Genomic DNA, 106,600 nt, shown 5'->3' with positions numbered 1-106,600 from the left:
TGCATAAAATACATCACCATGATGTACAAAGCTGTGTTCCAGTGACTCATTGTGACTCTTGCATTTGACTGATTAAGAAAACGTGGTATTGGCTCTAATGCGCATGAAAATCCTGAAATAAGTGCATAAATATTGTCTCTTTCTGTACTCTTCACTATGGAGGAATAAAAGATTATATATATATATATTAGGCGGTCGCGCAATTTGGCACCACAACTGGTTCTTGCGTTTTCGCTTGTCACCGGAAATCTAGTAGCGGAAGTAGCGCCTCGCGAGACTTACGGGCCCTATTGCAGTAGGTGCTTAAAGGCACAATGTCACGCTTTTTTCCACAATATTTGGGTCTATAATATATATGAATATGTGTGTGTGTGTGTGTGTGTGTGTATTTGGGCATATGCACTCATTTTAGCTTCCTATTGATGCAATCAATAAAAGACTTATTATCCCTTACGACTTAAATCGATAACTGATCATGAAACTTTGAGGCGAGCTTCCAAATAGATAACACTTGCCATATATGGAATGTAAACGACTGCTCCGTACATAGAAAACTGTCGCACGCGGTGTTGTCGGCGTTTGCCGAACTGGCTTCAATCAAAAGTTGCGTTATAGGATATTCGTAAAGAGCGTTCCAAGGGACATAACTCTATGGCGTTCGGTTGAGAAGAGGGCGCTAGAGTCAATTTAATGCAACGTTGTATTAATTCATTCGAACTTGTTATAATTCATATTGTAATCTTAACATGTAGTTTTTTCGGAGTAAATTATATGGTAGCTTCGCTGGTGGCTGATACAACATGCAGTTAGCATTAATGAGAGAAATGAAATATTGATTTGTAGAGATGTGTGGCGTGATAGTGTGCCTTTAAGCTCACCATACTATTGCAGGTAAGTACTACGGTTATTCAATGTATTGCTACTGGGGGTCACGTCTTTGCGGAGTTGCCAATAGGATTTAGGGTTCTCGACAGTATTGTCACAAGTCTTACTAGTTGCAGGCTGAATTTGTCTTTCAGGTCAACTTATAGAATTGGCTTATTCAAAATGAACTTTCAGTCAATGCTACTTAGTCTCTTTGTATTTTGGCAATTACAAATGACCAATGAACATAGCTGTAGCAAAGTAGGAACCACGTGACCATGTGGGTAATCCGAAATAATTGTCCCGCTTTACTTCATAGTTAATGCGGAAATCGAGTTTTCTATAAATCTCTAATTTAAACACATTATGTGATTTTTACTTTTATAAACTTTATAAACTTATACACTTTCAATTCAAAGCAATTTTACACGTAAGACAGCACACTTGTACTAGCTCAGTGCATAACTACAGCTTCGGAAAATCCATTCCATTTTAGTAGCACTATTAGCTTTTCCAGAGATTTAGGGAAGGGCCGTTTGCTAGATATCTGTTGGAGCGGCGTGTGCAGTAACAGTACTGAGCGCTGAGCTTACTTGTTAAATTGTTTTAGTAATCACTGTGCGAACCCACCCGCCCTTAGGTGCCAGGGATTGGTGAATTTCTTTGAAGGGGTGTGATTCACATGATTTTACAAATAAGAAGGGTTATGTCATCTTCTGATGAATCGTTACCACTCACCATAAAATAGAAGCAATATATAGGACCATGTTTCCTCCGCCCGACACTAGTACTTCATTTCCAGACAAGGTTAGACATGACACAGACCTTTGATATGAATTGTCATATTTTGGAGATAAGAGTACCGAATTTAGCTATGCGAGTACCGATCTCTAATAGAAGCAAGTCTCTGATACACGGAGGTATGGCTATTGTGATGCTCTTGAAATCATCCTAACCTACCCTACACACACACACACACACACACACACACACACACACACACACACACCACCAAATCATCTCACGTCCTTCTCACTATTTGTTTTAGTTTACTCAGGTGCCTCCATCGTTGCCTTTTAAAGGATAAGGATTTTCTGGTTAGTATTTAGAGCAAATCCTGGATTTCTTTGCTGTATTGCCAGCAAATGACCGAGAGGTGTTATTTCAAAAAGCAGGAAACTATTTTCAAAATTTATACATCGTCACAGAAAACCACACAAAGGCCTCACTTACATAGAAAACACTTTCACAGGACAAAACATTCGCTCATAAAACTTATTGAACCATAGTACAAGGTATCAGCCTTGTCAGCATCTCTTCCAAGTGTACATCATCTGAAACAAACAGTTCCAGGATTTCATGATCAACTCCAACGAGATGGACGGCCTGTGGCCATTTCCTGTCGGTACTCAACACAACCTTATGACGTATTTTACCTTATCTCAACATGAACACCTGATGCCTGATGCTATGTACTTGAGTAGATATATATAAACGATAACAGAATTGGGCTTGAAAGGTCTCACGATTCCATACTCAGCTCGTGGGTACTTTATCCTATATCTGAACCACTTCGAAAGAGTGAAATAATACATTCATGTATTCACTTGCTCTTACTAAAGACACGAACAAGTCCCAGAGGGTTGATCTGGACGTCGGCTGCAGTAGAATCCATTGTTACAAAGGCTAATGCAGTGACTGCAGTCGTGGTCGCTGTGACAACTGCCTCTACACTGAGCATCAGCTTCAATGCAACAAAATGTAAATTTATGGAAGGTCACACGAAACGTGAAGAAGGCCACAGATGTAAGAATCATCACGGCAGTAGTGGTTAAATTGTCCCCCTGGTACTGACTGACTGACTGAGTTTAGTTTTACGCCGCTTTTAGCAATATTCCAGCAATATCACGGCGGGGGACACCAGAAATGGGCTTAACACTCCCCCTGGTAACATTTACGATCACGGATGTACTAGTGCTGGTATTGGCGTACAACCTGCAATACGATACACGACGATACTAAAATTTTAGTCACGACGATATATTGGCAAAGTATCGTCCACTGAAGCTGCGATACGATATGAATCCCGATACCAGGGTCGCGATACGATACGTATCATGATACTAAAATCCGTAATTCTAATAGCAACTATAAAACATCATAATATCAAAACTAAGCCAGTTTTAAGTATTTCGTCAAATTCCGCCAGTGTTCTTCAATGTTCATTTGGAAACGAGATAATTAAGTTTATACACGGACTTTGTGAATGTTAATAACATGCGGGCGCTATGTCTGACAGTTCTTGACGCAAGAATTTCCTTGAAAACGTTGACTTATGAAGGGAAAATAAGTAGGCATATATTTTAATCATCAAACAAAAGTAAGTCTTTTTTCTTGACAGATATCGCGATTCGGCAATATCCAAAGTTAAACATGGATGTATCGTTGCCGATTTTAAGTATCGTATCGGGATATACGACAATGTAAAAGTTTGTATCGATTCACTGTATCGGCGGCCCATGGATCGATGCATCGATGCGTATCGATGAATCGTCACACCACTAGGATGTACACCTCTAAAGAGTCCATCATACTCGTTTTGTATTAAGTTTTAGTTTATTTAGTTTTGGCAGTGTTGTCAGCACGTTATCCCTTCAAAGTGTTTGTTAAAATAATTCTTAACCAAACGTCCTTGGTATTGCTAGACACTCAAACAATTTTAGTGAAATCATTGAACACATCCATTCCAATACACCGAGCTAATACTTCATGAGTCAATCACCACTATAAGGTAGTGTCTACATCACAAGAAATCACATGTCCTGTTTGTTTGTCTGGTCAACACTATTCAAGAAGTGTGTTTGTGGGAAGCCCCATAGAGTCCATACAAATCACAGGAGTAATAACTGGAGCATGATAAATTTTCAACAATTAAACTCACCGACATACGCTACCCCAAATGAGAAGAACAGAGACAAGGAGTGTCAGAAATGCAACCTTCATAATGAGAGAATGAATGCCTAGTTAACTCAGCCCTTGTTTTTATACACCGTAGCTCGTGACCAACAGTAATCTATTCAGAAGAGAATGTTTATCGTTACAGGCCAAGTTTCACGTAAACGTGCTTCCTATTTGTTGCAATCACACTCACGATATTTTGATGCGTTGTTGGCACCCATGAAGGGCCACCTCCTCGTGGTGGGTGCTGGGTAACGCTAAGCGCCCTTCAACCCCCCGGTGTGGACCCGGGGGGATATTAGGTCCACCAACCCGTTTGCCGTGGGTTGCGCCCCTGTGTCGGTGGAGGAAGGGAGTCTGGTGGTTGGGGGCACTGGTTCCAGGAACAGTGTTCCTTTGCCCAACACACCACTTCGGCCCTAACTTCACCTAGACGGGAGGTAGAACTGGCCCGGTTCTATCAATCGGCTGGTCACGCCAAGCCCTGTGCATTGATTATATGTAATTGCACAAAATTTGATTTGGAATTGTTGAAATTTCGGTCTTGGCAGCCTTTGTTCCTTTACACTAATTTTGTAACATGTTTATCATGAACTTTGCCTAGAGTCTTAATGCCCAGAAGGCGGTGGCTCATGGGCCAATCTGGTGGGATTTATCTTTTCAAGATTTTTTCTGCTTGAGTACACCCTCCTAGTATCCTTGGTGCCGTTTTCTTTCTTCTCCGCCTTGGCAATTGGTTGGGTCTGAAGTTGACCTAACATTAACTACATTTAAAAAATCAGAAACAAATGAATTACAGTATAAAAAAGGAATTTAGTCAATTAAGAAATAAATATAAAACATATAAATTCTTATTTACAGATGGGTCCAAGGATGGTGGCGCGGTGGCATGTGCCACTGTCATTGGATCCAAAACAATATCTTCTCGACTACCAAATAACAGCTCTATTTTCACAGCAGAAGCAAACGCCATCTTAACAGCTCTTAAATATATTAATAAACATCGTAAATATAAACAATATATCATCTTTTCAGATTCTCTTTCGTGTCTTCAGGCTATTAAAAATCTTTCTTGCAAACATCCACTTTTATTAGAAATTATTGAATTGTACAATGAACTTGCTACTGGCCAATGCGACATCGTCTTTTGTTGGTTACCCAGCCACGTTGGCATTTCTGGGAATACAATGGCCGATCTTGCTGCTAAGGCAGCACTCAACAAATCTGTGACACCACTTCTAATTCCATATTCTGATTACAAAGCCAGCATTAGAACATACATCCGCGGTCTAATGCAGAAGAAGTGGGACACCCAAGTACGTATTAATAAATTACATGCAATAAAACCCTACATTGGTTACACCTACTTGGGTTGTCAGTCCAGATTTGAAGAGGTCATTATGCGACGATGTCGCATTGGCCATACCAGATATACTCACGAATATTTATTGAAAGGCGAAGATCCTCCGTTTTGTGATCCTTCCCTTGTGATGAAAGAATCACAGTCAAGCATGTCCCGCTTGACTGTGTTGAATATTCCATCACAAGGGATAAGTATTTTAATGTCAAAACATTGAAGGATCTTTTTTATAATGTTAATTATCATTTAATAGTTGAATTTTTAAAAGAATTAGATTTGTCGACTGATCTGTAAATAGCTAAGTATTTTATTGTTGGTAGTTTATATTAGTAACTGAGATTGTTAGTGGCTGTACCCTCAAAGGGGGTTGACGTAGCGTAAAATTATTGTCCTCCTGAGAGGGTATGTAAGTCCCAAAACTTTCAAAGTCTATTTAAACTTGCCAGGATTTTTAAACGTAGCATTCTTGTAATTTTAATTGTAGCTAACATTCCTTACAATCGCCAGCAGCTGAAGGGATGGTGTAAATCCAACTAGGGTCCATTCAGGTAGCCAAGGTACTGTAAGTCCCCATGGTCCCTAGTTTGGAGATCTACCTTCTAGTGTTGGCGATCTATAGCCCATTTTTACATTGTATTGTCTTCTTTCATTGGAATATTTTAGCTTTGTTTGCTAGTTTTAGATTCATATCTGTGATTATCTAGTATTTTTACTGTCCTTCGTCGGCAGGTTTTTATAATATCTATATATATATTCTATTTCTTAATGTCAAATGTTCTCGTCACGATATGGCTGAAATATTGCCGACGTGACGTTAAATACTAACTCACTCACTCATTGATGCGTTGTTCTGATTGACCTATTTGAAATGAAACATGTGAGCATACTTTCCGCAAGAATGTTTAAATATTCTTGTCTTATCAGCACAGAGCAACCGCAATGTTGCAACGTTAATGCGGGTCTAAGGCTTTCTCATTCAGCATGCCAGGGCCCCAAAACGCACTTATGTGTTTCATTTGTCAGTTTGACCCGGTTTGACTGACTGACAGAGTTTGGTTTTACGCCACTTTAAGCAATATTCCAGCAACATCACGGCGGGGGACACCAGAAATGGGATTCACACATTGTGCCCATGTGGGGATTCGAACCCGGTCCTTCGGGGTGACGAGCCAACGCTTTAACCATTAGGCTACCCCACTGCCCCTCAGGATTCACAAACAGACCATGGTTTGTGTTTATATTATTTTATGCTCGGAAAACCCGTTATTCAAAGGCCTTTATGACATTCGTCACCACACGCCCCTTGCCGTAGTGAAAACAGTAAATGATACAGTTAAGGAACTTACTAATGTTAATTATCGTTTAATCATTGAGTTTTAAAAGGAAATGGATTCAATTGATAAATTTGTATGTTTTGAAAATAGATACATGACGTGTTTTAATTGGTAGAATAAATTAGCAAAGCGATAGTTCGTGGCTGTATCATCAGAGGGGGTTAAAATACTGTAAAATGATTGTCCTCCTGAGAGGGTACGTAAGTCCGGAAACGTTCAGAGTCAATCTAGCTCTACCAAGGCTTTTTAGTCGTAGAATATTTGTTGTTTTATAATGGCTAAATATCAATACAATCGCCAGTGGCTGATGTACTGTAAGTCCCCATGGTCCAAAGTATTGTGATCTACCTTCAGTTGTTGACAGCCCTTTATAATATTGAATTGTCCTAATTTGAAATCCGAATTAGAAAGATTCAGGCTCATAACGCCGACCTTTCGACCACACTTCACGGTTGAGTGGAAAAGAAATATCGGCGCCCTGAGACTAGTTTCATTTTGCCAATTAATAAAGGATTACAAGGACAATGAAGGATCAACGAGTTGTTAGAAGAGGATAATCCGGATTATGTGGATGAGAGGACACCTAATGAGAAGACGACAACAGTATATATTTCTATCAGTTTATTTCCACATTTGAAGTACTCGTCAACAAACTCAGTTGACAGATTTTAACGTTTTTTACAATGATTCACAAAAGTACATACGCGACATTTTTAATAAATACATCGCATATCCAATGCGTATTCATGATATATTTATAGCACCAATTTGTTTCACGGGGATCGATCCACAGATTTTAACCCAAATGCAACAGGTGGAATGCTAAATCAGCAAACTGTCTTACGGACAGTGTTCCTTGTCTGAGCTGGTGACAGATGTCATCCAGTCGTCGCTCCAAGACCCTGTATTTCTTCTTTTTTTTTCCGTTTTGGTGACAGGATCGGCACGACCTCGAAGATGTTTTGGTGAGCCTTCAGACGTGAATGCCACCCTTGCAGGTGGTTCTTGGTTCTTGCCCCATCTGAGTTGTGGTGGTTCAATTGCGTTCCACTGCGATATGTTCACCTTGTGCGACGAGTTCACCTTATCAAAACATCTAGAGTAGATTATTCGCAACGCCTAATCAGAACCTAACCTTCAAAGGAAACCGTTGGTCGGCGTCCTTAGACTAGTGGAAAATCGAAAGGTCGGCGTCTTGACACGACATCTTTACAAATAGATGCCTCCGAGGCGAAGCCGAGGAGTCTCCATGCCTAAAACAATAGGGATATTGACCGATATACCGAGGAAACCATGAATGTAACTTACTTCTACTAAATTTCCGGTCGAGTTTTGATATTCTTGTATATCATAAATAATTTTACATTCATTTGAATGGATTTCAAGATCATGATTAGTTAAAAATCCATTTTCTTGCATCTCTCTCCTTTTCCACCCTCATCTTCTGTGTAAGAGACCTGAACTTAAAACATGGAGTTTGAAGAGTGGACGGCCGATGTTTTAACTCAAATTGACTCGTCGCCGCATGCAACTGATCCCGACGACAAGGAGGATTTCAAATTAACGAAGAAACAAGAAGCCGCTCGCTTTGGTGACCTTGTGACTGAAATTGACTTGCAGCATTTCCAAAGGACTCGCATCCCAACAAACACCGCTAAAAACACACGATGGTGTGTTCAAATTTACGATACTTGGGCTGTGGCAAGGAATACTCGAGTGTGGACAGAATGAATGCAGACCAGTGAAAGATATGCCTTGTCCCACCTCAAACGGTTGACATATGCGGTGAAGTACTTGATTTTTGGATGAGCCTATTTGTTTGTGAAACACGCCGTCAAGATTACTCCCCGTATCCTGCCTTGTCCTTGAAGAACATATGTAGTGGTATTTGGCGTTTTCTGAGAGACGAATATAAACGATTTGATGTGAACTTTTTTTGATGATAAAGTACCCACGTTTTCAAGCTTCAGAGCAACACTTGACGCTAAAACGAAATGACTTATTCGTAAAGGAATAGGAACAAATATAATACGAGCATCATTCGTTCATTTTGTCATATCTCTACTTAAACGTTGTATGTGATATATTCAACCGATACGGATAAAATGCCCTAACGCTATTCTGTTTACACGATAGGAAAGTTCGTCAATATGCACAACCCGATAACGTTAAGATATTTCATCAAACATCTGCGGCTGTATCTGAAAAGTGTCCCGTCGGAGGGACCGTTTTACAGATGTGCCTTGGCGCTGTTGTCAAAGCCTAGTGATAGGGAAAGGCGCTAACCTTGCTTCGTAAGCGTCGATGGATGGGGAGATCAAGGGTTTCTATAAGTTCTGCGAAGTGCGTCAGTAGTCGTCAGTGTCTCGTATTGATCTGCAAATTGCCACCTGTCAGATTTGGCGGGTAAGTTGATCACGTTCCTCGATCACACCCGGAAACATACGAGTATCACTGGATGGCTAATCCTATGAAACCCGATGTACGAGTGCGGAAGCACCGAACACAACAGCGCCAAACGGCGAGAATAGGATCCGGTTCTCCCAACAGAAACTGGGTATCCACACGCTTGAAAAGCTGTTCCCTAAAGTCTGCTCGGCAGCTGGCATCGAGGGAAATCACACCGGCCATTCGGGCAATGTAATATTGTATTTTATTGTCTTCATATTTAGCATTGATATAGCAATCTGTCACTTACATGATAATGATCACTTCCCTTATAACTATCGTATTTTCTGACCAGAAAACGTTTGTTTTATCTGCGAAAAAAATGCCAAACAAATCAGAACGCGCGTAATGATAACGGTGCTTTGATAAAAACATACCCGAGCATTAAAATCGTTAAAGGATATTTTTCATTATTTTTAAAAATCCTGAAAAAATATAATTAGCGTCATCTTGAAAGTACAAAGAACGTTGCTAACATAATTGTAATGGCTCATGTGAAGTTTATAATAACGCTTGTGCGTTTGTGTACATAACGTCTCTCATCGGTCCACTTAAGGGTAGTTTATGGAGATTGTACGTGCGCTCTCCAACATTTTTAGGAAATAAGATTATAGATCGACTGGAGTTCCAAAAAATAATAGTGTATGTCTCTCTCTCTCTCTCTCTCTCTCTCAATCTCTCTCTCTCTCTCTCTCTCTCTCTCTCTCTCTCTCTCTCTCTCTCTGAATAAGAGATTAATGTATTTGCATATTCAGAAACACAAATCCCATCTGTGATTCTTAAACCCTATTTTGAAACACACATTTGTAAACATAACGTGAAGACCTGGTAATATTAACGCTAGAATGTATTTAACAGATATTATCATCCTTTTTTTAGTTGTTGCTGTTTTAGAGGTTTACTTCTTTCAATTAAATATATAAAAAAGGGAAATATAGCAATATAGTATACGAGTGCTACGTGATATTAAGTACCATGACAATCAAACAGGAATAGAGTTATCGTTCTTGTTTAAAGTAGTTCTGATGTTCATGAGCCAGTATGAAACCCTTCCAGAGTCGCTTTTTGGCTTGTCTCGGAATAACACGAGTTGGTCACGAATGCCAATGCCCAAAGATCGATTTCTCGGGAAAGCATGCTAATATATCAGAAAAGTATAGTCGTGTCCAAGTGGTAAACGTGCGACCTAAAGAGACATAATCCTTCCCAAAATCATTAGAAACATCTGGTAACAATCCATCATAGGGTTTTAAACATGCCAAAGGCATATTTTTATCAGCCACTGTGAAACGTTGTTGTGCACCATTGGTTGATGTCACATCAGGCTGATGCCAACGTTGTGATTGAACTGAAATGCTGTTCATAGCGTTCGTTAAATATGAGACATGAGTTAAATGGGCACATGCCATTTAGAAAAGAGCCCTTACTCGGTTTCTGTTCACCATCAACGACGACGATAAAAAAATCTGTCAGATATTGTACAAGTGTACAAACAAATTTTATTGGTAACCGGTTACAGAAACATGGATTCCCTCTGTATGCGTTGTCCTCTCTCGATCTGAAAAGAAGAATGCAGAATGGACGATAAATTGCATTCGACACCACATGCGCGCACCAACGAGACGCAGACACACAGAGTATGTATGTATGTATGTATGTATGTATGTATGTATGTATGTATGTATGTACGTACGTATGTTGGGACATATGCATTCATTTAGCTTGCTCTTGATACAATTAATGAAAGACTTATTTTCCCTTACGACTTGGGCTGGAATCGATAATTGAAACTATATTTAACTTATGTTAATGTTCTTAACAGGTTAAAGTAAACACATTTCACTTTCAGGATTGCAGAAGACCCGGTATCCATTTCCATATGGGTACAATGTGTGAAGCCCATTTCTGGTGTCCCTCGCTTGAATATTGCCAACAGCGGCGTAAAATCTAGATTGTAACGTAAGTTAAACTTACCCTACTGGAATCTCGCTCAGCTGAAACATGGAATGAGGAAAAATATAGTATCAGTAATTTAGAGGTCCAAAATGGGAATACACACTTTTGATGATCCTGAAACCAGCAACAGTCGACTTGGTGATTAATCCTTTAAAAATACACTTGAAAAAAATTCATTATTATTACTAATTGTTGATGGACAAATGAAATTGTTGATACTGTGTTGCTAATAAGCACATATTGTGTTCTGTTAATATTAAAAGCCACTTACGGGTTTCGAGGGTCCAGCAGGAGAATCGGACAGGAGGAGTTCGAAGCGATTTCCAAGGTACTAGGAGGATCCAACGGTGCGCTGGTGTTGAAAACCTCGATCACACTGAAACAAAAATATCCTTGTACAGCTGAACAGACTTTTCAAGTACATCTGATTGAGGCAAGGTAATGCTTATCATTATTGGAACGATAAAACATACATCAAACCCTAATCCAAAGGTATTGCAATATTTACATTTGGCGTAGGCGATAGTCTAAATTAAAATGATATCGCAAACACACATACGTACAGCTAGTGACTGCATATGGTGATTTCGTTGACCAATGTACAGTGAGACCTCGGATACCCGGACCCCAGATATCCGGAAACCTCGCCTTCCGGTCAATTTTTAGTAAAAAACAATCTCTTACGTTATAAAAGTGACTGTCTATAACGGATATACCTGTACGTGTGGTAATTCTGTTACCCACGACCATTGTGATACAACCCCCCTTCCCCCCCAAATTCTTATAATTCCTCAAAGAAAACATTTCATATCCCAACACACCTCTGAAAATTCTCCACTCTAATCAGAGATTACATGTACAAAACAGCCATCAAGTACTTCTATCATCCCATTCACCCGTGAAGATCCGGAATTAGAATTGATCTTCAGCAACCCATACTTGTCATAAGAGGCGACGAACGGGATCGGATGGTCAGGCTCGCTGACTTAGTTGACACTTGTCATTGTATCCCAATTGCGTAGATCGATGCTCATGCTGTTGAGTACTGGATTGTCTGGTCCAGACTCGATTATTTACAGACCGCCGCCATAAAGATAGAGTTTGCTGAGTGTGTCGTTAAACAGGTACAAACCAACCTTTCTTGAAAATGTGTCTACCAAATCCGAATCGTGCAGATACAGATATTTTCGATGTTGAACAAAGAAGTGAAGCAGTGCTCCCGTTGACAACTGTCTACTTTAGTCACCTCGTCGTACAACAACTCTGTTAAATGGGACATTTCATTGGATGGATATTGGTATGTTTCCTTACTTTGAACCCTGTACGGCGTAGTAAATAGTGGAGCCGTCTGGACCGACTGCGATTGATGAACATGATTCCCCTTCTACTGGTTGTTTCAGCTGCCGGTAGATGCCTTGTGCTGGTTCGTACAGATACAGGGCACCAGCATCTTCGCAGAACAGGAGGTTACCTGTATCACAGAAACATATGACCGACCTACTTAAACTGACTCACGTAACGTTGGTATGACTGTGCATTTGGAATTGGAATCGCAGCTCAGTAGGAAGTGCAATTTTGCTGAGGCGCTAAATAAATGTAGGTTGTTTACAGAGCACGAATGTTTTACAAAATGTATTTGTACACATTCAGACCCTTGTATTGCTCTGGGCCCCGTTTCTCAAAGCTCTCGTAAGCTTAAGATCTCGTAACTTTTCTCGTAGCATTCGTACCTCCTATGTTACAGTATAGGAGATTCGAATGCTACGAGAAAAGTTACGAGATCTTAGGCTTACGAGAGCTTTGAGAAACGAGGCCCTGCATTGTATTCATTGATATTTGTATCCGTTGGCGTGCTTGTATATATGGTTATCTGATCATGGGCGGATCCAGGATTTTGGAGAATGTTGGGTCCACATAAATCCCCATCCCCTGGATCTGCCCCTGCTGATGCTGTTGTTACTTTAGTCTACTCACCACTATCTTGAACTGCAAATGCAATGGGAGGTAACGACCAAACGACTACAGTAGACCAGGAACTCTCGCCTTCTTTGATCCTTAACACAGTCTGGTCAGAAAGCATGTACACATAACTGCAAACAAAACAGGTTAAGTGTTATAGCCGAGAAAATCACCCAAATTGGTAGCCATATTCTTAAAAAGGGAAAACAGTTATTCTTTAACGTTCATTTGCGCACGTAGTTTAGAAGGTCGAACAAGGAAACAATATCTGATATATGTATATACTGAGGGAAATGAATAAGTGAACGCATGTGAAAAGCGATGATGTTGTAAATATTTGAGGAAGTATTAAACCATAACGGATTGAAAACATTGAACCCAAACGCATGCTTAGGGGTCATGTTTTCACATGCATTTTAAGCATGAGGAGTATGAAAGCGTGGGAACAATTTTTAACTCCGAGACACTCAAAACCTTAAAATCATGCCACGCCGATACCTTTCTGAAAATAAGAAATGGCGAGCAATCAGTAGCGTCAACAGTGGAATATCGATTTGTCAGACAGCAAGTGACTTTAACAAGTCAAAAAGTGTGATATCGTGACGTGGAAGTTATACCCCGTTACAGGCGACCTTAATATAAGACGTAATCGTGGTTCCAATAAAAAGAAGAAACGTCTGCACGTAAAGATTGTCATTTACTGTCAATTTCCTTGCGAAACCGGTTCAAGTAAGCTTTGAAAATAAACACTGAGAGCAGAGCAATAAAACAATTACGAATAGGTAACAGTACAGTAAGAAATCGACACAAATCGGTCGGCTTAAAATCAGGTGGCCCAGTTGCGGGAATTCAGTTTTCTGCAGAATACAGACGTCGGAGAAGAGACTTACGGCATTGGCGATATGCCATGTTCAGTGACGAGTCACGCTTTCATTTGGACTTGGAAGATGGTCGTATCCGTGTGTAGCGAAATCTCCACGAACGTCATCACCCATGTACTGTACAGCAGCATGATCGATATGGGTGTAGATAGGTGATGGTGTGGGGTGGGATCACCTACGATCGGAGAACTGATCTAGTGCGATTAGATGGAAGGGTAACAGGTGTGCGTTACAGAGATGAAGTGCTGCAGCCAGTAGGTTTTCCCTCCCAGCGTTGAACAGTTGGGAATTTCAAGTGCCAGCACGACAACGCTCGTCCACATACAGCTCGCGTATGAAGATATGTTCTGGCGCAAAACAACATCAGGGTTTTACCATGGCCATCAAAGAGTCCAGATCTAAATCCCTTGGAATATCGTTGGGACGTTCTTGTATGTCGTGTCAAGTCGATGTTCAGCTACAACCAAGTTCTCCAAGAGGAGTGGCAGGTTACTCCTAGGGCTGTAATCCTGAATTTCATCCAGGGTTAGTGACAATTCAGTTGTAGTGTGCGTGACCTTTTAACATTGCTTTCACAAAGTGCGCTGTCAATAAAACATTTGTTTCCATATACACGTGCGTTCCCTTATTCATTTACTTCAATATACAATTTGAGGTCTTTGGGTGCGGCTCACGTAATGCAAAATCGTGCAAAAGAAAGACAAAAATAAGATTAGTTGCTAAGGAAACCCCCCTAACTCTGCATACATCAAACACCATCAATGACTGAAAATATGTTGTCCGACTGAAGTGTTATTTTCTTATATGTGAGATATACGTACCCTCCAGATATGTAAATGCTACCAGTCGCGTCAGGATACGAGAAAACTAGTCTGACGTTCGGAAAGCTGGTCCTGTTGAAGGCATAAATTCCATTTGGTGCGGCGTTGTCCGCATGCGTAATGGCAACATATACTTCATTTGTTGGCTCAAAGTAGGCAATGCCTGTTCCAGATGCTGACGAAGCCAATGGGGCAACTATCGAAAAGGAAAGACCACTTACACGATATGCACTCACTGTGAACAAACGTGACCAAAGTTTAATAGACGATCGTTTTCATAAAAAGGGCAACACATCTCATTTGTACAGCTGCAAGGAACGACGCAACACCGCTTACGGTTACATATCTCAGCACTTATTCACCTACTGCTTACTGCTGGGCATTTTACGCCATCGACACAGAGAGCAACGGCATGTGGCCTCTTGTTGACGCCAGCCTACAAATGACTCGTTGTAGCTAGGTACTACTCTTCTTCCATCCCTGTGTCAGAGGGAAAGGGAGCAGAGGGGATGGGGTGTGTGGGTGTGGGGTGGGGTGGGGGTGTATGTGGAATAGTCATTGGAGACATTTAGGTTAAGGTCTGCACATGCTGATTTGAGATTTCAGTGAGTGTCAAGTCAAGTCAAGTCAAGTCAAGTTTATTGTATTCAAGGCCTCCGTCCCATATACAAGGAGTTACATACATATACATAACTGTAGCGGCAATTATGAAATTACTTGGATAACCTATCATTTCTCAAGACAACAGCATGTTTTACAAATAGGGAAAGGTTACGGATAACAGTTTCATTTCTGGAAGTAAGAAACGAGTCAAAGACTATTGTTGGGTATTTTGATGGATAATTACTTGAAATATATTTTCTTCTAAGATCATCATAAAATGGACATACAAATATAAAATGAATTTCATCTTCAATAGATGAAGTGCAGAATGGACAAATTCTCATATTTCTTTCTATAGACAATCTTTTACCTTTATTAATACTTAAATCTAATAGACTTAGTCGGAGCTGAACAAATGTGCGTCTGATATTTCTTGATGTCAATACAGATAAATATATTTCTGGTTGGATAAGGCTCTTAAAGGACCTATATAGATCATACCTTGAACTATTTTCGAGAGTCGAATGCCATTCTTGATGGAACATATTAACTGACTGTTCTCGGAAACGTTTAAGAAAAAGAGTTACAATACCTACTGTCTGATTTAACCATGCATATAAGAAAGTAAATAAGAAGTTGTTACTACAAACATACCAGAGCTGTTGGCCAATATAACCTCCATCCCGGTTGGAATGAGACGGCATCGGAGTACAAACGGGTTGTTTGAAAAATAGTCATACTCAAACGACTCATTCGTGAAAGGGCCTACTGTCCACCCAGAAACATTGGTAGTTGCTTCGAAGCCATTTTGGACGGCGCCATTTGGATCCACCTCGCTAACAGTTGGCGATTCACACGAAGCAATGAACAACGCACCAGTACCTTGAGGTCAAGGATTGAAAAACAAAAAATAAGTGAACAATGCATACAAAATTGTGCAATATGCATGTTCTCGAGCCCACATTTCATTGATCATATCACAAATTGATTAACAGACAAAAATATGTTACATGTGATGTTACGAGCCTGTTAAAAACATCCTGCCAATTGATAAAACGACGGTAATTCATTTGAAGTCAGTATAGTACCCGTAGTTTACCCGTAGTGACAGCTGTAGATTCAGCAATCAAACAGGTACTACGGATTCTTACGATCGTGTCAAGCAAAATACTACAGTTTAGATGCTATCGATCAAATAGGTACTATAGATTCTAACGCTCATGTCAAGCACATATTACAGCTTTAAATGCTAACGATCAAGCAGGTACTACAGATTATACGTGTGAAGCAAGTACTACAGCTTTAAATGCTAGCGATCAAACAGGTATTACAGATTCTAACGATCATGTCAAGCAAATACTACAGTTTTAGATGCTATTGATCAAACAGGTACTATAGATTCTAACGCTCATGTCAAGCAAATACTACAGTTTTAAATGCTAGCGATCAAGCAGGTACTACAGATTCTGACACTCTAGTCAAGCAAATACTACAGTTTTAGATGCTATCGATCAAACAAGTACTACAGATTCTAACGCTCATGTCAAGCAAATACTACAGCTTTAAATGCTAGCGATCAAGCAAGTACTACAGATTCTGACACTCCAGTCAAGCAAATACTACAGTTTTAGATGCTATACGCCAAATAGGTACTACAGATTCTAACGCTCATGTGTCAAATGCTATTGTGCCAAACAAGTCCTATATTTGTACATTCTACCACGATTCTGTCGCCATTCACTGATCGCTATATCGGCTCTTGGGGTGGTATACAATTACGGGCATACAATATGTAAGTAAACACAAATTCTACAATAACACACTGCACGAGCTCTGAAAGAGAAGCGTCAAGCAGGGAGTTGAACCATACGGCCGATTACACCTTTACCACCTCGGCTGCCAGAGTTGACCTCTGTGGACAAAACGACCGACTTTGGATAAGAACCTCTTGGGTTCGAACCCCATGATGGGGCTCCAAATAATGGCCACTACCAATTTGCTCGGTTACGGTGTTGGTATCGTGATATTTGAGTGATTACAATCCTACATATTGTAAATCCTGCTCATCGCCTCTCTGTACTCAATATCAAGATGGGAACACGGGTTGCTTAAATATCTGCAATTCACTCGTCGGATCGAATCTCAGATTACCCCTCGTTATGTTTGTTGTGTTGCCAGACCTCCCTCACTCCGTGATCATTGTTTTCCCATTAGAGCTGAGCACTGACGCCCATATATATTTTTCTTGGTGTAAAGCCTGCCAAGCTGGTCCAATGTTTATATATGACCCTGAAATGCCGTGACTGCCAAAGTGGTGTAGCCGAATGTCATTGATTTAATCAGATGAACATTTGATGAGTGGTCTACAATTGTCTGCCTGACCATATGATAAATAGAGATTACAAAACAAGTGGTCTACAATTGTCTTTCTGAACATATGATAAATAGAGATTAAAAAACAAGTAGTCTACAATTGTCTTTCCGAACATATGATAAATAGAGATTACAAAACAAGTGGTCTACAATTGTCTGTCAATGACCATATGATAAATAGAGATTACAAAACAAGTGGTCTACAATTGTCTTTCTGAACATATGATAAATAGAGATTACAAAACAAGTAGTCTACAATTGTCTTTCCGAACATATGATAAATAGAGATTACAAAACAAGTGGTCTACAATTGTCTTTCTGACCATATGATATGATAAATTTGAGATTACAAAACAAAAAACAAGTAGTCTACAATTGTCTTTCTGAACATATGATATAATAGAGATTACGAAAAAACAAGTGGTCTACAATTGTCTTTCTGAACATATGATAAATAGAGATTACAAAACAAGTGGTCTACAATTGTCTTTCTGAACATATGATAAATAGAGATTACAAAACAAGTGGTCTACAATTGTCTTTCTGAACATATGATAAATAGAGATTACAAAACAAGTAGTCTACAATTGTCTTTCCGAACATATGATAAATAGAGATTACAAAACAAGTGGTCAAGCATGTAAATAGAGAGATTCTAACCATATGGTCTACAATTTGTCTTTCTGACCATATGATAAATAGAGATTACAAAACAAGTGGTCTACAATTTGTCTTTCTGACCGTATGATTAATAGAGATTACAAAACGAGTGGTCTACAATTGTCTTTCTGACCATATGATAAATAGAGATTACAAAACGAGTGGATGTGGCTTTCGCGCGTAAACAAATCAACACGTTTAAAAATGTTGAATTGGTATATTTTCTATACTAAACATGCACGAGTTTTGTGATCTATTTATTACACACAGGAAAAAGAAACCATGATGCCAACTCAAGCAGACGATACCGGATGTTAACAAAACGAAATGTAGATAACTCTGTCACGACTACTTTATAGATGAAAATAAACAATTAAAAATATTCAATTGAAAAATATTACTAATCCCAGGACACCGAGATTGAATTTTAATCATCCACAAACCTAATGCTTGGTTGACATTTTTCGTCAAAAATAGCTTGAATGGAGTCATAATGTTAATTTAAGATATCGAAGTGGGAACAGAAAGTTCGGCATTATGATATCACTATCGTTGAATAACCTGGTTTGGTTACTCTTCACTCGTCGGATAACTTTCAACAGGTTACAAAACTATTCTTTCAAATAACCAAAATAATCTAATACAGATATTCAGCACACGCGTGTAATAATATGTATGATTGATCTAAAATACATACGTTCGGGGCATGCGCTCGATGAGTCATTTTGGAGACCTTGGACTACAGCGATCGTAGCACGTAGGTTATTTCTGAAGACTTCAACCTTCGTTTCGTAGCATTCCACGTCTTGAAATGTTTCGTTTCCAATCAGGGTTACGTCATCTGCAAGAACATTGGTGATTAATACATACAGTACAACACGTTCGGTTTTTAAATTATATTTGGCGGTCAACGATAAAGCAAAACAGAGTAGGTTTATCTTCAACACGTATATTGTCAAACGTCGTACTGAAGAATATTTCCTGTCCATGTCACTCCATGTAACGTCGTTAGTCCTCTGGTTTTGTTTGGTTTCTTGTTGAATGCCGCACTCAGCAATTTTCAAGCTGTATGGCGGCGGTCTGTCAATAATCGTAAATATTCGAATGGTAGTGTATGCATTTGAACCGTATGTCTTGAACGAGCAGATGACACAGCAGGAGAGAAACAACGACTTCGAAGAACCTTGACAATCTACTTATATATTTTGTTCGTATCAGACTGTTTAAATCTTACTTTAAACATCACTTTTGAAACTGCATTACACAAAGGAGAAATGGATATATTGTGTGGACTACGAAACTAAGACTTAATATGCCACATTCGTGAAGATGCTGTCTAACTTGAAATATATAACAACATTCGAAGGCGGCGATATTGGCACTGGAAAATATACCGAGGAAGAGTAAAAAGAAATAAATTATTATTAATCCGTTATGTGAAACGGGAATATATATACACAATGAATTTAATTAAGCACCCCCCTGACATATCTCACGATTGAATGGGACCCAATCGTAAAAGTTTGGAGCGTATCTAGGACATGATTGGTCGTCGTGTGAAACAAAGGGATCCTCCTGTACAGAACCTCGCCCGATTGGAATGGCGTAGACTGGCCCTTCAGAGGATCAGGATGCTGACAGGGGGTAGGAGGAGGAGAGTGCTGGCCGTCATACAGTCACATGGAAGTTACACTTCGTATTGACCTTGAATCGTGCAAGACACGCAAAATGACATTTTGAATGTTCACATTCACCAATAGATGTAATATTAAACATTCCAGGGCCATACTTGTACTGTCATGATTTTGTTTTAAATGAGCAATTATAATCATCATAAAATCAACATGGATGCCAATCATGTTGTCGTTCGTTTATGAGTCAAAGGATCAAACGTGTTAGAAAAACGTTTTCTATCGTGGTCACCACGAAGAAGTTTATGTACGTGTTGAAAACCTATCATTGCTTAATTAGGTTCTTTGTGTATACATCGATTTTTTGGGTTGAGACAAAATCATTGTTAAGATTTTAAAATTAAGAAAAATACATGAATAAATTACATAAACTAGACGAAATATATTAAATAGAAACTCTTGGTGTATGTTAGACTTATAATGGGCTACTGCGTTCCACTACATGAAGTAAGGTTCGTGTACCAAGTTCCATGACTTTAATGAGTAAAGAATCAAGTTAAGATTGGACACAGCGATGTAAGAAAAGAAGTTGAATCCGTTTTGTCCGTTCCCTTTTGAGATATCCACACAAACTGAAGGAACTAGGTTAAGAAAATGCAGGGTGAACATTTAGAATACATGTTATAATAATAGTTTCAACGACGAATACTGACTAAACCAACCATCAATAGACAATGAACAATTAATAAATAACATTGATTTGTATATGGATAAAATGAACCTTAGCGCCGGGGTAATTGTGTGGCATTAAGACATTACAGGCAACAGTGTTGCATCATTTGACGTAAAAAGAATTGGCTCGCTAAGGAAAGACTCAGATTACTCGAAAAACTGTGATTATAAGTAGAAACGCGAGGATAGGGTTTCACGCGTTTGTAAATTGCGTGTAATTTTCAGTCAATTTACAAATTGCCTAAAAATAAGTCGATTTATTTGACAGGTTGACTGAAAGTCAGTTTCAATGGTTCCAGGGAGTATGAAGTGAAACATTAGGTTAATTAAGTCATGTTTATCATCTTCATCTAATGTGATTATAGCTGATTACACATTGACTGTAACATATATAAGTGGCTGGACGAACCCTCCCCTCCCACCACCGTTAGTTAGTTAGTACTGGTTCGCCTGTAATGTTAATCATGCCCACTATAAAGGGAAGTATATCCTTCCACTTACCGAAACAGGGACATCTATTGTCAGTGATGCCCAACAGGCCTGCTACTTCAGTATCAACGGCAGAGAGCAATTCAAGCAGAGACTCAACTTTGGTTGGTATGTCATCCGATTGTGGTGAAACGAGGACGGCAAGGAAGAGGAAAGGCAAGCCTTTTGTGGAGAGCATCATCTCTGTTTGAAACGACTACTAACACGCAGCAACTAGTTACCCGAATATATACTGTAGAGAGGCAGCCGTAACCAAGGTCACCGTAAACCGGTCGTGCAATGACATGTGTTCAATTGATTTCTTCAACAGACGTTTCACCTAATTTTCATTTCATTAAATGTATTCTTTCCGAATCAGGTTGCAAATGTTACAAATGATGCTTCAACGGACCCATATATGTCACCGACATCATTTTGCCATGTTTTATATTTCTCCCGCAGACACATAATGAAGACAAGGACGTATTGATATTGATTTGACCGTGTCTAGATTTGGTTTTGAGGTTGGTCATAGCTGTGTCGAATTACTGTCATTGCAAACCATCTTTAGATGTAGTTGTCCCACATTTTGGCTGTTGTGTGGATATGTATCATGATCATGATTTGTTTGTTTTTAGTTTTACGCCGCATTCAGCAATATTCCAGCTATATGGCGGCGGTATGTTTATAATCGAAACTGGACCAGACAATCCAGAGATCAACAGCATGCGCATCGATCTGCGCAACCGTTGACATGTGTCAACCAGGTCAGCTAGCCGGACCACCTGATCCCGTTAATCCCCTCTTACGACAGGCATGGCTTACTGAAGATCAATATTCTAATCTGGACCTTTAAGATGACATGGTAGAAGAGAATCAACGAGTTCGAATACCGTGATATCTACATATATATTCTGTTCATATCAAACTGTTTAAATGTTACTTTAAACATCACTTTTGAAACTGCATCACACAAAGGAGAAATGGATCTATTCTGTGCACTGTGCAACTAAGACTTAATATACCACATTCGTGAAGATGCTGTCTAACTTGAAATATGAAACAAAAATCGAAGACGGCGATATCGCCATTGGAAGATACACAGAAAGTGTAAAAACAAAATAAGACATTATAATTATGTTATGTGAAGCGTTATTGAACTACGATGTCAACCAAGTCAGCGAGCCTGACCACCCGATCCTATTAGTCGCCTCTTACGGCTATCATGGGTTGCTGAAAACTAATCCTAACCCGGATCTTCACGAATGAATAATGTAAAATGTCGTTGTGATTAGAATTTCAGATGTAACGGTAGGGTATTGTATCACTTGTGTGAGTGAGTGAGAGAGTTTAGTTTTTCACCACACTCAGCAATATTCCAGCTATATGGCGGCGGTCTGTAAGTAATCGAGTCTGGACCAGACAATCCAGTGATCAACAGCATGAGCATCGATATCCGCAATTGAGAACCGCTGACATGTGTCAACCAAGTCAGAGAGCCTGACCACCCGATCCCGTTAGTCGCCTCTGACGACAAGCATAGTCGCCTTTTGTGGCAAGCAAATTCTATTCTACCCCGGATCTTCACGGGTCTGTATCACTTGAACGTATGTCTAGAGCGAGAAAAAACTTTTGAAACTGCATCACTGGGTGTTTGTTTGTTTTGTTTATTCGTTTGTTGTTTAATGCCGCAATGTTGTTTAAAGCAATATTCCAGCTCTATGGCGGGGCTTTCCAGTGATCAACATCAGGAGCATTGATCTACGAAATTTGGGATACAATGACATATGTCAACCAAGTCAGCTGACCGCGTGATCCCGTCAGTCGCCCCTTACGACATGCATTAAGGTTTCCGAAGATGAGTTTTGCGCTGTGCGTTCGTTCCATGTACACAAACCAACGTCCCCATGATGTTTTGTATGATGATCTACCTTCAGTTGTTGACGTGTTATATATTGTTTTAGATTTATAAGCTAGTTTTACATCTTTATCTGTGATATTCTAATTGTTTTTACTGTTCATAGTTTTTGTTTTTAATCTGGGATTAGTTGTCATGAATGTATAACGTGGTTTGGTCAATATATGGCCGATATACTGACGGTGTGACTCACTCACTCACTCGAGTTACTTTTTACTGCCATGAACTAGTCAGGGGGCAAGTGGCCTTGAATGGTGTCATCAACATTTTCAAAGTAGCTTTCGTAGACAAATGGGGTCAACAACTGGCGTCATGCGACAGATGACAGAAATGTTAATTTGACTCCCGGTAGGTGGTATCAGTTAAAGTTGACGTTTTCAACATCTGCTGTTTTGCACACGCAGAATATATGCCAGAGCAACCTTGAAACGAAACCGTTGACGTCTCTCTCATGCTGCTGTCGTCAACTCAAAGGACCCCCACTATACCAGATCAATAGTACCAGATCTTTATGTAAATGTGAGTGATCGATATAAAATTGAGTGAGTAAAGTTTGACGCCGCTTTTAGCAGTATTCCAGCAATATCACCATTTGGACACCAGAAATGGGCTTCACACATTGTACCCATGTTGGGGAGTCGAACCCGGGTCTTCGGCGTGACGAGCGGGATCGTTATATGAAGGATAGGTGACTGAAATCATGTCATCAGCTGGTTCCGATCACAATGCACACCTCGACACTTCCCCGTTGCGCCAATCACATCGGGGTATACATTTCATATTTACAGCTTGTGCACTACAGTTTTCTAAGCGAGTGAGTGAGTTAAAACATTTATAGTCACATCGGTGGTATTTCAGCCACAACGTGACTATGAGAGTTCCATTTTAAAATAAACGTAAATGACGTCGCAACGAGGCATATCACTTAGAGCAGAACTTTTGGTGGTGGCTCAGTGACGCTGTAGCGTTTCGTATGACTGCAGGTTGGATATCATTGCAGTACCTTGGACAGTCAATGTTCAACATTATCAACATGAAGTACCGGATATGGCCATCGTACCACATTTTGATAACCTTCCCCTTGCCAGTCGCCCGATATTCATGGATGACAACTAGACCTCACCGGCGTCATCTCCCATTAGCACAGCGACATCGAAAAATTACAATGGCGCTCAAAGAGACCCAGACTCCATCGAACATTTTGGGGAAGTAGAGATGCTTCTGACCAGTTCAGTAAGCACTTCATGACGACTGGTAGGGGCAAGGTGTGCGAGCTGTCTAAGGCGCCACGATCCCCACCGGGTGTAAATACCTTGGAGCTAACATTACTTGCAGGCTTTTTCAACCCTGTGCACTTAAAAGAACCCACTCATCCGATGGTAGGTGACCAGATGGTGGACACAGGAACACGTGCAGATACATAGTTGCGAGTATAGTAACGTGCAGTATCATTGGACAAACTTATGTGACTATATGTCCCAGTTCACCCAGCTGCAAATGGGTACCTTGTGAGGATGAGGTTGTGTGATAATTCGCTGCGCTTTACAGGTTGCATGAGTTGAATACTCCCCAGGGAGTTTTACCTTCACTTCGTAATCAACTTCATCTATCATAACCAGACATAAATTTTCTTGGATCAAAGCACTGACAGTACCGTAACCACGGTCGTCAATCCGGACACGATCACCCACACGTGACACTGTGAAAGTAGTTCCTAAACTTTACATATGACCTCTCTAATTTGCATCGATATCCGAATAATATTATGACCCCAACGAATACCGAAAATATCCGTTGGCTTTATCCTGCCGAGAACGCTAGCCATTGCATGATAATAATAAATATTCTGGCGAGAACAGCTAGGGCTGCTGACGTGAAGAAATAATCACAGTATGCAATAACCTGTAACAATTCAATCAGATGTTTGAAATCAAAATAACACAAAGGACGAGTTAGTCTGTAGTTTAACAATTCAAGAAGAAAAACATACCCTCCTTCACCCACCCACCCCTCCACACGCGCGCGCTACAATACACCTCTGTGCTGCTGCAAGTTGGATGGAGAAAACATTACTATATCCAAGAACGTGCAACAGTTCAATCAGGGGTTTCAAATCAAAATAACACAAATGACGATGTAGTAGTTTCACATTCAAGAAGAAAACATAACACACACACACACAGACACACACACACACACACAGACATGGTACAATACACCGTCTTTTATGGCAACAGGCCATTTTAGATAGAATAGAAACACCCACTTTTGGCTTATTTCCCGCGGTCAATATATTGATGACAATCACGCCAGCATGTACACATATGCCCTACTTAGGTTTAGAGCAGGCCACGTAACAGGATCATGGTCATGGTGGCTAACAACTAGTGAGTGAGTGAGTGAGTGAGTGAGTGCGTGAGTTAAGACTTCTAGTTACATCGACAGTCTTTCAGCAGTATTTCATACCTGTAGTGACTGAAACAAGTTAGACATTCATGACACACAAACCGAGAAAGTAGAAACATGTTGACACCTACATTAAAAACAACCAGAAAATGTCAAATTCAGATGTAAAACTAGCAAGTAAATAAAAAACCATAAACAATACAGCATATAAGTGAGTGAGTGAGTTATTATTTAACGTCACATCGGCAATATTTCAGCCATATCGTGACGAGAACATATTTGACATTGAAATGGAATAGATGTATATTATAAAAACCTGTCGACGAAGGACAGTAAAACAACTAGAATATCACAATTACAACTAAAACTAGTGTGGAAAATTAAAACTAATAGCACTATTTGGACAATACAATATAAAAACTGGCTATAGATCGCCAACAACTGAAGGTAGATCACAAAACTAGGGACCATGGGGACTTACATTACTTTTGCTACCTGCACGGACCCTAGTTGGATTTATATCACCCCTTCAGCCGCTGGCATACAGCCTATAAAGTAAGCTACAGATCGTCAACAACTGAAGGTAGATCACTATACTAGGGACCATGGGGACGTACGCTACGTTTGCACCCTGGATGGACCCCAGCTGGATTTACACTGTCAAAAACGTCAAACAATGCAATGTCTTTAAAAAAACCCAAGTATTTAACGATATATAACATTGTTTAAAAGATCCTTCGTTGTTTCTACATTGAAATATTGATCGATCATGTGATAGAAAACTCAATACAGTCAAGCAGGACATTCTTAACCGTGATTCCTTCATCGCAATGAATACAAATTGGGGGGATCCTCGCCTTTCAACAGGTACTCATGAGTATATCTAGAATGACCAATACCAAATCGTCGCATGATAGCTTCTTCAAATCTGCACTGACAACCCAAGCAGGTATAACCAATAAGTTTAATTTCATGTAATTCATTGATACCCACTTGAGTGTCCCACTTCAGCCTTAGTGTTATCAGAAATTGCATCATAACTGGGTAAACAACAAAAACGATACTCAGTTCAACAGGGATCCCAACTGACGTATGGGCTTAAGTTAAAGGCTGGTGCATTGTATTAAAATGAATTGAAATACATTGAAACATCTTATAGCTAAAACACATGGAATTATCATGAAACGGCCCTCCTATTATCAGAAATTTGCGGGCCGCTGCAAATGATAGTGGACCGATCAACCTTAACGACGGGCCACTATCAGTTCTGTTGTTAAGTGACGTCATTGTGGGTGCGTCGGTTCATTCGACTTTGGCTTTGGACTGGCAGATATTCTGGGGCAAACAAGTCAAAGCAACCCGAATTCCCGCTTTAAATAGCGGTAATATTGGCTTTCTTTCTGGTGCTAACCTTAACAATTGCACTATTTACGTTTTTGTTGGACCAAAACAGAACACTGACAACTGACGTTGTGTCTGACATAGTTTGACATGTTGCAGGCCATGGTCTTGTCAAAGGCCAAGGTCGAATATCGTCACGTTCTGTTGTGACGTCACTTGAATTGTTCGATGACATAATTGCATTCGGTCAGTCAACCCCGTCAAAAGTTGGTTTTGAGTAAACTTACAGTCAAATTCCTTCATTGTTTCCTTTTTCTTTTCAACACAATATCCATGTATTTTAGCAATAATAACGGTAATGCTATTTTTGAGGTCATTATCATTTGCAGAAGCCCTCGGTCTTTTTCAATTGTTTTTCAGTTAATGGAAGACCTAGGGCTTCTGCAAATGATAATGCCCTCAAAATTAGCATTACCCTTATATTGAAAGACATTGAAACATCATACGTGTTGTTACCCTGCCTTCGGCATTTAGAATATAAAACAGGGTCCGTTCTCCTAGGATTCAGTATAATGTGTTGAGCGGGATATTCATGTTAAACTGAGGCCTGATATCTCATCGGGCTCAGTACGATTATAAAATCATCACAAGACAGAACAAGTACATTCAACCACACACACACGTGCAATCACGTCGCAATTTAAGCGCAGCAATCTTCAACGCGATGCTGAAACCCAATTCACGAAGAAATGGTACGCCTGTTAACACCCTCTTAGATATTTACATAGTTTCGTCCTCACTAGGACCAGAACAGTCGTTCTACAATTGGCCGCTTCACAAGTTTGTTCTGTTTGTCAACAGGTAGTGTTAACAATGTGCTTTCCAATGACCAAGCAGTGTGGGAGCGTTTGAACGGTTCACATAGCTGGGCTAACACGACAGCGATACGTTGGTCTACTTACGACCTTGAGACCATTGTAGCTGTAATTTCTGTTACTGAGTGAGTGAGTGAGTGAGTTTAGTTTTACGCCGCACTCAGCAATATTCAAGCTATATGGCGGCGGTCTGTAAATAATCGAGTCTGGACCAGACAATCCAGTGACCATCTGTTACTGCAATAAGGCCTGTAAGTCTCGCGAGGCGCTCCTTCCGGTACTAAGCAGGTTCCCGGTTCCCTTTGCGCGCGTCAACCTTCGATGTGCGAGACGGGGCCCGGCTTACCTTCGGTACCAGATTTCCGGTGACAAGCGTATATTCAAGAACCTGTTTTGGTTCCAAATTGTTCGACCGCCAAATATGACTTTACTAGACAGGACCAAGTGTACAACCGTGCTTGGTTGTCACAGCTGTTGACAGTCGCAATAGTTGGCTAATTTGGGGATGGTTAGATCGGAAGTTTGTTATTCCTGCAAGAATGATCTGTTCCTTGCTGTCAACTGACAACCACGAGACAGTTCGGAAAGGTGTGAAACGTTGTTTAACACCAGAAATACTTAGGTCTCGCGAAGTGTCCTTACCAACTTACAGGCTCTATATAGTTCCAAAATGGGGGCGCGGTGGGCGAGCTGAATACGGCGCCAGGCTAGTAATCCAGCGAGCATGAGGTGATGGGATCGAGCCCACCCGCCACCGGGTGTAAACACCTTGGAGTCCACTTTGCGTGCAGACTCTCTCAGGGTTGTCACAACCCCTAGTGTACAGTACACAACCCTGTGCACTTAAAAGATCCCACGAATCCGATGGTATATGTCCAGGTGGTGGCCACATGAATACGTGCAAACACCTAGTTGCGGGTACAGCAACATGCAGTAAAACTTGGACAAAGTACTGTGTCCCAGTCCACCCAGCTGTGAATGGGTTCTTCGTAAGGATGGGAAAGCCACATTATCTCGATGCGCCTAGTGGCTGCAAGAGTTGTATGGAGTTGAGATTGATAATACATTGTGCCGTTTGAGACTGACATCCAATGCTCGAGGGAAAAACCAAGCGCCTTTGAGCAGGTGATCTGGATATTGGCGCTTATTAAATACATATAAATAAATAAATAAATAAATACAGAAATAATCGACCAACGACGTCCCTTTGCGGGTATGTGCAGGTAAGCACGATCCTGTGCAGTCAATTAACATGCAGAGGGTCCCGAATAAATACGGCAGGCCAAGTGACACAGAGGCTCGTCGTTGTGTTGTTATTATTGGCCGAACCCAACAGTAGCAGTGTTGAGTCACTGTTGACACGTCATCAACTACCCTCACCTTACTTGCATGGTCCATGGCAGGTTTACAAGACACGGTAAATCGAATTTTCCGTTGACACTTTAATATTGATCTGGTCAACATTTAGCACATGTCGAACCCGTGATTTCGTCATGTTCAGTCAAAAAGCGTGACCTATATCTGGCGTTGTGTGTGCAACGATCGTATGACTTATGAGTGTCTGGGCTGATTTAGTGAAATGGAGAGATACTACACAGTGTCCTGTTGTGAATGTGTGTCCAGTTTGTAAATAACATCCAACCTACATGAACACATGTACTGTATACTGTAGGGTTATAAAGGGCGGGGGCTGTAGGGGTAGCCTGGTCGTTAAAGCGTTCGCTCGTCACGCCGAAGGCTCGGGTTCGATTCCCCAGATGGGTACAATGTGTGTGTAGCCCATTTCTGGTGTCCCCGTCTTGATATTGCTGGAATATTACTAAAAGCGGCGTAAAACCATACTCACCCACTCACATAGAGACGTAAAACAAAACTCACTCACTCACTATAACGGGCATGTTAAACAGTTTACACACAGGGCATTACAAACAACGAAGAGGGTGACCTCAAAAAGCCCATGATAAAGACATGCCTGCTCTCAAATATTCATTTTGTTTTATGTCTGAATTACTTCTCTGAAATGGAACCAATTCCTTGAATGTTTTTTCATTTAAAATTGGAAACATAAACAAACAAATACCAAACTGAATATAAGAATAGTCTAAAATGGAAAAGGCGCTCTGAACTCTAACATATTCGTATAGAATGAGTGAACATTTCTTTCTCTTCACTTTTCAGTTTGTTGTGTTCCAAAATGTCAGAAATGTGAAAAAAGAAATCCAAGATAGAGAAGAGATTTAGTTTCTGTTAGTGGCGATGATTATAACCAAATATTTTAAGTAATGAGCTTAGTTTATGGTAATATTGAGAGGTCGTGATGTCCCTAGTATGGTGATCTACCTTCCGTTATTGGCGATCTATAGCCAGTTTTTATATTGTATTGTCCAAATAGTGGTATTCGTTTTAAATTTCCACACTAGTTTTAGTTGTAATTGTGATATTCTAGTTGTTTTACTGTCCTTTGCAGACAGGTTTTTATAATATACACATATAACATTTCAATGTCAAATATGTTCTCGTCACGATATGGCTGAAATATTGCCGATGTGACGTTAATTCTTAACTCACTCACTCACTCACTCAGAGGTCGTGATGATATTGATAACAGTAACATAAACATAAAACACAGGATGTAACTGAAATGATAAGTCAATTTTACTATTTACAATTGGCACAAGATTATCAGTATCTGAATAACAATACGAAAACAATATGTTTCAATATGCAATGTAACGGGTTAAACAACTTAAAATCAGCTTTACACAAACATATATAGTAGAGGTGCCATACACAGCCGCTTACATTTCAATATGTTTTTCCGTTGGATCTAATTGTCCATAAATGATACGCTCAAATCACGTGGACAACTGGTATCATCACTATTTCACAGTGATTCATAAATACATGCTATCACATGGTGACTATCACTGAATTGCCTGGTGCAACCTCGATTGATTACAAACAACATTGTACAGCTGTAATATTGCCGAAATAAATGTATACGCATGATAAAGACAGAATTGTACAGTCGACTCTACTTTTAGTAGATATTTCTTATGGATGTGGAAAGGGATTTGTCGCTTCTATTCACTTAGATTTATTTTAAGTTTATGGTAATATTCACAGACACGTCCTCCTATTGATAACATCTTTTCATAAACACTTACTTAAGATGCACTTGGGATTAACTGAAACGGTATTCAGATTACTATTGCCATATGCCACAAGAATTTGCATAACATCCATATGTCACTTTGGAAACCAATCAAACACAACAAAGCATATAACCTCACAGGCGAAAGAAACGTCACCTCGCTTTTTTTTTACATGTCACAAAACAATAAACTCAGATTTTGGAAGTTAACAATCATATTTGGAAAATTAATGGATCTACAACATTCTGAATGATGAAAGTGTGAACTACAGATATGAATAATCAGTTAGTGAGGTGAGGTGAGGTGAAATTGGGTTTTAACGTCGTGCTTGAGAATATTTCGCTCATATGACGACGTGCATGCGTGTGTATGTGTATGTGCGGCTACTTGTACTAGCCCAGACTTAATCTGGTTTAATAGTGCTAGCCCACTGAGATACCATGCGGTAGTGAAGCATGAGTACCCCACTCAGACACATTATACTGACTCCGAGCCGACCAGTCCTTGGTGTACCCATTAATGCCGAGCGCAAGACAGGGACCAACAAGTACCATATTTTAACGTCTTTTTGGTATGACGCGGTCTGGGATCGAACCCGCGACCTTCCGCTCTCCGGGCGGACGCTCTAACCACTACACCACGGAGGCGGTTAATCAGTTAGTGTACGATAAAGATAAGTATATTATTTTGGTGACGTTTCTTTCGCCCGTGAGTACATATGCTCACTCCTCCCTTTGCGTTCGTGATAACCGCAATTCACATTAGTTCCCGTCAGGTTTTTTTCTTTGATAATAATTAAAGATTGTGAAGGCATTATTAATGACTCAAATATGTGCAAGAACTGACTTCGATACGCTCATGCTCTTAAAACTCACGTGAAAAAACGGTGTGCATATGCAAACCTCCGTAAACGAAAAACAAAAAATGTCATCAATTCTTAATGTGGACACATCGGTGTTGTGTTGGCAGTTGACTCTGGACATGGAGCTACTGGAGAACGCTCCCTACCTGGACCAGCTACTGGACTTTCTCAAGGGGGAGGGCGAATGGTTACCTAGGAGTCTCACCGGTCGGGCAGTTCTGGTGGGATCAATTGCCGGAGTAACCGTTCATCTGATCAGCAAGAAGAGGTACAATCAACCCCCCGGACCCAGATGATATATATGGTTTGTTAATCCTTGTTCAGCGTTGCCTTCAGCTATATAAACTATCCAAAAAAAGAAACGCATAGGCGTTTGGTATTTTTAATAATCTTTTAATTACCAATTGGGTTCAAACAATCGTCAAAATATATGTAACAAAAGTGTTGATTACATGATTTTACACTATTGCACAAGTGAAAAATCGACTTTACCTGAAAATGCTGATATTTATGAGGTTTCTTACAAGAATTAAAAAGGCATCGCCACAACGCAACAGACATCACCTTCTAGTTGAAACTGTGCAGCAAAGAGCATGCACTGTCTGGCTATAAAAATCCAGATTACTTTCGGAAATCGGCATTCGTTTTGAAGAAGTTTCAAGGTCAAATCACTACGCCACGTCTTGACGCTGCGACACGGAACATCGCCATTGAAAGAATGCAGGCTGGAGATTACCAATTTTCTGTTGCCAGGCGTCTGAATGTTAGTCTGAGCACGATATCACTGCTTGCAGCTCGTTACAACCAAACAGGCAGAACAAATGACTGCCCCCGTACAGGCAGACCTCGAGTCACTACTGCAGCCCAAGATCGGTACATCCGGGTACTACATTTGCGTGATCGTACTGCCACGGGTGAGAAAACAGCAGCCAGGGTGCCTGGACTTCGGAGGATATCCGGTCAAACTGTACGGAACAGGTTGAAAGAGATTTGACTGAGAGCCAGGAGATCCGACGTCGGGACCATGCTACGTGGTCACCATCGCGCTCAACGTCTCCGTAATGTAAAATTATCCACTTGGTTGTACATGTATAGACTATACCTTCTTCTAAACTGATGTAAAAATTCATGTACTAAAGTCTGTTTGTGGACGAGTTATACATGTTTGAAAATACAACATTATCGCAATGTTATGCGTTTCCTTTTTTTGGAATAGTATATATCCGGCTACATGACAGCGGCGTGTGAAGTAACTAGTCTCGGCTAGACAATACTGTGATGGAAACCGTGAGCATCAATCTACGCTTGATACGAAGCGAGGTGTTAGCCAAGTCAGCTAACCTCATCACCCTATTCCATTAGTCGCCTCGTACGACAAGCATGGGTTGCCAAAGGCTGATACATTCCTCCACAGATCTTCAAGACATGCTGTACAGTCCGTTTGAGTCAGAAACGGACCGATGAATTGCAAATTTTATCATTGTACAAAATTGCCACATAAATATAAATAGTACACATGTTTATCATTTACTAATACCCAACAGCTTTCTCATATTTGAAAATTTTCCGGACTCCACCAAAAAAAGGAGATATTTATCTCCTCCCACTCTAAGGATTAGGGGCGGTGGGTACCCTAGTGGTTAAGGCGTTCGCTCGTCACGCTGAAGACCCGAGTTCGATTCCCCAGATGGGCACAATGTGTGAAGCTCATTTCTAGTGTCCCCCGCCGTGATATTGCTGGAATATTGCTGAAAGCGGCGTAAAATTAAACTCACTCACTCTAAGGACTAACCGGCCAGTTTGGGAGTCTACAATACAATACAAGTAACTATAGGTTACCAAGAAAGGCATGTGTCAGTACCGTACACTTCACACCACAATACTCCGGTTTACATTTAAATAAGGCGGAGTTGAAGTTCATAACTTAAAAACTTTCAAAAAAGTTTCTTGTCCAGTATACTCAATCTTGTATGAAAGTTATAATAGTAAAAACTGTTTCCCAATGCCTGTTCATTCCTGACCCGGGTATTAAGAAGGAGATAATTCTGACTGACTGAACAAATTACTACCCTGTGCCACTATTTGAACTGACCTCCCGTACCAAAGTGTCCCCTTACCTCACTATTGTACATCAATCAACCCACCAGGTATCAGGCCAAACCTGGTCACGCTTCCCTGCGCCTAAAGTCCTATAGTATTACCGGATTATAGCTGATAACAACCCGTCAAAGTTCAAAAGCCAGGCGCGTAGAAAGCCATTTTTTTCCGGGCAAGGCGGTTAAAAAACTTTATGTTTAGATAATATTGAGGGCTTGGCCATCCTTATTAGCAACAATTATGTGTAAGCCCGGCCTTTTTTTTCTTAATGGCAGCTACGCCCCTGATAGCCTAAGGTTACATCTATCTAAAGTACCATTTAATTAATCTAAACAAATCATCTGAGATGTGGGCAGTCAGAATGACAGTTATTAACGAGGTCGGGTTTTGCATAGTCTGAATCTGTTAATTCTTGAAAATCTGGGTAAGCAATATTTCTTCATCAGAGTCGCTCGACAACCTCACTGAACGTGCCTTCTGAATGTCAGTTTGCAGCGCTCATAGATACGCCGCCGTGTAAGGTTATCCGATATTTGAAACGTGAAATGCACGTGCTTCCTCATTCCTTTCAAGACTGCATTACTTTCAAGACATCAATATCCAACAACCCAAATAATGAGGCCTTGAATATAATTGTAAGTAGAATCGACTCGCAAAACACACCAATAGTTGTGCAAAAGGTTGTGTGTATAGCAAGACTACATGTTTATGTAGTTGTCACTTACACACGAGAACGACCGTCTCATATGCCTAGAAGTAAAGCAAATAGTCTTAACCTTATAAGCACACCCTCATACATGCGTCATAGGTATTTTGCTCATAAGGCTATAGTCCGTTTGGCTCAAAAGCGGACTGATGAATTGCAATCTAACTCGAAAACTAATAAACAGAAAATACTCAATGAAACACTGATCATAATGAAAACGTCAGACCAACTCTGAGAGGTGTTTGCAGAATTAATGTCCTAAAAATAAAAAAGTTGTTTAACAAACTATCATTAAAATATTGACACAGTTCACTATTTGTTACGAGGGAGGAGTGCAGAGAAAGGGACAGCCAGGTGTGCGAGAAAGGATGGAGACCGCACAGCACAGGTTGATGAATCAATAACTTTGTCGGCACTTGTGCACGTGCTTCTCTAACACCGGGCTGTCCCTTTCTCTGCACTCCTCCCTCGTAAAAAATAGTGAACTGTGTCAATATTTAAATGATAGTTTGTTAAACAACTTTTTAATTGTAGGACATAAATTCACAGAGTTGGTCCGATGTTTTGATTATGATCCGATGTTTGATTATGTTATGTTTACTAGTTTTCGAGTTAGATTGCAATTCATCGGTCCTCTTTTGAGCCAAACGCACTATATGTGCTGGTGTATTGTGGTGAAATGAATGAGTGAGTATGGTTTTACGCCGCGTTTAACAATATTCCAGCAATATCACGGCGGGTGACACCAGAAAAGGGCTTCACGCATTGTACCCACATGGGGAATCGAACCCGGGTCTTCGGCGTGATTAGCGAACGCTTTAACCAATAGGCTACCTCACCACCCCGTGTTGAAATGAAATGCAAAGACGTTGAAATATCATACTTGTTGTCACCCTGCCTTGCGTTCGGCATATAGCATATAAAGCAAGGACTGTTCCACTAGGAGTCAGTAAAATGTGGGTGAGGTGAGGTGAGGTGAAATTGGGTTTAACGTCGTGCTTGAGAATATTTCGCTCATATGACGACGTGCATGCGTGTGTATGTGTATGTGCGGCTGCTTGTACTAGCCCAGACTGAAGCTGGTTTTTTATAGTGCTAGCCCACTGAGATACCATGCTGCAGTGAAGTATGAATACCCCACTCAGACACATTATACTGACTCCGAGCCGACCAGTCCTTGTACCCAGTAATGCTGAGCGCCAGGCAGGGACCAACAAGTACCATATTTTAACGTCTTTTTGGTATGACGCGGTCGGGGATCGAACCCGCGACCTTCCGCTCTCCGGGCGGACGCTCTAACCACTACACCACGGAGGCGGTCAGTAAAATGTGTTTCAGCGGGATATTCAAGATAAACCGAAGCATGGTATCTCAGCGGGCTCAGTACTATCATAAGACCGAATAAATACATTCAGCCACACAAACGCGTGCAATCAAGTAGCGATATAAGTGCAACAAACGTCAACACGATGTTAAACTCGTTTCACGACGAGTGTGCACACCCGTTGACACCCTCTTATATATTTACTTTACCGGTACAGACCCTCTGTGGCTAAGGGATCCTTAACAGAACCAGATAGGATAGCCCGCCTCCAATCGGCCGTTTCACAAACAGGTAAATTCAGCTTGTAAACAGGTAAAGTTAACAGCACTAGTGTTTGTTTTTGCTTGGCAATATGTTGTTATAAAGTGACCAAGCAGTTGAAGGCGTTTGAACGGTTCACATAGCTAGTTTTTCAGTGTAGGCCAACGCGATAGCCGTACGCTGGTCCACTTACGACTGTGAGACCCCAGTAGCAGGGTTGAAATGTCACCAACTAACAACCCTTCCCATGCTTGTATTCAAGCGTACAGCAAGCCAATTTTTTCGTGTAACCCCGATAGTTGCAAAGCTATATATTTAGATGTGTTTTGAGCTTGTATTGAGAGCTGGTCCAACTATTTTAGCAACAATCATGTGTATGCCCGGGCTTTTGTTAATGGTAGTTACACCCCTGGTATTTAACACAAAAGGTCCACATGCTACGATGCATCGATTTCCTTCCTAACCTTGAACATACATCCTGTGTAAATTTATGGAAAACCGCACATTTACCACACGTATACAGCTGACATTGCTATTTGTATTCACCAAATCCCTGCACCGCTTGCTCTCTCTTAACCGCGATTTCGTCATGTCAAGTCAATAAGCGTGACCTATATCCGCCGTTGTTCGTACAGAGATCTCATATGTTGGGCGAGCGTCTGGCATAGATGTTTCCACTTTGAAACAAGACCCAACCTCCTACAGTTATGGGACCGTCCATGATTTATGGGTCACCAGTATGCTGATCTACCCTTCAGTTGTTGGCGATCTATAGCCCAATTTATTTTGTATTGTCCTAATAATCATATATTTTTGAAGTTAAATGCTAGTTTTAATACCCAAATGGTGATATTCTAGATGTTGAACTGTCACTCACTCATGATTTATGGCGAGGTGAGTGTGTGTGCGTGTGTGTGAGTGTTGATTTTACGAGGAAGTATGTACAATGTGAATAACTGCCGCCCCCCAAGTTGTTTCTTGACAAAGCAAGCCCCCGACAAAGTTCCCCCCTACATGTGTACAAATTGATATAATAATGGTGAAGATTATGAAAGTATCTAATTTGCTTAAGTGAGCTTTAAACAGCTTTAGGTCAAGTATATGATAACATTCACAGGTCCTGATAATACTGATAATAGCACACATGCACGTACTTGATTGAGGATTGGGTTGGTTGGTTTGCCTTTTAACGCCGCACTCAGCAATGTTCCAGCTGTAAAACGGCGGTCTATAAGTAATCTAGTCTGGACCAGACAAACTAGTGGTCAACAGTATGAGCATCCATCTACGCAATCGGGATACAATGGCATGTGTTAGTCGCCTCTTAGGTTACTGAAGATCAATTCTAACCCGGATCTTCACAGGGGGGAGACAAGTATGGGTTAGGTTACGAAAGATCAGTTACAACCCGGATCTTCACGGGTATGGGTACTTTGGGATAGTGGTGGATGAGTGTGATTGTTAATTGAGTTGAGTCCTTCGTTGTTTCTCGGGTATCAGCTTTGGGGATAATAAGTAGTGACAATACACTAATTGGTGTAAGCGACCGTTCATCATTTATGGCTAGGGCGTGGTGATGAATATTTAGTGTGTGTGTGTGGGGGGACACCCATTTTGTTCTGGGGAGGTGGCGCGGTGTCAGCAGATTTGTACATACGTATATTAAAAAATATGCTTAGAAATTATGGGAAGGGAGGGGTTTGTCATTGAGTTTGTACATGTCACGCAGGGGGTTCACTCAACTACTTTGTTCATAAATTTTAGGGGTTGCCATTCACATTGTACATGCTGCTCCTTAAATACTATCATCACCACCACAACACCCACCCCGACCCACCACACGCACACCTCTCCCAAACACACCCCACCGGCCATAAATTATTAACCGTCCCTAACCAGAAACCTTCCAGAGGTATTTTATGCGTGCTTCGACAGATTGCATCGACAAGGGCCGCGGAAGCCTGTCGTCGTGTTGTTTGTGTTGCACGTTCGTGCGCATTGACCAGTGACGAATTTAACACTAATGATGTATTTCATTGCAAGAACAGACTTCAGTACGTTCATGCTTTTTGACTCGTGAAAAAACACACATAATTATGCCATACGTAAAGTCTAAATGTCGATGCGAGTCCTTGTTGTGTTGGCAGAAGACACTGGACATGGAGCTACTGGAGAGCGTCCCTTATCTGGACCAGCTACTGGACTTTCTCAAGGGGAAGGAGGAATGGTTACCTAGGAGTCTCACCGGTCGGGCTGTTCTAGTGGGAACAATTGCCGGAGTAACCATTTATCTGATCAGCAAGAAGAGGTACAATCTACCCCCTGGACCCCGAGGATGGCCATTACTTGGGAACCTCCTAGGTTGGTTGGTATATTTGATGTTTACCGTATTATTCTGGCTTAATGATGGCTTTGTGTAAATTATCTAGTCTGGACCAGGGAAACCAGTGATTGACAATCAAGGCACTTTGGAAAAGATGACAGGTGTCAATCAAGTCAGCCAGCCTCATAAGCATATCCCGTTAGTCGCGTCTTTCGACAAGCATCGGTTGCATATGGGGGCGTCATGCGAGTGTATATTTCATGTAACGTTTTGAGTGAGTGAGTGAGGTAAGATTTAGAATCACATCGGCAATATTGCAGCCATATCATGACTATAACAATAATTTCTTTAACAATAAAGAAAGGTTATTTTGTAAAATCTGTCAACAAAGGACAGTAAAACAACTAGACTGTCACAGATGTGTTTGTGTTTTATTTCGGTACTTAATAAGGCCACAGGCCTATAGTACATTACAATACAAAATATACAATCAGACATAGTATAAAAATATAAATAGAATTGTAAAAGCTCATCCAGCTAGATTGCAGACTCATTTGCAATTATGTTAAATCTGTAAATGGAGGCATGATAAATGAACATAGCTAAATCTTGCAGAACTTTACCATTTGTATTTGATAACAATAAATGAAATTTAGTTAAATTTGGGTATGTAAAAGCAATAGGGTTGCAGGTATCTTTCTCTCAGTTGTAAGTAAACAGGACATACAAGCAGAAAATGATATTCATCTTCAACTGAACTTAAGTTACAAACATTACAAATTCTTTGGTCCCGACTAAGGTTTTTATAACGTCCCGTTTCAATAAAAATATCATGGGAGGAACATCTAAAACGTGAAAGAGCAGATCGGAACTTTTTAACGATAATCTTATAAAGGTAATCTTCCTGAATTTTTTGTGATTTAAATAGTTTGTAATAAAAACACATTTGATAAAGCCAGTGAAGCAGTCCGTGTCTGTATATACATATATTTTAGACCCGTGAAGATCCGGGGTAGAATAGGTCTTCAGCAACCCATGTGCTTGCCATAAAAGGCGACTATGCTTGTCGTAAGAGGCGACTAACAGGATCGGGTGGTCAGTTTCGCCGACTTGGTTGACACATGTCATCGGTTCCCAATTGCGCAGATCGATGCTCATGCTGTTGATCACTGGATTGTCTGGTCCAGACTCGATTATTTACAGACCGCCGCCATATAGCTGGAATATTGCTGAGTGTGGCGTAAAACTAAACTCACTCACTCACTCACTAACACTATACATATATTTTAGCCTTTGTGTTAATGACAATACAAAATTTGATTTTGAATACACATTCTGATTTTGCCAAACTTGTCCGTAACCACTACTGAAAAGTAGCTCTCTAACTCCAGTAACCCAGTTAGAAAATATAGAAATCAGACAGAAAGTTAAACCTAGCATGTAAGCATTAACACATTTATTACAATACAGCACAATACAATATAAAAAACCGGGGTATAGATCACCAAAACCTGAAGGTAGATCACCATACTATCGTAACGTTTTAATAATAGCCACATTGTAAACAACAAATTAGGATCTACTATTATAATTGTTTTATCCATTGAAGTGAGTGAGTTGGTTTAGTTTTATGCCGCACTCAGCAATATTCCAGCTATATGGCGGCGGTCTGTATGTAATCGAGTCTGGGCCAGACAATCCAGTGATCAACAGCATGAGCATCTATCTACGCAATTAGGATACGATGACATGTGTCAACCAAGTCAGCGAGCCTGACCACCCGATCCCGTTAGTCGCGTCTTAAGACAAGCATGGGTTATTGAAGATCAATTCTAACCGGGATCTTCAGGGGTCGGGTGCGATTGGTAACAGAAGAAATATCATACAAACATGTGAGTGTTCTGGAATATGATGCTTACACTAATGTCGTTAGTTTCTAAAAATCAGATGCAAGATGCACATGTGTCAACGTGTAAACTTGCTAGGGACAGAAAATTGTCCGTTTGTAAACATGGTTTTATAAGAAGTCATTTTAACTTCAGAGTTCAGGAACAAAACTATCTACGAGAAGTTGACGGAGTGGAAGGCTGAGTATGGTCCAGTTGTGAAGTTCAATATGGGTGAGTAAACAGTCAGAAGTCCCCAGGGGCGGATCCAGAGAAGGGGTGGGAGTAGTGGTGGGTGAAGGTTGCAAAATCCTGGATCCGCTCCTAGTCACGGATATTTATTCAGAAGCTGTAATTTTCTCCTCTTTTCCAATGTAAAATATATCTAATTCAGTACCACGTATACCCTTTACTCATTCGCTAAACCAGCATAGTGTTCAGATCGGTTGGAACAACCAGTGCCCTCTTTGGACACTTGTGAGCAAGAGAAAGTGGTCAAAGTCACTGAGTGAGTGAGTTGGGTTTTACGCCGATTTTAGCAATATTCCAGCAATATCACGGCGGGGGACACCAGAAATGGGCATCACACATTGTACCCATGTGGGGGATCGAACCCGGGTCTTCACTGTAACGAGCGAACGCTATAACCACTAGGCTACGCCACCGCCCCAAGCGGTCAAAGGGACAAAAATGGTGAAGTCTTCAACATGGTCGTGAATAGAATAGAGATACCTTATGTATTTTACACTGGTTGTAATATATTGAACAAACTTTATGGATAACAACTTCTTTTATTTGGTGAGTGCGACGTTTCGATACAGATGATTGTACCGTTGTCAAGCAGGAATCAAGAATCTGTATCGAAACGTCGCACGCATGAAATATAAGAAGTTGTTATCCAGAAAGATTGTTCAATATAGTATTCCCTACTTCTAAAATGCCACTGAAAGTAGCTGTATTATACTGGAGAATTCCAAACAGAATTGCCAAAAGAAGAATTTGGCCACTTACAAAGTAAAATTACATTTGTATAAAATATACTCAGCAGCAAAATAAACGTCAGTACGAATTCAAAACTACATAGGCACTGTAATCAAATCATTACAGAAATTGACATCAATGCAGATCAAAAACATTTTTTGTGTGCAATATCTTGACACATCATTGAATACCTCAGCACAATTTCAAGACTTTACGTGAACGTTTTCAGTCCATTCAGACTCTTGACTTCAGTATCTAGTGTGTCCACCTCGAGCGGCAATAACTGCAGAACCACGTCTATTTATGGAGTGCACCAATCGATTGATGATTGGCACTTTGAACCACACTCCGAGAAAGGCCTGGCGCAATAAATCGGCTGTGTTCGGCCTTGGTATGACATTATTCAGTCTCCTCTGAATTTCATCCCAAAGATGTTCAGTTGGGTTTAAATCAGGACTAAGGGCTGGCCACTGCATAATGTTGACACCGTTCTGCTGTAGGAAGTCCCGTGTAGCTGTGGCAGTATGGGCCCGGGCGTTATCATGCTGGAAAATGTTGTTCCGGTGTTGATACACCGACTCTCAACTGTGAACAGAACAGTTCTCCATTGCCTGTATCGCCAGTTTTGGTGTTGTAGGGCAAACTGTAGACGTTCATGCCGATGGCGAGGGGTGAGGATAGGTCCACGGTAAGGTCTATGGCAATGGAGGTTCCCGCTGTTAAGACGTCGGCGTACTGTATCAGTACTGATTGGTCTTCCGTGTGTTCCCACTGTCTGGCGTGTTGTTTCGGATGCCTACATGAAGGGATTCTGTACATGCTGTTGCACAACATGGCGGTCTTGTCTTCTTGTGGTCACCCTTGGTCTGCCAGTACGGGGCTGATCATTTGTGGTGTTGGTGGCCCGGAAACGTTGCTGCAGCCTGGAGATGGTCCGAACGTTGACCTGGAAGTGATTGGCAACTGCTTGTGCAGTATGGCCAGCTTCAAGTCTTCCTAGCGCTTGGTTCCTCTGAGCTGTCGTGAGTCGCGGCATCCTGCTGACGTTGTAATGTGAATGTTTCAATCAGGTTTGGGGGTGCATTTTATAGGGCTCGTCCTTGTGAACAGCACGTGCAGCTAAGTTGCATGAAACACATGGGGAACACCGTGCCATCTCCGAGATCAGGTTGCGTTTTTAAGACCACTTCCTGGGTTCCATTCTGAGTTTGGGAAGGAATGTCTTTGCTCAGGTAAAGTTGGAGATGTTGTGAAAAATATACAACAAAACATTAAATGAGCTTACAGTTATCCGTTTCTGTGAAGGACAATTCCAAACTGACGTTTCTTTTGCTTCTTAGTATATGTCCAGGGAGACATTCTTCTCTCATTTCCACCAGGAGACTCAGAATATCCTGGACATACGCTATTGCGTGTACACTGATATACATATCTCCGTGTTTGGCCATATGGAGTATTCACATTTTCAATAATAATAATAATACGAACCCTCTCTGCTACAAACTATCTTTGATCTCTAAAACATAATAATAATAAGTATAAGTGCATTTATATTGCGCTATTTTCCATCCGTTGCGGTTGCTCAAAGCGCAGGTATCAAGGATAGTACTTGGAGAAGAGATGGGTTGTAAGTTTGGACTTGAAGACAGCTAAAGATGGGAGGTTTGATATCAAAAGGAAGACAGTTCAGAGAGAAGGAGCAGAGAATGACAATGATCTCTGGCCGAAGGATTTGAGATTGATCTTGGGGGTGGTAAATAGAAGTTGATCATTGGATCTCAGGTTTTTGCATGAAGTATATTTCTGGAGAAGTTCTTTCAGATATCAAAGTACTGTAAAGAAATAGTGTTGCATGTGATGAATCATCTCCTTGGCTCGCAATAGTCGTTTGGGGAAAATTTCTGAAATGCTTCCTTGATCAACTTGTATAGAATATACATATGACAGAATTAATGTATCGAGTGTTAACACACATTCATCTATCAAATGATGGGCGTCATTTGATGGATCAGTTAAATATCTGATGAACGTTATGAAAATAGAATGTTCACGTTACAGGACATATGACAATGATCGGACTGAACAATATTGACGTCGTGATGGAGGCGCTGGTTAAAAGACAGGCTGATTTTGCAGGGCGGCCCGATTCATATACCGGTAAATATGAGACGATGGATTGCATCTCTATTTCATCCAAAATTATCTCATTAGACTTGGTTTTGTTTATTTTGAGCTGTCAAATAATCGTTTTATTACCTGTTTTATTAAGCTACACATCTTGTAGTGATCAAGATTTTGGCTTGATGACGTACAGTCTCTACATCTACTGCTCCTAGCTGGACAAGAACATATATATCATACAAAAAGTGAGTGAGTGAGTTTAGTTTTACGCCGCACTCAGCAATATTCCAGCTATATAGCGGCGCTCTGTGAATAATGGAGTCTGGACCAGACAGTCCAGTGATCAACAGCAGGAGCATCCATCTACGCTATTGGGATACGATGACAACCAACTTTGCGTCAACCAAGTCAGCGAGCCTAACCACCCGATCCCGTTAGTCGCCTCTTACGACAAGCATCAGTTGCTGAAGACAGTTCTTACCGGCTCTTTACGGGCTTCATACAAAAAGACACGTGGTTGCTTTTTCTCCTTTGATTGCTCATATTTTTTCATTTCTTCATTTAAAATAATACATTGATGCCTAAAGTGCAGCCATAGTTACGGGTGACGAGGTCCCAAAGTATTCTGTTTCACGATATTCTCGTTTACTAAATGTCAGTATATCTCCAACGTAAATAGTAGTAGACGTACATACATGTATGAGGGCCTTTCAAAAATACCGTGTCGGGACAAAATAGTAAATGTCACTATTTTATGCACGCTTAAGTGTATATTGTATTTTTCCCAAGCGAACCTCTTTAGTGATGGAGGGAAGAATATCGTCTTCGGTGACTACAGCCCTACTTGGAAACTACACAGGAAGTTGGCAACAAAGGCATTGAAGTGAGCTGCTTTATATGAAATATATTGTCATATAAGATAACAGTATACTGGTATAGAAGGAAGACAATCTCTGACTCACGAACAGTGTCAGCTTACGGTTTGAGTAAGATACGACATTGCAATTGGTGATAACGGTACGAGGCTGTTGGAGTGAGTGAGATTAGTCTTACGCCGCACTCAGCAATATTCCAGCTATATGGCGGCGGTCCAGTTAGCCGCCTCTTTCGACAAGCATGGGTTACTGAAGATCAATATTCTAACCCGGACCTTCACGGGTACGGGGCTGTTGGATAGCTAAGGGGGCTTACCAGCCAATACCCATTACTTTACTAATACACAATATGGACATCGTAAATATGGCGACAGAGGGTACATTCTACTTAACACGTATATTTCTTACAATAATTTAAACATGTTTAAATTTCATTAAGAAACCCGATGTAGTCGCAATGTGACAAAAAACAGGGGGTTAACACGACTCGCCATTTTACGTGTACAAGTTTTAGACAAACCAAAATGGCACCACCCTTCAGTGAAACAAACAAAAACCATCCAAGTAATATAAAAATCAGTTTTCAGCCTTGCTAATCCATTTGCACCGAATCTTAAGGGATGTTCCCAAACTACACTTCGCACGAATTTCATCCATGTATGGAAAATTGAAGAAAATGTGTTGTAATACAGTATGACAAGTTGTAAATGTAGTTATTCCTTGTGAACTAATGCCACGACTGCCTCGATCTGTGATGACTCCAGCAATAATATATTGTACGTGTCATCGCTTTCGGTTCCTCTCCGGCTTATTCAGACACTACATGACTGGTAACCACCTTGACGAGGGGATAGAGCGCTCACTGACCAAAGGCATTGCGATGATAAAGGGGATTAAGGGTCCCTTCAATCCTCATCACGCTGTCTCCCTCATTGTGTTCAACATCATCAACAATATCTGCTTCAATTTCACGTGAGTAAACTTTGTCCAGCGTTCAATATCGGGATCTATGGCACCTGTGGCCAAAGATAACCTTAAGAAAACTCAAACATTAAATTGACATACCAATACGGGCCTATCTTGCCACCTTCCTTATGCACTTCCTGATATGGGCTTACCAGTACCAGTACAATCTAATATGGGCTTATCATCCCACGCTCTACACGTACTTCCTCATATAGGCTTATCCTGCCTCGTTCTACATGCACTTCCTGACACTGGCTTCTTATCCAACATGTTATCGGTACTCCCTAGTATGGACTTATCCTGAAACATTGTACCGGTACTTCCTAATATGGGCTTATCCTGCAACTTTACACCGGTACTCCCTAGTATGGGTTTATTTGATCTGTTTGAGTGGCATTCTAGTAGTTGGTGGTATAGAGATGACAAGACTTCATGGATGATCAACTTCTTTATTTTCACAATGGCGACGTTTCGGTATAGATTCTTATACTGTTTTCAAGCATGTGGGGGGAATAATGGGGTTTATATACAAGATACATGTACATATGATAATGAGATAACAATAACAAAGGTGGGATAGCGAAGCTTATCCTCCTATAATCAATTGATACCAATGACACTATCGCTGTGATCTAAACCATAACAGATGCGAGGTCAGTGACAACTACTTCAGAAAGATGCTGCATGTTCTGAATATCTTTGTGGAAGACACTGGCAACGGCTTTCTTGAGGACGTAATTCCACCTCTCCGTCTCTTCCACACCAAGAAGCTTAGAACTATCATGAAAGAATTGGGTATATTCTTCGCTTCACTGAATGGAGAAATTGAAAAACATCGACGGACCATACGTAAAGGTACATACGGGTTTTTTTCCACTTCGCTAAAGGTTAATCGCTTCTTATCTTCATTGTTACACTATGATCTTCATTTTAGATTTAAATCATGATAACAATAAATCGAGCTGACTCAAAAGAGCTAAGGATGTTGAAAGTATTATCTTTCGTAATAGAGCTGAGGAAATTGGACATCATCTCAAAGTCGGCGAGTATTTGGTTGATGGTTCTACACTGCGGGACGGTAGAGATAAATGTCAAGCAAACGAAGCGTTTTATTATCTGAACGACCGCTGGACCGAGTTAACGTGCAGAGAAGCAACCAACGGAGTCCGCTTTCGTGAAGTCGGCTGGCCTGATAAGTGAAACAGAAGGCTTTTTGTTTGCCGCTCAAGACCGGTCTCTTCCCTCTGATAAACGCCAATATGCGATTTCTTGTCAAAATGTAAGACTGTTCAACTACGCTTTTGTAATGCCTGGCTCTGGCAAAGTGTCTCCGCCATGCTTGTGGTTTTGACGCAACGGGCCACTCATGGCACAACCTACAATACGTGCAGGGCATCTTGGAAAATGATAGCCCAAAATACAGACTTAGATGTATCCGAGCCAAGGAACCTGATCTTGTCCTGATAAAGCGACTGGAATAAGTTTTATCATTGAGTCCATTTTGACAGTAGCGTGATTGACGTGTGTGTGTGTCCATACTCTCCAGAAAGTTCTAAATCGTGGTTGGCAAAGCAAGGTTTTCTCGGAGAAGCCTCATTTGCTGCCTGAACTGTGTGCAATTTGGGGCAAGGGTACCTGGAATGCTGATGAGATCCATCAGCCTGATCAGCACCGTCTTTGCTGTATTCATTTATTTAAACTAAGGGTGGGCGATAATATCAGTTTATCGGTATATTGCAATTTGAACTTCACAATATGATATATAGCACTACATTTTTAGCGAACCGTTTACCCGATACGATCGGCAATTGCCGTGACCATGATCGGTAATTTTCGTGATGTATTAAAAAGTACTAATAACATTTGTGTTTCCTTTATATTATTATACATTTATAGTTTTGAGAATGTTTATTGGTGATATAATTGCATTTGGATGACTTTTAAAACCATATAAATAAAAAATAGATTGGTATAATTGATAAACAAAATGGCGGACGCAGCTGCATACGCTTTTTCTCCAGTTCAGAACTTTAGAGCGAAGTCTACAATTTGGAAACATATTGATCTCTTGTATAATCACATCTGTGTCATGACAGTGGTCAGTGGCATTGTTACAAAAGAGAGGAAGCAATAATTTCATTAGCTTATACAATCTGTTACACTTTCGCAGTATATTGCAATACATTTTGCAATACGCAAACACATATCACAATATATCGCAATGCGAAAATTTTGACAATACCCAACACTAATTTTAATCTGTAAAATAGTAGCAATAAATATTCATTTCTATAGGTTCTGAATGTGGTATTCATCCATAAATGCCTACGAAAAGTTTCAAGAGTTTCAGAAACTGAGTATGACAGATATTATATTCCACAGAAGTAGGGCTTTGACAGAAAAAAGTCACATCTCATTTAGTTTTGTTCACTCATACTGACAGGTGGAATTTGTACACAGCTTGCAGATTATGATCTGGTGTCTGCACTTGAAGTAGCTATTTGAGAAACAGGAAATATTCTCTCTTATTCCATATATTACGATCTTTGTTAAGCATAATAACATAGATCTTCTCATGGCAATAAGAGAAGCATTAATGTGCTTCTCTCTATCAATCGTTTTGTTCCTTACGTTGTCCAAACAGATAACATCCGTGATTTCTGTGATGCCATGTTGTTGGCTCAAGAAGAAGCCTCTCAGGAGGAGGACCCGGATGTGATGTCACAAATGACTGACGCCCATATCACTCAAACTCTGTCTGATATATTTGCCGGTACATATTTGAACTTACCTTTTGTGTACGTTTTCGTCGATCCAATGTCTCTCTTCCTGTAAGTGTTAACGTTTAGTTACATTTTTGGACAACTGTTTTGTATCAAATAGGAAACATGTTTTTGCCACACAGGCCCCAGGTGGAATGGTTAATGCGTAAATGCTATGATCTAAATTGCTCATACAGCCATTCAACATTCAATTTTGATTTTGTGTTTGCGATAGGATATCGTTTGTCTCTCGTTTATTTTGTACTGAAGCATTCATGCCCTCTAATAATAATGAAGTGATTGTACTGCATCTCCAAATTACACTGTTGACTCTGTATCTGCAGCTGGGATGGACACCTCTCGCTTCACCCTGCTGTGGACGCTACTCGTCCTGGCTCAGCATCCGGACATTCAAGACAAGCTTCACACTGAGATCGACGACGCTCTGGGTACGTTTCATCCATGACATAGAGATATCGTGAGATGATGATACCGTGATAACTTTATACGCTGATGTTATACCATACAGATATGATGATATGGTATGATGCTACAGTGATAAATTTATACGCTGATATTATGACGTAGAGATATTTTGATATGGTATAATGATGCTACAGTGATAAGTGTATAAGCTGATATTATAACATAGAGATATGATGATATGGTATAATGATGCTACAGTGATAAGTGTATACACTGATATTATAACATAGAGATATGATGATATGGTATAATGATGCTACATTGATAAGTGTATACGCTGATATTATGACATAGAGATATGATGATATGGTATAATGATGCTACAGTGATAAGTGTATACACTGATATTATAACATAGAGATATGATGATATGGTATAATGATGCTACATTGATAAGTTTATACGCTGATATTATGACATAGAGATATTTTGATATGGTATATAGATGCTATAGTGATACTTTTGTACGCTTATATGATGACATAGAGATACGATGATATGGTATAATGATGCTACAGTGATAAGTGTATACGCTGATATTATGACATAGAGACATGATGATATTGTATAATGATGCTACAGTGATATTTTTGTACGCTTATATGGTAACATAGAGATATGATGATATGGTCTAATGATGCTACAGTGATAAGTATATACGCAGATATTATGACATAGACATATGATGATATGGTATGAGGATACAGTGATAAGTTTATATGCTGATATTATGACATAGAGGTATGATGATATGGTATGATGCTACAGTGATAAGTTTATACGCTGACATTATGACAGAGATATGATGATATGGTATAATGATGCTGCAGTGATAAGTGTATACGCTGATATTATGACATAGAGATATGATGATTTGGTATGATGATACAGTGATAAGTGTATACGCTGATATTATGACATAGAGATATGCTAATATGGAATGATGCTACAGTGATAAGTGTATACGCTGATATGATGGCATAGAGATATGATGATATATGATTATGATACAGTGATAAGTTTATACGCTCATATTATTACATAGAAATATCATGATATGGTATGATGCTACAGTCATAAGTGTATACACTGATATTATGACATAGAGATATGATGATATGGTATAATGATGCTACATTGATAAGTTTATATGCTGGTATTATCACATAGAGATATTTTGATATGGTATAATGATGCTACAATGATACTTATTTACGCTGATATTATGGCATGGACATATGATGATATGGTATGAGGTGAGGTGAGGTGAGGTGAAATTGGGTTTTACGTCGTGCTTGAGAATATTTCGCTCATATGACGACGTGCATGCATGTGTATGTGTATTTGCGGCTGCTTGTACTAGCCCAGACTTAAGCTGGTTTTATAGTGCTAGCCCACTGATACACCATGCCGCAATGAAGCATGAATAGCCCACTCAGACACATTATACTGACTTCGAGCCGACCAGTCCTTGTCGTACCCATTAATGCCGAGCGCCAGGCAGGGACCAACAAGTACCATATTTTAAAGTCTTTTGATATGACGCGGTCGGGGATCGAACCGCGACCTTCCGCTGTCCGGGCGGACGCTCTAACCACTACACCACGGAGGCGGTGATATGGTATGATGATGCTACAGTGATAAGTTTATACGCTGATATTATGACATAGAGATATTTTGATTTGATATAATGATGCTACAGTGATAAGTGTATACGCTGATATTATGACATAGACATATGATGATATGGTATGATGCTACAGTGAAAGGTGTATACGCTGATATTACGACATAGACATATGATGATATGGTATGATGCTACAGTGATAAGTTTATATGCTGATATTATGACATAGAGGTATGATGATATGGTATGATGCTACAGTGATAAGTTTATACGCTGACATTATGACAGAGATATGATGATATGGTATAATGATGCTGCAGTGATAAGTGTATACGCTGATATTATGACATAGAGATATGATGATTTGGTATGATGATACAGTGATAAGTGTATACGCTGATATTATGACATAGAGATATGCTAATATGGAATGATGCTACAGTGATAAGTGTATACGCTGATATGATGGCATAGAGATATGATGATATATGATTATGATACAGTGATAAGTTTATACGCTCATATTATTACATAGAAATATGATGATATGGTATGATGATGCTACAGTGATAAGTGTACACGCTGATATTATGATGCAGTGTGATTATACGCTGACATGATGACTTTTCCGATTTTGGCGTAAAGGTTAATGCGATAGCAGCCTTGTTGATTGAATCGGCGAAATTACGGTAACGTCGAGATAATAAATATAGGCACCCTTACTCTGTTGCTCTGTTAAAAGTTGAAACTTAATCGTGGTGACTGATACGTTTTGTAGGTAGTTTGGTTCATGGTCAGTGACCCATTTATCCATCCATACCTGAGTTGGGATATTTTTATGCTTAGCACTGTTGAATAGGCGTCTTAACCAGAGGTTAATGATTTGATATCACTGTGTAATGTTAAGCCGGATGATGCAACGGTGATATGATGATAAAGTATAAACACGATGTGATCGTATGATATTATGCTGCATTTTTTGTGATTTATAAAAATACGATATTTTATGATGGTATCATGATAGGATGAGTTCCGTTAATGGATATGATGATACAGGGAGATGATGCTGTTGTATAATGATACGTTGTTGCTGTTGAAGGCACCAGCAAAATCACAACACAGACTTATCAAGAATAATTCCACCTGACCTGATATGATCTTCAGATTTTCGCGTACCTAATACAGGCTTACAAATGTGCAGGTGAACGTCAATTCCCCAGTGTATCAGACAGGAGTAGTCTCCCTTACACTGACGCTGTGCTGCACGAGAGTATGAGGCTCCACACTGTGGTACCAAGCGGACTTCCCCACAAAGCACTGTGCGATACGAAAGTCGGTAGGTCTTTTTTCAACGATGTCCACGGGTTGGAGATTTATAAATACATTTTTAATATTTTCCACGGAAGAAAAGTTTGATGGCTTTTCATTTCTGCGTTGGATGGACTTATTTACTAACACGTCAAATTCATATTTCAGAGACAAATCATTCCAGGGGTTTACACGTCATTTTCCCTTTTACTGTATTGTTGTAATCTGTTGATGACGGTTTCATCACATTACTTTGACAATAGACGGACTTACGTCATACGAGGACAGTTCGAGTTGCGCAGTGGAAATAAAACCAGACCAGCTAACTTGCATAGAGAAATACACACATTTCATTTAATATTCTTAGGTTGTGCAGGGATGATGGGTGATTTGGTTTGGTGGTTCTTTAACGTCGCTCTCAGCAATATTCCAGCTATATGGCGGCGGTCTGTACTTAAACGAGTCTGGACCAAAAATTCTAGTGATCAACAGCAATAGCATCGATCTACGCAAGTGGGACACGGTGACATGTGTCAACCATGTTGGCGAGCCTGACCACCCGATGTCGTTCATTGCCACTTGCGACAAGCATGGGTTGCTGTAGACAAATTCTAACCAAGATGTTCACGGGTATTGGTGTTTTGGGATAGTGGTGGATGAGTGTAATTGTTAATTGAGTTCACTCCTTCGTTTTTGTATCATTAATTGGGAAACTGTGACTTTGAGGAAGATTACACAACTTGTTCTTGGCCATCAATGCCTAAGAACTCTTTTCAAATATGAATTTTTCAGGTGGTTATGACATTCCAAAAGGAACAACCTTGTTCATCAACCACTACGAGCTGCATCAGGACCCAGAGCAATGGAGTGACCCGCATATATTCAATCCAGATCGGTTCCTTGACCAGAATGGCAAGATGGCTACCAAACCAGAGAGCTGGCTTCCGTTCTCCGCGGGAAGAAGAGTGTGTCTCGGAGAGAGCGTGGCCAAGCCGGAACTGCATCTTCTGCTGGCTGGAATCATGAGGCATTTCAAAGTGTCTCTCCCACCTGGAGCTAAGGTGAACACAGAGCCACGTGGAGGATCTATCGCAAACGTACCACAGGATTATGAACTCACCTTTGAATCGAGACTATAGATGACATGCATTAATCCAGTTGTGAGTTGTAGTTTAATGTTCTAGCTTCATGAAATCAGCCTGCAAACAGACGGCCTCAAATCCTAACCAATCCATTCTTAATAGTCCTTGGTATCCTGAGCATTTGATATAGAAATCCAACCTGTAAAATATATGATCACTGGTATGCTTGTATTGAGATATATAGGGACATTCTTTGACGCCCAAGTATCAAGTGATGCGTGGTCCTGTGCATAGAGCTCAGGTCACAAAACAGTTGAAATTAAGCAACGCTGGGCGCCGAGAGTACTTGGATGGTTGACCGCATGTGTTTAACAGCGTTTTTGGCAGCTTGACTCCTGAGAGTTTCTAAGATTTCAGTCCTGACCCACAACGAAGCGCGTGTGATACATATGCTCTCACCTTAGGGAAGTGAGGTTATGTATAACATTCTAGCGCCTAAGGTAGCTTGGGGTATCCGGTGTAATAATATCTTAGCGCGGGCTTGCGAGCGTGGATATGTGCGCTTTATAAATATGCACTATTCTTTATTATCAAATGTCTGTCATCTCTATAATTTATTTACATTATAAACATATGCAAGATAGAACTGAGGCAGAATAACATATGACTACGATAATTCGAATGCATATCCAACCTCTGATGACAAGTTCTACGATGATTTGCGAAATATAGACCGACGTTTTAATGCCATGTTGATGTTCTTTACAACACGAATTCTTGTTTGATTCATGGACAATTGAAGGTGATGGAAATACAGATAACTTCATACAGAGATTTTCTGTGAACCATTGCTATTTCAATTACTTTGTGTTTTGCTCCCTATGGAATATGCTTCTTCCGCAGACTGATTCCTCTACAGCGGTGGGGTAGCCTAGTCGTTAAATCGTTCGCTCGTCACGCCGAGGTCCCGGGCTCGATTCACTACATGGGTACAATTTTTGAGGCCCATTTCTTGGGCCACCGCCTTGATATATTTGGAATATTGCTTAAAGCGGCGTAAAACCATACTCACTCACCCTCCAATGGCGATGTTTTGAATGGCCATAAACACACAGCAATGAAATCAAACTCACAGTTTTCTGTCAAACTGTATGGTCACTAAAGTTCGAATCTTAACTAAGTTGTCAGGAAAATTGTCATATGAATGTCAGTTAATCTTCATTGTCGGCTTGCAGTTTCCAGATTTAGAAACCGGTCTTTTGTAAGACCTTATGTAACATTATCGGTTATTCTGTTTTGATTATTTTTAAAATGCTTGCTTATAGGTAAACATGCAAAAAAAACAATATACTATTATAGTTACTGTATCAATTCGAAGCATTTTATGTGCAAAAGTGAAAATGTCTTTTTATAATGAGTATATTTATCCAGAGATTCATCGTTTTCTTCGTTTTTACGAAAGCCTAATGTAGCCACTTTTGTAGCATAAAATATTTTTTCAACGACAATTCTCGTTGTTTCGATTATTTTCTTGTTGCTTCAACTATTTCTTCGTTGCTTCGAGTATTTTTTCGTTCCTTCGAGTATTTTCTCGTTACTTCAATTATGTTTTTGTTGTTTCGATTACTTTCTCGTTGCTTCGAGTATTTAGTCGTTACTTCAAGTATCTTTAAAAAACTTTAAATTTCGAGTATTTACTCGTTGCTTCGAGTATTTTCTCGTTACTTCAATTATTTTTTCGTTGCTTCGATTAATTTCTCGTTACTTCAAGTTTCGGTCAAAATCTTGAAATTTCGAATATTTTCTCGTTACTTCAAGTTTCTTTCAAAAACTTGAAATTTCGAGTATTTACTCGCTACTTCAAGTTTCTGTCAAAAACTTTAAATTTCGACTATTTTCTCGTTACTTCAAGTTTCTTTAAAAAAAAACTTGAAATTTCAAGTATTTTCTCGTTGCTCCGATTACTTTCTCGTTGCTTCGAGTATTTTCTCGTTACTTCAAGTTTCGGTCAAAAAAAGTTTCTGTCAAAAATTTGAAATTTCGAATATTTTCTCGTTACTTCAAGTTTCTTTTAAAAACTTGAAATTTCGAGTATTTACTCGTTACTTCAAGTTTCTGTCAAAAACTTGAAATTTCGAATATTTTCTCGTTACTTCAAGTTTCTTTTAGAAACTTGAAATTTCTAGTATATACTCGTTACTTTAAGTTTCTGTCAAAAACTTGAAATTTCGAATATTTTCTCGTTACTTCAGAGTTTCTTTTAAAAAAACCTTGAAATTTCAAGCATTTTCTCGTTGCTTCGATTACTTTCTCGTTGCTTCGAGTAATTCCTTGTTACTTCAAGTTTCGGTCAAAAACTTGAAATTTCGAATATTTTCTCGTTACTTCAGAGTTTCTTTTAAAAAAACCTTGAAATTTCAAGTATTTTCTCGTTGCTTCGATTACTTTCTCGTTGCTTCGAGTATTTTCTCGTTTCTTCAAGTTTCTGTCAAAAATTTGAAATTTCGATTATTTTCTTGTTGCTTCGAGGTTTTGTGAAGAGCTATTATATTCCTTTTGCACTCGCGTGAATTGTGTTCAGTTCCCCGTGAATGTTTTGATCAAAATGGTCGTCAGTGAGCACATAAAAAGAATAATCAGAGTTTACTTTCAATCTGGTCTATCCTATGATGAGATTTTGTGTTTCCTTGCTCTTAAAGATCGTACGGTTATCACCAAAAGAACTCTTTGCAGAATATTGAAAAGAATGAATCTGAAAAGACGAGGAAACTATTCAGATCTGTTAGAAACAGCCATTTTTATTAATGGTGAATTGCAGGGTTCCGGAAAAAATCGTGGGTATCGGTGGATGCATCTCAAGTGTTTACAATCTGGGATATGTGTACCCAGAGATGTAGTCCTCTTACTGCTACAGATATTGGATCCTGAAGGAGTCGAGGCGCGGAAGAGAAGGAGACTCCGAAGACGTCAGTATTTAAGCAGAGGTCCGAATAATGTCTGGCATATTGATTCTTATGACAAGCTCAAACCTTATGGAATAGCAATTAATGGCTGCATCGACGGATTTTCAAGGAATATCATATGGCTGGATGCATGTAAAACAAACAGTGATCCAAAAGTAATTGCGGGATATTACATTGATGCTGTACAGCGCCAGGGTGGCTGCCCGCAACGAATCAGAGCAGACATGGGAAGTGAAAACTCCTATGTGGAACAAATGCAAATATTTCTACGAAGAAATCACGAGAACCATCTTTCTGGCGTCAACAGTTTCATGTATGGCAACAGTACGCACAACCAACGTATTGAATGGTTCTGGGGAATTCTAAGGATACAACTGGCACAAGATTGGATGGATTTGTTTAAATCATTCCAAGATGAAGAGGACACACAATTTTGTGGCGATCTGTTGGATAAGAGTCTAATACAGCACTGCTTTATGGAGCTAATACAGGTATGATTTATATCTGTTCACATTAAAAGTGTTCTGTTTTCAACATATCGAGTTGGACGGAAGGGGACGGGGATGGGGGATGTTACGTGGCTGTAACCCTGTTTCCAAATTTGTTAGCTTGTCACCATCGTTCCTTTGTTCAATAATAAACGTCTGAGGCCACCATGAACGAAGCGTTAATCTCACACGCCAAGATATAACTGGAATACTGTTTCAAGCGACGCTCAGCCCAACCCATTCACCATACTGGAAGTTTTATTTGTCTTCTAGTGGTAAGAATACATGGCTATGCGCACTGATAGATTTAGAATCTAAACAAATACAAAGTTGAAATCCACTTGTACAAATGATCTGTGTAGTGTATTGACTGTGATATTCCCTCGTTAAGGCTAGGAACTTTAATCAGGATGGGTAGTCAGTAATTCCGAGTACATCGCAATGTACTGTCTATATATGTGAACACAGTAGCATGTGAGGAGAAGTATATTTGCGGTTATGAATGCTAGAATTACGTAGGTAATAAAATCACTGAATTGATGAGATTCGAGTATTTTGTAGTTAAAGTCGTAATAGTGCCGGTCTTTGATTTGTTTGCAACGACACTAAAAAGAAAATGTAAGTTAAGCATACATAACTCATTCTTTATTCTTACAGAATGACCTAGACAACCTGCAAACCACCTGGAACACTCACAGTATCTCTTCCAAGACCAATGGGATTCGACAAGGCAACAGACCGGTCATGATGTACAGTCTCCCAGAATTATTCGACAAGGAAGATTGTTTGTGCGCTGTGGACATGGAGGAAGTAAATATGTGTTCAGAAGAAACTTTACCAAAGAATGAGCGCATGTGCGATGAAACGGTGAAGGAGCTTTGTTCAATCCTGATGGAAGAACAGGGACTGGATTTTTCTGACAATGTTGATGACGCAATTCACTTGTACATGTGTTTACGTCGAGAAATAAGGTTGCTCTTGTGACTGCGGACGAAACTTGCCTCATTATATTATGTATTCCTGGTATATAAATGAATTTGTATAGCTCTCTATACATGTAGCTGTTGTGCTTCGAATCTCTGTTTGATTTTAAGCTCTTTAACAAACACCAGTAATACAATGCATCGTCCGTTATATTCATTTTGAATCTAAAGGGCTTGCATTTGATAAACCTACACTTCCACCTGGATCTCTCCCCCTGGTGCTGGCGATCTTAAGTAAACCACTCTTAATTTTAATTACCCAAAAATCAGACATCGATTTAAGGTAAAGGCTAAGGGAGGTAACTTGCCTTTTCTAGAAGGCAAAATCCAGCAAGTTGTAATGGAACGAGGGCACCGTTTTGATCAAATGGATTTTAGAGGGCTTTCATTCGTCAGTCAGACTGGTTGCCATGTTGTTGATAGAACCAACCCAACACTTAAACTGGTTTGTTATTCGTATTTGTACAATAACATATCGGTAGGTCTGACATAACAATAGACCTTGTGGTGTGGCCAATCCAACTGGCAAAAAGAAATCAAGGGCGGGTAATTAGAGAATGCGTGAAGGAAATGAATCCTTGGGTTAGTGTAGATTTACTGAAATGCTAACCATGGAAATACATAGGAAGGTTCAATAAATGCAAAGTTGTTATTTCTGTTCGTGTTTGTATTTTGGTTCTTTACTCTGCACTTAACAACAAGTGTAGACGTAAGCACCGCTCACATACCCCCGCTTTCCAGCTCTGGACAAGATAAACACCATCAAAAACGTTTTGCACCAGCAAATAAATATAATTCTGATAAACTTTGAAATAGCAAAAGGCACATCTGTGGGTCATGATTAACTTGTGTATTAAGTTTGGTGAACATAGCATGTATTGTTTCTGTGATATGCCCAGACAAGATAACCATCAAACACATTTTGCACTAAGTCGTGTTTCCATAGAAACAGCAAAAGTATAATATTGATGAACTTCAGGCACATCAGTTGTTCTGGAGTAACGTGTGTGAAGTTTGGTGAACCTAGCACGTAAACGTTAAGAAATATGCTGCGGACAAAATGAACGCTATATACCGCCGTTACTTCGTAGCGGGGGCATAATAAGGGGGGTATGATTTATATCGAGGGGCATACAAGAAATCAATGATTTGTCAGTCTAAGCCACAATTTGGATAACTAGACAATGTACCGAGAAATACCTCCTAGTCGCAATGCACTGTCTGATTGAAAATCTGCCATTCGATTCACTCAATGGAGTAGTTGCATAGCTGAGTGGTTAAAGCGTTCGCTCTTTCCGCCGAGCACGTGTTCGATTCCATACATGTACATGTATGATGTGTGAAGCCCATTCCTGGTGTCCTCCGGTGTGATATTGCTGAAATGTGTAAAACTACACACACACACACACACACACACACTCGCTAACCCAAACCATGTACAACTTTTATAAGTCACGAGTCATTAGAAATTACATATCCACCCCCCACACTATTTTCTCAAATGGTATAACGTTAAAGGTGGAAAATAGTAAAGCACGTTTATGTGGCTATCATCTTCAACTGTACATCGTATCTTGATATTGATATTGTTAGCAAGAATCCTGTCCTTTTTCTTTTGGAATATTCAGAAACACCTCCATGTATCTCTAGAAATGCAGTTGTGGGCACAACCTGTATGAAGTGCTGTGGCTTCGTTGCTCATCATTATCAGAGTGCACATCATTTGTTAGTCAGGACTGCTTCAACTGAATGAATGTCGTCTCAGCGTCAAATACGTTCGGCGAAAGACAACGAAGCACATGCATAGGCATGCTTGAAACTGGGTGGACACAACGTCACGATGCAAACGTCTTTGGTATGAGCAAGGCATGGAAGTGATACCATACCAGACGTTTGGCTCAGCTTACCAGCGACACGCAGGTGATCGAGTGCAGGGAAGACGGGATTTTGTAACTTTGACATAACACTTTAGATATACTCTTTTCGACGTACGATTTTTATTACTGGACTCCTGTTGATTATTTACAGAGGTGGCACATGTCAACGTACTCCTGCACATATAACAGGTCTTCAAGCAATAATGTCTTTGGATGTTTCAACAAATCATTTACAGTCATGATGCTTAACAAAAACACTTTATGACTTCATTATCTAAATATCTATCTCTATCTCACTTTTGACCAGTTTAGGCTTGTCATATATATGGCATTAGCCGATGCTCGCCGATTTCGGGTTTCTTTCTGCACTAAACCTGCTAGTCGCTAAGTATTAATAAAAAAAGTGTGACGATAAACCGATATCTGGACACTATTCACCTGTTAACATGTCAAGGCAGTGACTGCTGACGAACTGACTTGTCGACTGCACTGATGCATCTGTGTAAAAGAACAACAATCAGAAAGAAATGCTTTTATTCTTAGGGTATTTGTAATATGTCAACAATCCCTCGAAACCAAATTAAAATGCCGTTCATATAAAATGAAAGTTCACACATCTGTAGTGATTTACACCAGTCTTCCAAAAGCAAACACCCATGAACACGTAAGCGGATTAATTCCGGTCTGTAGCTGTGTATTTCTTTCGTGTGAAATAACGAAAGTTCCAAGTAACATACATAGAAACGGTAACACACCTTAAGCAACGTAGTCACTCATAAACTAAAAAAAGGACTAAAGCTAACGCCGCTGGCTTAGTGTATGAAAGGAAAATAAGATCCGTGTATTCAGCTGAATACTCACTAATTGAATGGAAATTACTGTAATCCGAAAATAGACCATCAATTACACACATTTGCGGAATCTTTCACTCCAAATCTGACCTCAACTTGGTCCTTGAATACATAATTCTAAAGTACAACGAAACCTCAATATCCTTTGAATGAAAATACCGAAAACTATTATGCAATGTAGTTTATACATTGTATTCCTACTTTGTATGAAAGTGCATAACTGCAAAACTTTAACAGTTTAGCTGCCAACTGAGGAGTGAATCTTAAAAGAGTACAAACAGAGTACAAACGGAGTACACATGCACATTCGAATGGTACTGTTCCCAGTACTCATTTCAAATTATGTCCATTACCCAAACACTTGAGTTCAAAACAGAGGTGAACTCAGCCCTAAACACAGGGTAGTTTTCGTAGGTATGTGGAAGTTCCAACAGGCAAGAGCACGTGTGGGCAACTGGTCGTCTCCAGATACCATGCAGCGTAACAAATGTAACTTCGATTTTGGGGCAGATTAATTGATCTGAACCAGTACAGAAGCGTAAAAATCTGCCTAACATAATACTATCAAGCTCTCTGATGAACCGCTTGAGGTGATGAGCCACAGCCGACTGGTTCTGTGACATTTCCTCAGGGAACTTGAGCAGTTTCATCACACCTCGGTTTGTTGGAATGCGTGTGTTGTATACCTCGAACAGTTGTTCACTGGAAATGCCAATTCTGCTCATAACTGGGCCCCAACAATCTATGATGTACATGCTGGACTGAATGATTTCCTTGTGTGCAACTTCTTCCAAAACTCGCTGAATATTTTCCTGTGTTGGAGATACTTTGACTTCATGGTTATCTAAAACATCAAGGAGATCATCCTGTTCAACCATCGAAATGTCTGAAAGAGCTGCATTCAAAACACTTGCATCACTGACAGGCAATGTACACAGGAAGTCTTTCGTGATGTCTGTGAACACATTCCCAAATAGACATTGCTCCACAAACGCCAATGACAGTTGTATCGGCCAATATTCACACTGTCTCCAACCGTAAACGATGATATTTGCAATAGCTTCCCACTTGCCCCTGTAGTCATGCCTTATATATGGGATTTTAGACGTGTTTCCAACTGTGCATTCGTTGTAGAAAGCTGTCCAAAACTCACTAAGTGCATCGCGGGTTACACCACCCCCGTCTTCGGCAGGTTCAGGTTCACCATTTGGCATAATCATGAGAATGTCAACTAGGTCTGTGTACGGGTCAATGAGTTGGAAGGATTCAGACATTTCAACTAGGAGCTGACCTCTGTGGAGACGGAGACTATGGTGTGTGAAATGATGATGTTGTTCTTCAATACTTGGAGGCTGTTCCTGGTCTTCCCCCAAAATACCGGACATTCTTGCTGCTGCTACTAGATTGTTTTCTAATTCATACTCATTGTCCAGTGCATCACATACTTCAGGTAAGTCAGGCAGCACAGCCAGATCAGGCAGTGAATCAAATCTGTTCATAAAGGTGGCGACGCCCTTACCATTGTCTCCGGTGGCGCAGTCCTCCTTCCCAGCATAAACGTCTTCAGCTCTGTCTATGGATGCCAAGTAAAACCTGAGCGTTGGGAGGCCTGTCTCGGTATACATCTTCCCAACTGTTACCATCTCTTCTAAAGGTCTCTCTTGGTAGTCCCAAACATCAAAATAAACTTGGAGACAGGACCCTTGCTGGACTCACCGTTCTTGAAAAAATATTTCAAACCAAGCTCTAATATATCCTTCTTGGTAGCCTCCTTTGAGACTCCGTTTTCCGCCCCCCTTTTTCTCCCGCATATGGACACTAACATCACCTTCCTTATGGATCCATCCTATTTCTATTTTCCTGGTTGTCCTTTCAGCATTTTTATTTCCAAAATGTCTCTTCATCATTCTAGGCAGCTGTTCATCATCTGAAGACGGGGAGTCCTGGGCGCCCTTTTTCTTTCTTGACCGAGTTTCCATCTTCTGTCGAAGTATATCCAACAACTTTCCCTTTCTGTGTGAACTTTGCGAGGATTTCTGTGTTACACGTAAGAAATTTCTCAGCCTCAATCGATCACCGTGCTTTTGAAAATATTCCTTCAATTCCTCATCTGACATTATACGAAGGGCATCTTCGTCGATCTGAAACACATAATGTGACTACAGTTAAAGTGTAAGCAGAATGAAAGAATGGGCACATTTGGATACATTAGGTCAATTCACAAAGAAAACACTATCAAAACATTGTAGAATATATTTAAATGTCCAACTGTAAGCGCGATTAGGGGTGTAGCCTAACGCTAGGGGCACAACAGTGGACCGGTACATGACAAATGTTTTCATTGGCTGATATGAAGACTTAGTCTATCTACTATACAATTCCCATGGTCCATTTGTAATATACCGACTTACAAGAGAAAGTGCACCATGATCAATAAAAAACAAACAAATATGATGATCCCAAAACGCCAGGAGTGAACTTTCTTTTGTACGTCAGTTTAGTTCTGTAAACTGTCTGTGAGCACTTTGTGGGTACAGGAAATTCATGCAAATTTTGTCTACAACTGTCTGTGACAATTCATTTTGAGTTTACGAAAATATGTTTTACACAGTATCACTGTGTCGTTCGTTCTTCAGTTTTATTTTTAACGGAACCCCACAATTTATAAATTACGTTGAAAAATTGCCACAACAAGCAAAATGATGTGTGCAAGAACCGACCGTGACTCCCAACTTCAGCTGAACAACAATCAATAATGATTATTCTTAACAAAAATAGAATGCTTGTTTTAAACTAAGCTCTGGATGTTCATATAATTAAACAAGAAGACATTGTCATCAATATGCCCCACCATAGTGTTCTGTCCCTATTTGGTTCCTGTTTATTAACTCGACCAAAACATTTATTTCCTGAAAACAAAGACCACATTTCGTTTCCCTATCTATAACGGCTTCTGAGAAAATTGGTCCCCATTGGATATAATGTGCACTTAGTCAAGAAACGTATCACAAGGGCCATAACTCTGTAACAAATCGTAACACGGTTTCCGTTTTTGAACTCCATCAAGGCATTCATGTCCTGAAAACATACCAAATTTGGTTTCCCTATCTATACAACCTATCAAAAGTTTAGACTCACTAGTGTGTAAATGTAGTCACTAAACTGTTCTAAACTAGATTTGATAAATATTCCATAATGTGTAAATGTACTGTTTACACGTGAACCAATGTATTTTTAAAAAAAATTCGTAACGTTGAAAACATTATTTTCATGAGTTCAAAAAATCATTAAACTCAGTGTAAATTGCCGAATTCATAACAAAACTTTACACCAAAACGCAGCTTTTCACATGCAAGATATCTGCACATACATTTCAGAAACATGATGCATGATACTCGTGCAATTCTGCATAAGGTTTGCAGATGGTTCCCCTAATTTAGTAGAGAAATTCATCTTCGATGTAACCGTATACTGTATATATACATAACATATGTGTGAGTGCTTTAAGTGAGTCTAAACTTTGATGGGTGGTAAATAACGGTTTTTAAAAAAATATCTGTCCCTATCATTTCGGACGGACGGACGGAGCTCAAACCTCTATACAAGTATACACAATTTATGTGATCGTATAGTTATTGGTTGGACATATTAGACGTGTCACTTTTCCCCGGAGTTTAAGAGATCTAATTTGTGATGATTCTTGGTGAATTAACAAAATCACTTTGCTGTGCATTGCTCCTATAGATAAAGTACCTCAATTAGAAAACAATCCATTCAAATTTGTTCAAGCTGTAGGTTGAAAAGAAATTCCCATACCGTTCGGTATAGGGTAACGCAATAACAAACATTTAGTATTTTCCGTTTTCGCACGGTCCTTCTATCAGTCATAAAAATAACAGTTTTATTTATTCAAAATAACTAGGATTATGGGGGGTTTTTCCCATATTGTTAAACAATTTAAAGTTTGGCTCTTATTGTCAGTTTTCTGCGTAATGATCATATCTCATATACCGAACCGAAGGCTTTATACCGCAATACGTGCGATACCGTGGTAAGAGCGTAGTGTTTCATCCCTAGTAAATTTAACTCTTTCAAAAATTAGACGTCAAACTTTACACTGCACCTCGCCTTTATACAAAGAAGCTGTTTTCCAAATTTGAAAACTTTCTAATTTCAATTTTATAAATTGCTATAATTAATAAAAATATCAATATCATAATCCACACTTGCACTGTGCCTCTCCTTAAAACAGAGAATATTATCGCTGAACTTGAAAACAATTCAACTTAATGGTTTTCAAGTTATTGGTTCAACAAAAATTCCTTGTTATAACTATATACTATAATAATGAAAGTGATACCACGACTGCCTCAAACAGTGTGTAAATGAATTCAGCAGGTGAGGTATCCGCATGAGGTAACCGCTAATACAACAGCGACGCTCATTAACGAGTAACTGATGGACGGAGAGACGACATAAGACCCTAAAACCAAATGCACGCGAAAAATGCCTGACCTACACTCTGCCTTCGAACCTGACCTCACTTAGTTCAGTTCAGTATATTCTCCGGAAACCACGGCAGTAACACAAGAGTATACACATACGACATACAATACGCTTTCGTTAAAGATCAAGATCACAACATATAGTGACTTATACCCTTTAACGAAACAAAACATATTCAAATGTGCAATAGATATAGACATTCATTTTAAGGGGGATATATTGTAGGCGATATGTTTCACGTGATTTCATGTGAAACCAGCTATGACGTTAAGCAGATTGATCGGTTAATAAATTCTTCTGACAGTCCGACATTGTTTAGTATTTGAATTACTGAATATCCTATTATATAATGTTTCATTTACATCATAGATTAGTATCATAGTTTATATAGATTATGAAATAACTTTGTGGGACCATTAATAATGCGTTACTTTTATGTCACACTCAGCAATGTTCCAGCTATATGGTGGCGGTATGCAAATATTCCAGTCTGGACCAGACAGTTCAATGGTCAACAGCATGAGCATCGATCTACACAATTGGGATACGACGACATCTATCTACCAAGTCAGCGAGCCTGACCATCCGATCCCGTCAGCCGCCTCTGACAAGCGTGGGTTACTCAAAACCAGTTATTCTAACCCGGATCTTCACAGGCATATTTAATTCATACCAGAGAAAAACATTTGATTTTCTATTCTTAAAAAGTATATTCTGTCACTGCAATGTTATAAAGTCTATATATTTGATTTAGTGTTCTGAAAAGTTTACGGGACTTTTTTCAACAATTGTTTAGAGCATGTCATATTTGGTGTCCAAGCCCTTATTTAAGGGCCGGTTTGAATACGATATTTGCGATTGACGATGTTACGATGTATCCACTTCTATAAGGTTCTACCTATTAGACATATCTCGGGGAATGGATGTTGCCCATGTAATTGTTTTTCCGCGAGCATACCCGGTAGATATTCCCAGAAATCCTGACTGATTCGCGAAATATGCCGTGCCTTCCGTAAGCGCATTTGAGGGTGTAAGGGCATATTGTTAAAATGCATCCCTAAAACCATGAGAGAATTACATCACAATCGGTATTTAGATTTGCAGTTTTGCTCATGAGTCATAACGGTTAGGCACGGTATGGAGGCGGAAAGTCTCCATAGAATGGCGTTTAGCCGTAGGCTATGTAAAGAGAGACAGAACATATTCGTTGTGAAATACATAACAGATTAATCTTACATTGAAACGAGAACAAATCAATTAAAAGAGGTGAGTTACCGAACGGTGCTGTTCAATATTCATGGGACACAATAGTCATGGGGGCATTATCACGCAACCAATCTGAAAGATCTGTTCTCCAGCGTGAGCGCTCATCTGATACTAAACTACCTGAGGGAAGTCGATCTATATCATAAAATGTAACTGTGTAATGTCAATAACGAATGTACCTGCTTTTCAATTTAGTGCTATGACATTCTCTGTTCTAAAATGACAACGTAATGAATGTATGTCTTTGAAACGAAACCACTTTGTACTTACAATGTATATTAATGCAGACTTGTTCTCGTCACTATATGGCTGGAATAATGCCGATGTGACGTAAAGCCCAACTCAACTCAACTCAACTCATGGGGGCAAGGTCGGATATAGAACGAATCAAAACGACGAGTTGAAACATTAGATAAAGATCTGGTCAGGCTTGAACCATATAAAAGACAGGTTTGGCGCGGGTAGAGGGGTGCGGGGCTCAGCATCCTCGGAAGGCAGTCCACGCCACTCAGTTGCCCCCTCTGGTACGAACCTGCCCTGTCTGCTGTTGAAGTTGTAGTTAGAGAGATCGACTGAGACAGAGTAAAATCTATGTGAGTATAAACCTTGTGTTGCGTTTATCTTTGAATGTATGTGTGCCAGTACATGAATATTACGTGGTTAGCTAGGAGTCACGGTCGCCAGACCCCTCACTCCTTGACTTAGCACCCTGTAAGGGACCAAGCGTGTGGAGCGCCAGAGCTACCATCTCCTCGAACAATGTGGAACGACTATAATTAATAGGTAAGTGTGGTAGGGTTTAATAAAGCCCAATCGCCAGTTACGACAATATCAACGCAATGAACAAGAGATAAAATACAGTCTGATCTTGGAATTAATAGGGCAATGGTATCCTGCTACTTGCATCTAAGAACCTCCCCACAATAATTAAAATACAGTTCGCTCTACCACCATGTATTTTCGCCTGAACTATTTTAAAGCACTCGGACGGGTAGAGCGAACTGCACGTCCGAGTGCTTTAACGTCATAATAGTTCAGGGCGAAAGTGTGTTATATACATACATGATGGTAGAGCGAACTGTATTTCTTTTCTAAGATGCCAAATTTATTACTTTCTAAGGATAATTACGATTAATTTAAGGCAGAAAACAAACAACGGTGTCGATGACCTATTGTAAGAATCCTCGCACAGGGCGAAATGGCGCGCTGTTCTATTGATGTGTCCGCTGAAAACTTGTGAGTCGAATTGAGACATTTTAAACGTCGGAAAACACAAACGTAATGTTTCACCAGTGATGTTAGGTGAGTGAAGCAACTGCAAAGTAAGAAACAGGATGAAACGCAGTAGTTTACTGTAGGACAACTGACATGTATCGTGACGTCGCTTACATTGTGACGTAATGTAAAATGGTTCGATTACGAGGGGGCACACTAGAATGGCGCAGTGATGGGATAACGTCATTCAATTGTTACGTCATCAAAAACTATACCTTTATTGTCTGATAATGGTTTTTTTTCGATTGTTCTAACCGCTAGGCATCTTAGAATATAACGTAAATGAAGTAGAGTGTTTGTGTTCAATGCAACAATAGTGGCGGTAGGATAGTCTAGTGGTTATAGCGTTCGCTCGTCACGCCTAAGACCCGGGTTCGATTCCCCACATGGGTAATATGTGTGAAGCCCGTTTTTGGTGTGCCCCGTTTTGATATTGCCTGAATATCCCAAAAAACTGCGTAAAACCAAACTCACTTACTCATGCAATGCTACAATAAACGAATGAAAAACAAAACATATAGATGTCCTAATTTACAACCCACAAAGTCTGTATCAGCTACCTTGTTCAAGGAATGCATCCGTCAATTTCCACAAACATTAACAATAATATCCCATATACGATGAAACGTACTCGTATCTTTGTAACAATCAAAATATATTGAGATAAGTAATAAATATATATATATATATCTGTTAATCCATTGATGGATGTTTTAGCAACCACTTCTCTTGTTGCTCTTGAGCGTGTCTATTTCATAACATGTCATACATTCACCAGACCAGACCTGAATTTATCAGGATGAGTAAGTACACCAGACACGAAATGCCAAAACAGAACCTTCCTGGAATAATAATGCCTGCAATACATACAATAAGAGAATGACGACAAGTATACAGGTGTACGTTTCAACCACCAGACATGGATGGCAAGGGTGTAGTAATTGTTGTATTTGTTTGCGGGATACTTTTTAAATATAGACTTTGACTATAAAAATAACGGCATCCGATGGGTTTCCCTAGTCCTTGGGGAAATTAATTAATATGGGCTGTTTCATATATCGAAATCTTCGTAGATCACGGATAATCAATCAGTGTTCAGAAATGCGAATAACCATAGTCTCAAAGTTTATTATGCTGTCATTACAGACGGTAGCCCGGTCCCTTTTTACGCTCAATTGCGTGTGCCAGCAAAACGCCTCGCGGAAGCTAACCAGTCCTACTAGGTGGCAGTGTTAGACAGCCGGGTTGAAGCCAAAACTAAGTGCCCCTTTAGTGAATTATGTTCTTCCATTTAAATTAAGAGTGTCACCCAATGGAGTACATGTCACAGTCATTATACATTGCAGGAGAACCAAACACAGCATCCAACTTACATTTTCAAAATTTAACAAAGAAGGTTGAATTCCACCGCCCAGCAGGGAGCGATCAATCAAATACAAATGTTATTGTGGAATACGCTATTTATTTTGGCGATAACGTCAACGCGTGGATACGGTCGACAGGGAAAGTAGCTCATAATTAAAGGTCACATGCAACCAAAAAATAAAAAATAACTAAAACACAATTATCACTTATTCATGACATATAATATACATTGCTAATTATGAAAAAACATATAAACAAAATTATAAGCGTACAATCGCAAATCAAAAGTTCTATATTGTGTACTTGGGTTTACGTCCCAAGAAACGAAGCAGCCGGGATACCGAACCCAGTCAGAGCGGGTGGGTGTGCACTCGAGTGTAACGGCTGGTTCATTTGCAGATGCCCTCACGGCTCATAGTTTTTTGTTTTGTACATACATGCTCACTTTTTGTGTATAACATTTTGCAATCAACAGACATCATAATATGTCATGTGTACAAGTATCACACCTGCCTCTCTGTGTAATTACATAATGTGACAGAGACCGAACTCGGACCATAAATCAATGCGTTTTGTTTATGGTGTATAGCCTGATAAGTGTTAAGTTCAAATTGCATGTGGTCAGTAATCGAAGTTGTGTATTGAATATTGTCATTAGTAGACAGGCAGGTAGACACACAGGTGTCAATAAAACAGACATTGAGTTTTGTCTGTGACAACGACATACAAATGTATCTATATCACAGTTAGTAATTCTGTCAACGCTAAATAATGACATTGCTTTTAAGTATTGAACTGATAAAGTGACTCGGTAAGAAGAACGTGTGGTGAAATAGACTAATGAAATTATATAAACAGTTAAATCGGTAATCTACTGTCATAACATATAAAAAAAACTCGCGCCTGTGAAATATTAACAAAACATTAGAAAAATAGCTCACACCAAAGCCTTTAGCGAGTATTTACGGGACAAGCTGCGCGAACCTATTTCACTGCGCACGTGCTATGAGCGCAGCCCAGCTGCTGAAACCAGTATTCCCCCAAGCGCTGGAGGGAAATAAGTGAATCGTTTGAACTCCGATTTCGCGCGTTTTTTCACATTGCTTTATTTTTCAGCTTTATAAGTTGAATATGCAATTTTGATGATTTGTTTCGGTAAGTCCATACCGAAAGGTATCAGAATCTGCAAAGTTGTGTTTTACGTTGCATGTGACATTTAAGATTAGCGTGTACGTACAATACTTTGTGAAGACGAAAGATGACGTTGAGCTCAAACTTCATAAGTTACATGACCAACAAATACACAAGACATAAATTAGGTGAGCGGAGTACCTGCTCAACCCCTGGGTGTTTCCTACAAGTGGCATTCTCCTGCTCGTGGTAGTGCCTACTGACAGTCGGAATACCAGAGTCGTACCCTGTTTTTTTTATATGCATGTAGATGTGAGCATATATATATACAGTTTTTAACAACAATGGACAGGTGACGACTCAACAATGGACAGATAGAAATACAATAGCACTTCCATGACCAGTTGATGTGATGGCAGACACGGCCAAGGGGGATGACCAATTAAGGTTATAAATATCATATACAGTAATTAACGCTAACGCTGTTGGTGAGTCTCTGATCATCTCCCGCACCCGAATAGCTCTATTGTGAACTACTTTTGGCACTGGCTCGTATGTTATTCTCGCGGCTTGCGAGGACTTAAGGTCAAACTTTATGGATTTTTAGATTCCAGCTGCCTACTTATGAAAACCTCACCAAGTGACCAGGCTGGGATAGTGAAATACTGAAACGGAAACGAAACACTTTAGTTGTCAATTTCTTTTTGCCAAGTTGCCTTTTATGTATTTTCGATGATCTATACTCTATACTCTTCCACCATAACAGTTCTAGTTCGCTGTAGTCATGTCATCATGATAACGCTGGAAACTTCATGGGAGCATTGCCAAGTATCAAGAGTCCTAAAATTAACATATGAGAGGTACTTAAGTCCATTTTGATGGGAGTATTTCTGTCATAGATGTCCGTCCATATACAAGAGTAGTTATGAAGCTATCAAAACAATAACATGGAATTGGGATTTGTAACTTCTATGTCAGGTACAGAACTAAATCAGACTCCAAGAAACAAATAACTTTTCAAAACCCTAACAACAAAAGACAGCAGTTAACAACATGGCATTTGTTTGTGCACATTTTCATGAAACATATGGTCCTGACAAACACAACACTACGAACAGAGTCAAAATCAAAATTGCTGCTATGGAAACGACCAGGACATAAATTCTTAACACCTCATGTTGCGCTAGGCATCATTTTGACAACCTGGTCTTTGTGTGCGCACAAATTTACGAAAGAATGCCTAATAGATTAAGATATATGGCATATTAAAACACACTACTATGAACAAAGCAAAGGCAAACTTGTTGCCATTGAAATAGGAAACAAATTCATGTTCTTACAATTCCTAAATAGCAAAACACACCATTTCAGCCCTTGGTTGATACATGTACCGGGTTTGGATGAAAAGTGTTTGTTGTTCTTGAGCAGTGTTCCTGAAGTCAAGTACAGAGGTCCCTATATAAGTTCCAATTGTTTCCATGGAAACGGAGTAATAAAATTGGCAAATATCTGTAAGTAGCAAAATTCATGATTCTTGAATATATTAAAAGTGATAAGGGAGCGTTCGTAATTTATGGCTAAGGAGTGTGTGTGTGTGAGAGAGAGAGAGAGAGAGAGAGAGAGAGAGAGAGAGAGAGAGAGAGAGAGAGAGAGAGAGAGAGAGAGAGAGAGAGAGAGAGAGAGAGAGAGAGAGAGAGAGAGAGAGAGAGAGAGAGAGAGAGAGAGAGACCCTCTATGTCATGTACAAAATTGCTCATTCCCCCTACCTCTCCAGACAGTAAAAAACACGGTTATGTGGTCAATTTTGCTTTTTCTATCAGTAAAGTGTACCGTAACGAGTGAAATGATGTTGAATTTCCCACCAGTTAGTAGTAGTGGGCCGCCTCCGTGGTGGTAAGAGCGTCATACCAAAAGACGTTAAAATATGGTACTTGTTGGTCCCTGCCTGGCGCTCGGCATTAATGGGTACAACAAGGACTGGTCGGCTCGGAGTCAGTATAATGTGTCTGAGTGGGGTATTCATGCTTCACTGCGGCATGGTATCTCAGTGGGCTAGCACTCTGAAACCAGCTTCAGTCTGGGCTAGTACAAACAGCCGCCCATACACACGCATGCACGTAGTCTTATGAGCGAAATATTCTCAAGCACGACGTTAAACCCATTTTCACATCACCTCACCTAGTAGTAGTGATTCATTAAAGTTAATCACATGTTCATTAGACAGTTCAAAATTCACTCCTATTAGCTACCATAAGGGCATTTTCCACGTAGAACCCGGCGTGCTTGGCATGTGCTGCAGTCGGAAAAGTCTACGTGTCACTGGAAGTTTAACCGAGAGCCGCGATAGGGTCCTACAGTCAACACATGACACTAGTCAACACATGACAGTAGTCAACACATGACAGTCATGACCATGACCACATCGCGTCTCTTGGTTATCAAGTCAGTCGTGAGTTGGCAACATTTTCCAATTATGTACAGTGTTGCCTTGCGAAAATTATCACAAAAACGACCGTGTGTGAGATAAGATTTGTATATTATCATGGGGAAAGGGTTATAGACATGTTTTCTTGATTACAGACTGACATAAGGGTGACAAAAATATATTTTAAGTAGATTACATTCCGCCAATGTCTGCTCATGACATGAGTTAGGCACATTCCTTGACTTCATCAGCTGTTCGATCAGCTGTTTCAGAGGTCACAATTGCAAGGTACAAACTGTTGGTTTAACGAGTTACTGTTGTGAGACATTTAAAACATTTTCAAATATATTGCCTAACTGTAGTTATTATATAAAATATTACATAGGGTTTATTTCCCCCACACATGGGGTAGGCAATTGCAAGCACGCAGACCACAACCGGTAACCATGACGTTGCCGTATCATGAAGGGTACAGGGTCACATGTGCCCTGTGTTGCGCGAGAAGCATGTGAAATGATTGGTCTGATACCGTAAACACAATTATGTGTGTTGGCCCTGGCACGTCATGTTAGTACTTTGTTGGCACAAAACCCTTAGACAGACACTGCATCACAAGCAAAATAATATCAATTGTGATCATGCAATTTTCAGCCCAGTTTTATGTTTTCGCTTCTCTACTGTACAGTTAAAATCATAGTATTTTTCATGGACTTTCAGCGTTACATTAGTTTATCCACTACTGTAATAACCGGCTCATCCGGAGAAGTATACAGCGCTCACACTGTCATTCCAATCACCAGAAGTGGGCAATAATCACACACAGTATTGCGATAACTTCGCTATATACTAGTATTTGCACCTCCGCGTCTGAGCGATATAAAAGTTTTTATGTTCCTCTCGAAACTTGTAATTTTTATTATCGCCCAGTAATCATAGAAATAAATGTGGCTTACAGGCTTGAAAAAAATAAGCGAAAAGTGACCTTGATTGTTGGTTACAATGCTTTTAAAACGTTTTCTCTCCAGATACTGGCTAGCGACCAGATATCGCCAACACCTGGCTGTAGCGCTTGTCCAGACAGCTTGATTTTAACTGTCGTAGCCTATCGCTTGTGTGATGTATCAATGTGTGAAATACTATGGAAGCACAAGTCAAGACGTCTGTACAAGCGCTACAGCCAGGTGTTGGCGATAACTGGTCGCTAGCCAGTAATGTTTTACACTTAATACCTCCCTTGTGCCCTGTTTATAGCACGAACACAAACTCACTCCTCACCTGTAGAGGTGCCCCAAGGAATATATGTGTTAATGGGGATGCTATATTAATTCTTTATTAGTATCCGTTATAAATCATAGACGGTTTACACAATGGAAGTGATCAGTCATACAGGAAAATGGCGAAACCTGTCAATGTTGTCATAATGAAAGCGCGTCGGGAGGCGGAAAACACTTGCAACATCATGGACATCGATGCAGATATTAAAACTCTGTATTTGTGAGAGAATTTTAAACAGATCGGTATCATTTGGTGCATATGATATATATATATATATATATATATATATAACAGTTAATGTTTCCATGAATCCAAATCTTCTGTTGAGTCATTCTCCGTAATGTTAATTGGAAATGGTACTTATTAGGGTTCATCCGAACCGACGAAACTGAAGGTATACTCTAAGTGATCATATGGGGAAGGTGAGATGTATCCTACAAACGTAGTTTATAGATACATGATGGGAATAATGTCAAACGTGTATTTCACCTTATTGGTTTCTGTTTGCCTTTCACAGTTTTCCTTCATATACAGCACATGTTGAAGGTTACCTTCGTGTTCTCATTTGCATACGAACGAGACAATAATTTGCATACAAATGAGACGAATGTCTGGAACAAAGTAATGACAGAATTTTCAGGGGCAATTAGGTTATAACGACCTACAAAATCTGGTAGAAAAGCACTGTTGGATAATGAAAAATAAGATAAATAAAGAGCGTACCTTCTCACGCTGAAGGGTTAGGAACAACTCGTCGTCTCCAGTACTTTCTCTCAGATATGCCTGTAGTTTACATGTGACCGTTCCTATGTCCACCGTCATTTTCTCAGTACAAAGTCAGAATTGTGAAATAAAAAACGAAAAACGATATAAAATAGAAAATGTGGCGAAATTAATCGAAATTACGAAAAAAATAATCGAAGCGACGAGTAAATACTCGAAATTTCAAATTTTTTGTAAGAAACTTGAAGCAACAAGAAAATATTCGAATATCAAGTTTTTGACCGAAACTTGAAGAAACGAGAAATTAATCGAAGCAACGAAAAAATAATTGAAATAACGAGAAAATACTCGAAGCAACGAGGAAATAGTTGAAATTTTAAGTTTTTGAGAGAAACTTGAAGCAACGAGAAAATATTCGAAATAACGAGAAAATATTCGAAGCAACGAGAAATTAATCGAAGCGACGAAAAAATAATTGAAGAAACGAGAAAATACTTGAAGCAACAAGTAAATATTTGAAATTTCAAGTTTTTGACAGAAACTTGAAGTAACGAGAAAATATTTGAAATTTCAAGTTTTTGACAGAAACTTGAAGAAACGAGAAATTAATCGAAGCAACGAAAAAATAATTGAAATAACGAGAAAATATTCGAAGTAACGAGAAAATACTCGAAATTTCAAGTTTTTTTGTAAGAAACTTGAAATAACGAGTAAATACTCGAAATTTCAAGTTTTTGAAAGAAACTTGAAGTAACGAGAAAATATTCGAATATCAAGTTTTTGACCGAAACTTGAAGAAACGAGAAATTAATCGAAGCAACGAAAAAATAATTGAAGAAACGAGAAAATACTCGAAGCAACAAGTAAATATTTGAAATTTCAAGTTTTTGACAGAAACTTGAAGTAACGAGAAAATATTTGAAATTTCAAGTTTTTGACCGAAACTTGAAGTAACGAGAAAAGAACTCGAAGTAACGAGAAAATTATTGAAGTAACGAGAAAATTCTCGAAGTAACGAGTAAATATTCGAAGCAACGACAATTGTAGCAGAAAAAAATATTTATGCTACAAAAGTGGCAGCATTAGGCTTTCGTACGTTTTCTGTACTTAACTGTTTTTGTAATGCTTTTTAATTTCGATTATTACTTTTGATACAAATATGTAGCAGTTTTGGCCATGTGGCCTTATATTCTGAATAAAGACTCTTTAATTGTTGTTTTTTCTGTTTATGGATTGTGGTGTGATCAAAAGTAATAGTTACGAATACAGAATTTGTGATATGCAATCTTTGATGTGAAACTTGGAGTTAAATTTATAGTTGAGGTTTCTCATGGTAATGAAAAGGATATTGACACTTTTAGGGCAGGGAAGCTTAAGGTTTGCCCATGGGGATGCGTATTTCTTGTACGTGTTTTACCCTCAAATTTCAATCCCAGCCGAGCATTTCCCGCATTGTTTTCTCCGTAAACATCAGATATAACATTTGCTTTCACGTTTGGCAAATTGTCATGAACTCCTGAAGATACATATACTCGGCGTCATTAATCAAAGGTGAGGCTTTTGGTAACACTATTTCTGCAAAGTTTAACATCTTCGTTTTGGTTTGAAATATATACAACTGAATGTTTTACAGTAAGGAAAAACATATCAGGCCGTTAAAATGTCATTATTACGTTCTTTAAGGTCCGATACATTCTGTTACAATGGGCACAGTTTGTATTGCAATTGTCAATATGGAAATCCACTTAATGCCAATGATTTAAGTTGTTTAAGTCGTTCTGTTAAATAATCGAATCTGGTTCAGACAATCTAGTGATCAACATCATGCGCATCATTCTAGTCAAATTCTCGTTTCCTGGTGACTGGGTTTCGTCCTATTGCGCAACTTAGTACAATAATCAGTCCAGAATTTTGAGACCAACCAATTCAACTGGATATATAACGATTAATCAGTATTATTGGATATATCTAATCACCTGTATATTGCAACACTACGCTCGTTCTAATACTTGCAAACATGCCGTGCAGCGTGCTCTGTCGTACAGCGTGCTCTGACAAATGGAAATCGTGGAAATCTCAAAACGAGGCTCGGCCGCTATAACATTTTAATGGTTTGGTAAGGACTTGATATTATATCAATCACATTGTACGTTACAAACATACACTTAATAAGCGCAAAGAACACATCACATGTGTAACCAGTGAGCCAGATGAATTGTGAATCATTGTACCTCTTCAAACAGGGGCAGTCTGTGACGTCTTAGTTAACGACCTCGACATAACCTACAGAAATACGATCTTTTTAAACTGTAAAATTAAAATTAATTTATAAATACCCATTTGTTATGAAGCAAGGAATTGGAATTTAGCGTAACCATGCTTGTTTGTTGTGTCTCTTTTCACTTTCACTCGAGAAAAAATTCGGATCGGCTGAAAAGTAGGTCATTGTCTGAATTAGTTAATGAGACTCACGTTTCGGTTAGCAATTGGGATACAATGACATGTGTCAACCAAGTCAGCGAGCCTGACCACCCAATTCCGTTAGTAGCCTCTTACGACAAGCATGATTGTGTTACTGAAGACCAATTCTATCCCGGGTCTTCACGTGTCTAGTCTGTTAGGAAATAGTCAGAAATATGCATTTGTTTCAGAGACACTTTCATTCTTTGGTTGTCACACGTACATTCATGATGGAGACGGAGTTGGGGGAAGATTTGTGGGCGGAACATGGTTGAAAGTAGGAAGGGGCATGTACACTGGATTTACCATGGATGGTACATGTTTGGGGCTGAAGAATATATATTTTTGATAGGAACAATATTGTTCTGAGATAAAGTGGGATTAATGTGGTGAAAAGGGATTTATGTGGTAACGTGGGCTCTAATGGGTTAAAATGGGCTTAAGTGTGCATAATGATGTGAACGCCGCATCATTAATGAACGGTCAAGCTATTGGTAACACTATTCTTAAAAGTTGTGAAATCTTCGTTTTGGTTTTAAATATACATAACTGAATGTTTCCTTCCATGATGGTCGGCAGAGGATTTATCGTCGCATTGGAGAGCGAATGACAGATGCAACTGTGGCCTCGCATAACCGGTAGGCAGTGGGCGTACTCAACTGCAAGTGGTCGACGTAATCTTACCGGACAGGGTTATCGGGACTCTGGCTCCAATAGCAGTACCATTCCTGCAAGCTATGTGTCTTTTGTGGTCGACACTCTGCAAGACGACAACGCAAGGCCTCACAGGGCCAGGATTGTCACGGAATTCTTCATCCTGTAGAGCGGATTGAGTGGCCAGCAGGCTCGCCAGACCTCAACCCAATTGAGCATGTCTGGGATGAGCTCGGTCGACGTGTGTACACATGTCACCCAGCACCAGTGGATCTCCCAGGGTTCCGTAGAGCTCAAGTAAAGGAATGGAATGCGATTGATAAGGAGCAGGAGATCAAGATGCATGTGTCTTGGCCGCGCGAGGAAAATACACAAGATATTGAATTACCGAGTGCTTCATGTTTGTCGTTTTCATTTTGGGGGTTGGTCTATACAACTGATGTTTTCTAGTGTTGTTTGAACTTTTTGTCTGTATGTCACGATATGTCACGTTTGTCAACAGATTAAACGTTATGATGGCATCTTAGTTGTATTATTTCTGAGACATCTTTCTTTACATGTGCTATATATTGTTTGACCCTAGTATATAAAGACGCCTGGTATATATATAGCTCTATACACAAATGCCCCATGGATAAAGGAATGTTATGGGTAAGGCTTATCGTGAATCTTTGAGACAGTGATTTTTACCAGCATTATGCAGATGTACGGATTGTTTTAGCTGTTGAATCCAGTAGACAAGAAGAATGGACATGTATGCAGGAGTCCTACCATGAGTTGAGAGAGCTGACATACTTGCCTCACATGTGACATGTTTTATATGTCACTTTTACCAAGGTCCTTGATCAAACGATTAATGAGTGATGCTTTCTGAGGCTTTGTCAGTGGGAACAACCAGAAACGTTTCACGTCGGGCAGCCCGACATTGGGTGATAAATGGCTGGGACGGAACCGGTCTAATATCTTTGTGTTTGTGCATTATCCCACTTTGAAAGATATTCAACAGGTAAACTGAAATTGTTGAAGTGCATAATGAACTTGCTTGTCGATTTGTTAGTCAAGATTTGCATGTTAAAAACCTGGAATGCATGTTAAAACCGTGTATTTCTGCCGCTAACATTGAGCTGGAAAATATATCACTGTCCTGGCTTTTTTCTTTTCCTCCTTGGCAATTAGTAATTCCTCAAGTCGACCTTACATTGGCCACCATAAATAAATCAGAAACAAACGAATTACATTGTAGGCAAAATTTCAGAAATAAATATAATACATACAAATCCTTATTTATAGATTGATCCAAGGATAGAGGAGCAATTGCTTGTGTCACTGTCATTGGATCCAGAATAATATCATCCAGATTACCGAATAACAGCTCAATTTTCACAGCCGAAGCAAACGTCATATTAACGCTCTAAAATATGTTAATAACCACCCCAAATACTGACAACATATAATCTTTTCAGACTCTCTTTCGTGCCGTCAGGCTATTAAAAACATATTCTGTAAGCATCCACTCTTAATTGAAACAATTGAATCATTTAATGATCTTGAAACTGGCCTATATGACATCGTCTTTTGCTGGTTACCCAGCCATGTTGGAATTAATGGGTGAGTGAGTTCAGTTTTTCGCTGCACTCAGCAATATTCCAGCTATATGGCAGCGGTCTGTAAATAATCAGATATGGGCCAGACACTTCAGTGATCAACAGCATGAACATCAATGTACGCGATTGGGATACGATGACATGTGTCAACCCAGTCAGCGAGCCTGACCACCCGATCCCGTTAGTCGTGGAATCGATGGTAACACGATGGCTGATGCTGCAGTTACGTATAAAGCTGTTATTACATCTTACATCGGCGATCTAATGCAAAAATGGGACACCCACGTAAGTATAAATAGATTACATGCAATAGAACCCTATATTGGTTATATCTATTTGAAGAGACCATTTCATCATCAATATAATCATGAATACCTGTTGAAAGCATTCGTGAGCAACTCGTGTTATTCCGTGACAAGCCGATTAGCGACTCGTGCCCCTCTGGAAGAATTTCACATTGGCGTATGAACACCAGAACTACTTTATACAAGAACGATAACTCTATTCATGTTTGATTCCATTTATACTTAATATCACCAAAGTACTCGTATACTGTGTGGCTATTGTTATTTTCGTTTTTATTTATTCATTTGAAATAATTAAACCAATTAAAAGAAGGGGTAAAATATTTTTTAAACACACATTCTAACAAGCTGTAATATAAATTTATTTCCAAATGTATATTACTAGAGCGGGTTTAAGATCACAAATGGGATTTGTTTTATTGAATATGCAAATAAAATAATCTTTTTTCAGCTACATTGAATCCCAAAGCAGATACTCAAAAATGACTTTAAAATATTTCTGAAAAAGAACATTTATGTAACCTTGCTGCCATTCTCTGGTGGAATTTTAAAATGAATATTAATACGCTGAAAAAAATATGAATGACCCCCAAAGGTCAGACTAAACTATCCCCAGAGATGCATTATAACTATAGTGTTAAAAATTAAATTCAAGTTTATAAGTTATATATAGATATAATATTAATGCTTTGAAACCCGTAGTGATTTATAAGTATATTTCCTAAAAATGCTGGAAAGCGCACGTACAATCTCCAAAACAAGCCCACAAGATTGTCAGAAATACATCCAAGTGGACCCATGAGAGTCGTTATGTAAACAAACACACGTGTGTGTTTTTGAATATCTCACTGTCCATGGCATATATCCTGATTAAAAACTTCACACTAGGCAATACAATTCTGTTAACTACTTTCTTTGTACTTTAGATATGACAATATATATTTTTCATGATTTTTTAAACCATGAGATAATGCCATAAACGATTTTAGTAATCAGGATAATTTTATTTAAACAATCATTACGCGCGTTCTGATTGGTTTGTCGTATTTTCGCACATAACAAGCATCGAGAGGGGGACGAGTCCTCTTGCAGGTTATGAAAAGGAGTGCGTGGTGACGAATGCTGTTGAGAGGTGAGCTGAGATGAGGTGAAGTGGGGTTTAACGTCGTACTTAAGAATATTTCGCTCATATGACAACGTGCATGAGTGTACCTGTGGCTGCATGTACTAGCCCAGACTTTTTTATAGTGCTAGCTCACTGAAATACCATACCTCAGTTAAGCATGAACGCCCCACTCCGACACATTACACTGACTCCGAGCCGACCAGTCCTTCTTGTACCCATTAATGCCGAGCTCCAGTCAGACACCAACAAGTACCATATTTTACCGTGTTTTGGTGTGACGCAGTCGGGGATCAAACCCGCAACCTTCCGCTCTCCGTACCACCTACCCCCCATCGCAAGGGGTAATTTTTTTCAAATCATAATCAATGAAGGATCTTTATAATGGTACTAATTCTAGTTTAATTATTTGCTTTTAAAGGTTATTGATTTAATTGATAACATGCATCATGAGCAAAGTTGAAAACTTGATACTCGGGATTTTTTGGACTAGGTTTTCAATTTTAGGTTTAAGACAATAATTGTTGTTGTATGCTGTGCATCTTGACATCAAAGGAAAACAACAAACACAAAAACTCTTTAACAACGATAACGTTCATGTGAATGTACCCTCCAAAATGAAGTTTACAGCCTCCTCCAACGTCTCTTACTGTCACACGTCCCTTAATGGATCTGAGAACGTTTGAGGATTGAGGTTGGGGCTACGTGTCGGCCAATCAAGGTTGCAGATTTCTTGGATCTGGTCTGGAGACAAATATCTTTTTGGGGCATTTTGTTTGTTCCTGTATATAGACATGTGAAAAAACTAGGTTTCCTAGCCCTAGACATGTGGAAAAACTACGTTTCGTAGCCACAGACATGTGGAAAAACTAACTTTCCTTGCCCTAGACATGTGGATAAACTAGGTTTCCTAGTCCTAGACATGTTGGAAAAAAAGATTTCCCATATAGACATATGGGAAGTATGGCATATATCTACCCAGGAGAAAACACCATGCCACGGAAAACAACTTTATTGGTGGAGTCCGGAAAATTTTCAAATATAAGAAAGCTGTTGGGTATTAGTAAATGATAAACATGTGTACTATTTATATTTATGTGGCAATTTTGTACAATGATAAAATTTGCAATTCATCGGTCCGTTTCTGACTCAAACGTACTGTACCTCATATGAGGGGCGCCATATGAGTGTTATTTATACTGCAAGCGTAGAGGGGTGTGGTAGGAAAATGTCCAGCCACTCGGCTGCTAGTCACAACAAGGCCGTTTTTTTATGAAGATGATGTTTATTTTGTGCCAAAGATGGGAGGAAGGCTGAAAAAGATAGAACGTCCCTCCTATAAGAGTTCATCCAGAATGCCTGAGGAGGGGAGGTGAGAAAAGAAGTTTAGAGAAGAGGACCAAAGGGCCAATGAAAAGACAGGTAGCATCTGACAGGTGTACAAGGAAGTCAGATGCTGGACAGTTATATTAGGTGGCGGAAGTGACTAAAATAGAGGGGAAGTCCAGGTGAAGCTGGAGAACTCAGAGGCTGCTAAGGGTATTGAAGACTGAAGATGTTAGTGGGCTGACATTCAACTGCAGACAAGGACAACATATAATGAAAACAGCATGACCTGATGATGATGGATGGCAATGTGTATGTCTGTGTGAATGTGTTTGTGTGTGTGAAAAGAAGCGCGCGTGTGTGTGTGTGTGTGTGTGATACTTTGGGGTGTGTGTGTGTGTGTTGTTATGAGATGGTGACACTCAACATGTCATAACTCAGGGTATATAACCACCGCCCTGCTACAACGAGAAGATGACTTCTATGTATTGGATGTCATAGCTGTGCCATACTACATCTCATGTTGTCTCGGAGATTCCCCTTTCCTTGCACAATATTGGAGACCCGTGTCTCCTTACATACGGTTGGAGATATTTATCTCCTTCCACTCTGAGGATTAGGGGCGGTGGGGTAGCCTAGTGGTTAAGGCGTTCGCTTGTCACGCTGAAGACCCGAGTTCGATTCCCCAGATGGGCACAATGTGTGAAGCTCATTTCTAGTGTCCCCCGCCGTGATATTGCTGGAATATTGCTGAAAGCGGCGTAAAACTAAACTCACTCACTCTAAGGACTAACCGGCCAGTTCGGGAGTCTACAATACAATACAGGTAACTATAGGTTACCAAGAAAGGCATGTGTCAGTACCGTACACTTCACACCACAATACTCCGGTTTACATTTAAATAAGGCGGAGTTGAAGTTCATAACTTAAAAACTTTAAAAAAAAGTTTCTTGTCCAGTATACTCAATCTTGTATGAAAGTAATAACAGTAAAAACTGTTTCTCAATGTCTTTGGAACCCCGGGTATTAATAAGGAGATAATTCTGACTGACTGAACAAAGTACTACCCTGTCCCACTATTTGAACTGACCTCCCGTACCAAAGTTTCCCCTCACCTCACTATTGTATATCAATCAACCCATCAGGTATCAGGCCAAACCTGGTCACGCTTCCCTGCGCCTATAGTATTACCGGATTATAGCTAATAACAACCCGTCAAAGTTCTATAGCCAGGCGCGTAGCAAGCCATTTTTTTTTCGGATAAGCCGTTTGAAATACTTTATGTTTAGATAATATTGAGGCCTTGGCCATCCTTATTAGCAACAATTATGTGTAAGCCCGGGCTTTTTTTTCATAATGGCAGCTACGCCCCTGATAGCCTAAGGTTACATCTATCTAAAGTACCATTAGCTAATTAATCTAAACAAAATCATCTGTGATCTTGGCAGTCAGAATGACAGTTATTAACGAGGTCGGGTTTTGCATAGTCTGAATCTGTTAATTCTTGAAAATCTGGGTAAGCAATATTTCTTCATCAGAGTCACTCGACAACCTCACTGAACGTGCCTTCTGAATGGGAGTTTGCAGCGATCATAGATACGCCGCTGTGTAAGGTTATCCGATATTTGAAACGTGAAATGCACGTGCTTGCTCATTCCTTTCAAGACTGCATTACTTTCAAGACATCAATATCCAACAACCCAAATAATGAGGCCTTGAATATAAGTGTAAGTAGAATCGACTCGCAAAACACACCAATAGTTGTGCAAAAGGTTGTGTGTATAGCAAGACTACATGTTTATGTAGTTGTCACTTACACCGGAGGACGACCGTCTCATATGCCTAGAAGTAAAGCAAATAGTCTTAACCTTATAAGCACACCCTCATACATGCGTCATAGGTATTTTGCTCATAAGGCTATAGTCCGTTTGGCTCAAAAGCGGACTGATGAATTGCAATCTAACTCGAAAACTAATAAACAGAAAATATTCAATGAAACACTGATCATAATCAAAACGTCAGACCAACTCTGTGAGCTTTTTTGCAGAATTTATGTCCTAAAAATAAAAAAGTTGTTTAACAAATTATCATTAAAATATTGACACAGTTCACTATTTGTTACGAGGGAGGAGTGCAGAGAAAGGGACAGCCAGGTGTTCGAGAAAGGATGGAGACCGCACAGCACAGGTTGATGAATCAATAAGGTTGTCGGTACTTGTGCATGTGGTTCTCTAACACCGGGGTGTCCCTTTCTCTGCACTCCTGACCCATGAGAGCCGTTATGTAAACAAACACACGTGTGTGTTTTTGAATATCTCACTGTCCATGGCATATATCCTGATTAAAAACTTCACACTAGGCAATACAATTCTGTTAGCTACTTTCTTTGTACCTTAAATATGACAATATGTATTTTTCATGATTTTTTCAACCATGAGATAATGCCATAAACGATTTTAGTAATCAGGATAATTTTATTTAAACAATCATTACGCGCGTTCTGATTGGTTTGTCGTATTTTCGCACATAACAAGCATCGAGAGGGGGACGAGTCCTCTTGCAGGTTACGAAAAGGAGTGCGTGGTGACGAATGCTGTTGAGAGGTGAGCTGAGATGAGGTGAAGTGGGGTTTAACGTCGTACTTAAGAATATTTCGCTCATATGACAACGTGCATGAGTGTACCTGTGGCTGCATGTACTAGCCCAGACTTTTTTATAGTGCTAGCTCACTGAAATACCATACCTCAGTTAAGCATGAACGCCCCACTCCGACACATTACACTGACTCCGAGCCGACCAGTCCTTGTTGTACCCATTAATGCCGAGCTCCAGTCAGGGACCAACAAGTACCATATTTTACCGTGTTTTGGTGTGACGCGAGTCGGTCGGGGATCAAACCCGCAACCTTCCGCTCTCCGTACCACCTACCCCCCATCACAAGGGGTAATTTTTTTCAAATCATAATCAATGAAGGATCTTTATAATGGTACTAATTCTAGTTTAATTATTTGCTTTTAAAGGTTATTGATTTAATTGATAACAGGCATCATGAGCAAAGTTGAAAACTTGATACTCGGGATTTTTTGGACTAGGTTTTCAATTTTAGGTTTAAGACAATAATTGTTGTTGTATGCTGTGCATCTTGACATCAAAGGAAAACAACAAACACAAAAACTCTTTAACAACGACTGACTGAGTTTGGTTTTACGCCGCTTTTAGCAATATTCCAGCAATATCATGGCGGGGTCACCAGAAATGGGCTTAACACATTGTGCCCATGTGGGGAATCGAACCCGGTTAACAACGATAACGTTCATGTGAATGTACCCTCCAAAATGAAGTTTACAGCCTCCTCCAACGTCTCTTACTGTCACACGTCCCTTAATGGATCTTAGAACGTTAGTAAACACACGTCGACCCAGCTCATTCCAGTTGTGTTCGATAGGATTGAGGTTGGGGCTACGCGTCGGCCAATCAAGGTTGCAGATTTCTGGTCTGGAGACAAATATCTTTTTGGGGCATTTTGTTTTTTCCTGTATATAGACATGTGAAAAAACTAGGTTTCCTAGCCCTAGACATGTGGAAAAACTACGTTTCGTAGCCACAGACATGTGGAAAAACTAACTTTCCTTGCCCTAGACATGTGGATAAACTAGGTTTCCTAGTCCTAGACATGTTGGAAAAAAAGATTTCCCATATAGACATATGGGAAGTATGGCATATATCTACCCAGGAAAAAACACCATGCCACCGAAAACAACTTTATTGGTGGAGTCCGGAAAATTTTCAAATATAAGAAAGCTGTTGGGTATTAGTAAATGATAAACATGTGTACTATTTATATTTATGTGGCAATTTTGTACAATGATAAAATTTGCAATTCATCGGTCCGTTTCTGACTCAAACGTACTGTACCTCATATGAGGGGCGCCATATGAGTGTTATTTATACTGCAAGCGTAGACGGGTGTGGTAGGAAAATGTCCAGCCACTCGGCTGCTAGTCACAACAAGGCCGTTTTTTTATGAAGATGATGTTTATTTTGTGCCAAAGATGGGAGGAAGGCTGAAAAAGATAGAACGTCCCTCCTATAAGAGTTCATCCAGAATGCCTGAGGAGGGGAGGTGAGAAAAGAAGTTTAGAGAAGAGGACCAAAGGGCCAATGAAAAGACAGGTAGCATCTGACAGGTGTACAAGGAAGTCAGATGCTGGACAGTTATATTAGGTGGTGGAAGTGACTAAAATAGAGGGGAAGTCCAGGTGAAGCTGGAGAACTCAGAGGCTGCTAAGGGTATTGAAGACTGAAGATGTTAGTGGGCTGACATTCAACTGCAGACAAGGACAACATATAATGAAAACAGCATGACCTGATGATGATGGATGGCAATGTGTATGTCTGTGTGAATGTGTTTGTGTGTGTGAAAAGAAGCGCGTGTGTGTGTGTGTGTGTGTGATACTTCGGGGGGTGTGGGGGGTGTTATGAGATGGTGACACTCAACATGTCATAACTCAGGCTATATAACCACCGCCCTGCTACAACGAGAAGATGACTACTATGTATTGGGTGTCATGGCTGTGCCATACTACATCTCATGTTGTCTCGGAGATTCCCCTTTCCTTGCACAATATTGGAGACCCGTGTCTCCTTACATACGGTTGGAGATATTTATCTCCTTCCACTCTGAGGATTAGGGGCGGTGGGGTAGCCAAATGGTTAAGGCGTTCGCTTGTCACGCTGAAGACCCGAGTTCGATTCCCCAGATGGGCACAATGTGTGAAGCTCATTTCTAGTGTCCCCCGCCGCACAGCACAGGTTGATGAATCAATAAGTTTGTCGGTACTTGTGCATGTGATTCTCTAACACCGGGCTGTCCCTTTCTCTGCACTCCTTCCTCGTAACAAATAGTGAACTTTGTCAATATTTGAATGATAGTTTGTTAAACAGCTTTTTTAATTTTAGGACATAAATTCTGCAAACAAATCACAGAGTTGGTCTGATGTTTTGATTATGATCAGCGTTTCATTGAGTATTATATGTTTATTAGTTTTCGAGTTAGATTGCAATTCATCAGTCCGCTTTTGAGCCAAATGCACTATATGTGCTGGTGTATCATGGTGAAATGAATAAGTGAGTATGGTTTTACGCCGCGTTTAACAATATTCCAGCAAAATAACGGCGGGAGACACCAGAAAAGGGCTTCACGCATTGTACCCACATGGGGAATCGAACCCGGGTCTTCGGCGTGACGAGCGAACGCTTTAACCAATAGGCTACCTCACCACCCCGTGTTGAAATGAAATGCAAAGACGTTGGAAGATCATACTTGTTGTCACCCTGCCTTACGTTCGGCATATAGCATATAAAGCAAGGACTGTTCCACTAGGAGTCAGTAAAATGTGTTTTAAGATAAACCGAGGCATGGTATCTCAGCGGGCTCAGTACGGCTTCAAAACTATCATAAGACCGATTGGATACATTCAGCCGAACAAACGCGTGCAATCAAGTAGCGATATAAGTGCAACAAACGTCAACACGATGTTAAACTCGTTTCACGGCGAGTGTGCACACCCGTTGACACCCTCTTAGATATTTACTTTACCGGTACAGACCCTCTGTGGCTAAGGGATCCTTAACAGAACCCGATTGGATAGCCCGTCTCCAATCGGCCGTTTCACAAACAGGTAAATTCAGCTTGTAAACAGGTAAAGTTAACAGCACTAGTGTTTGTTTTTGCTTGGCAATATGTTGTTATAAAGTGACCAAGCAGTTGAAGGCGTTTGAACGGTTCACATAGCTAGTTTTTCAGTGTAGGCCAACGCGATAGCCGTACGCTGGTCCACTTACGACTGTGAGACCACTGTAGCAGGGTTGAAATGTCACCAACTAACAACCCTTCCCTTGCTTGTATTCATGCAGACAGCAAGCCAATTTGATCGTGTAACCCCGATAGCTGCAAAGCTTTATAATTAGATAGTATTGAGAGCGTGTCCAACTATTTAAGGAAAATTCATGCGTATGCCCGGGCTTTCTTTAAAGGTAGTTACAGCCCTGGTATTTAACATAAAAGGTCCACATGCCACGATGAATCGATTTCCTTCCTAACCTTAAACATACATCCTGTGTAAATTTATGGAAAACTGCGCATTTACAACACGTATACAGCTGACATTGCTATTTGTATTCACTAAATCCCTGCACCGCTTGGTCTCTCTTACCCGCGATTTCGTCATGTCAAGTCAATAAGCGTGACCTATATCTGCCGTTGTTCGTACAGATAACACCTATATTGGGCGAGCGTCTGGCATAGATGTTTCCAGTTTGAAAAAAGACCCAACCTCCTACCATTAAGGGACCGTTCATGATTTATGGGTCCCTAGTATGCTGATCTACTTTCAGTTGTTGGCGATCTAAAGCCCAATTTTATTTTGTATTGTCCAACAATCATATATATTTTAAGTTAAATGCTAGTTTTAATACCCAAATGGTGATATTCTAGATGTTAAACTGTCACTCACTCATGATTTATGGCGAGGTGTGTGTGTGCGTGATTTTACGGGTAGTATGTACAATGTGAATAACTGCCCCCCCCCCCTAAAGTTGTTTCTTGACAACACAAGTCTCCCCGACAAAGTCAATGCGTACAAATTGACATAATAATGGTGAGGATTATGAAATTGTCTAATTTGCTTAAGTGAGCTTTAAACAGCTTTAGGTCAAGTATATGATAACATTCACAGGTCCTGATAATACTAATAATAGCAAACATGCACGTACTTGATTAAGGATTGGGTTGGTTGGTTTGCCTTTTAACGCCGCACTCAGCAATGTTCCAGCTGTAAAACGGCGGTCAGTAAGTAATCTAGTCTGGACCAGACAAACTAGTGGTCAACAGTATGAGCATCCATCTACGCAATCATGATACAATTGCATGTGTTAGTCGCCTCTTAGGTTACTGAAGATCGATTCTAACCCGGATCTTCACAGGGGGGAGACAAGCATGGGTTAGGTTACGAAAGATCAATTACAACCCGGATCTTCACGGGTATGGGTACTTTGGGATAGTGGTGGATGAGTGTGATTGTTAATTGAGTTCACTCCTTCGTTGTTTCTCAGGTATCAGCTTTGGGGATAATAGGTAGTGACAATACACTAATTGGTGTAAGTGACCGTTCATCATTTATGGCTAGGGCGTGATGATGAATATTTAGTGGGGGGGGGGCACCCATTTTGTTCTGGGGAGGTGGCGCGGTGTCAGCAGATTTGTACATACATATATTTAAAAAATATGCTTAGAAATGATGGGAAGGGAGAGGGTTTGTCACTGAGTTTGTACATTTTAACACTAATGATGTATTTCATTGCAAGAACAGACTTCAATACGTTCATGCTTTTATGACTCGTGAAAAAACATACATAATTATGCCATACGTAAAGTCTAAATGTCGATGCGAGTCCTTGTTGTGTTGGCAGAAGACACTGGACATGGAGTTACTGGAGAGCGTCCCTTATCTGGACCAGCTACTGGACTTTCTCAAGGGGAAGGAGGAATGGTTACCTAGGAGTCTCATCGGTCGGGCTGTTCTAGTGGGAACAATTGCCGGAGTAACCATTTATCTGATCAGCAAGAAGAGGTACAATCTACCCCCTGGACCCCGAGGATGGCCATTACTTGGGAACCTCCGAGGTTGGTTGGTATATTTGATGTTTACCGTATTATTCTGGCTTAATGATGGCTTTGTGTAAATTATCTAGTCTGGACCAGGGAAAGCAGTGATTGACAATCAAGGCACTTTGGAAAAGATGACAGGTGTCAATCAAGTCAGCCAGCCTCATAAGCCTATCCCGTTAGTCGCGTCTTTCGACAAGCATCGGTTGCATATGGGGGCGTCATGCGAGTGTATATTTCGTAACGTTTTGAGTGAGTGAGTGAGTGAGGTAAGATTTAGAATCACATCGGCAATATTGCAGACATATCGTGACTATAACAATATATACTTTAACAATAAAGAAAAGTTATTTTGTAAAATCTGTCAACAAAGGACAGTAAAACGACTAGACTGTCACAGATGTGTTTGTGTTTATTTCAGGACTTAATAAGGCCACAGGCCTATAGTACATTACAATACAAAATATACAATCAAACATAGTATCATAATATAAATAGAATTGTAAAAGCTCATCCAGCTAGATTGCACACTCATTTTGCAATTATGTTAAATCTGTACATGGAGGCATGATAAATGAACATAGCTAAATCTTGCAGAACTTTACCATTTGTATTTGATAACAATAAATGAAATTTTGTTAAATTTGGGTATGTAAGGTAATAGGGTTGCAGGTATCTTTCTCTCAGATGTAAGTAAACAGGACATACAAGCAGAAAATGATATTCATCTTCAACTGAACTTAAGTTACAAACATTACAAATTCGTTGGTCCCGACTAAGGTTTTTATAACGTCCCGTTTCAAAAAAAAAGATCATGGGAGGAACATCTAAAACGTGAAAGAGCAGATCGGAACTTTTTAACGGTAATCTTATAAAGGTAATCTTCCTGAATTATTTGTGATTTAAATAGTTTGTAATAAAAATACTTATTTGATAAAGCCAGTGAAGCAGTCCATGTCTGTATATACATATATTTTAGACCCGTGAAGATCTGGGGTAGAATAGGTCTTCAGCAACCCATGTGTTTGCCATAAAAGGCGACTATGCTTGTCGTAAGAGGCGACTTACGGGATCGGGTGGTCAGTTTCGCCGACTTGGTTGACACATGTCATCGGTTCCCAATTGCGCAGATCGATGCTCATGCTGTTGATCACTGGATTTTCTGGTCCAGATTCGATTATTTACAGACCGCCGCCATATAGCTGGGATCCTGTTAGTCGCGTCTTACGACAAGCATGGGTTACTGAAGCTCAATTCTAACCGGGATCTTCATGGGTCGGGTGCGTTAAATGTCATTGGTAACAGAAGATATATCATACAAAAATGTGAGTTTTCTGGAATGTGTTATGATACTTACACTAATGACGTTAGTTTCTAAAAAATCAGATGCAAGATGCACATGTGTCAAAGTGTAAACTTGCTGGGAACAGAAAATTGTCCGTTTGTAAACATGGTTTTATAAGAAGTCATTTTAACTTCAGAGTTCAGGAACAAAACTATCTACGAGAAGTTGACGGAGTGGAAGGCTGAGTATGGTCCAGTTGTGAAGTTCAATATGGGTGAGTAAACAGTCAGAAGTCACCAGGGGCGGATCCAGAGAAGGGGTGGGGGTAGTGGTGGGTGAAGGGTGCAAAATCCTGGATCCACTCCTAGTCACGGATATTTATTCAAAAGCTGTCATCTTCTCTTTTCCAGTGTAAAATATATCTAATTCAGTACCACGTATACCCTTTACTCATTCGCTACACCAGCATAGTGTTCAGATCGATTGGAACAACCAGTGCACTCTTTGGACACTTGTGAGCAAGAGAAAGTGGTCAACGTCACCGAGTGAGTGAGTTGGGTTTTACGCCGATTTTAGCAATATTCCAGCAATATCACGGCGGGGGACACCAGAAATGGGCATCACACATTGTACTCATGTAGGGAATCGAACCCGGGTCTTCGTTGTAACGAGCGAACGCTATAACCACTAGGCTACACCACCGCCCCAAGCGGTCAAAGGGACAAAGATGGTGAAGTCTTCAACATGGCAGTGAATAGAATAGAGATACCTATTGTATGTTACACTGGTTGTAATATATTGAACAAACTTTATGGATAACAACTTCTTTTATTTGGTGAGTGCGACGTTTCGATACAGATGATTGTACCGTTGTCAAGCAGGAATCAAGAATCTGTATCGAAACGTCGCACGCATGAAATATAAGAAGTTGTTATCCAGAAAGATTGTTCAATATTGTATTCCCTACTTCTAAAATGCCACTGAAAGTAGCTGTATTATACTGGAGAATTCCAAACAGAATTGCCAAAAGAAGAATTTGGCCACTTACAAAGTAAAATTACATTTGTATAAAATATACTCAGCAGCAAAATAAACGTCAGTACAAATTCAAAACTACATAGGCACTGTAATCAAATCATTACAGACATTGACATAAATGCAGATCAAAAACATTTTTTGTGTGCAATATCTTGACACATCATTGAATACCTCAGCACAATTTCAAGACTTTACGTGAACGTTTTCAGTCCATTCAGACTCTTGACTTCAGTATCTAGTGTGTCCACCTCGAGCGGCAATAACTGCAGAACTGCGTCTATGCATGGAGTGCACCAATCGATTGATGATTGGCACCTTGAACCACACTCTGAGAAAGGCCTGGCGCAATAAATCGGCTGTGTTCGGCCTTGGTATGACATTATTCAGTCTCCTCTTAATTTCATCCCAAAGATGTTCAATTGGGTTTAAATCAGGACTAAGGGCTGGCCACTGCATAATGTTGACACCGTTCTGCTGTAGGAAGTCCCGTGTAGCTGTGGCAGTATGGGCCCGGGCGTTATCATGCTGGAAAATGTTGTTCCGGTGACGTGCGAAATGTGGTATGACGTGGGGTTTGAGAGCTTGGTCGATGTAGCGCACCGCTGTGATGCCGCCTCCTCTCCCTGGACCAAGGTTCTGGAACACCACAGGACCCCGTTCAGGCCTATTCCACCCCATACCATGATGCTTGCACCACCCCATGAGTCTCTTTCCATAACACATTGGTCTGAGTAACGCTGTACCGATTGGTCTTCCGTGTGTTCCCACTGTCTGGCGTGCTGTTTCGGATGCCTGCATGAAGAGATTCTGTACAAGCTGTCGCACAACATGGCTGTCTTGTCTTCTTGTGGTCACCCTTGGTCTGTCAGTACGGTGGCGATTATTTGTGGCACGTTGTTGCAGCCTGTTATGGTCCGAACTTTGACCTGGAAGTGATTGGCAACTGCTTGTGCAGTATTGCCAGCTTCAAGTCTTCCTAGCTCTTGGTTCCTCTGGGCTGTTGTGAGTCGCGGCATCCTGCTGACGCTGTAATGTGAATGTTTCAACCAGGTTTGGGGGTGCATTTATAGGGCTGGTCCTTGTGAACAGCACGTGCAGCATGAGTTGCATGAAGCACATGGAGAACACCGTACCATCTCCGAGATCAGGTTGCGTTTTTGAGACCACTTCCTGGGTTCCATTCTGAGTTTGGGAAGGAATGTCTTTGCTCAGGTAAAGTTGGAGATGTTGTGAAAAATATACAACAAAACATTACATGAGTTTACAGTTATCCGTTTCTGTGAAGGACAATTCCAAACTGACGTTTCTTTTGCTTCTTAGTATATGTCCAGGGAGACATTCTTCTCTCATTTCCACCAGGAGACTCAGAATATCCTGGACATACGCTATTGCGTGTACACGGATATACATACATCCATGTTTGGCCATATGGAGTATTCACATTTTCAATAATAATAATAATAATCCGAACCCTCTCTGCTACATACTCTCTTTAATCTGTAAAACATAATAATAATAAGTATAAGTGCATTTATATTGCGCTATTTTCCATCCGTTGCGGTTGCTCAAAGCGCAGGTATCAAGGATAGTACTTGGAGAAGAGATGGGTTGTAAGTTTGGACTTGAAGACAGCTAAAGATGGGGAGGTTTTGATATCAAAAGGAAGACAGTTCCAGAGAGAAGGAGCAGAGAATGACAATGATCTCTGGCCGAAGGATTTGAGATTGATCTTGGGGGTGGTAAATAGAAGTTGATCATTGGATCTCAGGTTTTTGCATGAAGTATATTTCTGGAGAAGTTCTTTCAGATATCAAAGTACTGTAAAGAAATAGTGTTGCATGTGATGAATCATCTCCTTGGCTCGCAATAGTCGTTTGGGGAAAATTTCTGAAATGCTTCCTTGATCAACTTGTATAGAATATACATATGACAGAATTAATGTATCGAGTGTTAACACACATTCATCTATCAAATGATGGGCGTCATTTGATGGATCAGTTAAATATCTGATGAACGTTATGAAAATAGAATGTTCACGTTACAGGACATATGACAATGATCGGACTGAACAATATTGACGTCGTGATGGAGGCGCTGGTTAAAAGACAGGCTGATTTTGCAGGGCGGCCCGAGTCATATACCGGTAAATATGAGAAGATTGATTGCATCAATATTTCATCCAAACTGATATCATTAGACTTGGGTTTTGTTTATTTTGGGCTGTCAAATAATCGTTTTACAACCTGTTTTATTAAGCTACACATCTTGTAGTGATCAAGATTTTGGCTTGATGACGTACAGTCTCTACATCTACTGCTCCTAGCTGGACAAAAACATATATACCATACAAAAAGTGAGTGAGTGAGTTTAGGTTTACACAATATTCAGCAGAATTCCAGCTATATAGCGGCGGTCTGTAAATAATGGAGTCTGGACCAGACACTCCAGTGATCAACAGCAGGAGCATCCATCTACGCTATTGGGATACGATGACAACCAACTTTGCGTCAACCAAGTCAGCGAGCCTAACCACCCGATCCCGTTAGTCGCCTCTTACGACACACATCAGTTGCTGAAGACAGTTCTAACCGGGTTCTTCATGGGCTTCATACAAAAAGACACGTGGTTGCTTTTTCTCCTTTGTATGCTCATAATTTTTCATTTCTTCATTTAAAATAAGACATTGATGCCTAAAGTGCAGCCATAGTTACGGGTGACGAGGTCCCAAAGTATTCTGTTTAACGATATTCTCTTTTACTAAATGTCAGTATATCTCCAACGTAAATAGTAGTAGACGTACATATATAGTATGACCAGAAATTATTGCAAATTTTAGGAATATGTTTAATTGGATTTCTAGTATAAACAACCTTGACCAGCTATCAAGTGCTTGGTTTCATTCAAGAGAGACAACTCCGTTAATCCTATTTCATTAGTGTGTGAAGAGGTATCCCCCTTTGTTTACTTGCTAGCAGACGACATTTTCAGGGATCCTCAGTATGGATGAGTTAGAGAAGAAGAAGTTGATTTTATGGTTTTATAACAAGGACATCACATCAGCTAAGTGAGTTCAAGTAGAACAGACATCCCTTTGTCCACTGTTTATCGTGTTTGGAAAAATATTGCAAATGGATATGGCACTGAGCACCAGGGAGGCGCAGGTAGGCCCATAAAATTGACGGTCGGTGACAGGAGGTGGCTTGGTATTCTTGTTTCTAAAAACAAACGAAGGAGTTTAGAAAACTTAAGGCTGGATATGATTGATAGAGGAACTGTGGCTGTCTGTAAGCAGACAATTAGAACTGAGCTGCATGCAATGGGTTGGCAGAAAAGTCGAGGAATTCCATCACCGATCATGAAACCTGAACAAAAGGAGCGAAGGTTGAACTGGTACTTACAGCATAGAAATTTTAACTGGGACAATGTGATTTTCTCAGATGAAAGTCCTGTGTGGCTGTTTCCTAATACACTGAGATTCTGGGCCAACCAAACTGAAAAGCCTTTGTATCAGCGCCCAAAGTACAGTCCGAAATATAACGTGTGGGGTGGCATATCTGTGTTAGGGGCAACGCCCCTCAGTGTATTTGAAGGGAATATGAACAGTGAGCGGTACACAGATATTCTCGAGTGACATTTACTTCCATCTGCTCACGTGTTCTATGGAAATTTTTGGATTTTCCAGCAGGACAACGACCCAAAACATCGTTCAAAGCATTCACAGGCCTGGTTTCGGACCCAAAATATGACATTATTAGATTGGCCAAGCTATAGCCCTGACCTAAATCCAATAGAAAATGTTTGGGGACTTATGAAGGAAAGTGTCAATAAGAAAAACCTGACAAATATTGCTGAAATGAAAGTAGAGATGGTCTGATATTTGGACAGCATGGACCACGACTTTCTAACTTTTTTGATCAGTAGTATACCCCGCCGCATTGAAGCCTGCATTGCTGCCCATGTTGTCTTGACAAAATACTAACTGTTCACCTGTCTTTGAATCTGGAGTTATGTTCTGCTAATATTCACATTTAATACATGAGTTATCAGTGAAAAAAATAAAAATAATTACAATCTTAAATTCTCAATAATTTCTGGTTGTTCGTATGAGAGCCTTTCAAAAATACCGCGTCGGGACAAAATAGCAAATGCATTATTTTATGCACGCTTCATTGTATATTGTGTTTTTTCCAAGCGAACCTCTTTAATGATGGAGGGAAGAATATCGTCTTCGGTGACTACAGCCGTACTTGGAAACTACACAGGAAGTTGGCAACAAAGGCACTGAAGTGAGCTGCTTTATATATAATATATTGTCATATAAGATAACAGTATACAGGTATAGAAGGAAGCCAATCTCTGACTCACGAACAGTGTCAGCTTACGGTTTGAGTAAGATACGACATTGCAGTTGGTGATAACGGTACGGGGCTGTTGGAGCGAGTGAGTTTAGTCTTACGCTGCACTCAGCAATATTCCAGCAATATGGCGGCGGTCCCGTTAGCCGCCTCTTTCGACAAGCATGGGTTACTGAAGATCAATATTCTAACCCAGACCTTCATGGGTACGGGGCTGCTGGGTAGCTAAAGGGGCTTACCAGCTAATTCCCATTACTGTATTCATACACAATATGGACATCGTAAATACGGCGCTAGAAGGTACATCCTACTAAACATGTATATTTCTTACAATAATTTAAACATGTTTAAGTTTCATTAAGAAACATGATGTAGCCACAATGTGACAAAACAGGGGGTTAAAACGACTCGCAATTTTACGTGTACAAGTTTTAGACAAACCAAAATGGCACTACCCTTCAGTGAAACAAACAAAAACCATCCAAGTAATAAAAAAATCAATTTTCAGCCTTGCTAAACCACTCGCAGCGAATCTTGAGGGATGTTCCCAAACTACACTTCGCACGAATTTCATCCATGTATGGAAAATTGAAAAAAATGGTTTTCTAAGGATTGATCCAATGTGTTGCAATACAGTATGACAAGTTGTAAATGTAGTTATTCCTTGTGAACTAATGTCTCGACTGCCTCGCTCTGTGATGTCTCCAGCAATAACATATTGTCCGTGTCATCGCTTTCGGTTCCTCTCCGGCTTATTCAGACACTACATGACTGGTAACCACCTCGACGAGGGGATAGAGCGCTCACTGACCAAAGGCATCGCGATGATAAAGGAGATTAAGGGGCCCTTCAATCCTCATCACGCTGTCTCCCTCATTGTGTTCAACATCATCAACAATATCTGCTTCAATTTCACGTGAGTAAACTTTGTCCAGCGTTCAATATCGGGATCTATGGCACCTGTGGCCAAAGGTAACCTTAAGAAAACTCAAACATTAAATGGACATACCAATATGGGCCTATCTTGCCACCTTCCTCATGCACTTCCTGATATGGGCTTACCAGTACCAGTACAACCTAATATGGGCTTATCATCCCACGTTCTACACGTACTTCCTAATATAGGCTTATCCTGCCTCGTTCTACATGCACTTCCTAACACTGGCTTCTTATCCAACATGTTATCGGTACTCCCTAGTATGGACTTATCCTGAAACATTGTACTGGTACTTCCTAATATGGGCTTATCCTGCAACTTTATACCGGTACTCCCTAGTATGGGTTTATTTGATTTGTTTGAGTGGCATTCTAGAAGTTGGTCGTATAGAGATGAGAAAACTTTATGGATAATTAACTTCTATATTTTCACAATAGCGACGTTTCGGTATAGCTTCTTATACCGTTTTCAAGCATGTGGGGGGAATGATGGGGTACACCAGTTTATATACAAGATACATGTACATATGATAATGAGATAACAATAACAAAGGTGGGATAGCGAAGCTTATCCTCCTATAATCATTGATACCAATGACACTATCACTGTGATCTAAACCATAACAGATGCGAGGTCAGTGACAACTACTTCAGAAAGATGCTGCATCTTCTGAATATCTTTGTGGAAGACACCGGCAACGGCTTTCTTGAGGACGTAATTCCACCTCTCCGTCTCTATCACACCAAGAAGCTTAGAACTATCCTGAAAGAAATGGGTATATTCTTAGCTTCACTGAATGGAGAAATTGACAAACATCGACGGACCATACGTAAAGGTACATATGGTTTTTTTTTTTCCACTTCGCTAAAGGTTAATCGCTTTTTACCTTCATTGTTACACTATGATCTTCATTTTAGATTTATATCATGATAACAATATATCGAGCTGATTCAAAAGAGCTAAGGATGTTGAAAATATTAGCTTTCGTGAAAGAGCTGAGGAAATTGGACATCATCTCAACGTCGGCGAGTATTTTGTTGATGGTTCTGACGGTACAGAGATAAATGTCAAGCAAGCCAAGCGTTTTATTATCTGAACGACCGCTGGACCGAGAAGCAACCCACGGAGTCGGCTTTCGTGATGTCGGCTGGCCTGATAAGTGAAACAGAAGGCTTTCTGTTTGCCGCTCAAGACCGGTCTCTTCCCTCTGATAAACGTCAATATGCGATTTCTCGTCAAAATGTAAGACTGTCAAACTACGCTTTTGTAATGCCCGGCTCTGGCACAGTGTCATAATGGCGTTGCTTGGTCCTTTAATTATCGTCTCCGCCATGCTTGTGGTTTTGACGCACGGTCCACGCATGTCACAACCTACAATACGTGCAGGGCATCTTGGGAAATGATAACCCCAAATACAGACTTAGATGTATCCGAGCCAAGGAATCTGATCTTGTCTTGATAAAGCGACTGAAATAAGTTTTATGATTGAGTCCAATTTGACAGAAGTGTGATTGACGAGAATGAGAAAAAGACATGGCAAATGTACACACCTTGCCTCTGAAGTGTCTTGCTTGGATCTCAAGTATACTGTTGTCAGACCCCGTTTTGTTCCTGGTGTCCATAGTCTGATCTCATGAAACATTTCAGGAGAACACGGGACCTCTACCGGAGCTCAGCTATTTTGACACACTGGCGAGTGATGCAGTGTTGTTGTTTGTGTGTTTCTGTTTGTTTGTTTGTTGTGTGTGTGTGTGGGTGTGTGTGTGCGCGTGCGTGTGCGTGCATGCGTGCGTGCGCGCGTGTGTGTGTGTGTGTGTGTGTGTCCATTCTCTCCAGAAAGTTCTTCATCGTGGTTGGCAAAGCAAGGTTTTTGCGGAGAAGCCATATTTGCTGCCTGAACTGTGTGTAAATGGGGCAAGGGTACCTGGACTGCTGATGAGATCCATCAGCCTGATCAGCACCCTTTTTGCTGTATTCATTTATTTAAAGTAGGGGTGGGCGATAATATCGGTTAACCGGTATATTGCAATTTGAACTTCACAATACGGTATATAGCGGTACACTTTTCGCGAACCGTTTACCCGATACGATCGGCAATTTCCGTGACCATGATCTGTAATTTTCGTGATGTAGTAAAAAGTACTAATAACATTTGTGTTTCCTTTATATTATTATACATTAATAGTTTTGAGAATGTTCATTGGTCATATAATTGCATTTGCAAGACTTTTAAAACCATAAAAATAAAAAAATAGATTGGTATAATTGATAAACAAACCTAAATGGCGGACGCAGCTGCATACGCTTTTTCTCCAGTTCAGAACTTTAGAGCGATGTCTTCAATTTGGAAACATATTGATCTCTTGTATAATCACATCTGTGTCATGACAGTGGTCAGTGGCATTGTTTCAAAAGAGAGGAAGCAATAATTTCATTAGCTTATACCATCTGTTAGACTTTCGCAGTATATTGCAATACATATTGCAATACGCCAACACATATCACAATATATCACAATGCGAAAATTTTGGCAATACCCAACACTAATTTCAATCTGTAAAATAGTAGCAAGAAATATTCATTTCTATAGGTTCAGAATGTGGTATTCATCCATAAATGCCTACGAAAAGTTTCAAGAGTTTCAGAAACTGAGTATGACAGATATTGTATTCCACAGAAGTAGGGCTTTGACAGAAAAATATCACATCTTATTAAGTTTTGTTCACTCATACTGACAGGTGGAATTTGTACACAGATTGCAGATTATGATCTGGTTTCTGCACTTGAAGGAGCTATTTGAGAAACAGGAAAGATTCTCTCTTATTCCATATATTACGATCTTTGTTAAGCATAATAACATAGATCTTCTCATGGCAATAAGAGAAGCATTAATGTGCTTCTCTCTATCAATCGTTTTGTTCCTTACATTGTCCAAACAGATAACATCCGTGATTTCTGTGATGCCATGTTGTTGGCTCAAGAAGAAGCCTATCAGGAGGAGGACCCGGATGTGATGTCACAAATGACTGACGCCCATATCACTCAAACTCTGTCTGATATATTTGCCGGTACATATTTGAACTTACCTTTTGTGTACGTTTTCGTCGATCCAATGTCTCTCTTCCTGTAAGTGTTAACGTTTAGTTACATTTTTTGGACAACTGTTTTGTATCAAATAGGAAACATGTTTTGCCACACAGGCCCCAGGTGGAATGGTTAATGCGTAGATTCTATGATCTAAATTGTTCATACAGCCATTTAACATTCAATTTTGATTTTGTGTTTGCGATAGGATATCGTTTGTGTCTCTTCTATTTTGTACTGAAACATTCATGTCCTTTAATAATACGTGGGAAGTGATCGTTCTGCATGTCCAAATTACACTGATCACTGTGCATGTGCAGCTGGGATGGACACCTCTCGCTTCACCCTGCTGTGGACCCTACTTGCCCTGGCAGAACATCCAGACATTCAAAACAAGCTTCACTCTGAGATCGACGACGCACTGGGTACGTTTGATCCCATTACATAGAGATATGATGATAATTATGGGATGATGATGATACAGTGATAATTTTATACACTGATCTTATGACATAGAGATATGACAATATGGTATGATGCAGTGATAGGTTTTCCGATTAAGGCGTTAAGTTTACGGCGACAGCAGCAATGTTTATTGAATCGGCGAAGTTACGGTAACGGCCGAGAGAGTAAATAATGGCACCCATACTCTGTTGCTCTGTTGAACGTCGAAACTCCTAACTTAATCGTGGTGACTGATACGGTTTCTAGATAGTTTGGTTCATGGTCAGTGACCCATTTATCCATCAATACCTGAGAACTCGTGGGATGGGATGTTACGAATACCTTTTATGCTTACCACTGGTCAATAAGTGTCTTGACAAGAGGCTAAGGATTTACTATGAACAACACCATCTAAAGTAAAACCGGATGAAGCAACCGTGATGCGATGATAAAGTATTAAGATGATATGATGGTATGATATTATCCATATTTGTGATATAGTAAAATATGTTATTTTATGATGGTATCATGATAGGATGAGTTCCGTTAATGGATATGATGATACAAAGATGATGATGCTGTTGTATAATGATACTTTGTTGCTGTTGAAGGCACCAGCAAAATCACAACACAGACTTATCAAGAATAATTCCACCTGACCTGATATGATCTTCAGATTTTCGCGTACCTAATACAGGCTTACAAATGTGCAGGTGAACGTCAATTCCCCAGTGTATCAGACAGGAGTAGTCTCCCTTACACTGACGCTGTGCTGCACGAGAGTATGAGGCTCCACACTGTGGTACCAAGCGGACTTCCCCACAAAGCACTGTGCGATACGAAAGTCGGTAGGTCTCTTTTCAACGATGTCCACGATGTTGGAGATTTATGGATATTTTCAATATTGTCCACGGAACAAAACTTTGATGGCTATTCATTTTTGCGTTGGATGGACTTATTTACTAACACGTCAAATTCATATTTCAGAGACAAAACATGCCAGGGGTTTACACGTCATTTTTCCCTTTTACTGTATTGTTGTAATCTGTTGATGACGGTTTCATCACATTACTATGGCAAAAAACGGACTTACGTCATTTAATATTCTTAGGTTGTGCAGGGATGATGGGTGATTTTGTTGGGTGGTTGTTTAAGGTCGCTCTCAGCAATATTCCAGCTATATGCCGGCGATCTGTAATTAAACGAATCTGGACCAGAAGTTCTAGTGATCAACAGCAAAAGCATCGATCTACGCAATTGGGACATGGTGACAAGTGTCAACCTTGTTGGCGAGCCTGACCACCCGATGTCGTTCGTCGCCTCTTGCGACAAGCATGGGTTGCTGAAGACAAATTCTATCCTGGATGTTCACGGGTATGGGTGTGTTGGGATAGTGGTGGATGAGAGTAATTTTTTAATTGAGTTCACTCCTTCGTTTTTGTATCATTAATTTGGTAACTGCGACTTTGAGGAAGATTACACTACTTGTTCTTGGCCATCAATGCCTAAAAACTTTTTTTTCAAATATTAATTTTTCAGGTGGTTATGACATTCCAAAAGGAACAACCTTGGTCATCAACCACTACGAGCTGCATCATGATCCAGAGCAATGGAGTGACCCGCATATATTCAATCCAGATCGGTTCCTTGACCAGAATGGCAAGATGGCTACCAAACCAGAGAGCTGGCTTCCGTTCTCCGCGGGAAGAAGAGTTTGTCTCGGAGAGAGCGTGGCGAAGCCGGAACTGCATCTTCTGCTGGCTGGAATCATGAGGCATTTCAAAGTGTCCCTCCCACCTGGAGCTAAGGTGAACACAGAGCCACGTGGAGGATCTTTCTTAAACGTACCACAGGATTATGAACTCACCTTTGTATCGAGACTATAGATGACATGCATTAATCCAGTTGTGAGTTGTAGTTTAATGTTCCAGCTTCATGAAATCAGCCTGCAAACGGACAGCCTCAAAATCCTAACCAATCCATTCTTAATAGTCCTTGGTATCCTGAGCATTTGATATACAAATCCAACCTGTTAAATATATGATCACTGGTATGTTTGTATTGAGATATATATGGACATTCTTTGACGCCCATGTATCAAGTGATGTGTGGTCCTGTGCATAGAGCTCAGGTCACAAAACAGTTGAAATTAAGCAACGCTGGGCGCCGAGAGTACTTGGATGGTTGACAGCATGTGTTTAACAGCGTTTTTGGCAGCTTGACTCCTGAGAGTTTCTAAGATTTCAGTCCTGACCAACAACGAAGCGCATGTGATACATATGCTCTCACCTTAGGGAAGTGAGGTTATGTTTAACATTCTAGCGCCTAAGGTAGCTTGGGGTATCCGGTGTAATAATATCTTAGCGCGTGCTTGCGAGCGTGGATATGTGCGCTTTAAAAATATGCACTATTCTTTATTATCAAATGTCTGTCATCTCTATAATTTATTAACATTATTAACATATGCAAGATAGAACTGACGCAGAATAACATATGACTACGATAATTCGAATGCATATCCAAACCTCTGATGACAAGTTCTACGATGATTTGCGAAATATAGACCGACGTTTTAATACCATGTTGATCTTCTTTACAACACGAATTCTTGTTTGATTCATGGATAATTGAAGGTGATGGAAATGCTGATGACTTCATACAGAGATTTTCTGTGAACCATTGCTATTTCAATTACTTTGTGTTTTGCTCCCTATGGAATATGCTTCTTCCGCAGACTGATTCCTCTACACCGGTGGGGTAGCCTAGTCGATAAATCGTTCGCTCGTCACGCCGAGGTCCCGGGTTCGATTCCCTACATGGGTACAATGTGTGAAGCCAATTTCTTGGGCCACCGCCTTGATATAGCTGGAATATTGCTTAAAGCGGCGTAAACCATACTCACTCACTCTCCAATGGCGATGTTTTGAATGGCCATATACACACAGCAATGAAATCAAACTCACAGTTTTCTGTCAAACTGTATGGTCACTAAAGTTCGAATCTTAACTAAGTTGTAAGGAAAATTCTCATAAGAATGGCAGTTAATCTTCATTGTCGGCATACAGTTTCCAGATTTAGAAACCGGTCTTTTGTAAGCCCTTATTTAACATTATCGGTTATTCTGTTTTGATTATTTTTAAAATGCTTGCTTATAGGTATACATGCAAAAAAACAATATACTATTATAGTTACTGTATCAATTCCAAGCATTTTATATGCAAAAGTGAAAACGTTTTTTTATAATGAGTATATTTAACCAGAGATGCATCGTTTTCTTCGTTTTGTGTACTTAACTGTTTTTGTAATGCTTTTTAATTTCGATTATTACTTTTGATACAAATATGTAGCAGTTTTGGCCATGTGGCCCTATATTCTGAATAAAGAATCTTTAATTGTTGTTTTTTCTGTTTATGGATTGTGGTGTGATCAAAAGTAATAGTTACGAATACAGAATTTGTGATATGCAATCTTTGATGTGAAACTTGGAGTTAATTTTATAGTTGAAGTTTCTCATAGTAATGAAAAGGATATTGACACTTTTAGGGCAGGGAAGCTTAAGGTTTGCCCATGGGGATGCTTATTTCTTGTACGTGTTTTACCCTCAAATTTCAATCCCAGCCCAGCATTTCCCGCATTGTTTTCTCCGTAAACATCAGATAACATTTGCTTTCACTTTTGGGAAATTGTCCTGAACTCCTGAAGATACATATACTCGGCGTCATTAATCAAGGGTCAGGCTATTGGTAACACTATTTCTGCAAAGTTTAACATCTTCGTTTTGGTTTGATATATATACAACTCAATGTTTTACAAACGTTCTTAACATATCAGGCCGTTAAAATGTAATTATTACGTTCTTTAAGGTCCGATACATTCTGTTACAATGGGCACATTTTGTATTCAAATTGTCAATATGGAAATCCACTTAATGCCAATGATTTAAGTTGTTTAAGTCGTTCTGTTAGGTTGGTTGGTTGTAAGGGTGAGTATTGCAGAGAATTTTCATATTGCGATATATTGCGATACGAAAGCATGTATTGCGATATGTATTGCAATATATTGCATGAAGTATTTTTAAACAAAAAACTACTTATAATCGAGTTACTTCTTGATTTATAGAGCAAAAACACAACAAAATCACTAGGCTTGATTAAGCTTTAATAACAACTTATAATCATGATAAAATATTTCCGAGTGTTACGAAGTTTTCCGAATGCAAGTCAAAATACCGATTTTCGATCAGCTTATCGCAATACGTATCGTTTTCATGTCTGAACCGGTAAATACCGGTAAACCGGTTATCTTGCGCAGCGCTAGTTGGTTGGTGTGTTGGTTAACGCTGCTGACCTCAGCAATATTCCAGCTGTATGGAGCCGGTCTGTAAATAATCGAATCTGGTTCAGACAATCTAGTGATCAACATCATGCGCATCATTCTAGTCAAAACAGTGATTGCACAACAGTCTCGTTTCCTGCTGACTGGGTTTCGTCCTACTGCGCAACTTAGTACAATAATAAGGACAGAATTTTGAGACCAACCAATTCATCTGGTAATATAAATATTAATCAGTATTATTGGATATATCTAATCACCTGTATATTGCAACACTACGCTCCTTCTAATACTTGCAAACACGCCGTGCAGCGTGCTCTGTCGTACAGCGTGCTCTGACAAATGGACATCGTGGAAATCTCAAAACGAGGCTCGGCAGCTATAACATTTTAGTGGTTTGGTACGGACTTGATATTATATCCATCACATTGTACGTTACAAACATACACTTAATAAGCGCAAAGAACACATAAGATGTGTAACCAGTGAGCCAGATGAATTGTGAATCATTGTACCTCTTCAAACAGGGGCAGTCTGTGACCTCTTAGTTAACGACCTCGACATAAGCTACAGAAATACGATCTTTTTAAACTGTAAAATTAAAATTAATTTATAAATACCCATTTGTTATGAAACAAGGAATTGGAATTTAGTGTAACCATGCTTGTTTGTAGTGTCTCTTTTCACTTTCACACGAGAAGATTCGGATCGGCTGAAAAGTAGGTCATTGTCTGAATTAGTTAATGAGACTCACGTTTCGGTTAGCAATTGGGATACAATAACATGTGTCAACCAAGTCAGCGAGCCTGACCACCCAATTCCGTTAGTAGCCTCTTACGACAAGCATGATTGTGTTACTGAAGACCAATTCTATCCCGGGTCTTCACGTGTCTAGTCTGTTAGGAAATAGTCAGAAATATGCATTTGTTTCAGAGACACTTTCATTCTTTGGTTGTCACACGTACATTCATGATGGAGACGGAGTTGGGGGAAGATTTGTGGGCGGAACATGGTTGGAAGTAGGAAGGGGCATGTACACTGGATTTACCATTGATGGTACATGTTTGGGGCTGAAGAATATATATTTTTGATAGGAACAATATTGTTCTGAGATGAAGTGGGATTAATGTGGTGAAAAGGGATTTATGTGGTAACGTGGGCTCTAATGGGTTAAAATGGGCTTAAGTGTGCATAATGATGTGAACTCCGCATCATTAATGAAGGTTCAAGCTATTGGTAACACTATTCTTAAAAGTTGTGAAATCTTCGTTTTGGTTTTAAATATACATAACTGAATGTTTGTCCTTCCATGGTGGTCGGCAGAGGATTTATCATCGCATTGGAGAGCGAATGACAGATGCAACTGTGGCCTCGCATAACCGGTAGGCAGTGGGCGTACTCAACTGCAAGTGGTCGACGTAATCTTACCGGACAGGGTTATTGGGACTCTGGCTCCAATAGCAGTACCATTCCTGCAAGCTATGCGTGAGGTTTGTGGTCGACACTCTGCAAGACGACAACGCAAGGCCTCACAGGGCCAGGATTGTCACGGAATTCTTCATCCTGTAGAGCGGATGGAGTGGCCAGCAGGCTCGCCAGACCTCAACCCAATTGAGCATGTCTGGGATGAGCTCGGTCGACGTGTGTACACATGTCACCCAGCACCAGTGGATCTCCCAGGGTTCCGTAGAGCTCAAGTAAAGGAATGGAATGCGATGGATAAGGAGCAGGAGATCAAGATGCATGTGTCTTGGACGCGCGAGGAAGATACACAAGATATTGAATTACCGAGTGCTTCATGTTTGTCGTTTTCATTTTGGGGGTTGGTCTATACAACTGATGTTTTCTAGTGTTGTTTGAACTTTTTGTCTGTATGTCACGATATGTCACGTTTGTCAACAGATTAAACGTTATGATGGCATCTTAGTTGTATTATTTCTGAGAAATCTTTCTTTACATGTGCTATATATTGTTTGACCCTAGTATATAAAGACGCCTGGTATATATATAGCTCTATACACAAATGCCCCATGGATAAAGGAATGTTATGGGTAAGGCTTATCGTGAATCTTTGAGACAGTGATTTTTACCAGCATTATGTTTTAGCTGTTGAATCCAGTAGACAAGAAGAATGGACATGTATGCAGGAGTCCTACCATGAGTTGAGAGAGCTGACATACTTGCCTCACATGTGACATGTTTTATATGTCACTTTTACCAAGGTCCTTGATCAAACGATTAATGAGTGATGCTTTCTGAGGCTTTGTCAGTGGGAACAACAAGAAACGTTTCACGTCGGGCAGCCGGACATTGGGCGATAAATGGCTGAGACGGAAACCGTCTCATATCTTTGTGTTTGTGCATTATCCCACTTTGAAAGATATTCAACAGGTAAACTGAAATTGTTGAAGTGCATAATGAACTTGATTGTCGATCTGTTCGTCCAGAT

General features: G+C 40.0%; 1 protein-coding gene across 1 annotated transcript; it reads left to right on the top strand.

The window, feature by feature from the left end:
* Positions 1-35,993: 35,993 nt before the first annotated feature.
* LOC124268347 (cytochrome P450 2C31-like) lies at positions 35,994-101,705 on the top strand. Its single transcript, XM_046703323.1, has 11 exons — positions 35,994-36,044; positions 38,141-38,354; positions 40,359-40,436; positions 43,242-43,340; positions 44,094-44,187; positions 96,115-96,270; positions 96,918-97,126; positions 99,231-99,359; positions 99,696-99,800; positions 100,533-100,667; positions 101,359-101,705. The coding sequence occupies exons 2-11, from the start codon at positions 38,153-38,155 to the stop codon at positions 101,703-101,705; spliced, it is 1,554 nt and encodes a 517-aa protein (XP_046559279.1). The 5' UTR covers positions 35,994-36,044; positions 38,141-38,152.
* Positions 101,706-106,600: the final 4,895 nt, after the last annotated feature.

The sequence above is a fragment of the Haliotis rubra genome, unplaced genomic scaffold, assembly GCF_003918875.1.
Source record: "Haliotis rubra isolate DU_JTF1 unplaced genomic scaffold, ASM391887v1 Scf1372, whole genome shotgun sequence".
In the NCBI taxonomy this organism is placed as follows: Eukaryota; Metazoa; Mollusca; class Gastropoda; order Lepetellida; family Haliotidae; genus Haliotis; species Haliotis rubra.
The sequence above is the reverse complement of the archived record's forward strand: the minus strand, read 5'-3'. Positions and strand labels throughout refer to the sequence as shown.

Bases quoted from the DNA above. Each gene is read 5' to 3' on its own strand.
- LOC124268347 (XM_046703323.1), top strand. From the start codon at position 38,153: ATGGAGCTACTGGAGAGCGTCCCTTATCTGGACCAGCTACTGGACTTT. The intron at 38,355-40,358 runs GTTGGTTGGTAT...TTTTAACTTCAG, and splicing joins ATTACTTGGGAACCTCCTAG to AGTTCAGGAACAAAACTATC. The intron at 44,188-96,114 runs GTGAGCTGCTTT...CGGCTTATTCAG, and splicing joins TTGGCAACAAAGGCATTGAA to ACACTACATGACTGGTAACC.